The sequence below is a fragment of the Callospermophilus lateralis genome, unplaced genomic scaffold (genome assembly GCF_048772815.1).
Source record: "Callospermophilus lateralis isolate mCalLat2 unplaced genomic scaffold, mCalLat2.hap1 Scaffold_45, whole genome shotgun sequence".
Taxonomy (NCBI): Eukaryota; Metazoa; Chordata; class Mammalia; order Rodentia; family Sciuridae; genus Callospermophilus; species Callospermophilus lateralis.
The window spans coordinates 5,128,091-5,272,269 of NW_027514398.1; the positions used below are offsets into that span (position 1 = coordinate 5,128,091).

At 35.0% G+C, this 144,179-nt stretch overlaps 1 protein-coding gene across 1 annotated transcript; it reads left to right on the forward strand.

The window, feature by feature from the left end:
- Positions 1-26,295: 26,295 nt before the first annotated feature.
- Positions 26,296-117,357, forward strand: LOC143640665 (geminin coiled-coil domain-containing protein 1-like). The gene is made up of 5 exons (XM_077108324.1): positions 26,296-26,376; positions 113,215-113,389; positions 115,299-115,387; positions 116,504-116,620; positions 117,268-117,357. The coding sequence occupies exons 1-5, from the start codon at positions 26,296-26,298 to the stop codon at positions 117,355-117,357; spliced, it is 552 nt and encodes a 183-aa protein (XP_076964439.1).
- Positions 117,358-144,179: the final 26,822 nt, after the last annotated feature.

The following is a 144,179-nucleotide window of genomic DNA, read 5'->3' on the forward strand; positions in this document are numbered from 1 at the left end:
ACTCTTTCATAATGACTCTCAAGATGCAAGAACTAACCAGAGTCTCTTCTAAGGGCAGCATCTTCAGGTCTCCCTTTCTGAGGGCAGTGTCCTCAGTGAACTACCACTAGCTCCACCTCTTCAAGGTTCCACCATCCCCCATATCACCACACTCAGGAGCAAGCTTCCAACACAGGAACCCTGGGTGGACAAACCGCAGCTAAACTAAGCACTTGGTAACTGAAGCTTTGCACTCAACGCACAAAACTCTCACAGTGGGGAGAAAAATCTGGAACTCCTGCAGAAGCCCAGCAGATTGGAGAGGAATCAATGTCCTATAAGCATCCAGGAAGTACAAAGAGAAAGAATTAAGCTTTAAGATGATAATAGTAGTTCTCAATTAATTTATTTGGCAATGATAACCAAACACCTTGCTGGCTTAACTTTTACAGAGGAGCAGGGGAGGTTGGCTGCCTGTACATGGTTCCAGAAAAAGGAAAACATTAATGATAAAGAGGGAGAGCAACCAAACACATCAGAAATGAGTGCTTTTCTTTTTTAAGATCATCTTTTAGCTTTGATTTCAGTGAACCCTAAACAACAATCCAAGACATTACCTCTGTTCATCCTGATAAGAGCTGACAAGAGTCATGGAGACCACTTGAAGCCCTCTGCCTTCCTGTTCCACTCTGACCCAGGTTGCTGACATGGAGATCTGCAAATGGATACAGGTCCTAAATGGCAGGCATCAAGCAGGGTGCCAGGACACAGAATAGAACCCTTCCCTCCAGGAGGCTACTGGAAGTGACGAAATGCAATTGATGACTTACACCCAATGGGACACTGCTTCACAGAATGCCATAGAGCTCAGGAACATATCCAGCCATACTATCTTGACCCTCCATGCATGTCCAGGTAATGCAGTATACTGGCCACAATCAGAGACTGTGTCACAAGACTGCAGTTCAAATGTTAGCTCTGCCATTTACCATCTGGGTGATCTGGGCGGCTCCTCAATCTATCCACATCTCAGTTCCCCATCTGTAAGATCTGGGGAGTGATGATGTCTACCCTCTGAGATTATAGTGGGAAGTAAAAGAATCTGTACATACAAAAGTACCTCATATTGTGCCCTGGATATGTAACCACGTTCATCAATCTAACCCAATTAGCGCAATGTATAAAAGCACATTCATCTTTGCCCCATTTATCCTATCTCCAGCCAAAAGAAACGTTATGAAAATGATCTTTTCCCTCAAACTTTTTTGCCAACTGAGTGAAATTAACCTTTAACTTCCACCTCCCAAGGGATGGCTGGGCTGAGATCTTTCCACCACTATGTGGATTTCTATTCACAGAGTTTCCTTACAACCTCTTAGGGAGGTGTGATCCCTGCTAGAAGCCTCATGGTCCTGATAATAAAACTAAAAGGTCATCACTCTGTACAGCTCTGGTGGGGGACAACAGGCTGCTTTTGTGGATGAAGCAGCCACTGTCCACAGGAAAACAGCTGCCCCACGTCCACCTGCACCCAAAAGTCCTACCTAGCATACCGCCCAACAATTCCCTGCAAATCTTTATGACCATGCAGAGAAGAAGTGTAAATGGGAATGTCGGCACACATAAACAGTCAGTCACAACAAGGCACTTGGGGAAATAGATATCAATAAGGATGTTAGGAGATCAGGCAAAGTACAAAATGAGTGATAAGATCAGGGATAATTTCAACAGGGGGATAGTTGAACACACTATCATTGAAAGAATCAAGCGTATATTCACCATAGGATTGAAATTTGAAAACAATAGGCAATGCAGATGTAGATGATTTTAGTAATCCATGCTCTCTTTAAAATGAATGCCACCCTCGGCCTAGATCTCAGTTTCCAAAAGCTCCTCTAGTGCCTGGCTTTCTAAAATCCCAACACAATTCATGGCAATAATTCTCTGAGATCAGTTCCAGAACTCAGTCTCTAATGGCATCACACCAGAGTTCAAGCTGAGGTGGACACAGTCATCTTTTCCAACCACCACACAAAAGACTACTATTCTAACAAAAACACTCCCACATGGCCCTCATCTTCTTCCATACAGACACTCATTATAACATTCTGGCTGGGGGTTTCTATAGGGTGAGCAGTCTTAGATGGTGTGCAAAGTAAGCTCTCATGCCCATCATATGCCAAATGTCATGGTGGCCTGGACACCCTTCCTGAGAAACAGCCTAGATAAAATGGGCCTGTAGCTCATACTGCTCTGCTTCTCAAATTAGAGGCCTCCTGCCTTCCAGGGGTAGATTCTTTATGTGTACTGGACTCATGAAAAAACCCAAACACCTGTGTGCTAGTTACTGGAGGGCTTGCAATAACTCATTTGACCCAGAGGATCCCTGTTCTAACTTCATAGGGGTCAGGAGCCTGACCAGAGGAAGGCAAGAGACTTCATCCAATAGTACACTTCTTTTTCGTCCTTTTAGATTGGGATGGACACATGGGATTTTTCTTGAGTTTCCTGGGGTGCTGAGAATGTAATTCACAGCCACACATAGGGCCAAGAGTCTGATTCAGACACAGCTTTTACAAAGCACTTTACTTCAAAGGCACAGATTAGGCCTCTTCATTTCCATTTGAAACTGTTTTCTTGAGGAGTCCCAAAGGAGTGCCCTAAGGCAAACACCTCCCTTACATTCAGGGGAACAGAACAATAGGGAAGAAAGAAGCCTGGAGAAAAACTTTTCTTTAATTGAACACTGTGGCATTGACAGCTCCTAATCATGCAACTTGGGTTACTATCTATCCAAGCAGGGATTCTCCAGAGAGATCCTTACCAGTCATGCTAATTTTTGAGATTTCTGAGATGCTTGGAATGCCCTTCAGCAATCCATTCCATGGCCATGTCACAGAGCTTGAATGTGGTACACATCTTGGACACAAAACCACGAACCCCTTCAGAGAGTGGCCAAAATTCAGAAAGAATACAGGAACTTAGAATCTTGCCCATCGGCAAGGCAAGCAGCAGTCCATTCATAAATTGGCCATGAGGAGTCCTGCAAAGATTTCCACTAGACAGGACACATTCATGGCTGCATTCTTCTCTCTTCTCTCTTTAACCACAAACCCAGTGGGATCCACTGACATCAAAAGGCTCACTAGTTAACAGTACATTTCAAACCAACAACAACAAAAAAAAAAAACCCACAAAAAAACGTTTTTCCTTCCTGTTCTCAGAACATCAGACAAAAGGACAAATTGAAACACACACCCACTGACACACACAAACCACCCCTGTATTTGGTCTGCATCTATCCACTCTGTCCTCTGACTGGTGGGTGAAAATAGGTTCCTCAGCAGTGGCCTGTCCTGTCTCAGCTCTGGTCTCCTTGGCCATCTCTGTGTAGTCGTGAGGAGCCAGCAATGAGCCAACAACTTTTTTCTCAGGAAAGGCCCCTGTTGAGACCATTCAAGGCATTTGGCTATCCACACATCACTAGGTACCAACAAAGAAAGACTCTGGCCTTGGTATAATCAAGTGAGCCCACTGGGAGTGGAACTGCCACTGGATGCCTCGCCTCCCGAATCCCAAGTTCAGAGAGTTGCATCACCAAGGAACTGAGGTGAGGTCACTTCCTTCAGGGAAGTGAATGAGGTCACTGCCTTGGCAATCACTTTGTCCTAACAGTTGTTTCCAAGGGTCCCATGAGATGGAGGCTGCCCCACCTTCCTGTGACATTTTCACAAGACATAAAGGTCTATATACCCTAGAAGCCCGGGATCAGCATTCCACACAGACCTGATTGTGTCCATCTTCCTTGCATTGAGTAGAAAGAGGCTGATTCAGCCTCATCCCTTCATCCTTACTGGGTTTTTGGCCATAGAAGATGACTTTAGACCTCACAGGACCTACCTAGCTGCCTACATTTGCTCCAGGCATCGTTTCTGCATCTACCTTTGAGCTTCTCAGCAGCTGTAGAATTCCCTACATACCTGTATGGCAAGATCAACTCAGGACCTGCCATTATGTGAAAATTGATTGAGGGAACAGAGTATGGTTAAGGGACATATCATGTTCGATTTGGGTTAGGAGTCATTCTGCTGGATGAATGCGGGTATTGGGCAACCTGGATATTTATAGGAATGTAAGGTGAAATGTAAGTATGAAAATAGAAAGCTAGGTAAGTTCTGAAGCACAAAAGTTTGTTGGGCTCTTGATTTGGATACATAGTTTTGAATTATGTTCTGCAGAGATGAATCCTCTAAATCCATAGACAATGGCCTAAGATCTTGTACCTGGGACTACTGAATGTAAAAGAGAACTTGCAGTGAAATAGAGTAGGCAGGATTTCAGTGTAGGCTATGGAAGAATAGTGAGTTTAGGATTTGGACCAAAGGCCCTTTTTGCAATCCAATGAATTTCTATTAAAGTGTAAATGGGAATGTCAGCACACATGAAGAGTCAGTCACAACAAGGCACTTAGGGAAATAAATATCAATGAGGATGTTAGGAGATCAGGCAAAGTCAAAATGAGTGATAAGATCAGGGATAATTTCAACAGGGGGGTAGTTGAACACACTATCCTTGAAAGAATCAAGTGTATACTCACCATAGGATGCAAATTTGAAAACAATAGGCAATGCAGACATAGATGATTTTAGTAATCCATGCTCTCCTTAAAATGAGGCTTTGGAAGAATAAGATAAGTGTGAGTTTTGCATTTTGTGTCCAGAACATGATGTGATGAAAGGAATACATGGAGCAGGTGACATGAGTATTTCTTCCACCATTTCTGGGAGCATGTTTTGAAACCCTATCATTTAGAGTTTGGGGATAAAAATAGGTGTACCCTGGGTTTATGTATATAGAGATGATGCATGAATAGACCATATGGTGAATAAAAAATATAACAGGTTACTATTTAAATAATGGATTTAATTGATATTTTAAAAAATACATGAAATCTGGTATTCACATACAAACATTCAATCCAAGTAGTTATACATGTAGTGGTAATATTAGGGTTACTAGTTATAACAAACTGTGTTTGATTTTTGCTTTGAAAATGATGATGGAATTCAAAAGTTATGTGATATAAAAGAAATCTCATGAAAAAGCAGGTAAAGCAACATGGAGAAATGCATGGGATCTGATTCAGGGAGTGAATGAAAGTGAATCATATGCATATCAATTTGTGAATTGTGGATGAAATGATACATCCTATGATGGATATATATTGAAGAAATAGGAATATACAATTTTGAATAAAAATTTAATTAAAAATACATATCATGTCCCATATGAATATACTTTCATTGATGTTAAACTGGGTCTCTTACTGTAGAAATATTAGGGTAGTTACTCAATATTCACTGAAGTTCATTTTGAGTATTCCGAAATGAATATGTATGTCAAAAAATGAATATTTCTGAAAAATATCTCCTGAATAGTTGATTATAAATCCACTCAGATGGACATGACAGAATCAAGGTAATATAAGTATATGACACATATAGTTCATGTTTACAAATTCATAGTATATATATATATATATATATATATATATATATATATATATATATTTAATACTTTAAAATGTAATAGTATGTATACCAATCGAAATTCATAAGGGGATATATATCCTTCACATATGTACCCAAAATATTCATTTTCCTCTACATTGTTTTATGTCTGAACTTATTGAAGTATAAAGCTCACCGCAGGTTGAATTTTCAGTTACCTCAGTGTATTGGGGGGCAGTTATCTCTTCATGAAATTCATATTTACCAAAGTGAGAGTACTCTCAAAAATATACCTGTGATGGCAGTAGGATTATATATAGGTATATAAAAATATACATTGTGACCCAGGCGACAGAGACAGGAAGTCAGGAAGTTACATATTGGTTGATTTTGAAAATTCTTGGAGAGGTAAAATGAGAAAAATGTGTCACAAGTTTTATAATATGTATCTCTGATGAAGCAAAAGGCAAGTCCAAGTATACATCATGCCTCCTATCAAATGCCTCTACTTCTATTCCTTTAGGATTATTTTTATTGATGTTAGGATAAGTAGTCAGAGCCTAGAAGGTTATGGGTTAGTGTCAGAGATTCAATATTTCAAATGGTAAAATGGAGAATGAGTCTAATAAATATGGGAACATGTGGAACATAAATATCTTTCTCTGTCATCCACCACAATGCCTGGACATTACTATCACCCCAAAGAAGACACAATGAGAGGAGAAGAGGAAAAAAATCTGTGAATACATATCTGGAATTGGAAATTCTGAGGAGCTCACAAACTTGGGTGTGGCAGAAGAGATCCCAAAAGTAGAGGACAGGGTAAACATTACACAAACATGGAACTTTGCTGGCCTAATGACTTCTTGACTATCTGCCTCTGTCATTTGTCCACTAGAAATAGAGCTTTGTGTTTTAGCTTCCTTTGTAGTGAGATCATGAAACCTTGGTCTGTGTCTATGTGAACAGCAGGACATGGGTTCATATTTTCCAATAGGAACAGGAGGCAGCAGAGCTGAATCCTCTCTATGAAGGTAACTGTGGCCGTTGGGGTATGAATGTCTCCCTGGGTGCATTGTCAAGCCTTTGGCTCAAAGCCCAGTTTTAATGGAATTTTTTACACCTTCCCTGGAAAACTGGTGTGTTTTTTTTTTTTTGAAATACAAAAAGGTCAACCAGGACACAGTGCTGGAGGGAGATCTGCCACGTGGGGTGAGTCAGGGTCTGAAGGTAAAAACACAAACTGGGCTGCTACCCCATATATCTTTCCCACTTGAGTGTAGCAACTTGTTTCTGAGCATCACACCAAATCCTCTCCCCACAACAACATGCCTTTATATTTTTGAGTCTACTGGCTGCACCTTGTCAGTCACATGTCATTTGGAAGCCAATGACAGAACCACAGGGGCCCGAAACAGATGTTGGATCACACACCTGCACTCCATTGCTCCAGGCCCAGTTCCCTTTTGTCTCCTACTCACTGGTCTCTCTGTTCTTCACCATGGTCATGAATTCCACTCAGTCAAAAGATGGCACTCGCTGGTTCAGTCATGATAAGCAACTGGAGATCTAAAGGTTCTCCTGGGAATCTGGTCATGGGATTGTCAAAAATTTCATGGTATTGTCATAGCCATATTTCAAGAATGAAGAAGTTGACACTGTGGGTTTTAATTCATTCAGGAGCCATTGAGTGTTGAGGAATCTTCTTTCAATAAAAGCTCTGGAGATGGCATGCAGGCAAGGTTCCCAAGGAGTGGCAAAAGGTCACAGGAATCCAGGCCCATTGGGGTCTAAAATATGAGGTTCCTGTGAGTTTTGGCTCTCAACTATAGCTGAGAAGGCTTTCACAGCAAAATCATGTGAAATCCTGGCTGAGATTCCTAGTGCTGTGAAGAAAGCCACCCTCAGCCTAGATGTCAGTTTCCAAAGGCTCATCAAATGCCTGGCCTTCTATATCCCAACACAATTCATGGCAATGATTCTCTGCGATAAGTTCCAGTACTCAGTCTCTAATGGCATCACACCAGAGTTCAAGCTGAGGTGGACCCAGTCATCTTTTCCAACCACCACACAAAAGACTACTATTCTAACAAAAACACTCCCATATGGCCCTCATCTTCTTCCATACAGACACTCATCATAACATTCTGGCTGGGGGTTTCAATAGGGTGAACAGCCTTAGAAGGTGTGCAAAGAAAGCTCTCATGCACATCATATGCCAAATGTCATGGTGGCCTGGACACCCTTCCTGAGAAACAGGATAGATAAAATGAGCCTGTAGTTAATATTGATCTGCTTGTCAAATTAGAGGCCTCCTGCCTGCAAGGGGTAGATTCTTTATGTGTACTGGACTCATGAAAAAACCCAAACACCTGTGTGCTACTTGCTGGAAAGCTTGCAACAACTCATTTGACGCAGAGGATCCCTGGTCTGACTTAATAGGGGTCAGGAGCCTGACCAAAGGAAGGCAAGAGACTTCATCCAATAGTACACATCTTTTTCATCCTTTTAGATTGGGATGGACACTTGGGATGTTTCTTGAGTTTCCTGGGGTGCTGAGAATGTAATTCACAGCCACACACAGGGCCAAGAGTCTGATTCAGACACAGCTTTTACAAAGCACTTTACTTCAAAGGCACAGATTAGGCTTCTTTATTTCCATTTGAAACTGTTTTCTTGAGGAGTCCCAAAGGAGTGCCCTAAGGCAAACACCTCCCTTACATTCAGGGGAACAGAACAATAGGGAAGAAAGAAGCCTGGAGAAAAACTTTTCTTTAATTGAACACTGTGGCACTGACAGCTTCTGATCATGCAACTTGGGTTACTATCTATCCAAGCAGGGATTCTCCAGAGAGATCCTTACCAGTTGTGCTAATTTTTGAGATTTCTGAGATGCTTGGCATGCCCTTCAGCAATCCAGTCCATGGCCATGTCACAGAGCTTGAATGTGGTACACATCTTAGACATAAAACCTTGAACCCCTTCAGAGAGTGGCCAAAATTCAGGAAGAATACAGGAACTTAGGATCTTGGTAGGTGTTGCCCATCTGCAAGGCAAGCAGCAGTCCATTCATAAATTGGCCATAAGGAGTCCTGCAAAGATTTCCACTAGACAGGATACATTCATGGCTGCATTCTTCTCTCTACTCTCTTTAAACACAAACCCAGTGGGATCCACTGACATAAAAAGGCTCACTAGTTAACAGTACATTTCAAACCAACAACAACAACAACAACAAAACGTTTTTTCTTCATGTTCTCAGAACATGGGACAATACGACAAATTGAAACAAACACCCACTGAGACACACAAACCACCCCTGTATTTGGTCTGCATCTATCCACTCTGTCCTCTGACTGGTGGGTGAATATATGTTCCTCAGCAGTTGCCTGTCCTGTCTCAGCTCTGGTCTCATTGGCCATCTCTGTGTAGTTTTCAGGAGCGAGCAATGAGCCAATACTTCTTTCTCAGGAAAGGCCCCTGTTGAGATCATTCAAGGCATTTGGCTATCCACACATCACTACGTACCAACAAAGAATGACTCTGGCCTTGGTACAGACAATCAAGTGAGCCCACTGGGAGTGAAGCTGCCTCTGGATGCCTCGCCTCCTGGATCCCAAGTTCAGAGAGTTCCATCACCAAGGAACTGAGGTGAGGTCTCCTCCTTCAGGGAAGTAAATGAGGTCACTGCCTTGGCAACCACTTTGTCCTAACAGTTGTTTCCAAGGGTCCCATGAGATGGAGGCTGCCCCACTTTCCTGTGACATTTTCACAAGACATAAAGGTCTATAAACCCTAGGAACCCGGGATGAGCATTCCACACAGACCTGATTGTGTCCATCTTCCCTGCATTGAGAAGAGAGAGGCTGATTCAGCCTCATCCCTTCATCCTGACTGGGTTGTTGGCCATGGAAGTTGACTTTAGACCTCACAGGTCCTACCTAGCTGCCTACATTTGCTCCAGGGATCATTTCTGCATCTACCTTTGAGCTTATCAGCACCTGCAGTATTCCCTACATACCTGTATGGCAAGATCAACTCAGGACCAGCCGTTATGTGAAAATAGATTAAACGAACAGAGTATGGTTAAGGGTCATATCATGTTCGATTTGGGTTAAAAGTCATTCTGCTGGATGAATATGGGTATTGGGCAACTGGGATATTTCTAGGAATGTAAGGTGAAATGTAAGCATGAAAATAGAAAACTAGGTAAGATCTGAAGCACACAAGTTTGTTGGGCTCTTGATTTGGATACATAGTTTTGAATTATGTTCTGCAGAGATTCCTCTAAATCCATAGACAATGGCCTAAGATCTTGTACCTGGGACTACTAAATGTAAAAGAGAACTTGCAGTGAAATAGAGAGAGTAGGCAGGATTCCAGTGTAGGGTATGAAAGAATAGTGAGTTTAGGATTTGGACCAAAGGCCCTTTTCGCAATCCAATGAATTTCTATTAAAGTGTAAATGGGAATGTCAGTACATGAACTTTGTGTCATAATGTATAAGAAAAGCTGCTTCCTTACCCCAAACCAGACATCATTGGAATAACCTTGTGTAGTATCAGCATATACAAGTTTAGAGGAGGACTTTTGCATCTTTTCTTTTTTACTTCCCATGTACAACATGGCTTATTTTTCATAAGCAAATTTCTATGCTTGTTAAACCTCTCACACATCTCAGAATTTACTAGGAGGGATCCATGACAATCTATAAACAAACGCATCAAATATGGTTGTTAAATACTTTTTGGGAACACCCAAATTTATTGTAGTAATTTTACGTTGAAAAACTATTGTTACCTTTAAACAAAACTATTCAATGCAATAAATGTGAAATAGTTCTTTAGTATTGCAGAACAGACAATTGCTGGCATTATTTACTGAATGCCAACATTTTCAAATAACACCCTAGGGGTACTTTAACAAAATGGATAGATAATTAAAGTGTGAAATGAGACCCAGAAACAACTAATTATAGTAAAATTTATTATTAGCTTATTTCAAATACTAGTGCACCCTTTTGCTTTTTTCCCCCAAAAGTTAATTTTTTTAACCTTTTTGTATGATATTTTACTTCATTTATATAACATGATAAATAGTATTTTTTTTCATATGCTCTCTCTGATGCATCCTGAATATATTTGCATACCCCAACACCTTAGCATATTTCTATATAAATTATTCACTAGAGAAACAGTAGTTACTTCTGAAATCGATATTGTCCTTTTCAAATGAGGTCTTGCAGTTTTTTTTTTAAATATCTGAAATAATTAGGATGAACTTAGTTCCAAATAGCATATAGTAAATTCCTGATAAATATTGTGAAATGGATGAAGAAATAATATGAGAATATATATAATCTGTACAATATGATATGTGGTATTTCATGTTTTTAGCTACAACTTATTGAATATTATAACATTTTACTATGTGGATAAGATGTGGGTATGATGAACCAATAATAAATAAAAATTGCATGCTGCACAGTTAATAATTCACCAAACAATGTTTTTCGAAAACATACACTCTGATGTGTGGTTTTTATCCACTATTATATTATGAATGAATGAAGTTAAGTAAATGAATAATTGGAATTACATACTTGCTTAGGGTGCCTATAATTCATTGTCAAAAAACCTTTAGCTATATAAAATTTTAATACTGTATCTCACATTGTGATTTAATGGAATTTTGATAAAATGTGCATTAATAATACTGAAGTCTTTTATTGAATCTTATATCAGTTTATGAAATAAACATGCTATATGTGACTTCCTCAATTCTAAGTGTCTTATGTTTTAAGAAACTGTATGGACAATTCAAATTAAAGTTAACAAACTAATATCAATAGCAGAAGCACCACAGAAAAAAGAAAACAAAGAATTGGGAGATCCCACCATTATAGAAGTAATTTTCTAAGCATCTTTTCAACGTACTTAACCCAGTATTGATACCAAAATTAATGAGCAACCTCTTCTCGTGCTGAGAGTGCATGATGCTATTATATAAAATGAAAACAATTGCAAATGTTTCAGATATGCATTTTACAACAGTATCTCACTGTGTTTGACCACAGCAAATACCTTCTCAGTGTTCAAATGGGTAAAAATTTAAAAAAAATTCAGGTAAAATTTATGTTAAAAAATAACAACTATTTTTTCATGAGAAAACTGTCAATTTTTAGAGAGAGAAAGAGAGAGAGAGAGAGAGAGAGAGAGAGAGAGAGAGAGAATTTTTTAATATTTATTTTTTAGTTTTCGGTGGACACAACATCTTTGTTTGTATGTGGTGCTGAGGATCGAACCCGGGCCACACTCATGCCATGTGAGTGCACAACCGCTTGAGCCACATCCCCAGAACCCTGTCAATGCTTTTTTGAAAAAACATGACAATAAACTGTGCCCTATGACATAAAGGAAAGCAATATTTCTTCGTTTTATTCTTTGAATATGCCAAGTATTCTTTGGCAAAATGCCACATATATATATATTTTTTTAATTTCACAGGTGTGAAGTACATCTGATTTTCTCTAAATTGCTACTTATTTAATATAAATTTGTTGAGAAATTATTTCTGCATGTGCTGGTTAGTGAAATATAGTGAGGAATGGAAGTCATTTAAAACTCTATGAATTGCAATCTCAGAATGGTAGGAGGAAGCTGTATATAATCATCAGAAACATATTGAGTAATATTAATGTATTCCAGATATTTATTTCCCTTAGTATCCACTTTTCACATAAACTAGTGCTTTTAAATTGAGCTATTAAATATCATAGGAAAAGCCATTAGAGCAATCAGAATAAGAAATTTTAAAGAGAATCAAACAAATCTAAACATCTGGTTGAAACAGCTAGCCAATTGTTGAATCTTAGCTTTTGACTTTACTAAATTTCCTCCTATTTTTTTGATGATGACTAAGAGAAAGGTACTACTATTAAGAGCATGACCAGAACAATTTATGGCAATTTGTTTTTCTGAAACATATAAAATTGACTTGCTAACTCAGAATACAATCTATTGAGTATATTTTTTGGTAAAAAAATGTATAACTACACAACATGAAGATTGGCCTTTTGAAAAAAAAAAGAATGTGATGGTGAAAACCAATTTGGGAAGGTAGTATTGAATATTTTATAACAAAGAAAAAGCAGGAATATTTAAAATAGTTTTGATTATTAGTTTCCTGTAAAAAAAAATAAATGTAGTGTCCAGGCTTGATGTGGTGGTACACACATGTAATCTCAAAAATCATAGTGTCTGAGGCAGAAGGATCAAAACTTCAAGGCCAGCCTTGATAACTGAGACCAGGTCTCAAAATAAAATACTGAAGAATTGTGAATATATATGAGTAATAAATCACCCCTGGGTTCAATCCCCAGGACTATATAAAACAGTAGTTTTCAAAATTTACACCCAAATCAGTAGCCTCCACTCTATCTGCAACTATGTAAAGTTCTAAAAGGCAACTAAATTTAGCAATACCTACTACTAGTTGTCTGATATTGATCATAATTTTGAAATATATGCATAGAAGATCCTTCACAAAGTATTAAGGATTCCCATTATTTTCTCCAATTGCAATGAGAGAGGGAGAAAAAACAATTTAGCTTATGGGGCCATTTCTTTCTCTTAAGGTCAAAGAGTCAAATATTAAAAGGCTTTAGTGTTTAATTGGTTATCATTTATGTAATCATAATGATATGTGTTCTGTGATTTCCTGCTTAATCTACATTGGACACTTTATTTTTTCTGAGTATCAGCATCTGTACATACCACTACACCCCACTCTATTATTTAATAGTTACAAGTCCCTGTGTTCATGCTTCATCAGTTAGTTATTCTCTTTTAAAAATAATTATGTGTTGCATTCTTTGTCTACATAAAATTTATAAAACCAGTAGGAATTTTCACAGATTTGACTTTAAAATAGTTTTCATCGCAAAACACACACCAGAAGTAAGAATGATTTCTTTTTCTAATTTATTAGCCTTTCTGACATCCAATATCAGGACATGAATGCTGCTCATGGAGGGATGTTCTTCCCATCAAGAACAACCAATACTACTTTCTTCTATCCCATCAAATGTTAAAAAATTGCACATTTTACTGTATTTCATATGCAGAATTTGACTTTCCATTATTTGTGTTTATTGGGCTTTTACTTTCTTTTTCCTCAATTTGTTTTTTCTGTATTTTCTAATATTCATTTTTTTGTGTGTGGTGAGGAAAATAGATCACTAGAATCTTCTAACTTTTGCTACATTCAGTCACTTGACTACTCACTAGCTAATATTTCTATTAAACCATCATTTTGAAGGTAGGACTGAGGTATGCTAACAAAACCATTTTCAAAGTCTACTGAAGAATCAGCATAACTTTCTTCAGCTCTGTAGTTACAGCCATTGTTTCGTCCACAAATTCAGCTCCCTTTGTTTTGTATTTCTTCTATATTGAGTAACTCTCTTTGAAATGAGGCACAGAAAATAGCTTTTTAGAATTTTACCATTTATGAAAATCTATTTTTATTCATCATTAAAGGACAGTCTGCTTCAGTTTAGAATACCAGATTGAATACTAGTTTTCCTTTAAATCATAAGGTTATTCTGTATTTATCATCTATAATCCATCATTAGTGATAAATACTTGGGTTCTATTCTTGCTTTCTTGAAGCTGACCATGGTTTTTCTTTTCAGGATATTCTCTCTCTCTCTTTTTTTTTTTTTTTAAGCGTAGCTACTTGAGAAATTCTGGCGATATATTTAGCATATTTAAATTTTATTTTCTTGAATATAGCATTCAATCAAAGTGGAATATTTCCAGACCTGATTTTCTTTCCAGTATATACTTATAGGAAACTGGGTAAAAAATGGAAAATACTATGTTTATTTTTCAGACACCAAAAAGTGGCATAGCAGGGGAGTGAAACCATAGCAATAAGTGCAGACTGGTGAAGTGAAATATAACTATATTTTTTTAAAATTGTTCTTAATAAGTGCAGTTTGATAAAATGCTGTTAAAACTTTTGGGTAAAGGGGAAGTAAAAATAATCAAAGTATACCAGTGTAAGAAAAACTTGAATTCTGGCACCTGAAAGCAGATTGTGTGGGAAACTTCATGTTATGATACAAAAGAATCCCCCACTTTCCCTTCACCCTCTTACCCCCTTAACCTCATCAGAAACCATAAAGTTACTTAGAATAAAAGGTTTCAAGTTCAAGAGTCACACTCTCTTCAAATACAAAAAGAAGTTAAAATTCAACTAAACACAGAATCTTATGGAGATCTGAAACATCCTTAAAAAGTTAGGTTAAAGATGATTCTGTGTTTTTTTTCCTTGTTTTTTTTCTTTTTTTGTGTGTGTGTGTTTTGTTTTGTTCTGAGGGTGTGGCTATTCCTTGGTCACCTGAACTCAGCAAAGAAACTGTTATTTTGATGAAGGATCAGTGGCTGAACCACATTAAATACAGACAAATGTTAAAAAAAATTTAAAAAGCCTAATTATGAAAAAATATGTTGCTGCTTTCTCCCTGCACATTTTTTCAAAGTATTTCTTAAAGTTTTTGATTTTTTTTTAGGCTTGAAAAATAGTAAAAAAAAATTGTAGAATTTACAACCAACTGCATAAGGGTCTGGGAAGCTGAGAGGCTGGAGGAGGGCTGGGAGGAGCAGACAGAAAGGGGTCTTTCCCTTAGTTACTGGAGGCCAAGTATAACTAAAAAAGATACAAAAATCCATAAGTGTTTGTAAACCAGGAAATGATAGAGATTATCATGTTAGTATCAGTTATAAAAAATCATATAATCAAGAAAATAAACAAACCATGAACAGGATTAGAAAAAATAGGTGTAAATTGTATTTTTAGAAAGTTATTGGTGATACATAAAAAATAAAGATGAATTTTATATTTTGATTTTAAATGAAAGGCAGAGAGATATTAAAGTCATATAGTACTTCAAAAACCTTACTTAAGTTACAAAGGTATAATCAATTGATAGTTCCTACTTATTTTACTGTATATCTTCCTTGGCATTTCCCCTGAGGTCACACTTGTAGAGTGTGACCAATAACTAAGAAAATAACTAACCAAGAAGATAGTCACTGAAGTTATAATCTTTTTCAGAAAACCCCAATCAATTTCAGAGCAAAGAAATGGTACAACACCTATTCATTTCCTACTTTGGAAAAAGGTCCCTTTTGCGAATCAGATAGAAGAGGAAATTGGTGAACCTTTATAAAAATATTACTAGAAATAAATATGAGTTTTCTTCATTTAGAAGTAAACTGAAATAAAATAAGACCATTGTACAGTATCGTTCAGGGTTAGCCTTAAAAAATGAAAAAAAAAACTCGTTCTAAAGAGCAGAATACTTGGCAGTACACTTCATCCTTAATTTTATGTGGATAAAGAAATTACCTCAGGTAATAAGGTACATAAACTAATAGGAAGAAATCAAGACTTGATCAAGGGTCTAGAAGAAACTTTTGATGACTATAAAATTTGGGGGGTACAGTAATAAGGAGAGAGACAATGCAGTGTAAATCATGGGATTTCATTCTATCACATACGAAAGCACATACATCATGGACATTGAACAAAACAGCCAAGTTGACAACTTGACTTGGCTAGTTATTTTTATCCAGCCTCGGATGCTGCACAGGATGAATGAGGACTTAGTACCATAATGGTTTCCATAACTGCATTTTATCTATCAAATACCTCTTCCAAATATCCAGCCAGCTAGGAGGAGAGGTCTATCTCTAGGTTCTTGTTACAGCATAATTCTTTTCATCATTCTCTCATAATAAATTAACAAGTGGACCTCTTAACTGAGAAATAATTTTAACCAGAAAAACTCAAACTTTTTTTTTTACATTTTACTTTTAGAGACAATAAATGCTAAGCAAACACCACTAATAAAGTGTCAAGAGATTATGCCTAAAATTCAATCAGACCACACTTAACAAAAATAAAGATATTACTATTGGTCTATGACCATGGTATCAACTCTATTATCATCTACATAAGAAACAAAAAGCTACTGGCATGGTAGAATACTGGAATATTGAGTTCAAATTAGGGCTCCTCAGGAGGTAGATTAAGACCATGACTTAAATTTCATTATATCAGTTTGTGCTACCAAGAGATAGACTACATACATCCAGGAGCCAGAAAGTCAAAGTTTAAGAGTCCTCACTCACGATCATTTCCATTAACCAACTTGGCAATTATATTTTCTTACACCATTCTTCTGCATCCTCCGGTTTTGGAAATTCTAATTATTTAAGAGGACACTTTTCCAACAGGATGTCTAACAAGATTCCAAATAACATTTAAACTGCACATGAGAACTCTAAATTTGATGTACTAAGAAAACAGAAAGGAAGAGAAGAAATTACAATCCTAGCTAGGTCACTTCATTCTCCTTAACAGAAGGACATTTATTCCATGTTGCAATGAAGACAAAAATCAGATAATGCAATCTGAAAACAGATGATCCTATTTTCTACTTTTTAGTACTCACTTGCACTACAGGAATGGTTAAAAAAAGAGTAGTAGTCGTTTCTTGAGAAAATTATGGTGAGGAGGCTAAAATAATTTGGGGAAGAGTATAAGTTTCACTCAATCAGCTAAGTTATAGAGATCAAAAGAAATATTTTTAGGGGATTTAAAATGAACAACAGAAGACACATAAGATGACCATTAGTATGACATTCAATTAACACAGCTGTCAAAACTGTAATTAATTGCACTGTTTTTTCTTCTTATAAGTTTTCTTCAGGAATAGAGGCTCACCAGTACCATGAACTAAGTACAGAACTTAGACTGAAAAGTGAATTTTTGTGGTGTCACTATAGGGAACTGTGCTTTATGGCACCATTAGGACTGAAGGACTCATTTGCCAGACAATTGCTGAAAGTGGTCTTTTAAAAATACTTTCATCAGGAGAAGAGAGTTTTGTGGCTATGACCATTCAAGGCTTTCTACACTCAAGACTGTTTGGAACTCATGTAAATCACACTCCATGTCTCAATGTAGGAACAAATATGAGAGTGCAAGACAGCTCCAAAATTTCACTTTGAGTAAGCAGAAGCCTTTGAGATCAGACTGCAACCCCAGATTCTGTGCACCCGAACGTGCTTCCTTCCCTTTATTTCCATTGTGCTGATCTGAAGCATACTCACTCATGGACTTCCAAGATGCCTAGTCATGGTCTTAGTCTACCTCCCTGGAAGCCCTAATTAGAACTCAAATGCATCCTTAATCTGCTTCCAGACTTTTTTGTTTTCCAGAAGTTCTTTGAAGTCTTTTGTCACTGGAGATCACCTCCTCTATTCATTGTGGATGTTTATCTCATTTTATGTTTCTCTTTGACTGTTACTTTAATTCATTGTGGGTAAAATAGACTTGTATATTTGAAGATCTGGATCATTAAGTAAAATACTTGGCTTAGTTTATGGGCTTATAATACACAATCAAAAATGTTCAATACATTTTAATATAAATTTAGATCCATGATTAAAATTGAGGAAATAAAATAGGCTTTATAAGGATGTAATTCAGCACTACAAAATTATCATTGTTTTTCACAAAGCATAAGAATTTTGGAAGATAACATGGCACTAAGAAAAAGAATCACTATTTTTTATATATGGTTGTGCTTGAAAGAGAATTATAATTTCACCATAAATTGATGATATAATCTAAAACAAAAAGCTTTATGAACAATTTCTGTTTATTTTTGACAAAATATATTTGAAGCAAAAATTCCAAAGCCATGAATCTACCCAAAATACTATAAAGATACAGTGAATAGCATTTCTACACAAATCATGTAATTTTTATTATATTATGTAAATTTTCTAGACACAGATGTAGAAGCAAAATACACTAATATTCCTTCTCAAGGCACATTTATAAATCTGCAAATATAATTAAACTGTATTTATTATACACAGATCAGTACAACAAAAACGACAAAATACCTGGAAATAATTTCTTTGGCATATTCCTATTTCCTAGACAATAAGGTCAGCTTTAATATAATATATCTTCTACCTTTTCAGTGACACATAATTTTTAAATTTTAAGTAAACTTCTCATTTAGGCTCAAAATTCACCATATAACTATGGTACTAATACTATGAGTGATGGATGTTAGAAGAAAAATTCTTAGTACTTTTTAGAGATTTGTTTGAAATGAAACACTAGATCAACACATAATCCTTCAAAAAAATTATAATAATGCAAGCACAGCAATAAATTTGAAATAAAGAAGGTATAGACATTATTAGCTACAGGACTTTGAAACCTCATGCTTTGGACCTAAAAGGCAATTATTTTGCTTTGTAATTACAGCACTTTCATAGCTGTGTGAGGAGTCTTTGATCCATGTTTTTGTTTTGTGATCTCATATGCTTCATTTATTCAGATGTATTAATGTAATATATGCTTATATGAATAATTAGAAATTATACGCCTCTTTCTATTTATAGAATTCTTTAAGAAATTCTTGGTAATCACACAGTTTCTACATTAGAGAGCAATTACCCTGCAAGCTAGAAAATGAACATTGGCTTAAAGAACTCTTCATCCCAGAGTTTAGCCTTAAAATTTCACATAGTTGATGGTCAATAAATTTATATGGTTCATAAAGTTAAGATCTGTTGAATCTTAAAGTAAAGAAATAGGAAACCAGAGAGTGCTTCTTCACAGATGCCAAGCTGTCATTATTGGGAAACCCAAGGAGTCTTACAGGGCAGTCTGTCTCTCTGATTGATGTAGTTATGTAAAATTCAACTCCTGCTTTTCTTCCCCACAACTTTGGCTTTCCTGGGTCATCTTGTTCTTTGCTTTTCAGTGATCAGAGAAGGAGATAGGTTCACAATTATTTGTTCATGCTAAAAAAGCAAACAACAAGCAAAACAAACAAACAAACAAAAAAAACACAACTAAAAAACACCTGAGTTTGTGAAAACTTCAGAAATTTAAGTACAGTGATCAGGGTAGGATGGGATTCCACTGACCTAAATGTTCCTTTAAGAAAAATTAGATTCAGACATTTTCATTGTAACAGAAATTCGAAAGGACATATATGTATGTATATAGGCACACATGAAACTAATACATAAAGAACTAATAAACACAAATATTCCTCCTCTAAACTTGGAAATTATATTCCTGTGTATTTTTAATCCAGAAATGGGAAATTACTAGCATGTTCATTTGATTTTTCAAAAATTTTCAGTGTGCTTCCAAACCCTTTTATCATGATCCTCTTACTTGTCATTTCTTAATTGAGAGAGTACAGGGTCAGGAAATTTTTAATTTTTTGAGTTAAATGGATGCAAAGACTTTATGAGAAATATAAGTAGTTTATGGCATTGTGATATTGCTCTCTATAAAATGAAGTTTTGAACATAGAATCTCATTTCCTTCTAAAAATTTTGAAACTTATAATTAGTCAAATTATAAAATTCACATCATTAGTAGTTCTATTTTTTTATTAATATTACAGTAACAAGTTTATAAATAAAAAATGCTAAATTACAAATGGAGATATGGTACATTGGTGGAGCACTTGCCTAGTATGTGTGAAGTCCTGGGTTTGATCCTCAGCACCACATGAAAATAAATAAAATAAAGGTTTATAAAATATCAAGTTAAAACTCATGTCTTCTTTTATGATATGTATACAAATAAGTAATGTTTAAAATCTCTAGATGACATTGCATATGTAAGTTGTATCAGTAGAACTCATTAAACTTAGAACAAATGGGAAACTAAAATTAATCATCATTCCCTATTTTAAAAATGACTTATTTTAGGAGGATATTAATTAAAGAAGCAAACATTGTTAGAAGAAAATATCCTCAATGTACCATATGGAACACAGTTTTCTAGGCTGAGTACAACTGTTGGAGCTGAAGTCTCTCTTCTGCAGCTACAAGAAACCTCACCAGTATGCTAAAATTCCCTCCTTCCACAGCCTTTCCATGAACCAACTGCACACTACTTCTGAATCTAAGAATGCAGAGGCACTTATCCAGATGGATGAGGTGCAGGTAACAGCCTAAAGAGTTGCACGTTTTAAGGAAAGACATCTGTCTCTGCAGGCCTATAATTTGAATATCTATAAAAATGACAAAAATCCCCCTGGAAAACATAGAACTGTGGCTTCACCAGTGTAACATGTCAGCTTTCTCTTAATTTTACTCTCTTCTTTGTTGGATAACAGCAATCCTTGGAGAGCTGGTCTCCAAACTTTTTTCTTGACTTATTTGGAATGAAATTTCAATTGGAATCATGTCCCAGTCAAAGTTGCTATTATTCTGATTATAATATCAAATTAGTCCAGTCCCATTAAACAATTTACAATGCCTCAACTTTGGCGTGAGGGATTCCCGGCACCTCCAATGGTTCCACTATGGCTCTGAGGGTCCTACCTCTATCATGTGTGATAGGCTCCTCTTCGCTAGCTTGTTTCCAAATGAAGCACCTGGTTTCTGGGTACTTTTGTTTCTGTATGCCACCATTTTCAAAGTGGCAGTTTTGTGATTCAGGCTCTGTGTAAAATATTAAAATTAATGTCAAATTTTAAAAGAAGAAGAAGAAGAAGAAGAAGAAGAAGAAGAAGAAGAAGAAGAAGAAGAAGAAGAAGAGGAGGAGGAGGAGGAGGAAGAAGAACTGAAGGCCACAGGCTGAGGAGATCACAGGAAGATTGAACATGGAGCTGAGTCAGAGCACATGCTGGAAGGCCACCCTAAGGAACCTGTGATGAGCCCTCATACTCACTAATGGTGGTAGAGGGGAGGTCTGTCCTTTCTCTTAGAGAAACCATGTAATATAAGTTTGGGCTTGTGTGTTCTATGTACAAAGTTATATAAAGTGTAAAAAATAAAATGGAGACTTGTGATGGAGAATCAAAAGAAAGTGCAATCATTTTAAGCAGGTCACTGATATTCCAGGTGTTGAAATCAGAAAATACTGCTTCATCACAACCATTGTCAATTTGTGAAGGGTTAATAAAAGTGTCATAGAAAATCAAAAGGGTATTTCAGAGAGATTTGGAAACTTGAACTAAATGGTAATACAATAAAACTATAACCTGTACAGGTAATATTCTACATGGTTGATTTGGGGATAGTTTGAAAGATGCATAAAAAATATAAGAAATACCAAAGCATGAGACCTCCAAAGCCATGTGCAAGAGAAATATAAAATAGGAGAAGAGCATAACTAGTTGAACAAGCATTTGTGTGATAAGGCAAGGCTCATTTGTGGAGGAGGAAGCCCTGGGCTTTATGTGCCCTGGAAAAGTTTATTCTCTATACCAGCCCCCATCCTGGCCCAGCCACACCTCTGTCTTTGCTGAAGTTGGTTGTGCCCTATTCCCTTGCATCGCGCCAATTGATCATCAAGGTACCACTTGGAATTGTCTCCTATATGTTCACTTATTCTCTGGGAGTATTGTTGGGTGAGTTGTGGCAGAGGGGTTGACTTGTGCCTCCCCCAGCTTTGTGGAGTCTCCTTTTGTTTTGAGGCACAGAGAGCTCTTTGCAGAGCTACAGAAGTACAGACATACACCCTGATTTTCCTGTGGACTTGACACACAACATTGAGCAGGTGAGTCCAATCTCTTTGTTTAAGCTTCCCTGATTTTTAATAGAAAAGTGATTCCATTCCTAATTGTGAGCATTAGATTCAATTACCCTGATACCCAGACTTTAGCTCCAATCAGTGAAACAATAATCTCTGGAGAGTACTCTTAAGCATTGGATTTATTAATCTTTCAGGGAGGTTCCTAGATTTTATGACTAGTATTAAATAAATGTTAATGGACCAAGGTCTTGAGTACATATCATACATTTGTATTGTGGCTTTTATATATTTTCAGAGGCTTGAATAGTTTTTTCCTTTGGTACTTGGGATTGAACTCAGGGGCTCATAACCACTGAGTCACATCCCCAGTCTTCTTTTGTATTTTATTTTCAGACAGTGTCTCACTGAGTTGCTTAACACCTCAGTTTTGCTGAGGTTGGCTTTTAACTCATAATCCTTCTGCCTCAGCCTCCTAATCTGCTGGGATTGCAGACATGTGCCACCTCACTCAGCTTGAATAGATCTTTAGCATCTCCCAACTTCTATTTATTTATCTTTAAGATGGGGCTGATGCCACTTGCTTCCCAAGACTGTGGTGAGAATTAAATGAAGTCATAGATAGTTGGCACTTGGTGCCTAGTGAATGCTACATAAGCCAGGGGGATGACAGGCCCTTGTATTTTTGCTTTGTGGGCACCCAGCTTTTTGTCTGTTGGCAAAGCCTTGAATAACTTAGCAAAACCCTGTTTCAAAAAAATATACATAAAAGAACTGGTGAAGGGAATGTTGATTTTATTAGTATATTCATTTGTGACATATACATGTATGGGCATAACATCATTGATCAGTCTCATTTCTCAGTGCCTGAATCATCTCTCTTATCTTCTCTTCCATCTGTCTAAACTCAACTATTCTCTCTCCAATTTTTTTGCGATCCACTTCTTTTTTCACTCCATTTTTCCGTTTACCTTTCACATATGAGAGAAAACACTTGACAATTGACTTTTTGAGTTTAATTTATTTCATTTAATTTGATGATCTCTAGATTCATTCATTTCCCACAAATGGTATAATTCCATTCTTGTTTATGGCTGAGTAGAATGAGTAAATTTGTGAAAAGATGTGTAGATGCTATTTTCTGGGTATGTCACCTGCCAGCACACAGAACCTTCAGTGTCCAAGCTCAGCCTGACATTGTTTGAGTCAGGGAATGAAGATGCAGGACGAAAATGGTCTCATGTGAACCATTTGAGGTCTTTCAATCTGTGGCTCTGACTGCTTGTACATGCACCAAACAGCCTGGTAACTTCCAGAGTGTCTTTTAATGTCTGCATTGATGACTAATCTGTCTTGTGGGTCTGTTTTAAGTACAGTTTTATTCTCAAGAGGAGGGAGTCAATGTGAAGGTAAAACCTCCTGATTCTCCAGGTGTCAGATATAGGATTTGGCTCCTTCCCACAATTCTTTCTCTTTTGTCCATTCATGAAACTGCCTTTATCAGCTTTACATTAGTCCTATATTCATGTGGCACTGTTGTATTTATCCTGGCCCTGAGCTCTGATTGGGGGCAGGGAATCTAGAGACAGAGCAGACCTGGGCCCACTGAACTTAATTATTTTATTTTTTTTACTTTTCAGGGATTCATATTCCCATGTTGTGAAGTGAGATTGACAGCTAGTAATGGTAACATTTAATGACATCAGGAGCCATTGATAACCATGTACTGGACTATTGTTTTTGAGATTTTTGTCCCCTGCCCCCTTCACTGGCAATAAGAACTCCATGAGAAGAAGCCATGTTTACATCCATGTTGCAGGAAAGGGATGCTCAGTTGTGTCGAGTTAACTTGTTTAAGGTAATACAGCTAGCAAATGGCAGCTTCATTGTAGCTGTGGGAACAGAGGGAAAAAAGGCACAAATGATCATGGTAAAGTGTTGGCACATAACGAACAGGTCATAGATCAGTAAAAGGAGGTACAGGTACAAAGGAAGGCCTGGCTCTAACCACGGTACAGGCAGGGCTGAGGAGGTGAGAGCAGAGTCCAGAGTACAGATTAGAAGCAGGCTTCACTCCTACCTTAAAGAGGTAGCTCAGAGAGTAACACCACAGGAGGTCTGGGACTGCCTTTCAGGGATGGGGCTAAGTGGGTGGTTCCCAAATTTGACATGTAGAAATGCAGAATATGAGGATTGTGCTTGGTGGAAAGCCCCAAGCTCCTTGCTGTTGAATATGCATGTACATAGACGCATACATGAGGGATGCCCAGAGAAATGTCCTCACCAAACATTAAATTGCCTTGTTCCTTGATCTCACATACTGTGAAAAATGAGTGTCTGTGGCTTATCAACCACCCAGTCTACCATAAATTATTGTAGCATCTTGATGAGAGTAAGGAAGTGCACCATCTGTGTCCTCACAGGATAAATTGAGAAGTTTCTTTGCAGCTCTCTTTTAATAAATGACAATAATCCCATTCCATGGCTCTACCCACATGACTTAATTGCCTTGCAAGACCACACCTTTGTCTGCCTAGGCTCATGATAAACTACCACAACATTCAAATACATACTCACACAGGGTCTAGGACTGGTCATTTTCCCCCAAGTGTGTATAGCCAAGCTTCTGAAATCTGGACCTGGAAATAATTGTCAAGTCCTCTCTGTGTTCTTGGCATTAAACATTCAAAGAATTCTTCAGTGTATGTTAATAATCGTATCTGTGTATTCACCAGACTGCTCACCCTAGATAAGAAGTGGCTCCTGCACTTGGAGACTCCAGTCTAATGGAGAAAGTATAAAACCCATGTTGTCCCTTGCTGTGCAGACACTAAACATTGCATATGAATCCTGGAATCCTTTAATGCCAATTACTGATCAGTAAATGTTACAGCACAACAAGCATTGCTACTTTAGGTAAAAATTTTGATCACACTGGAGAAAAAGATCCTGGAAATCATGCAAGCTTAAGAAATTAATTAGTCACAGAATAGTATGGTTCATGTTTGAGTTGTCAGACTCTTACCTGTCTTTTGGCCCTTGATTTTTGTCCTTTGATTTTATTCTATGTTTTGAACGTGGTTGTTGTTTATGTGGCTCAAATATAAACCCAGTTAAAATACATTGATGACTCACCTATATTCCATCTCCACTAATCTTTTCACATTGCCCTTCATAAACATATGTTTTAATTGTTTCTAGTATATATCTTACTGTTTCTTGTTCTGGTAAGAGGCAATAACAATAATAAGTTATTATGTAAATTTCTTTCTTACCCCAAAGGGAGTGCTCCTGTATATCCTGTCTGCCCCTTATTTTTACTCAATGAAACAACCTGGAAAACACTCCACATATGCAAAAATCTTAAATTCCCATGGTGTAGGTTGACCAAAGTTGGAACTAAACAAATGATGGACATTAGGGCTATTTCTAAACTTTATTTATTATCAATATTTCTGTATTGAGAAGCTCTGGGAATCTATTTTATAATTCTTGCAAATGTACATTCAATGTTCAGTCCTGCAAGAAATATTGCTTTATCAATGGCTACGTTTTATAATTTCAAATAATAAAGCCCAATTTGCTGAAAGATTGGAACATTTTTTCTTTCTCCCATCAGGTATACATGTTCATGCTTTCTGTAGATGCTCCAGTAGACAGAGGCCACATTTTGGATATTCTGTGCACAACTACAGTGTGCTGGTAATGTCTTCTTTTTCTGAGGGAACCATTTCTTATTTCTGTTATTTTTTTTCCTTCTTATATATGATTGATACCATGTCATGGTTACAGAAGAAAATACCAGTATCCTACCCTTAATAAATCCATGGCTTGGTGAGAGTCCAATGCTAAAACCAATAATTTCTTCCCAGTACAATGATCACCAAGGACACAATGCATTTTGGTTGTTTGTGTCTTCCAACAAATTGATCTATGTAATATAAGTCCTTATACCTATGGGCTGAGAGTTTTAAATATTGTTTATTTATTTTAATGTTCAGGTATTAACAGTGATAACATTATTTACTTTTTAGTTAGAGGTTTATCTATTTATTGAATTTTAGAAAGAACTGAGGATATGAGCCCTATAAAAGAGAATTCCTGGAACACCTCAAATATTTTAAATAAATGCCTTAGAAAGTAATACAATGGTATAATTATTCAGCATACAGTAATAAACATAAGATCACATTAGGTCACATTGACGATGGCAGTAGAAGAAAATGAGAAGCAAGCATTCAAGAACATGCAGAATTTCCACAAGGAACAAGGAACCACAGGCTCTGATGTGAGAATTTATGGTTTAACTTTGCCAAGCAGGAGCTTCTGGGGCTGAAGGTGATGTCATAGAGAACACACAGCAGGCAGATGGTAAAAATGGAGAAGTTCCCCCAAACCTGTGAAAGTAGATTATTAATTTATATTTGATGAAATCTCCAAAATACTGAGACAAAAACATCTGTAACTATAAACCCCATAATTTTCAGAATCCCTAGATATATTAGGGCCAAGAAACCAATGGTAAAGTTCTAGGGTTAGATCTTGTGCGAGAAAAGGAATGTGAAGTTGCAGAAGAAAATTATGGTGTTAGCTGAGATCTCAAGACGAACTTCAAAGGAAAATGTTTCTTATACAAAAAAAAATATAGTTTGTTGATCATTTTTTCATATACCATATTAATAGTATATATATTAGGAGAAAATGAAGCAGAAGCCTTTATTTCAAATATTGTCATCTTTATCAATCTCAGCCTATCCTATTACCAGAGATGTGATATTTGTAGAAATAGCAACCAAAAATAATTTATTTTTAGAAATAGTTACATAATATTTTCTTAACATCTTATAAGTGTTTTAGATCATTTTGTTTTTTGAGTCATGCTCAGTCTCTGGGCCTGTGATATGCTTTTTAAACCCTGTAATCTCCAAGCATTTGCCCTCTATAAAAATCCGGTTTGATAGATCTGGCTTCAGAAGAGTTCCTTTAACATGTAAGATGCTAAATCAGTTGTGTTTCTCCTAGGAAGTATTTTTGAGGTACTGTCTTCAAAATGAGGAAGAAAATATTTCTCCAGACTGACATTCTTTATATAAGGAGCAAACCAAACTTTGTTAAGCTTTGAAGAAATTTTATACTCTTCTGTATTCAGGTAGTTCTGTGTGTGTTGCTGAGTTGCCTTTTGATGTCCAGAAACCTGTGTTTTCTCAGCTCTACAATGGGAATAATTTTCGAGGACAAAGATTAGCAATGTTCCTCATGCAGCCTACTAATACATGACTGCGCTGTGATTCAGACCTAACAAAGCACCTGTAAGACACCATGAAGATTCCAATTTTTTAAACATTATCTGCCATTCACATATATCACATATACTTTCTTTCAAAAGATTGTAATAACCTTTTTAATGTAGGCCCTTGTGTCATACACATGAACAAATATAAAATGTTGAGTCCTCCATGTCTAAATTCCATTTTTTCCCCTGTGGTGATTCAAAATGATACAACTAATTTCATGTTTCTCCTTGCCTTCTTTTTACTCTATGTTCCCAATTAGAGTTCTCTACTTAGAGGCATAAAGAGATATCTATAATATATGATATATATACATATATACTGTGTGTGTTTACATGCATAATAAATATATACTATGGATAGTATATGTATATATATACTATGTTTAATATATGTTTTCTATATACTATAATATACACATGCTATTATATAAACAAAATATATTTATATTATATAATATACATATATAATACATATACATGTATTATACATATACACACAGTATATATATATATATGTATGTGTATATATATAATATATCATTATATATATATATATATATATATATATATCACTGTTTTGAATATTTATCATTAATCAAGGCCTAAAATAATAGGAAAATTTGTATGTGTGGTAAAGGTATTTGGGCTTTCAAATTAGGTACAATTTCTTAAATTTATTATTTATTTATTTTTTGGATCTAGGGAATAAACCTAGGGGTGCTTTACTGCTCAGTTACATTCCCAGCATTTTTTAATATTTAGAGACAAGGTCTCAACAAAGTTGTTTAGGGCCTCATTATGTTTCTGAGAGTCATTTTGAAGTTGTGTTTCTCTTTGCTCAGCCTCTGGAGCCACTGAGGTTTTACACATGTGTCACCATATGTGGTGATACCTGCTTAATAATTAAAGTGTCTTTAATCATGGAAGAAAAACAAATGTCATAGAGTAGTAGTCATTAGGTCTAAAGTCAATTATGAAATAAGGAGTTTTCCTTTAATGCTTTTAAATAATAGACTCAAAGTTGTGGTTATATGTGAAGACATGGGCACCACTTTCTGGAACATCTTCTTTTGCTTCTGTCTGATATCTTAAATGAAAGGGTCAATTGCCAGCATTTGGTGGGAAATAGTCTACTTTTGAAAACTCTCCAGTTAGACCTTCCTGCTTTTATCCATGGCATTATCTCTCATATTTTTTGGACTTGAGAAGAATATTGGAAAAAAAAATACATCCCCCACCTAGAATAAAAGAGAAGCAGTCAGGACCTTTATGTTTTTGAGGTCAGAAAAATTAAAGTTCTGAAGTCCGGAATGTGGTTTTATGAGCTGTGATATTTTGGAGGCTTGACATATTGGTTTTGAGGGCACAGTTTCAACAATGCATATACTTTTAAAATAATATTTTATTTGTAACATAATTGTAATATTCCCATATTAAAATATTTATGCCATTAAAATCAATTTTTTACTAAATATTTATTTTGTGAATAGTAAAAAAAAGACTACATTTGTGTCTGATGTATTCTTATCATTGTGCTTACTGCCTTAAAGAATTGCATCCCAGTTAAATTTTCAATGTTTCTTCAGAAGAAGAGAAAGCAAGAAAGTTAAATAAAATTTTTCATTATTGTTATTTTATTATTTCCATCCAAAATAATATACAGATTTATAAAATCACAGATTAAAAAGACCTTATTTGAGAGGTTAAATGCAAATGTTCTTTTGGGTAGGTTGGGTCTCACTACTACCAGGAAACCTTAACTTAAGCCAGTTGCAGCCTGAGGCTCTGTATTTCAGTTCCCAGCAACTGAAAAAAAAAACTGCAACCAAGAATCTGTCTTTCTAACCTCATTCTTTTTAGCATTTGATGACATGTCACTAAAACAGAAAACTCAGTAGGATTAGCCTGGGAGAGTGAAAATATAAGTGCTGTCCTCTTAGGTGTGCTATATCAAATATAGCACATGGCCAATGATGAGAGGCAGGCTTTGGCCATCTGGTGTGGCTTTTTTTCCTCTAGAGATTGCCAGCATTTTTTTACCTTTCTAAGGTTCCTCTTTATTTTCAGTGGATCTAATTTTTTCCCTTGTTTATGTGCTGGAATATTTACTGACAGAACATTGGGCCCCTCAAAAACTAGTAAGTGGTGGTGTGCTCTGGTACCCTGACACTGGTGGGCAAGGCTTCATGAAATTGGCTGTACTCTCGTAGGAACTGGCAACTGTGGACTGGTAACCCTGGGGTAGTCTCTAGAATCTGCAGGCCATGGTCTTCATCTAGGTTAGGTTATCTCTGAGTCTTTAGTGGCCAGTAATTTTGGGCATGTGTCAGTGATGGGGACTTTGGGAGTCCTGTCCTATTTCTGCAGAGTATCTTTCATCCTTACCTGAACTTCTTTCTGAAAGTGCAGCATTTTAGCCCCTTTCAAGATTGTGTCCTGGAGTGAGCAGAGTCACTAGAATCAAAACTCCATGTGTTCTTTCCTTGCATGAGTGTGGTAGTGATCTGTAGGAGTCTCAGTTATTCCTTCCTCTCAATCTTGCTAGTCTTTCTTTTTTGTGAGTATAGTGGTACTGTAGATTAAATCCAGAGATCCTATATCACTTAGCTACATCCCTGGTACTTTTAATTTTATTTTTAGACAGATGCTGAGACTGGCATTGATCTTGTGACTTAGTCTCCATAGTTGCTGTGATTAAAGGTGTGTGTCATTCTGCATGGTTAAACCTGAATATTCTAAATCTGTCAGTAAATTCATAAATTCGATCTTCCTGTCCAGATTCCTAATGACAATATCTCTGCCCAACAGTACTCACTTTTTTTTCTCATACTACAGTTCTAATGGGCACAGTATTTTTGAATTTTTATGAAAAAATTGGATGGACCTGTTTATAGGATTTGTTTTCTGTCTGGGTTCAGTGCCACATAACTGTACTCCCAGAGACTCAGGTGGAAAAGGCAGGAAGATTACAATTTTACAGTCAACTTCAAGAATTTAGGTAGACTGCGGGCAAATTAGGTAGACATCTCACAATTTTAAAACAAGGGCTGGGGATACATCTCAGATTTAACATGCCCTTTGTTAAATCTTCAGAACCACAGACAAATAAAAAGCAAAACATTTGTTTTTTTTTTTTGAGCATTTCACATGAGTAGAGAAGAATCACTAGATTTTCATAAAAATTTGTATATGTGTGTTCTTTCTTTGTCTTTTCCAGGACAGACACCTTGTCAGAATGTCTTTGGGCTGAGAATCCTTCTTGTGGAGTTTATGTCATGGGGATATCATGCCCTCTCTGATTTTTTTTCTGATCCTGTGTTTCAAAACAGCTAGATATTAGTATCTCACAGCTGACACATGTAAGATCTCTAAGGCACAAGTTCAAGGTCAGACTCAGTACTTGGGTCCCATTCTGTTAGAGAGAGGTGTAAGTTTCAAAACAGCCTGAGTGCATTATGGCTAGTAAGAATATTTTGAATCTCCTGGTGTATCCTTAATCTAAAAATGCACTTAAGTTTCTCCCCACCCCGTGTTTTGGCTTCTGTGAATGCTGCTACAATGAAGATTACAATGCAGCCATTATTTGACATGTTGATTCCAGTTCCAGTTGTATTTTCCAGAAAATACAACCAGAATTATTTTTACTGTGTTAGCTTTTAAAGAGCTCTCATGATTTTTTTTAAAAATGTGAGTTATTAAACTTATATTCTAGTTCAATGTGAAAGTGTTTATTTTTTCTTCCATAACCATATAATTGGAATATTAGTTATCATTCAACTTTTTGATAGTAACCACTCTTGGTTTTGTTTGACATTTATTTTTTAGTTGCAATTGTACACAATACCTTGATTTTATTTTATTTTTTGTGATGCTGAGCATTTAACCCAGTGCCTCATGCCTTCTAGAAAAGGACTAGAACTGTGAGTCATAACCCTAAGCCCTGAGAGTAGCCATTCTAAGAGCCGTGCACATCTTCAGAAGGCCTTAAATTTTGCTGGTGAACTAAATTTCTGATTCAAGTTTTTAAGAATCTATTCTAGAAATAATTATGAACCTTTGATTTTTACCCCTTTTTCTTCACTCCTGTTGTGGATTTTAGACTAAGGAAATACTCACACATTAATGTGAAGCCACTTATTTGTGATCTTGAAAGATTTGCACATGAGAGCTGCTGCTTTTTTTTATGAGCAGAGTTCTGAAGAAATTTAGTAATTTTTTCTTTTGTCTTTTCTTTAATTAGAAGTAAAGCATTTTGAAATTTTGGTAGGGTGTTGTTAGTATTATTATAAATTAATTTGGGGGTAATGGTCATCTTTATAATGATGAGTTTTTTTATCTACACACATGGTGTTTAAATGAGAATTTTATGTGATTCTATGCATTTTTTATATTTTCAAATTTTACATATTTTCTATTTAAATATGTTTCCTATAAAATATAACATTCATATGACATTAAAAAAAACTTATATAGTGTCATTTTTTGAAACACAATATCTTTATTTTATTTATTTATTTTGATGTAGTTCTGAGGATCAAATCCAGTACCACATATGTACAAGGCAAGCACTCTGCCTCTGAGCCACAACTCAAGCCATACTTGGTGTTTTATAGTCCCCCCCTTCTGGATTTAACGTGATAAAAAATTTGTTTCTTCTTCTAGAAACCATTATTTTCCACAGTTTATTATTTATCTCTTTCTAAATGTATTTCCTCTTTAATCAAGATGTTATCTTTAAACTTTTTGGAAAAATACTGCTGTATACATATCTATAAATGTGCTATAATTTTAGTCTGTTGCTTGCGGAAGTGTATCATGTATCTTCAATAGAAAAACAGTCTGCACATGTGGATAGCAAAAACTAAAACACCATCTTTCCTACATGATAGTTAATTCATTCCACATCTTTGTCAATAGTTTTAAATGTGGTGTATATTGTGATGTTATTTTACATTATCTAATTTTGAGTTTTTTAGAATTATTGAACACTTAGATATCTCATATAAATTATATGTTCAAGTTTTTTGCATGCTTTTTCTTTGCAATATTTTTTCCTCAACACATAGGTTGTTTAATTATATGTGAGGAAATTAGTTTCTTTTACTCTGTAATTTCACCTTGCACTCCTTAATGGTATTTGATGAGGAGAATTTTATTTTAATATTATAAAATTATAAATTTAAAAATATTTTATGTAATTTCGCAAAGAAATAACTGTCTAATTTGTGTTGCTGTTATTTTTTTCCTCTTTGTGATATGAATATTGAAACCAGGGTATCTATTTCTGAGCTATATCCTCAAGCTTTTTTAACCTTTTATAAATTTTATTTTGTGAAAATATTTTGTTCAGTTGCTGTGATTATCGGCATAATTATGATCCTTCTGTCTTTGGCACCAGAATACTGGATATTCAGTTTTGTCCCACCACATGAACCTTATCTCTCTTTCTTACAATAACTTTTAAATTCTTTATGTTTTCTTTCATATTTTAGTATTATTTATTCATAATTTATATGCTAAATATTTACTACATAAAAATGGATTCTTATACTGTGTAAATGAAGGGTACAATAGCATTTTTGGGAGAGGGCAGAAGTTAAATTCAGAGGACCTTAGCCACTAAGCCACATTACCACAGCTTTCTTTTTTATTTTTTGTATTTTATTTTGAGAGAGGGTCTCACTGAATAACCTAGGGCCTCATTGTTTATGAGGATGGCTTAGAACTATTTTTTAATGCATTATATTTTATTTTATGTTGTAGTAATATTTACTTAAATTTTTTTAAAGAGAGAGAGAGAGAGAGAGAGAGAAAGAGAGAGAGAGAGAGAGAGAGAATTTTAATATTTATTTTTTAGTTATCGGCGTACACAACATCCTTGTTTGTATGTGGTGCTGAGGATCGAACCCGGGCCGCACGCATTCCAGGCGAGCGTGCTACCGCTTGATCCACACCCCCAGCCCTACTTAAAATTTTTATATAGAGCATTATATGAAAATGAGGTGCTATGTTTTGAGTGAAGGGTAGAATTGCATTTTTATTGCAACACCGATGTCCCTCTATTCTAACATATTTTTTTTGGAAATAATGCCATTTTCTCCCTCCATTGCAATCTATGAGTTTTATAGTCTATGAATTTATTTTGAGGGTTACACTAATTGTCACAAATCACAGAATCAGTTGTTGATGTCATTGTGATGTTTTGATCAGTTGTAGTCTTCATGTACAACAATGCATGTAGCAAATAGCCTGGGCATGTAGTAGTCTGTGCCATCTAGATTCTTGTCATTAAATTCAGCTGTTTGTAAAATGGCAGAAAGATCTTTATATAAACTTTCCAGAATATAATCTCAACAGGTGAAACATCAGTGTATATATACATATATTTGCCATTATATAGTGTATAATTGACATGATTTTTAATAATAAAATTTTTCAGTGCTCTTTTAATTTCATTTGCTTTTTAAAAACACCAACATTGACATTTGTGATTTTTTATGTGGTATTTTTTAATATTTGCTAAATTTGCTCCTTTGCTTAGAATTTTCTCTAATCTTATTTTCATTAATACACTCTTATTCCAAACAATTAAGATAAATTATTTGCTAATAAATTCTTACTCATTTTATTGCTTACTAATTTAAGTCTTACTAATTTGGGAGAGGGCAAAAGTTAAATTCATGTTTCCTTAGCCGCTGAGCCACATTACCAGCTCTCTTTTTATTTTTGTATTTTTTTTATAGAGAGGGTCTCACTGAATAACTTAGGGCTTCATTTTTTTCTGAGGATGGCTTAGAACTACTTTTTTAAATACTTTATATTTTATTTTTTGTTGTAGTACTACTACATCTTTGGATGCAGCTTTGGATGCAAACCACTCTTTTACAGTATTGTGGAGGTTTAATTAGCACATATTAACCTTTACACTTCTTAGGAATATACTTTTATCTTTTGACATATATTCATACCCAAGAAACCAGCACCACAATAAAAATATATCATGTTTATTACTACATAGTGTTTTCTAGAACAATTTTAATCCCTTTTGACATTCTCTACAATCTTTTACAAAAGAAATTTGATTTTATTGAGCTCATTCAGAAAAGGACATTGAAATTATATAGATTCTTGAATTACCACAAATAATGAATACTATGTACTATTGCCTACATCAAGAAATAGAACACTAATTATGCCCTGACAACCTCTTTATGTCCTATTCCTCTTACTACCCTTCATAATCCCCAACTGTAATGACTACTTTATGTTTTCATCTAATACTATTAAAACATTTTAAAGAAATTGACTCCCTCTTTACTCATTAATAGGAAAGCCCCCCCTTATAATTCTCCTCTTCCACTTCTATATTTTTCTCTCTTTAGCTTGACTTTCTTTCAATTTTCTTTCTATTCTTCAGATCATTTTTACTAAATAAACCATTGCCATCTGGTCTCCTCTATGTGATGTTTGGGCCATGTTTGGACTGGTGTGAAAACTGAGCCTCAGTGTACTGATCAAACCTCTTGCACTGTAGGGTGTGGTGGTAGATGGAGAAAATTTTTCAGTTGGTAAATGTGGCAGTTTTAGGGGCAAGTTAGAGCATTCTCATAGTATATATATATATTTCCTCTTCTCTTCTGTCTACAGGTAGAATTAAGTGTTCATTGCATAAGCTGAATAGATAGCATCACACCATGTTGCAACGTTGCTCTACCTTTGACCTTAGCACAGCAAATTTGACAATTTTTGTCACTTAACATCTCTGTGATCATTAGTCTCTTTTTGTGTATGTTTATTTTTTTACAGTTTGGTAAATATACAATATTCTCTTGGCTTGAATTTTAACTTCTTTAAATAGTATAGCTTTATACTCACATATTTATTCATTTATGTATTTATTTTTCATTTTAATATTTTCTCTTCTTTGGAATATTTTTTGAAACTTCTCTTCTGTGTTGTACTCTGTTGTGATGTCTTTTTTCCCCCAAAGAAATGAATAGTACTTCATATATTATCAACTATAAGCACTTTATTAGAAGAGTTAACTAAGTATATCTCCCACTCTAGATCTTACCTTTGGACTTTGGAGACACACTGACTTATAAAAACAAAAGTAGATTTTTTTTTGACTGGGGATTGAAATCAGAGGCACTCAACTACCAAGCCACATCTTCAGCCCTATTTTGTATTTTATTTAGAGGCAGGCTGTCATTGAGTTGCTTAGTGCCTCACCATTGTTGAGGCTCATCTTGAACTCATCATCCTCATGTCTCAGCCTCTCAAATTTCTGTGATTACAGACATGTGCTACCATCACTGGCACCAAATTAGGATTCATGGAGGCAATCTCCTAAAAATTTACCAGGTTGAATTAAGAAAGAATGAAATAACTAAAAGAAATACCTGAAGTATATAAGAACCCCCAGAGATGTTATGAAAAGACACATCATATTGGGATTAGCAGGGACATCCACACAGGTTGAAAATGATCTTAGTTTGGGTGATCTAGTCAATATTCACCTAGGAAAGTTTCTCAAAGTCAAGTTAAATACATAGCCAATACCTGCTATCTTAACAGGGCTGTATCCTCTGCTGTGCTTTTGAGTTTGACTATGTCCAATGAGCATATTTAGGTTTGATGATCTCTGATTTTTTTAATATTTCACAGGTAGTGTTCTAAGCAGCTCTCTCTTCATTCCATATTTTTGTGAATCTGTTTCCTGAACTGCTTCAGTTTGAAGGCCCATGGTGCCATACATATTGTCCTTATAGCTTCATTTTCTTAAATTCTGGCAATTACTGTAAGCAAAGACAAGCTCACAGGTATCTGCCATATTCTGTGCTAGGGACATAGACTGTGTGAGTTTTTCGGTAGCTGTTTGTGTACCATCATGTACTATTGTGTTATTTTTTAGGGTTACATCAGAACAAAACAAGAAAATATTTTATGACCATAAGCAGAGAAATGCCCACAATCACTGGAATCTAGAGTAGCTTTTTTTTTCCTACATAGTTTTGAAGGAGTGTGGCTCTGCAGACAAAGTGAGAGTATTCTGTTGTCAAGATACTTAAACATTCTTCACTTTCAAAGAATAAACTCCTATTATTTTAAGCATTTACATTTCTGTTTATGTTTCAAGTGGCAAAGTAAGATTTTTTTCCTGAAATTTAAATTAACTATGTAACTAAATGCTAATATGAAAAATAGATGTTAAAACTAAATAGTAGTTGTCAAAGCTGTGCAAATCTTTTGCAAAATATAATTGAAGATTACTATTTTTGTCAGAAACATCAATGGTTTGGTCATAAAACTTCTTTAATCTAAAGTACTAAGCTTCTATGGAATGGAAACTATGTATTATGCTATTAAGAACATTTCCAACTTTGCTTTAGACTACCTCTCATGATTTGTACCTGAAGAAATATTTTCAAGCAAAATATGACATGTTTTTTTTTATTTGCATTGAACAACCCTTTTCTATATAAGGGGAGGTATGATGCTTAAATTAATGTCTTTGCAATTATTATTTTTAAGTTTTTAAGATTGATGGGTTACTTTCTTCATTCTACCTCCTTCTAGATTGAGATAAGAAAGATTTGCTGGCTACTGTATCTATCATCTACTGTGTCTTGAATGTGTGTTTGTGGAAATTTGTTGTCTTGCTTTCTGACTCATAGTGATTACAAATGGCTGAAGATTTCAGCAATATTTTTGCCTTTGGAAAAATAAGAGGTATTGTAACTTGCTTCTGTCTCTTACTGCCTCAATTGTTTAATTTTTTCCAAATGAGGTATTAGATAGAAGTGTTTTCAAGTGGATATTTTAAAAGTAAAAATTTATCATGAACTTTTAGTATCTATAAGTGAGCTCAGAAAAGTAACAAGATTAAAGATCAATCAGTTGTTAATGTATATAAGAATATGAATATTTATATTTTAAATTAAAAACCATTTTCATAACAATCATATTAAAAACAAAATACTTAGGATAATTTTTAGAAAGTTCTTAAAAGGTAAAAATGAAAAAATAGAACACATGGCTTTCTTTTACCAGATCTAGTCACATCCCTAAGTCCTTTTTTTTTCCTAAGGGCTTTATCTTTAAAGAAAAAGGGCAGAAATTATGTTTCATCACTGTGGTACTGCAGATTGGGCCTAAGTATGTTATACCAGTGAGCTATATTACCAGGCTTTTTAATTTTATTTTTAGACAAGGTCTTTCTAAGTTATTGAGACTCAACTAAAAGCTGTGATCCTCTAGACTCAGCCTCTCATGTAACTGAAATTAGACTTGTGTTCCACAAACCATGGCAAGGATTGCATCCTTTACTTTCAAATAATTAGAGTTGGATCAGGATGAAATTTAGGGTTGCAAATATGTAGTAATTTTGCCATTTTTATGTGAGAAGACGGAGACCACAGAGAGAGGATATGGCTCTTCACATCTTAGGAAGTGGAACACCAACTATTAATTCACCTGGCAATTATTCAGCATTTAAAAGTTCCCCAGATATAAAAAAATTGTTTGAGAGAGATATGTGTACAAGTGCTGTGAGGAAGAGCAAATAATTATTTCAAAGTGTAAGGAAGAGGACTCTAAGAAAATCTGTGTTGAGCTAACAGGGTATAAAGAACAGAGTCTCTGAGGTTTAATTGTAGAATCATAGAAGATACATATGATGTAAAAAATGCAGTTGATGCATTTAAAAAATGATTATTTGGGGATGGGACTATAGCTCAGTGGTACAGCACTTGCCTTGCATTTGTGAGGCACTGGGTTTGATCCTCAGCACCACATAAAAATAAATATAGATATTTAAAAATGATTATTTATAGGACTTGGTCAAATTTCCTAACTCTCACACACCATCTGCATACCCACCATGCTACTTCCACCTCACCTGCATTCTAGCATTCAAGCCCAGAAAAAATTTTCCTCAAGATGAACCTTGCTTGAAGAGAAGTGTGCTTGGCAATACTTCTCGTGAATCACCATGGGCAGAACTCCTTGCCTAGACTGTGGTAGTAATCAGGTAGAATGACAAAGTTTAAAACCAACTCTCTCTCTCTCTCTCTCTCTCTCTCTCTCTCTCTCTCTCTCTCCTTTCTATCTTTGTAATAACTGAAGATTTCAATTGTAGATATATTGATGGATGACATAAACTTGGGAGTATTGAGCAAAATAATTGTAACACCAAAAGTATACATGTGCGGAAAGAGTATGAATCATACATTGTCTATCACACTGATGTTTTATTTCATTGGTTGCCCTAGAGCAGGTTTTCTGTGTAATGTAATATAATCTATTGAACACTATAAAGTTAGTTTTGTGTGTGAAAGTTACAAAGAGAATTAACATATTGATATCTTGTTTACAGATAAATTTAAAGTAAAGGAAATCTTATTTATTTATTTATTTATTTATTTATTTATATGTTTTGGATTGCTTCTCTTTAGTTTAATAAAAATAGGCCAAAAAGCAGTTCCCTGTATTTTTGGGGGGGTTTCTGTTGTTTCCTTCTTTTGTGATATAAGTTTAAGTTTTATGACTGTGCTTAGTGATACATATAAAAAGAAAAATCAGTTTTACCTGAACAACTTAATATATCTATCAGAAAGTATATTATATATTCAAAATGCAGTATTACTCAGACATAAATAAATAAATAAATTGGATGATGTGTTTTAAGTGAATAAGGAGACAGTAATCTATTACATCTCTTATTCAAGATAACTAAAATAAAATTTTGTTAAAATAGAATATTGATTACTATATCTAGGGTGTGTAGAAAGGTAACAAAGATGGAATAAGTATATATTGATATTATTAATATCTGTGAATGTATGCATGAAAACATTACATTTAATCACATTAATATGTATGTTTTTATGTTAAAAAATCCATCATCTCACAAAATTACTTTATTCTGTATTAGGAATACCTAAAATTCTACTGTCATTGGGATTTTCAGAATGTGATGCATTACTGTTAACTGTCATCCTGAAATACACAACATTTTATTTGTGTGCACTCATTTTTTTTTTTGTTGGTTGGGACAGGGTTCTAAACACAGAGTATGGAATGCATTTCTTATTTCTTTCTGTGTCTTGATAATTTCACTTCGCATGAAGTTCTCCAGCTTCATCCATATTAATTTAAATGGTAAAAAAAATAGGGAGTTTGAATTCAGGGTTGCATTTTTATTGAGATATATCCTCAGTAATTTTTACTATTTATTTTTAAGACAGCCTCTTATTACATTACAGCCACCTACAGCATCCTTCTTTGAAAAATCAAGGTTTAGTGGCCATGGCCAGCCTCAGTATCTTAGTGACATTCTCAGCAGCATAAAAGATTCTGACTCAAGAAAAATTTTAAAAACAAGAAGTTATACCTGTCTGTTTCTATCTGTGTGTGTGTGTGTGTGTGTGTGTGTGTGTGTGTGTGTGTATACATATATATAGTATGGATCTATGAACATATAAACATAGATTAATATGCATGTGTAAATGTATTTGCTATAAATTATTTATACATTATATGTATATCATATATATACAGATTTTATATTTAGGGTTTTATTTTTTTAATTCTACAAGGAAAGAATATCTTTTTATTTTTATTTATTCATTGATTTTTTATGTGGTATTGAAGATAAAATACAGTGTCTCACATGTGCAGGTTAGCATTCTACCACTGAGATACAGCCTCAACCCCAGGCACTTTTTATTTTATTTTATTTTATTTTATAGACATTTAAGTTTTTATATAAAATGGCTTTTATGGGTAGTGTTTCAGTTTATTGGGAGTGCAGATATTCTCAAAGTTGGATTTTATTTTTATTTTTTGGTTTTTGTAATGGTTACTTTGAGTGGTCAACCTGAGCAGATTTAGGTATTCCTAGAAAATTGATATAAAATACCTCTGGGTGTTCCTGAGTGTGTTTCAAAAATTGGGTCAGAACCCAGTGGGGAAGAGGTGTCATGAATGTACATAAAACCAACCAGTCCATTGTATTTGAATAAATAGAGAATGAAGACTGTCACTGGTTTGTGCTTCTATCTTTATAGATTAGTTTTTGTTTTGTTTTGTTTTGTTTTTCTCCCTCTTGTTGTGTGACCTCTGGACATCTGACATTAGATTTTTCAGTCTTTGAATGTGGACTTGCACCATTGCCTCTACATGAGACTTTTAATCCTTCTGTCTTGGACAATAGCTGCTTCACTGAATTTGATTTAAGAAGTTTCCAATTTCTTGGCCTGTGATCTTATAAGTTTTCCTTTTTTTCCCATCTTATAGTCAGCAGCTTTGAGGACTACTCATCTCATTATCATGTTAGTTGATCTATTAAGTCTCCTTGTCCATGAACATATACATATATGTGTTCTATTAATTCTGATCTTTTGAGGACCTGGATAATACAGTATATGGTAGAAAAATATCTGAGTCATATGGTTTTTCTAGTTTTAATTGTTTGAACTCCCACATTATTATTCATGTTGTCAGTATTAGTTTATATTTTTAGCAAGAGTGTCCAAGTGTTTCATGAAATAAAATTATTTACAATAACATCAAAATAATAAAAGATTACCTGCCTATTGTAGGAAATCATAGTCCCAGATAGTTGGGTGGTTAATTGGGGAGGACTTCTTGAGACCATGAGTTCAAGATCACTCTGTGCAACATAGAAAGAGGTCAGTCGAAAAAATAATAAAAATTTTAAACAGTAAATTTCATGAAAAAAAGTGTAAAAGTTACAAGATGAAAATTATGACTTTTTAATATATATTTAAGTTAAAGATCTGAACAAATGTGAAAAAAAATCTTATGTTCATGGATTGGGAAGTCAAATATTCTTAACATGCAAAACATGGTGATATTGACCTAAAATGCCACTGCTCTCACTTTCAGCATCTCAGATATGGAAATTGACAGTCTGATTCTAAAATTCATACATGAAATCACACAGGCTTTCAAATACCCAAAACAATCTTTAATGGGAAAAAATCTAGGAGGACCATGCTTTTTCTCTATTTGAAATTTGCTAAAAATCATCAGTAATCAATATAGTGTGGTATCGACAGAAAAATATATATGTGGAATTAAGGAATAGAGCTGAGAGTCTACAAATTTGCCTATTCACAAATTATTTTAAATGAATAGCTTTGAAACAGGTGTTGCTAAAATGACATATATCTAAATACAAGTAATTAATTTGGAAATCCATTTATCCCATATACAGAAACTCAAAATGGACCTAACACATAAATGTAGAAAATAATATTAGAAAACTAAAAGGAAATATAAATATAAATATATATTTTAGAGGATATGAGGAAAGAACTAATCAGTGATTCCTGATCTCCCCATAACACTTAAAGGAATCAGTGAAAGAAGAGCTGATCTGAGAGGTGAGTGCCAAAACCAAAAGGAGATGTCAGTAGTATAGAAATGTGGTAAGACATGGGTGAATAGAAAGTTAATTAGGAAGAACCCTATGTATGCCCTGTGGTTGGTGGTTTGGGCTCTACAGGCAGACAAATATGGCTGTGAATTTCTACTCCTGCCATTTAAGAGCATTGTGCTCTTGAACAAGTCACATGACTTATTTGTGCCTAAGTTTTCTGATTTGTATAGTGGAGATGATAATAATATGTGCTATATAGAATAAACATTAAATGGGTATATATATCACATTTTTTAATCCATTTCTCTACTGAAGGGCATCTAGCTTGGTCCCACAGTTTAGCTATTGTGAATTGTGCTGATATAAATATTGATGTGGCTGTGTCCCTCTAATATGCTGTTTTTCAAGTTCTTTGGTTATAAACAAAAAAGGAGAGCTGGGTCAAGTGGTGGTTCCATTCTCAATTTTCAAAGGAATCTGCACCAACTTGCAGTCCTGCCATCAATGTATGTGTGTAACTTTTTCCCTACATCCTCACCAAAATTATTGTTGTTTGTCTTCATAATAGCTACCATTCTGGATACAGTGAGATGATATCTTTGAGTAGTTTTGGTTTTGCAATTCTCTAATTGTTAGAGATAATGAACATTTTTTCATATATTTGTGGATTGATTTTATATCCTCTTCTGAGAAGTGTCTGTTCAGGTACTTGGCCCATTTATTTATTTTTTATTAATTTTTATTATTGGTTGTTCAAAACATTACATAGTTCTTGACATATCATATTTCATATATTTGATTCAAGTGGGTTATGAACTCCCATTTTTACCCCGTATACAGATTGCAGAATCACATCGGTTACACATCCACTTTACATATTGCCATACTAATGTCTGTTGTATTCTGTTGCCTTTCCTATCCTGTATTGTCCCCCCTTTCCTCTTCTCCCCTTCCATCTTCTCTCTCTACCCCATCTACTGTAATTCATTTCTCCCCCTCTTTTTCCCCTTTACCCTCACTTCCCCTTATATGTAATTTTGTATAACAATTAGGGTCTCCTTCCATTTCCATGCAATTTCCCTTCTCTCTTCCTTTCCCTCCCATCTCTCATCCCTGTTTAATGTTAATCTTCTTCTCATGCTCTTCCTCCCTGCTCTGTTCTTAGTTGTTCTCCTTATATCAAAGAAGACATTTGGCATTTGTTTTTTAGGGATTGGCTACCTTTACTAAGCATAATCTGCTCTAATGCCATCCATTTCCCTGCAAATTCCATGATTTTGTCATTTTTTAGTGCTGAGTAGTACTCCGTTGTGTATAAATGCCACATTTTTTTTTTATCCGTTCATCTATTGAAGAGCATCTAGGTTGGATCCACAATCCAGCTATTGTGAATTGTGCTGCTATGAACATCAATGTAGCAGTATCCCTATGATATGCTCTTTTAAGGTCTTTAGGGAATAGTCCAAGAAGGGGAATAGTTGGGTCAAATGGTGGTTCTATTACAAACTTTCCAAGGAATCTCCATACTGCTTTCCAAATTGGCCACACTAATTTGCAGTCCCACTAGCAATGTACAAATGTACCCTTTTCCCCACATCCTCGCCAGCACTTGTTGTTGTTTGACTTCATAATGGCTGCCAATCTTACTGGATTGAGATGGTGTCTTAGGGTGTTTTTGATTTGCATTTCTCTGACTGCTAGAGATGGTGAGCATTTTTTCATGTACTTGTTGATTGATTGTATGTCCTCCTTTGAGATGTGTCTTTTCAGGTCTTTGGCCCATTTGTTGATTGGTTTATTTGTTTTCTTATTGTTTAATTTTTTGAGTTCTTAGTATACTCTGGATATTTGGGCTCTATCTGAAGTGTGAGGAGTAAAAATTTGTTCCCAGGATGTAGGCTCCCTATTTACCTCTCTTATTGTTTCTCTTGCTGAGAAAAAACTTTTCAGTTTAAGTAAGTCCCATTTGTTGATTCTTGTTATTAACTCTTGTGCTATGGGTGTCCTATTAAGAAATTTGGAGCCCTACCCCACAATATGTAGATTGGAGCCAACTTTTTCTTCTATCAGACACAGAGTCTCTGATTTGATATCTAACTCCTTGATCCACTTTGAGTTAACTTTTGTGCATGGCGAGAGGAGGGGATTCAGTTTCATTTTGTTGCATATGGATTTCCAGTTTTCCCAACACCATTTGTTGAAGATGCTATCCTTCCTCTATTGCATGCTTTTAGCACCTTTATCAAATATAAGATAGTTGTAATTTTGTGTATTAGTCTCTGTGTCCTCTATTCTGTACCATTGGTCCACCCGCCTGTTTTGGTACCAGTACCATGCTGTTTTTGTTACTATTGCTCTGTAGTATATTTTGAAGTCTGGTATCCCTATACTGCCTGATTCACACTTCCTGCTTAGAATTGTTTTTGCTATTCTGGGTCTTTTATTTTTCTACATGAATTTCATGATTGCTTTATCTATTTCTACATGAAATGCCTTTGGGATTTTGATTGGCATCACATAAAACCTATAAAGAACTTTTGGTAATATTGCTTGGTCCATTTATTGATTTGGTTATTTGGTTTTGTTTTTGGTGCTTAGCTTTTTTAGTTCTTTATATACCTGAGAGACTAATGCTTTATCTGATGCATGAGAGGTAAAAATTTGCTTCCAATATATAGGCTCTTTATATACCTCACAGATTGTTTATTTTGCTACAAAGAGACATTTTAGTTTGATTTTTTCCATTTGTTGATTCTTGATTTTAATTCTTGTGCCACAGGAGTCTTATTAAGGAATTTGGAGCCTAATCCCACATGATGAAGATTAGGGTGTACTTTTTTTCTACTAGATGCAGAGTCTTGGTTTAATTTCTATGTCCTTGATATATATTGAGTTGAGTTTTGTGCGTGGTCAGAGATAGGGGTTTAATTTTATTTTGTCACATATAGATTTCCAGTTTTCCCAGCACCATTTGATGAAGAGGCAATCTTTTCTCCAGTGTATGTTTTTTTGTCATCTTTGTATAATATAATATCATTGTACTTTTGTGGGTTCATCTCTGTGTCTTCTATTCAGTACCATTGGTCTACTGGTCTGTTTTGGTGTAAATACCAGGGTGTTTTTGTTATTATTGCTCTGTTGTACAGTTTAAGGTCTGATTTATTGATGCCACCTGCTTCACCCTTCCTGCTAAAGATTGATTTAGCAATTCCGGGTCTCTATTTTTCCAGATAAGTTTTATAATTGATTTTTCTATTTCTTTGAGGAATGCCATTGGGATTTTGATTGGAATTACATTAAATTTGTATGGTGTTTTTTGTAGTGTGATCATTTTGATAATATTAATTCTGCCTATCCAAGAGCAATGCAGATCTTTCCATCTTCTAAGGTCTTCTTTAATTTTTTCTTCTTTAGGGTATGTAGTTTTCATTGCATAGTTCTTTTATCTCTTTAATTATGTTGATTCCATGTATTTTATTTTATCTTTTGAGACTACTGTGAATAGAGTAGTTTTTCTTATTTTCCTCTCAGAAGATTTGTCACTGATATACAGAAATGCGTTTGACTTATGGGTGTTGATTTTCTATCCTGATACTTTGCTAAATGCATTTTCTAGTTCTAAAATTTGTTCTGGTGGAGCTTCCTGGTTATTTTATATATAGAATTATATCATCAGCAAATAGTGCTAATTTATGTTCTTCTTTTCACATATGTATCTCTTTAATTTCTTTAGTCTGTCTAATTGCTCTGTCCAGTGTTTCAAGAACTATGTTAAATAGAAGTGGTGAAAGAGGGCATCCCTGTCTTCTCCCATTTTTTAGAGGGAATGCCTTCAATTTTTCTCCATTTAGAATGATGATGACCTAGGGATTAGCATAGATAGCATTTATGATGTTTAAATATGTTCCTGCTATTCCTAGTTTTTCTAGTGTCTGAAACATAAAGGGGTGCTCTATTTTGTCAAATGCTTTTTTGCATCTATTGAGATAATCATATGGATTCTTATCTTTATGTCTATCGATGTGATGAATTACATTCATTGATTTCCATATGTTGAACCAACCTTGCATCCTACTTGATCATGGTGCACAATCTTTTTGGTATGTTTGTATTTGATTTGCTAGAATTTAACTGAGAATTTTCGCATCTATGTTTATTAGAAATATTAGTGTAAAGTTTTCTTTTTTCTTTTTGGTGTGTCTTTGCCTGGTTTTGGAATAAAGGTAATATTTGCCTCATAGAATGAGTTGGGAAGTGCTTCCTCTTTTTTTATTTCCTGGAATAAATTGAATAGTATTGATAGTAGTTCTCCTTTTCAGGTCTTGGTGAACTTGGCTGTGTATTTTTCTGGCTCCGTGCTTTTCTTGATTGGTAGGCTTCTGATAGCATCTTCTATTTCATTGTGTGTATCTTCCTGATTCAATCTGGGTAAGTTGTATGAGTTAAGAATTTTGTCAATGTCTTCAATATCTTCTGTTTTATTGAATTATAAGTTTTCAAAATAAATTTTAATTATTTTATGTACTTCTGTAATGTCTGTTTTGACATTATCTTTTATGAAATATGTTGGTAATTTGGGTTTTTTCTCTCCTCTTCTTCAGTGTAACTAAGGATCTGTCAACTTTATTTTTTTCAAAGTACCAACTTTTTATTTTGTAAATTTTTAATTTTTTATTTCATTGATTTCAGCTCTAATTTTAATTATTTCTTGCCTTCTATTGCTTTTGCTCTGGATTTGTTCTTTTTCTAGAGCTTTGAGATAAAAAGTGGGGAAATTTATTTGATGACTTTTTGTTCTTTTAAAAAATGAACTCCATGCAATGAACTTTCTTTTTATTACTGCTTTCATAGTGTTCCAGATATTTTGATATGTTGTGTCTATTTTCTCATTTACCTCTAAGAAGTTTTTTAGATGTCTTCTGCAACCAATTGTTCATTAAGTAGCATATTATTTAGTCTCCAGGTTTGGGATTAATTTTCATTTTTTATTTAGTCATTGATTACCAATTTTATTTCATTATGATCTGATAAAGTGCATGGTAGTATATCTACTTTTTTTTTAATTTGGTAAGAGTTGCTTTGTGGCATACTGTATTGTTTATTTAGAGAAGGATCTATGTGCTGCTGAGAAGAAAGCATATTCCCTGGAAGCAGGTTGAAATATTCTTTATATGTCAGTAAAGTCCATGTTATTGATATTATTATTTTGAGTTCTATAGTTTTTTAATTCTACTTTTTTTTGGAAGATCTCTTCAGTGGTGATAAAGGTGTGGTAAAATCATTCAATTCTTTATAGCAGATCAGTAAAAGAACAATAAATATTTTTGTCTAAGGTGACAATAAATATTTAAATATTTAGTTGGGGAAAAAGCAACAAAATTAGATAGGGAGAAATAAACTATCTCTGTTTACAGATAATATGATCCCATTTATAAAAGATGCCAAATAATTTAGGTTAAAAATATCACTGCCACAGACAATATAATGAATTCAGCAAAATTACTGGTTACAAGATAAATACTGAAAAGATCATCTCATTTATATGTAATGAACAATTTAATGTAAAAATTTAAAAAAATTATTTATATTTGCATAAAAATAAATTCATAGAAAAAATAACCAAAATAAAAAAAGCTTGTACATAAAAGTATAAAACTTTCCCCAAATAAAATCATGCAAAATATATAAGAAGATATTCCATGTTCACAGATGATGTAGTTAGTTTGACAAAGGGAAATGGTGAACAAAATAATCTACAGCTCTAAAATAATGTTTGTCAAAATCCCAACTACGTTTTTTTATTTTGCAGAAAAAGGACAGCTGGTCATCACATTCAAACTAAACAGAAAAGGGACACAAATAGCAAAAATAAAATATTTTTAAAAGAAATATAACTCAGCCTTTGTAATTTTAAAACTTACTATAGAAATTTATAGAAATTACAAAAATGTGGTACTGGCATAAAAACACACACACATTGATGAAAGGAAAAAGTAGATAATCAAGAATTAAACTGATGTGTCTGTTGCCTATGAATATTTTATAAGAATACACAATGTTTAGAGGACAGTCATATCACTGATGGTGCTTAGACAAATGGATATACAGATGCAAAATGAAAATGTTGTTGGAGGGCTGTGAATGTGGCTTAGTGGTAGTGCACTTTCCTTGCATGTGTGAAGCACTGTGTTCAATTCTCAGCACTATATATATATAATTGTTAAAAAGGTTATTGGAGTCACATCACACTGCAATCAAAACTTAAATGTTAACTTTGAGTTGTGCAGAGGGAAATAAGGAGAAGAAAGGTGGATATGGAATTGGAAAAGATGGTGGAATGAGACTGACATTATTATTCTAAACATATGAATGATTACACTACTTGTGTGACCCTACACTATTGAGAGACAGAAGAAATTTTTTTACACTGTGTAAAAATGCATCCAACTGTTCTGTATAACTACTTATAACAAATAAGAAAAAATGAATGTTTTAACCATACATAAATATGAGTCCTGTTTAAAAGACATTCAAATTTTTTACACCATATGCCCTTGGACAAGATAGGATTTCCACTAAGTATAGAACTTTGTTTCCAGCTCTAGGATAAGATATGTCATTCCATGCACCATTGAAGATAGATCCACATAAAATTCAAGTCTTACTTGAGAGAATAAGGTGTGGGATATATAAATGAAGGACAAATAGGATAACCACAGTTATTTATGAAAGAATTAAACCACATGATTAAGAGAAGAGTGGCTCACTCAGGAAAGTGATCTTTAACCTACCTTAAATTCCAGGGGAATTTTTCCATTAGTCCATGTATTTCTTCCTCTCTTCTCTTTCTTTTTTCTTTCCGACAACCCTCACTAACTTCTGCCTTCACTTTCTTCTTTTCTTGGCAGTTCACTCTATACATTTTCTTTTTTCCCTACACTTGGGACACCCAGACCAAGACATGCAATGATCCCAGGACAGGGCAGCATAAGTGGGCCACAGGTGGGTATGAGACCATCTTTCCAGTCTCCTAAAAGTGTCTCCTAGCCACTCTTGGTCACTTACATCTGTTATTGCCTCCAGTTCTGCACATGTCCAGGGGAGCTGGCCTTTCTTGTACAGGTGCTGACATGCAAAGAGCATCCCCTCTATGACAGGACAAACATTTTAAGTGAAATCACACATTCAAATTTTGTTTGTATAGGCCAGTTTCCTCTGTGCTGAGCCTGGTGGAATCAGGGGGAGGAAAGGCAGTGACTGTTTATGTTGCAAAGGCTCATAATGGTATTACCCTGGCCCTACTATTTATAATAGTTATACTTTTTTCTTGTGTTTTGAGGTGTTTATGTATCATGTAAAGTCCACCAAACAAAAAAGAGCAATGCTGGCTGGATTCCTTGTGGAACAGCCAAAGGGTGGAGATGTGGGGACAAGTGCATGGAGTACTGCATACATGGCATACATTAAGGGCGACTGAGTGTGTTTGTCTGATGTGCCCACCCTGCTCAGGTTCACAAGTGCAGACGGCTGGTTGGGCATGGGTATTTTTTTCATCCCTCATCTAGTATCTGAGAAAAGAGAGGCCCAGAGTTTTTATGTCCTGCTCCAAGTGACACCAGGCAGGTCTTGCCTCTAAAAACCTCACTCAGAACAGATGACCTGATGAGCCATTTGGTGCTAACTGTGCCCTAACCATGGATTGACTGCACAACAGATCTCTGTATGAGAGGTATTTATGCATCAGAATCATTGATTCTTAGCATGGCAAAGGGTGGGATAACACAAGTTTGTGCATAATGGATGTGGGTATAATTTGTCACAAAGACAAATCCATGATGAGGGTCTGGACTTAATATAGATCCATTAATCCAGCCAGTTGCTGCCCCTTTGATGGGCTCAGCAGCCAGCAATATTGGCATAATATCCATCATGCCATACTGATTTCCTGCATAATAGTTGGTAACTGTTTGTCCCGTTTAGCAGGTACTGAAGTAGCTCATGTAATTTTGGGGCATTTCATATAGGGAGCTGTGCCCACACAGGTGCATAGATGTTGCTCTTCCCCAGAGGAATTCCTCTTATCAAGGAGATAAGGTATGCAGTGACATACTGATTCCATGGGATTCTATCATTATCTGAGGGGGCTTTCCGAAAAGCATCATTGGGCATGTTGGCAGCAAGGGTTTCTTGCATTTGTCATGGGGGGATCAATAAGGTTGGAATTATTAGAGAAGCTTAGGTATGGATCCTTCCCAATTGGCCACTACTAAAAGTGGTGGCCTAGTGACCAAAGCCCAATTTACCTGACAGGAGGCTTCACTATAAGCAGTGAGTACTGAACACATTAAGACCATCATCATAGGCCTGGGGATGAGGTTGCCACCAGGCAAAGGTGCCAATCTAATGTCTTGGTCAACAAGACCTTTAAGATGAGCCCAAGTTACTTTACGTGAGGTCCGTTTGCCTTGTTGAGTCTTGCTTGTGGGTTTTCTCCTCCAGGGTTAGGCCCTTCATCTTTTTTGATGGTGGTTCTGGGGGTTCAGGGCTTGACTTTCTGGCAGACACCCAGATGGGGTGAGGCTCCTCTGAATACATGCAAACCTTCGACCAATGGTTAGGAGGTTCCCCAGACCATCCCATGCATTTATTATGGGATCCTTCCATGAGACCATAGGTAGATGGGAGGGCCCCCTGAGGGGAGGCCTATCTTTATGGACTGCTGTTTATACAGAAAATTTTGACATTGAGAGAAAATTGAAAGCAAATAAGGTTTTGTTCAAGGCATTGTGAGGGGACTTGTTATAATTTCCCCCCTCTGTTTTGTAGCATGATCCTTAATTCCTTGTGTGTTCTTTCTATGATGCCTTGAGCCTGAGGGTTATAGGGTATCCCAGTTAAGTGCTGTATATGCCAATCATTACAAATGGTTTGAAATGTCTTGCTAGTATAGGCTGGCCCATTTTCAGTTTTTATAGACATGGGAACCTCCATAACTCCAAAATATTTAAGTGGATGGGAGATGACCCTTTTTTTGTGGTTTCTCCTGTGAAGGCTGTGGCCATTATACAGCCTGAATAGATATCAATAATTACATGAATATATGTTAAATTTTCAAAAGTTGCATAATGAGTGACATCCATTTGCCATAAATCATTAGATGTTAATCCTCAGGTATTCACTCTAGCAGATTGTAAAAGACCAATGGGGAGAAAAGGTGTACATTTTTGAGTCTCTGACAAGCTGTTGATAAACCTGCTTTTATGCAAGTGCCATGGCCAAGGCCAGCAAGAGGCCTGAGCTGCTTGTGTCCCTATAACCTGGGTGGCCAAAATCCAGTCATAAAGTGTGCCATTTTGCACTGTCACTTGTAGCAGTAATTCACTTGCAGGTCAGCATGGGAAAAGAAAGAAGAAGAAGAAGCATAGCAAGCGAAGCAGCAGCAGAAAAAAAGTCCTTTATTGTGTACAAGCAATCTTTTTATAGTATTGTGAACAAAGAAGGCAGCCTTCAAACATCAATAAATCAGTTCTTTCAGCTAATTAAACATAGCATACAGAAGTTTTTCTTTCTAATCAGAAGTGACCCGCTTCTCATGGCTAATCTACTTTCGGCCCAGAGTATGTTGAGCTCTGCTCTTTGTTAAGAACAGATAATAAAATTTTTCTCAGCGCCCTCCTAGCCCACTTGGCAGAACATCCCATTTGCAGGCAGACTCCATCAAGGACAGTAATAGTAACACAGTCACATCTGATTCTCTACATCTCCCTCCTTTTGTTTTTGTAAAAGAGCCATATCAGAATCGAAAAGAGAGGTTTCATGTTTCAGTTGCCTTCACTTTTTTCAGCGTTGGAAGACTATGCACAAAACAAAACACAAAACAAGAATTATTACAGTGTTAACTAAAGAAGCTGACAAAAGGTAGAAAAATGACTTAAAGGATTTAAATTAGCAATACTTGAAGACATTTTTTGTAAAATGTCAGATCCTGTTAGTTCAGGTAATGTCTTACTAAAGTTGTCCATAATAGTTTTTTCTAAATTTATAATTTCTAAAGTTAAATTTTATGTCCATTTAACCATCTTTTAACAGTTTTTCAGGAATCACTGGTATTATATGGCACAGGACTCACACAAATATGAGAAGAATTCCAGTCACACTTCAGTACACTTCTGGTAGCCAAGATAGTCTCTTGATCGCCAAGCCGGGAAACAATATGTTGAAAATTGATCACATCTGTAGCCAACTGAGAGTCTAAGTCCTTTTGTTGTTGCCACAATAAAAGAGCATCTTGATGCCATGTTTTCATGAAATTCACAGTTTGAATGCCTTGATGTAAAGCAATGCCAGCTACTGCAGCAGTGGCAGTTACAGAAGCAACTGCAAAGATTGAAGCTATAACTATTTCTATTAATCGTCCAGAGCGATGTAACAAAACTTGAACAGCATTGTACAAATGAGTAACAGACAATGAATCAGACCAAGGATGAGTCAAATTAACAGGCATCCACAATTCTGTGTGAGCTTTAACAATAACTAAAGAATAATTATTAATTTCTATTAATTCCCAATTTGTTTTATTTACACATTGAGTAAGATAACAGTCTATATATGATATTGTTCCCCAAGTTACATTTCATTCCCAGTTTCCAATCATAAGAGATTAAGGGAATTAACCACATGTAGAAGCAAAATAAGTCAGATTATTATGTAGATGTACTTTAAAAGGAGAGGAACGGGGCACATCTAACGTGAATTTTTCAGTCCATACAGTGAGTTTCCCAGATACTGCCCATAATTTCCATATATCTCCTTGAATATTGAAAAACTTTATATGCTGTAACATTGGAGGGACCAAAGCATAATGTTGCATTTTAATTGTCTCATTACCCCAAGCATTTATTGTCCCATTATGTCGATGCCATCTTAAAGTACGATTTGACCAACTTTCTATAAATTCAGAATGATCAGGACTCCAATTAACTATAGTGATATTTTGATATTTGACTACTGTTTTAGGGTGATGATCATGGCATTTTTCCCACTCTAAATGAGTTAAAAAGGTTTCAAAATATTTAGCTGAACATAAAGGAAGATGAGTTCTGACAAAGCATTCTTTAGATGATAGGGATGATTGATTAACATATACACCAGAGGTATTAAATCCTCGGGAAGATATCATGACAGTAAAATCAGCAGTAGAATAACTACGATAATTAACTCCCCAAGTATTATAGGAATGAGTGTCATTATGTGCTATAAGAGGCAAACAGAAAGAATGAGCCCCTATGCACAATGGGACTCCTTCAACAGCTACAGTTATATTTGAAATATTATACAGATTTTTATGGAATGGAATATCTTCAATTCTCCCACATACAGGAACGGGGAAAAATTAGTATTATTAGTACACACACGAACTTCAGGTTCTCCCCAGGAAACACTGCGCACCAAAGGAGGGTTAGGAACATAGGCCCAATAAGCAAAAGAATGAGCAGAAACTATACTTACCTGGCAATTAATAATGGCAAGCATAGCTAAAGAAAGATTAACAGGATTTAAAGGCTGATTTGCCTTTTGAAGGGTTTTTTCAGCTTTTTGAGTCAACTTTTTCATCAGTGCCCATGTTGGGGGGTCTGCTGTTTTCGTTGCCATCATAGGAGTTCTCTGCATTGCCAGATCCTGAAATTGTCTGACAAATGGGTCTCTCATTCTGTAATTTGATAAGTCTTGAAGGTACCCAGAAAGGTGTTTTACCTGTAGAAATAAGAGCAAACCCCCTTCCCATGTGGTGCAACAACCCAGAAATCCATTCTTTATTATCATCCCTGTACCATATAGGTATTTCCGATTTTAGAAATAATGGCTGAGATTTAAATGTTGAGAAATGTTGCCGAGCTGCAGGAACCTTGGAAGCTGACCAGACATTTAAAAAATTTAAAGTTAGTAAAGTTTTATGAATTATATTTTGAGGTGAATAAGCCATAGCCATATCCCCCCTTATTATTTTTAATAAATATTTTCTTAACGTACGATTAGCCCTTTCTATAATAGCTTGACCCTGACTATTGTAAGGAATGTCAAATGTATGTGTAATGTCATACTTTTGTAAATATGAATGTAATTTTTGTGATGTATATGCAGGTGCATTGTCAGTTTTAAGTTCTCTAGGAATTCCCATGATAGCAAAACAAGATAATAAGTGAGAAATGACTGCATTGGCTTTTTTTTTAAGATAATGCTGTGGCCCATTGAAAATGAGTATGAGTGTCAATAGTATGATGTACATATCTTAGTCTTCCAAATGACTGAATTATAACAACATCCATTTGTCAAAGGGCATTAGGATGGAGTCCCCTTGGATTAACACCGGGAGGACAGTAAGGAATATTAAAAGGAGCACATGATGAACAGTTATTTTGTATTTTTTATAAAGTCCTTTAGTGTTCATATGATGTAAAGCATGTTCTAGATGAGCCTTTTGTAAGGGGAATAATAGTTGATCAATATTTTGATTTTTTTTGTTAAATGTCCTGGCAGTTTAGAATGTGTTCTAATATGAGTAAAATATACTGAAATTTGGCCTACTATTTTTGTTGTTATATTTACATGTACTCAGATAGCACATAGAGTCTTATTTTAGGTAAGTAGGGCTCTTTATAAATTTTAAGTAAAGTGTTGTAGTTTTAAAGTTTATTTTTGTTTTTTTTAAATATTATATTATAAATTTTATATAAATAATTGTTTAAGTTTATTTGAGTAAAAACTAACACAATATGATAACACATCTAAAACATGAAATAAAGAAAGGCTGAAAGCTTTTAGTCTTTTTTTTAGAAAAATAGAAAAATGTTTTTGTGTTGTATAATATTAACCTTTATGTAGATAAGGCTCTCATTAACTTAAAAAAATACATTTAAATTGTATCTCAGTGTAAAAAGTATCATAAAACTTTATATATCTTATTGATAATAGGCCCAGTTATAGAACATTAAATGATATAAATAAATCTCCAATATGTTATTTTTTTAAGCCTAAAATTACCATGCAACCTTTTGGAGAACACCAGCTTGATATAATTTTGTTTTTATTTTAAACTTTTATCTTAATGACTTATATACCTGGAAAATATGAACACATTTATATACAAAGAAGAGTAATAGTACCATAATTACTATTGATGTTTTTATATTAATTAAGTTTAGCTTTGAAAGAAATAACTTATTAGAATATTGCAAAATAACAGTTGTTGTTTAACCATATTTGTATAATCTTTAATTTTTTTTAAGATTATTTGTTCAAAAATTTATATATATAGCCAACGTACACAACCTTTTTTATCACTTACTTAAAACTATATAGCTAACATACATAGTCCTTCCTTATCACTTGTTTAAATCCTTTTATTTACTCACTTTTAGAAACACATTTTTTTATTAAATCCATACCTAGAACCTTTAAATTTTTTTTGTTAACCCCTTCTTTCTTTACACTTTGAAATGATCCTTGTAAATTTTTGAATTTATGTAAATTATTTTATTTTAATAAGAGGTATTTTGTTATTTGTAGTACACAATTAATCACATTTGTTTATATTATGAAAATATAGTGTCTAAATATTAGGGATGATAAAGAACCATCTATTTATTTATTTATTTATTTATATTATTTACCAACTTAAAAAATTATTAATAATGTTATTTAATGTAATTTAAGGAGTTAAAAGCATTGAATGGTATATTTAACATTTAGCATATTAACCTTGTAAATCAATCAGATATTTAACAAAAGTACTCATAAACAAGTAATCTTATATCTAATTAATTTACTAATTTTATCAAAACATTAGACAAGTATAATGAACAGTGTTAGCCATTTTGTTGTTGTTGTTGTTGTTGAAGAAAAGTCGTAGAACCAAAGCACATTAGTCATTAACATGTTAAAGACATCTTATTTTTTATCTGTTTACCCAGTTTAAATTGAACCATTAAAATCAGTGAATTAAAAATATTTTATGAGTGCTCTTTACATCTATATCAATCTTTATATCATGTACATGATATATGGACATACGCACAAACAGATATACAACATATAATACAAAGGTGCACACATAACACAATAAAGGCTTTGTAGCTATTTTAGGTGAAATTTCCATTGTACTGTTTAAATATTCCACAGTTGATCAAAAATAGAACTGATCAGAAAAACATTAACTCAGGTCTGTAGGATCAAAATTATGAGTTCAAAAAATACAGAATCTAGGAAATAGCAAGAGTCCTAGAAAAAATAACTGGCCGGTAATTAGAAAGTATCATAAAATTTATTTATTTATTTATTTATTTATTTATTTATTTATTTATTTATTTATTTTTTACAATCCCTTTTAAAATGACCTGCTTTTCCACAATTGAAACAAGTTCCTGATTTATTGGGTTTAAGGGCTCCAGCCATGGCTGCAGCAAAAGCAGAAACTTTGTTGTTCAATTCCTCCCATTCCAGCACAAGCTTTCACATATTTCCTCAATGAAGTGTTTTGCCCTTTTAATGGCCCCAAAATATGCTTACATTCAGGATTTGCATTTTCAAATGCTAATGTTTCCAATAATACCTTTGTTATTTGATCTTGACTCATTGCCCTCATTACAAAAGTACACGGTCTTGCAAGAAAATCAGTGTAAGGTTCAGTAGCCCCTTGTGTAGTTTTAGTAAAGGAAGGTTGTTCCTGACCAGTGGGTATCACACATATCTAAGCTCTTAAGAAAACTTGTCAAACTTGTTGAAGATCTGGATCTGTATATTGAACCTGTTCTATATAGGCACGGTAATTACCCTTCCCCATAAACTTATCCTCCATAGGTCCTGGGGGATTTTGAGCTTCATTCTCTCCAGCTTGTTTCTGTGCCTCATCTTCCCATCAACTTTTCAATTGTAACCACTGAGATCCCTCCAAAACTGTTTTGGCTAATGTCTCCCGATTCAAAGGTATAAGTAATTTAGAAGTTCCCAAATATTCTAACATAACTAACACAAAAGGAGACTGAGGGCCATATTGAAAGGCTGTAGCTTTTAAATCCTATATAAACTTGTATTCCACTGCAGTATAGTGAACATCAATCATTGGGGGATTTTGAAGGTTTTGTTGTCTAGTTATAGGAAACAAATGTGGTGGATAAACAAAACAACCAGGAGGAGCTGCAAGATCATCATCATCACGTATCATAGTAAGAGGAAATGAAAAACATTGTTGTTCTCTACCCTCATCAACTCTATACTCTGTCATTGGAAAGAGAGAAGCATTAGAAGGAGTAGTAGGTTTAAGAGAAGACCTTTGTTTTTAATTTCATTTTATCCACAAAGGCCTCCATAATTTCTTTAATATTGGAGTCACTATCTGAACCTTTTAAATCTTCCTTATCACCCAGATCTGATTTAGGAGAGTCATCTATAGTATCACAAATATCTTTCTTGGGTTCCATTTTATTAACCTTATTATCAGATTTTGATGTATAAACTTGACTTTCACATAGAGAACCCTTTTTATTATTGCTTTATAATAATTGTAATGCCTGAGTAATAGCGTTACACAATGTCCAAATCTTTAAAGAAATAACATTTCCAGCCTGATGTTGTTTACGGAGCTCTTTCTGAACCAATTTTCATTCCCCTAAATTTAACTGGACCTTAGTTTGATACTGGAACCAGTGACAATGACATTTTATAATTTTAAATAACTCCTTGAGTCTCTTATGAGATGTTTTCACACCAATGGAATATAATAATTCCTGTAGTAACTCCACATATTGTTCCTTTAAGGACTGGGAGTTTCCCATGTTAGTTCTGAAAGTCCCCCTAAACTTTCTTTCAACCTGGGGCGATGCCTTTCGATATTTGTTAGTTCTGAAAGTCCCCCTAAAGTTTCTTTCAACCTGGGGCGATGGCTTTCTATATTTGTTAGTTCTGAAAGTCCCCCTAAAGTTTCTTTCAACCTGGGGTGATACCTTTCTATATTTTTTTAATCCTGAAAGTCCCCCTTTCATTTTCTTAACCCGGGGTGCTTACCCTTTCGGTGCTGGATCCTGCCGACTACGCCAAGTGTAGCAGTAATTCACTTGCAGGTCAGCATGGGAAAAGAAGGAAGAAGAAGAAGCATAGCAAGCGAAGCAGCAGCAGAAAAAAAGTTCTTTATTGTGTACAAGCAATCTTTTTATAGTATTGTGAATAAAGAAGGCAGCCTTCCAACATCAATAAATCAGGTCTTTCAGCTAATTAAACATAGCATACAGAAGTTTTACTTTCTAATCAGAAGTGACCCGCTTCTCATGGCTAATCTACTTTCGGCCCAGAGTATGTTGAGCTCTGCTCTTTGTTAAGAACAGATAATAAAATTTTTCTCAGCGCCCTCCTAGCCCACTTGGCAGAACATCCCATTTGCAGGCAGACTCCATCAAGGACAGTAATAGTAACACAGTCACATCTGATTCTCTACAGGCACTACTGCTGCTTTATGTTACTTATTGAGTCCATCCCAGATCAATTCCTTGGCTAGGGCTTCCCTAGATCTTTCATGAGACACCTTCCCTTCTACCGCCTTGTTTTCTCTGTCAGTAAACTGTGGAAAGTCCTCAGTGGCTTTATGCCTTAAGCCCTGTAGAGAAACTGTGCCTCCCCCAGCTTGTAACTTCATCCGGGCTCTCAGAACACAGAGCTGCACCTGATCAAAATAATTTTGTGAGCCTGTAGCCTGTACCACAGGGGAACTGTAGATTCCCTCTTCCTGCAAGCATTCAGCTGGGAGGTTAACATTTGTGATGTGGTTATGATCCCCCTGCTGTTCACATTCATCATAGAAGAGTGTCTTCCACTTAAAAAATGTTGCAGGCTCAAGAGCTGCTCTGGCTAGGTCTTTCCAAACTTGAGGGCAATTAAGTCCAAGACTGAGTGATTCCAACATTTGTTTTAAATGGCCCATGGGGCCCATCCTCTTTTACCTCCTTCTTGAACTCCTCAGGGTACCCTATGCATGTGGTTACCAAGTGGCAGGGTGCCATATTGACGGGGAAGGCTTGCACTCCCCTACCTATCTCTTATCTTACATAAATCTTCAAACTGATCTCTGGCCTCTTGGAATGAGTTTCTGGGAGATCATGGCTTGGGCATGTCTGGTGCGATGGTCATCTCTAAGCTGTCATAATTCTTTGCTGGCTGTGACATTGCCTCATAAGGAGGCAGGTGCCATTGACTCAGGAAAGGATACAATCTTTGCCTGTCAGTAGAAAGTGAACTTACATCATTTGTGGTCACCCCTTCCTGTACCATGAAGGCTAGCAGTACTGTTTCCTGCCTCTCTCCGTTTTGCACCTGTTTTGATTGCTTTCTTTGAAATAGATTGTCGTCCCTGCTTTCCTTTGCCTGCTGTGTTTGCTTGCTTAGAGGTAGATTGTCACCTCCGCTGTTTTTTTCCTTGCCTGTCTTTCACAGCCTCATGTTCCCTCAGAGCCATCATTATATGGCAAGGGTCTGTTGCAGGGCCCCCTCAACATTGCTGAATGGCTGTCACAGTAGGAAAAAAAATGTAGTGGTAAATTATACCCCTGTCTTACTTCAGCTTTCCACGCATTTGCCATTATCTTGTCCCATATCCTAGGATAAAAAACATTAGTAGCACTTATTCATGGACTGGTATGAAGCACAACTCTTATTCAGGGTAGAAACTCTGGTATCTAAGAGAGTGGGTAGCACTTTCATCTGTGAGACTTTAGTGGTTCTCCCTTTCCCCTTCCTCGCTGCTCTGTGAGGAGTCACACCCTGCCTTATTGGATTACCCCAGGTCTCTGTCCAAGTGCCAGCTCCATGGGCTCTCTCTCATCCAGCAAGGAGGTCCACAAAAAAGGGTAGAGGAGTGTGTGGCTGTGGAGTTGCTAATCAAGACCTCTGGAGACCAAGCAGGAAGTAGGTGTGATTTTAATGTGCAGTTACCATGTATATATATTCAGGCAGTAGCTAAGCAGATTACAGGCAGCCACCAACACAATTTCTGGCCAACTGGCCTTGCAACAACTAATAAAGAAGCAGGCTGTGGGGCAAGTGCAGGGACTGCAATACATGGTCTCAGCTCAGGGCTGCGCCTATGGGGTAAGCAGTTTGCCTTTCATAGGCCTAGCACAGGGGAGTGGTTGGCCACTCAGATGCCCTTAACATATGCCATGTATTCAGTACTGCACGCACTTGTTCCCACAACCTGTATCATTGGTTAATGGATCATTATGTTCCTAGAATTAAAATAGACAGACAGGATGTCTACTTCTTCTAATTGGTACTTTCTCTATATAGTGAAAGAATTCTAGGTCAGATGAATTAACGTCCAATTTAATAAAAAGTGTAAAGTTATTGTTAATAAATTTGCAAACCCTGAGCCTCTTGAATAAAGGGGAGTCTGGATTCTTTGAGGAAGGTCTATGATTCCCTGTGAAAATGTGTACTCTTAATTTTTCTCCCAGAATTCCCTGAAGAGACATATAGCCTTTTCAAAGGTAAATGCTCATATAGGGGAAGGAAATAATACTTTTTTCTAGGATTAGTAGAAAATGGTTCATAACTGAGATTAAATCAAGAAAATTTAAAATGTCACTGTGCTCTTCCAGAGTATTGGCTTATAGAAATTAGATTATCCATAATGTTTTTGCTTAGTGTCATCTCAAAATAGGTCCAGTAGTTTCCTGAATTGATTCTAAGGTCATTTCCTCAAATATTAAATGTATAAATAAAATAGAATTACTTAGAAACTGGCAGAAATATCATATTTGTTTCCTGACCAATGCAGAGCTAGCCATTATGTCAGAAAAACTCAGTGGAAGCAACTTGAACTGCTTCAACCTAGGAAATCATAAACCAAAAGCAATATTACCTTCCTGGAAGGATTTCAGAAATTAGTGCCACTATGAAGAATTTGTAGGATATATAGAAGTGGTAAGTCTTACTATATTTCCATTCAATTTAGCTCTTTGAATTTTGCAGAAAGCAGATGAATCTTGGAGAACAGCAGTAGTTTTTCATAATCAAAAATAAGAGTTATTTTCAATTTAATCAGTTGTACCAAATGCATTGCTTGAACAAACTAATACATCTTCTGATGTCTGCCATGCAACCACTAATAAGGCAAATACTTTTGTACCCATACCTCCAAATGGAAATTACCAGAAATATTTTGAATTCCATTGGCAAGATCACCAACGTTTTCACTTTCATCTACAATTTAGAGCTTAAAAATGTACACCCAAAGGTCCTTTATTTTAGAGCTTAAAAATATATACACCCAAAGGTCCATATGTTATAGGCTTAGTCACCAGACCCTAAATGGTGTATGGAGGATATGAAAGCTTTAAGGGGTAGGGCCTAATGGGAGAAAGTTAGGTCATTAAGGGTGTGTACTTGGAGGTTGGGACCCCAGCCCTTTCTTCCTTTTCTTTCTTGCTTCCTCACTCTGAGGAAAATGGCCTTCTCTACCCCATGGTTCCACCAAAACGTACTGTGCCACTAGAGGTCCAAAATAATGGGGTCAACTGATCATTAACTGAAAATTCCCAAACTGTGAAACAAAATAAACCTTTGCCTTTATAGCCTTATCTTCCTAAAGTATTTGTTGAGGTAATGGAAAAATGACTAACATACTGTCCTACCTCAGGGTTATATCAGTTCCCCAATAAATAAATAAATAAATAAATAAATAAATAAAACAAAAAATTAATTAATTAAAATAAATACACCTTTGTTTGCTATAATGGAGTTCAACTTCTCATTGAAATACCTGAAGAAAATATTTTTTCCACTTCTATAATTCTGTAGTACATATTTTTTCATTAATGATCAGACTTATTATAGGTTGTTTTAGAGGTATTTGCTTTACTTCTGCCTTCTAGTCTGACCAATTAAAGGCAAACTTTATAAAGAATTGTAAATGTTATAGCTACTATAGAAAGAGTTATGCATACATTATTTAGCTTAATATAACAATTGTGTCATGAGTAAAACATCACTAGGCACCATTATTAATATTTTAAAGTTGAGGAATCCAAGGCACAGGCATACTAAATTATCTTTCTCCATAGCAAACAGTAAGTAAAGAAATCAGAATTCAGATATATTTTACTTGATTATAAGTTCTTTCTCAATGCCACCATACTGTAATGGGACTGATATTGTCTTAAAAATACCTATTAAATACAGTTTTCATACACAGTAAAAGCTGAATAAATGTTAATTTCTTGATCTTCACAATGGAAAATAAATTTACAGCTTTAAATGGCATCTTGTGTCTCACCAGAGTCCCTCCTAGCTTTACTAAAAAATAATTATAAAGACAGAGAAACATTCAGAAACTCACAGCTTCCTAAGCTTGAAAGAAAACCATTATTGCTATTGTGTCTTTTATTGTAAGAACTACGGAGATTGAGAATGGTGATTTGTCTCCTGAGAAAATACTAATAAGTTATGATTAAAGATGAAGTGACTTATAGGTTTTTATTTTAACATAGCATTAGCCTTAAATTACCCAACGCAAACTTGCCTGTATGTTGGAAGATAGAGAAAATGGAAACAATACAATTATGTAAATAATTACATAGCACTTATATACCAGGCATCATTCTCAGAATTTGCACAAGTCTATCCCCATTGCTACATCAAACTACCTGAAACTGGGAAATGTTTAAAGAACAGAAATTTGTTTCTCACAGTTCTGGAGGCTGAAAGTCTAAGGCCAAGTCACCAAGAGATTCACTGTCTGGTGTGCATCTTCTTCCTGCCTCTTTGCTGGGCAGGAGGGATGACCACCAAGTCATCACATGCCAGAAGGAGAAAAGGGCATAGCTACTTCCTTCTAGTCCTTTTATAAGGTAATTAATATCACTTATGAGGATATTGTGAAGGCTTAATCCCATTCGAAGACCTCACCACTTTTTTTTTATATTGGGGCACTCAACCACTAAGTCATATCCCCAACCCTATTTTGTATCTTATTTAGAGACAGGGTCTCACAGTGAAGACACTGTGAAAGTACTTTATAAATTGTATTGTTTCTCATAAATTTACATGTATTTGATGACACTTCAAATTTCACAATTGTAGTAGTGATAAAACTATTGCACAAGAAATACAAAACAAATTGTTCCTCCTCTTTGTTTATGCCTGAAATATGCCTAAAATAATCCATATGATACCACTTAACCCCATACTAGCTCAATTCCAAATACAAGAGTAATCTTTACATATTTGAACTTAAGAAATGTAACTGTAAAAGCAATTATAGCACAAAAATATTTCTTAAAGACAGTGATTTCCCAAGAATAAGTGTCCATTAAACATTTGTTCAATATAGAATGATTTTACTTTTTGTTTCTTATTAATAACTAAGGGACAGCAAGGATTCACGATTGCGTCTTCATTCCAAATCACCTGACAAAAACATATATACAAAATAAAGTGAAATCCAAATTAAGTGTTTGGATGTTGTCTTTCTGAAGTTTCTTGGGAAATTGTGAGAGTATTTGGAAAGATCTGTTGCCAACTTTAGGAAGTCTGACATTACATAACTACAGTTCAAACGCCTTTCTAAATACAATGCACTTTTTTTTGAAGTGGGGGCATAGTTAGAAGCCCTTTTTCTTAAATGCTAGCAGAATTGATGAAGTCTTTCTCTGAGTTATTGTACAAGGCACCACCTATTAGTTTTATTGGTCTTACCCTCAATGTGGCTCAGGCCTTCAAGTGTGTCTTTTTAGCTCTTTTTGTTTGTTTATTTAGAACTTTTTTTTTCATTTTGTTTTAACATGGAATTCTTATATATAATGAATGCCAAGAAGAAGAAAAAATATGGATTTACAACAAAGGCTAAACTTTCCCCAGAACTTCTCCCACTTTTTTCTAAACATCACCAGTTGCATTCACCTTTATTTGAAAAAAAATTTTTTCTTACCCCCTACACAGCCACTGGCAGTGACTGCCTCTGGCTACCTCAGCTTTTGAGACTCACATTCATTCCTTCAAAAAATAATAATGGGAGTCCTAATGCTGGTAATGCTGGAGGGATTCAAGATACCGATTCAAATGTTGCCTGTTATTATTTTTCAGGACCTCTGATCCAGAGAATTTATACACATTGGTGAGTGAGTGAAAGTAGCTACCCTCTCCCAAAGATGAACTGATGGCTCTCAGCTGCCTTGATTCACAGAACTGGAGTTACAGAAAGAGGCATCAATATGCTCTGAACAAAAGACTCCAAAATTGCCTTATTCCTTCCTGCCCAGTCTTTCTAGTCTACTTTCTTCAGTATTAATTAGCAAATGAACCAATCCAAAAACCACTTAAAGGTTGGCTATTTACACACTCATCCTCATTTTTGAAGAAAAGAGGTTGATTAAATTACTTTAAAAAGAAGGGGGGTGGTGGTGCCAACATACTTAGTTCATTAATTTATATTTAAAAAGAAAAAAAAAATAATTGTTATTCCTCCTTCCCCCCACATTCCCCACACCCTCCATGCTTTCTACTTTCTCCCGACTTTGTATGGGATTAGTAAACGGGAAAGAATGTTCATGGAGAAGTTATTACTATAATGTGCTGATTGTTACATTAATTCTTCCCTCCTCCTCCCCAGCTCTATTGCTTGGCAGAAATTTTGGAATTTACTCAGGAACTACTTAATGAGATTGTCGGTGGGTGGGGTTAGTTTAATCTCCTCTCACAAGCCTCTAAGCACTGGGAGAGGTTGTCTTTGAAGAGGAGCAGTGGTAAAATGGGGAGGGCAGGGATGAGAAAAAGAAAGGTTGCTGATGACCAATGGCAAAGTTTATTTTGTCTTAGAATTAGATTTGAATAGTGAGGAGAAGTGAGGGAGGGAAAGCGCGAGGTGCCAGGCATGGTGGTGAATAAGAGTGTTAAATTGGGATGGGTTGGGATGATCTCTTCATAATTTTTTTGTGTCTGGAATGCCTCCAACTCCTGAGATCAATGTACCGATGAGAGGGAAAGAAGATGGGGTGGTTGGGTTGATGATTAGAATCTACAATTAAAGGACATTAAGCAAAGGGGAATAAAACAAGGGAAATTCTGGATATGAAGGGAGTGTGGGGGTAGGGATTTGACACACTTGTTAGGGTGTACTTTTTCTGTCATTAGGACAGGCTATGTTGTGACCCAGGAAGATTTTAATAGAGAATTCCTAACTTCTTTCCCTTTAATCAATGTTTTTTGAGAGTCTACATAAATTAAAATGCATGAGTTTTATGATACAAAGCTTATAAAATGTTTTATAAACTCTTCTGTGCAAAAGAAATACAGAGTAGTTATCACTGTCATTGATTTCTCTGGACATGTCTGAGACAAATTCAATTTATATATTGAGAAGTGAAATATTAATTTTTATTTAATTAAAAACATTATTATATACCACTTTCTATCCCAAAGAACGTAAATGAAATTTTTAAAAAATATATATTTTTTGTTACACATGGACACCATATCTTTATTTTGTTTATTTATTTTTTACGTGGTGCTGAGGGTAGAACCCATGGTCTCACATGGGCAAGGCAAGCACTCTGCCACTGAGAGAACACCCCAGCCCAAGTGAAATTTTGTTGGTGAAGACAGTATGCTTCTCTTCATATTTTTATAGACAATGGGAATAATTTTTAAAAATTCTCCTACAGTTTTGAACATAAATAACATTAAATACAGACGTGCATTGCTTAATGACAAGGATATATATTCAGACATGTGTTAAGTGATTTTCTTGTGTGAACATCGCAGTATGTATTTATGCATTTATACAAATCTAGGAGTATAGATCAATCACCAGATGTGGTGTCTTTCTTTTTTCTTTTTGAAAGTTAAAATTTTTTACTATTTAAAGGTCATTTTATCAAAATCAAGCAATCAAATAAGAAAAGTAAACTAATTTAGTGAATGTGAGATATAATGAACATAAGATCCTGTTGTCAGTGTAACACATCAAACTGTTTTACAGTAAAATTTTTCTTTATTAGCAGAAGTACACTATAAAACAGCAAAGATATAGTAAATACATAAAAAAGTAGCATTATTATTATGATTATAAATCATGTTGTTATCATTATAAATCATTATTACTATTCATAATTGTATGTACTATATTTTCATATGACTGTGCAATAGGTTTTATTTAAATCAGTATCACCACAAACGTGGGTAATGTATTGTTAATGATATTAAGTGCTATGGTGTTAGTAGGAAACAGAAATTCTTGGCTTTATTACAAATTTATGGAAACATTTTTATGTGTGGTTTGTTGTTGACCCAAACATAATTTAAAGGTGCATAACTATTAAAGATGAGTACAAATTTTAATTTTGCTCAAAAATAAAATAAAACCCAATACTCTCCTAAAATTATCTAAATTTGAAAAGTATAAAAAAATTAGAGGTTGGCTGGACATGGTGGCACACATCTATATTCCCAGAAACTTGAGAAACTGAGTCAGGAGAATTGCAAGTTTTAGGCCAGTAGAAGCAAGAGAGAGAGCCTATCTCAAAATAAAAAATGCTGAGATGTGACTCATGGTAAAGTGCCCTGAGTTCAATCCCCTCTAACCACCACTCCAAATTGAGATGTTGATTAAAGAACAATATTCATCTTTTATATTTTTCTACCAGTTACATTGTAATACTTATATTTTGTTTTTTCATCCAGTTGATGAAGATTTAGATTTAAATTCATAAACTGACAGGTATATTGCACTCTTTTCCTCCATATTTCTGGTTTCCTCATCAATGATACATCAGTTCATATAAAAATTATTTTAGGGCTAGGGATATAGATTAGTTGGTAGAGTGCTTGCCTTGCATGCACGAGGCCCTGTGTTCAATCCCCAGTACCTCCCACCCACAAAAAAAAGAAGAAGAAAAAATTATTTTATATGCTTGAAACCCATTTAATGGCTATTAAAACAATCAATGATTACAATCTTGAGTATGTTTTTGTACATACTTCTTAAAGTTATAAGTACTGGGGTGATTTTTATAATTTACTTCTTGATTATCATATTTCCACTATTTACCAAATCTGTGTATTGTCTATATAAGAGATTTTTCAGTTTTATTAGTTTTATCTCCAAGAATTTACCCTTGTATTTTTTACCATCTTAATGGTAGGTGAGTTTTCTAATTCATTACATTCTTTTCTTACCTTTATTTACATGTGGGGGATTTATTCTATTACTCTTATGTGTAAACATCTATTAATGTCTCATAGGTTTTAATTATCATTAAGTTTCAAGCACTGTGAATTTTAATGATTAATTGTCCCATTAATTACTACAATTATGTTTATAAATTTTCAAGCGTACTCTTTTTCAAGGTTAGCCTTAGCAACTTAGTAAGATCCTGTCTCAAAAAAATATTTTAAAAATTCAGTGGTAGAGCACTCATGGATTTAAATCCCAGTACAAAAAAGTCTAGCTCATTAACTTTGTTTTTTTTAAAAATTTCAAGATTCTGAAATGATTTCTTTCCATGACTTATCAGTTCTGCAAGATAGAGGTTAAAATCGTCACTATCACTCTGCTTCTGTACACTCAGTCATTCTGGACCTTTTATGATTTTTAAACACTCCAAACCTATTCAAAGTCAAGGTCATTTATTTAGTATTTTGAAGTGTCTTTGTTTCCAGATTCTTCAAGACTAGTATCCTTACTTTCTTCAGGTTACATGACCTGTGCACTAAGAACCATTATGGCAGATTTAATCAAGTGGAAGCCTATGAGATGTCTTCAACCAGCCCCTTCCTTCTCACCAAAATAGTAGAAGAGAAGCAATATTGTATTCTAGGAATAACCTGAGATATTAATGCCACCAAAAAAGAAATATATCAGAGTTCTCCTCATCATATTTTTCATTCAACTTTTCCTTGACTCCAAGAAAAAGCAGATAAATTGTGGCAGATTATGATATATCATCAAAAATTTAAACAACTGGTAAGTTGTTTGGTATGGTATCCTTACTGAAATGGATTAAAAACAGAATCTGGCATTTTATCTATTGGTCTAGGGAATGGATTTGTCTCAGTCCTCATCAGTTCTTGTTTATGTGATAAGAAAGAAGTACACATTTGTTGTATTGTCCCGTGGTTAGTTTCTGTTCTTTTTTACACTAGTGTCTGCAAATATTTTGGTTATCTTGACTTTCTGCAGTACATCATGTATATGCAGAGATCTACCACAGCAGGGAACATTTAGGAGTCCAATGTCATGTAATAGGCTTGAACACTCTTTTGGGGTAGGTATATTTGGATTCTGGTAGCAGCATGCTGTGGTCCAAAAGTTTATGTTCTCCTAAAATTCAGGTTGAAATCCTTACCTATAAGTTGAAGGTATACAGAGATAGGGCCATTTGTGAGGTGACTAGGTCATGAAGGTAGAGCCCTCATGAATAAGATGAGTGCCCTTATAAAAGAGACTTGAAAGAGATCCTTTGCCTCTTCTACAATGTGAGGTTAGAGTACAGACAGCTGTCTATGATTAAATGGGCTCTCATCCCACACCAAATCGGACAGTACCTTGATCCCGGAATCATCAAAAACCTCCAGAATTATAAGAGGTAAATTTCTATTTATAAGTGATGTAGTGTGTGGTATTTTGTCATAGGAGCCTGAATGGACTATTACAAAGCACAAATTTCATTTGGAATTATAATCAATTACTGATTTTTGGATGATGTTTTGAGTAGGACAAACAACAATGCCTACTGGACTATATTGCAATCTGTCCTTTCTTTTGGCCCATATGATCAGTAGGTCACTTACACCAGACTAAACAAGAATATATGTAGAAAAGAGTGAATTCAGTTGTCAGTGGATGATAGAGTCTATAAATGTCTGTTAGTTCCTGTTGATTAGTACTAATTTTTAGTTGTAAAGCATACATAGTGTATGTCTGAATAATCTACTTAATGGTAACAGAGGTGTGCTAAAATCACCCAGTATTACTGAATTATGATCTGTTTGATTCTGTATATTGAGAAGGGTTTGTTTTATATATGCAGATGCATGATTGTTTGGGGGATAAATATGTATTATCTTATCTTGTTGCTGGATTATTTCTTCAATGAAGTGACCTATTTCATCTATTCTGATTAATTTTGAGTTGAAATTACTTCAGTCTGAAATGAAAATAGATACCAGTGCTTATTTTCAATTTCCATTTATATCATATATCTTTTCTGGTTCTTTCACCTGTAGTCTGTGGATGTCTTTGTAAGGGGAGTCTCTTGCAAATAACATGTTGGTATGTCTTGTTTTGTCATCCAATCTGCCAATCCATGTATTTTTTTAAGACTTAAGACATTTTTATTCAAAAAGACAGTATCCATATAAATTATTAAGATTTTATTATTGATATAGTTTAATGACAGTATCCTTATAAATTAGTAAGATTTTATATTGATATAGTCTGACTTGACTGTATCCATCATGAGCCATATCCACCATAATTGCCCCTGAGCAATCTGGATTTTTTTTGCATAGTTTCCCAGCAGATCACAAATACATAAAACCATTGAAGTCATATGTGGTGCTTTACTTTCAAACACTGGATCCAGGGATACATCTGACTTTTCACTATGATTTTAAGATAAGCCAGATTAAAAATAAAAATAAAAAAGATAAACCAGGTACATTGCAGCCAAGAAGAAGTCACTTTTTTTCCTCAGCCTTAAACACTGTCCTCTTTCTGACCTAAATTGTGGGGATTCAACTGGTCTTGGTGCTACTAGAACTATGCTTCCATCAGTAAGTCCCCTAAGAAATTGGATTTAGTCTGTCTGATTTCTTTCTTGTGTCTATGGCACATTAGGGTTAGTCCCTTTATACTAGGACTGGATTGTCCCAGAACACATTTCAAAAAGAATACTGTAAACAGTAGAGCAAATAAAATCTTTTTTCTTTATTCTTTTCTTGGTACTGAGGATTGAATCAGGTGCATTTTATCACTGAGCTACATCCATAGCCCTTTTTATTTTCTCTTTTGAGGCTGGGTCTTGCTAAGTCCAATTTTTGTCTTTTGATGAAGAGTTTAGGCCATTTATATTAAATATTACTAAAGATGATTTTATTTCTTGCCATGTTGATTTGTTTCTAATATTTAATTCAGACTTGACTCTCTTTTAATTGACTATCCTAGTGAATTAATCTCTATTCGGCTTTCATTTTTATTTTTCATTTCTTCTACATGAAAAATTTAATTGAGTATATTTTTTTGTGTAAGCTCAGAGGTTATGAATTCTTTAGTTTCTGCACATTGGAAGATTTTTATTTCAGACCACAAAAGTCAAGGGTAAAATATTTTCTCTCATAGGTGGATGTCAGAACAAAGTAAGGGGAAAATATAAATAAATAGTGGTATATAAAAAAAGAAATGAGATCAGTGGAGTAGGATAAAGGTATTGAGAGGGAGAATGGAGGGACAGGAAAAGAGAATGGTGGAATAAATCTGACCAACCTTCCTATGTACATATGTGAATATACCAGAGTGAATCTCACCTTTATGTTTAGCCATAGTGCACTAATTTTAAACAATTATAAATTGAAGAAAGATTGGTATGGTAGAGAAAAAATGATCATGGTGGGGAGCAGAAAAGAGGATAAGGGGAAGTGCTTGTGACTGAAATGGAGCAAATTATATTCTATGCTTGTATAATTATGTTGAAGTGAATCCCCATGTTATGTGTATCTATAATTAAGTAATAAAAAGAATATATGCTGAGGTTCTGTAAAGCCCTAACAGAAGGTATTTTTTTTAGTACAGATCTTTAGTACGTAGAACAAGATATGCTTTCTAAAGTACAGAATAACTTTTCAATTGAAGACAAGCTCTCGATGTGTTGCAGGCTCTATAGAAACTAAACAATTGATGCTGGAAGATGAGTAGTCTATTTCATGTGGTCTGCTGTAAGATCCATCAGGTAAGTACAACTACCATGCATTGTTGAATGCAATTAGTACATTGAAGTTAGTCTGACTCAACAATAAGGGCTCCCTCCCAGTGATGCCAATCTAACTTCTGATGATGTTGAATGAAAAACCTGCCAGCTGTGGAGCATGGTGCTCAGCTCATGATGAAGCACCTTGGTGAGAACAGGTGGCCTTTGGTGATAATTCAATTATATCCAATTTTTTATATCTCACAATTCTTCCTTACCAGACTGACAACAGTTCCCAATTTCCCTTCTCTGGTTATGCTACCATCATCATCTTTGAGGTTTAAAGAATACATGAATTAATAATATGAAATCACACAAATATAGCTGAAGACTAGGAAATTAATTTTGTAGCCAAGAGTAGAGAGACAATGCCCCTATGACTAGAGTACATTGGTTCCTCTGTATGCCTGGAATTGGCCAGCCAAATTGAATAAAGACATAGGCTATTAAAGATTCAGCAAAGGCCCTAGCTTGACCATAAGCTTTGTACTCCAGGATATGATATATGCATTAAAGCAGAAGCCAAAACATAGTCTTCCCAATAAGTCTGGAAAACAAGGTATCAAAATAGGATTTTCCTATGTCACCATTACTCATATTGATTGAATAATATTCCTCTTTCCTATAATCTAATTTATACATTCTCTTTTCTGGGGAGAGTGCTTCAACCATAAAATATGGTAAGGTTGTATGACCTTAAAAATACACCTGTTGTCTTGTGTACATTAAGAGTTTCTTCTGCTTGTAGAAGAAAAGAAGTTACCACTGACAGAAATGGTTGATTTGGGTTACACCAAGGAGATAGTGTTGTTGCTACTCAAATAGGGAAGAAAGAAGTGAGCCTAAATCCTAAAAGATTCATTGTGACATCTCTTTGGTTTTCTGAATATAGTGGCAACACTCCAGACTATAGGCACAGGGAATTCCTCAATAAGGCCCCTAAAACTTGGAAAATAAACGGGATGGTGTTAAATTTAAAAGTTTCTGCTGCTACAGAAAAAAAAATAATTTTACATATCAATTATTTATTTATTTACTTACTTACTTAGTTACTTATTTTTGGTACCAGGGATTGAACCGAGGGGTGCTTGGCCACTGAGCCACATTGCCAGCAAGCACATTAATTCTTTCCCATCAGTATTTCTAAACTAATTGTTGCTTTAAGTTTTCTTTGAGATACTTTTGAGTTTTCTGTATACACTACCTCTAGTCTAAGCATATTATCAGTTTTATAATTTCCTTTTAATCCCTGTACTCGAATTTTTGTTGTTGTTGTTGTAGTTTTTGCACCACACTGGACATCCTATATACTGTTGAAGAAAGAAGTGGTAGAGCAAGCATGCTTTTTTTGTTTGTTTGTTTCCAATTTGTCGGGAGTAGGATTTTAGTATTTCATGATTAAATATATTTGGCCTTAATATTTTTTGTGTGGATATGCTATCAGATAAGCAGTTAAGGAAGTTCTCATCTATTCCTGGATTCTTGTATTTCTTCTTTTTGAATCATGAATGGTTTTAATTTTATCAATTTAATTTTTATATATACTGAGGTGATGTTTTCTCCTTTTGCCTTGCTAATGTGATAACACTGATTTATTTTCAAAAATCAAAACACAAATGTACAAAAAGGCAAACACCATTTAGTTATGCTCTTACTGTTAATTTTGGCTCAATTGTCTTATGTGTTTTTTTAAGAGAGAGAGAGAGAGAGAGAGAGAGAGAGAGAGAGAGAGAGAGAGAATTTTTTAATATTTATTTTTTAGTTTTCTGTGGACACAACATCTTTATTTTATTTTTATGTGGTGCTAAGGATTGAACCCAGTGCCCCACGCATGCCAGGTGAGCATGCTACAACTTGAGCCACATCCCCAGCCCCTGTCTTATGTTTTAAAAATATTTTTCTTAGTTTTCTTACATTGAAGTTTAGCATACAAATAAAATGTCATTAATTCCAATTAATAACATCCTGATAGTAAGCACTATTCTTACTTCTACCATTATAGATTTGATTTGCTTATGCCTTATATATGTAGAAACATCTGTGTAGTATGTAATCCCATGTATCTACCTTGATTAATTCAATATCATATCTCTTTTTACTTACATGAAAGTCAATCTATATTTTATATATTTATGTGTAGTATGCCATTTATAAAGATATGAACAAAAGTTATGAGAATATGTATAGCAGCTTTCAGGGGCCTATATCATTCATTTCTATTGAGTTTGTTTATTTATTTATTCACTTATTTATTATTTTTTGGTACTGGGAATTGAACCCAGGGAACATAACCACTGAGTCACAGCTCCAGTTCTTTTTATTTTGAGACAGGGTCGTTCTAAGTTGCTTAGGGACTCACTAAATCGCCAAGGCTGACTTTGAACTTGTCATCTTCCTGCCTCAGCTTCCCAAGATGTTTGGATTACAGGTGTGCACCACCACACCCAGCCCTATTAAGTTTAATCACAGGAGTAGAAGGACTACATTAGAATATTGTATATTCAGATTAGTAAATAATGGTAAAAGTTTGTGAAGATGGTTTTATCAGTTGAAAGTCACACCAGAAGTGTACAAGAATCCTAGTTGTTTCCCATCCACACTAACACTCAGTGTGGTCTTTTATTCTTTTCTTTTTAAGTTTTGCTATTCACATGGAAGAGTAGTAGTAGTGCATTGCAGTTTTAATTTTTACTTTCCTGTAACTAAATATTTTAAAACATATTCATAGCATTTGCATATTTTGTTTTCTGAAGTGTCTGTTTATTATTTTTCTCATTTTAAAAAAAGGTTTTATAACATTTTATTTTTATTTGTAGTTTCCTATGTATTTCCATAGAAGTAAGATATGTGTATTGCAAATAGTTTCCCAGTCCTTAAATTCATTTTTCTCACTAGCAATGTCTTGATGTACCACAATTTTCAATTTCAAAAAAGCTTAATAACATTAATATCTATGATTTTGTATTTAAGAAGTCTGCTTAAGTAATCTTTGACTACTACAAAGACATGAGATTTTTCTTTTTTTATCTTTCAGAAGCTTTCTTTTCTTTTCTTCCTTGTTTTAATGTTTGCTTTTAGATTTTGAGTTCTTCTGGAGTTTAATTTTGGGCACAGTGTAAGGTGGATATTCAATTGAAGCAGCACCATTTGTGAAAACAACCAGATCCCACTGTGTATAGATGTGTTGTTTTTAGTGCCTTAATTACTACAGCTTTTTATCATTTTTTGTTGTTTTCACTCCATATTTCCATACATATTTTTTAAAAATTTCTTTTATTTCGATTGTAATTACATTAAATCCATGGATGAATTTGGATAGAAATGATATCTGTGATATTAAGTTTTTTAATCCAAGTATATCATAGTCCTCCTGAATTTTATCTTAAACATATTTTATATTGGCTTCAGCACACTGTTATATTTTAGTTATCCCTTCAGTTACATCCACATTATTACTAAAAAATATTGAACTAGGCAGAAGGTGACAGAGGTTGCTGTGTCAACCAATGAAGAAGTTTCCTCCTGGAAATTGATGTGGAGATTGATGTGGAGATTCAATGCCTCTCCATATTTATGTTTATTCAACTAATTATGAAATCATTAATATTCATTTTCATGAATCTCTTATTTCCCTTTCTTGCTGCAAATACAGAAAGATATATTTTTTACATTTACAAGAAAGCATAATTAGAGTTTTTATGTTATTTGCACACTGTATATTTAGGGGAAATTAGAAGCAGCATCAGGCTTTCTGGAAAAATCCTCTCAGCTCCTTGTGCATGGTTACTTTCCTTCCTTTGTCTCTACTCTGCTCCCATTAGCTTTAATCCCAACTCTTATAGTTGTCTGTGAGAACACATTTGTTCATTCAATGTGCTACATCTTTAGTGCTTTGTTAGAGCATATTGTTCACTTGATATTGTTCAGCCTTAAAGTTTGGTCTGAGTTTCTGCTTTCAGATATAATACCTTATGGGTAGAGGCCAAAACAATGATCTACCTGGATTTCTAATTAGGCTCAATATTCTTCTCATGCTTACGTCCTGACTATTGTAATCAGTGGCAAAATCCTACATCTATAAATTTAGTGATTCTAAGAAAATAAAATTTAAACCTAGTTGGTACAAATAATTCCACCCATATTGGCTCCTCATTTTCTAATTTTGGAAATCTGGTAATGTCCTGTTACTAATTTCCCCTCTGTAATTTTACCACTATCAATTTTAAGTTCACATTTGTAACTGTCAGATCTATATGTTACATCTATCCACAATTATAAAGTACTCTGTCTTCTATAAACTGTTATTTTTCCACTTGTAAGTATATCATTGAAATCAGTCTTAGGATATACACCTAGTTACCAACAATTTTTTTTCCTTATTATTTTCTTCTAAGATGTTTTTAATAATATTTATGAATTGATATGATTTAGTAAAAGACCAATGAGAGAAACTACTTATCACAGAGATTCAATTTTTTAGAGTCATCCAGTAAAGTTAAAGGTCACTTATAGTTGTTGAACTGATCCAACAAAGAGGTTATGTGGCAACCTGGACTCACAGTTGAGTTACTTCTTACCTGTGCTGGTTTCCTGGAACAGAGCTAAAACATCAGATGAAAATAATTTGGGCTTCCCAGGAGCTTCTTCTAGGTACCAGGGCAAGTTCTCAAGGGAATCCTGACACTGCTCTAGATTCCATGATGAAGGGCAAGGGGCAGATTGTCTTTTTTACCAGGACAATTATTTGCTTTCCCAACTGTATTAACCACAGAAAATTTTAATTATAGATTTGTTCCTATCAGTTATCATCTTTTCCATTGTTTTTAGTACAGTCCAGCTACCCCTCAACACTTTACTTGAGTTCTTCACAAAAATTTTTTGTAAAAGTACCTCAGTCTCATATCAACTTATTCTTTGGAATATCTGTGGTATTTTAAATCTTCAAAGCTTAAAACTTCATTATAGTGAAAGACAGAAAGAACTTAAGCTTGCCAATACTATTTTACAGAAGGAAATCCAGGACACAGAAGTGAGTTAAATGGAAAGGACAAGTAATTTTACATTGTGTATATTTTTAAAATATGTATATTTAACAAAAATATGTACATTTATACATCTGGTTTCATATATATATATATATATATATATATATATATATATATATATATATATAGAGAGAGAGAGAGAGAGAGAGAGAGAGACACAACATACATGTATGTAATACAGTGTGTCGGTTGGTCACCCTTTTGAGTATTTTCTTTGTTTTCTCTTTTATTCTAATCATATAGTGTCATTTATTTATCAGATGCTGAATTAATTTGGAAAAGATCTTTACAGAATAATTCTATGAAGACCTCAAAACTATAATAGATAGTATTTGCATATTAATCTTAGTAACTCAACTTTAATTTAATCTCTTTTTATTCTCTTCCTCTCTCTCTTTATCTCTTAAACACACACACATCAGGTTAGAAAATAAGAAATGTCAATAGAAGAAACCATGGACTAATAATTGATCCTTCTCTTAAATGTGCAGAATAGGGCTGGGGATGTGGCTTAAGTGGTGGTGCGCTCGCCTGGCATGCGTGCGGCCCGGGTTCGATTCTCAGCACCACGTACAAACAAAGATGTTGTGTCCCCCAATAACTAAAAAAATAAATATCAAAAAATTCTCTCTCTCTCTCTCTCTCTCTCTCTCTCTCTCTCTCTCTCCTCTCTCACTCTCTCTTTAAAAAAATGTGCAGAATAGTGTAAAGTTCAAAGACAAAAAAAGACACATTCTAGCACCCAGCAAAACAAAATGTCTAGGTGGTTTCTCAATGAGCAGTTAAATCCTGCTCTGAATGGAAACATTAAAAATTCTTCCCACTGGCCCCTTAAAAAGCCACTTGTGTGCCAGGTTGGACTCTGCTGCCAGGCCTAGCTGGGACATTCCTCATCTCTCACCACTGAGATTCTCTAAATGTCTGTCAGCCATTTTCAGCACTTACTGAATAGGTCAGCATTACCTCATGGTCCCAAAAAGTGTGGCAAAACAAACCGGTTGTCTGTTCTCTCTGCTTATTTTTTACTTTAGGCAAATGTGAGCCTTAGGTTTGAGACATAGCGCTGGGGGTAACTAGAGCCCAGAATAATAGCTTGAAGGAGGTGAAGGGAAGAGGTTGGCAGGCAGCTCTCACTTGGGAAAGCTTGAGGAGTTGGTATGTGGGGACGAGTAGGGGCAGAAACGTGACTTAAAAGAAAAGTCCAAGTGTGCGTCTGGGATCCTTTAAGGGAGGCAGAATACTGACTAGTTGAGCAAATTAAGTTCTTTCAGGGGCATCCAAATAAGTGATTGGTTTGCATTCGAGCAGAAAACACCATTATTTCTGGCTTCGTGTAGTGCAAATTAGAGAAATGAGATGACAATTTCTTCTCTGTAGCAACAACCCACGAAAAGATGAGAAAGGCCAGTAGGGTGAAGGAGAAGTATGATGGTCTTCCTTTCCTTCAAAGAAGGTAAATTTCCTGAAGATATGTTTAAAATACAAAATTTATGAAAAGCGAAAAAAATACATACTCATTTGCTATGAAAATACATACATCCTAAATTGTGCTGAAGGCGTGGTGAAGATGAAAGAGCTCCTCAACAGAGGGACCAATTTTCTCAGGTGCTTGTTGAGAATCCTGGCTCCATTGTGGCCAATGGAGGCTGCAGATACTTTAGAATCAGCAAGTGTCAGGGCTTTCGTGTTTCATTTAATCCAGAACCTCCCTTGATAACCTGAATCTGAACAATCTTTCAATAATGATTTTTTAAAGGAAAACAAAATTTTGAAAACCAGTATGTGCTTGTGAAGAAGCTAATTTCTCATTAGACTAGAATGGGGTAATAACAGAGAAATACAAACAAATTTATTTTGAAACCTGATGTAAAAAAAACATAGAAAGGGCTGGGGAAGTGGCTCAAGTGGTAGAACGCACACCTGGCATGGGACGTGGCTCTGGGTTCGATCCTCAGCACAACATACAAATAAAGATGTTGTGTCTGCCAAAAACTAAAAATAAATATTAAAAAATTATCTCTCTCTCTCTTAAAAAATCATAGAAAGAGACACTTTTACAGATTGACATATATCTGAACTTAGGACACTAAAATTTCAGTGTTAGTTTAAAAATATAATATCTATGTGTGTTTTGGCTATTAGATTCTAAATTACAATCAAAAGGAATCTCTTTAAATTTGAGTAGACTTTGCTTTATTTAATTAAAAGTTTGTAAAAGCAATTATTTTCTTTACATCATTAAGGTTTATGCGATAAAGCATTCAAGGAAATTTAGAGACTGACTTTACCAAAGATGTACATGGTGAAGATGAAGATTCATTTGTACAAATAAAAAGAAGTTTAATTATGAAAGATTAGATTTAAAAGAGAGAACACCAGAAAGAGAAATATATAAACACTCATATGTAGATATATATATTTTTCTTCTTAGGGCATCATAATTATGTGTAATGGTGGAACTTTTTTATTATATATTTGTACATGCACACAATATAACAATAAAATTTGATCAGTTTTGATCCTCAGTACCTCCACTTTCTCTCCCTCCCTCTTTCCCCAGGTCCCTTTCCTCTATTCTACTGATCTCCCTTGTATTTCAAGGCCATACATATAAAATTTAATAGATATCAAAGCATAGATACACACATAATATATGTATATTCAAATATTAAATTATATGCCAGTTTTTGCAAATATGGAATTTGAATCTTGGTTTTTTTATATAGATAAGTCTTATATAGATATCAGACTATTAGGATCATTAAAGTATAATCTTCCATGTAAAATGAGCATGATGATTTTTTTTTAATTATTTTTTTTGTGGTGTTGGGGATCAAAACCAGTGCCTTGTGTGTGCCAGGCAGACACTCTACCTTTGAGCCACATCCCCAGCCCTAGCATAATTTCTCTCATAGAATAGTTTAAATGATTAAATTAAATGATACCCACATGCATTAAAGGTTTGGCATTGTACCAGATATGTGGTAAATGCACAAGCTTTTTTGCTACTGGTAGCTTGCTTCCCTGTATTTTTTTCTATTATTTAAGAATCCTTTATTAAGAATGAGAAGAGGGCAAGGCACAGTGACACATGCCTATAATTCCCCCAAATGGGAGGCTGAGAGTGTCACAGTTGAAGCCAGCCTTGGCAACTTAGAGAGACCCTGTTTCAAAATAAAATATAAAAGGGCTGTGAATGTATTACAGCACCCACCCCTGAGTTTAATTCCGATTACCAAAAGACAAAAACAACAACAAAAAGAATAAAAAGAGACTGAGGATATAGGTCAGAGGCAGAGCTCCTGATTAGCATGTGCAATGCCTTGGGTTTGGGGGAGAACCACAAAATAAATAAATGATAAGCAGCTACAAATAAATAAAAGTACTTCATCACTCAAGGATGAAGACTATAGAAATTTTCAAACATATTCTAATATTTTATTAATATTAGTGCATGGGAATATATCTGTGAAGGTAGGGATGGGAGTGTCTATATAATGTAATTATTCTCTTTTAATGATTAAAAGGAGAATGGATTGGTTAGATTTCCACAAGTACACACACTTTTCATTCCACCCCCCTCCCTTTTATTTAGGCAAATACAACTTTGGTCTAAGCTAATGTGCAGTGGATAGAAAATGCTCTACCCATCATATATCCATGAAAACCTGAATATTACCATGGCAATGAGGAAAGCAGGCTGGATTTCTTACAACGTGAATGCTTCAAAGCAAACCATGGGCCCACACAGCCTAGTTTAATCAGCATTAATGACTCTGACAGCCATTGGCTCCTTTATTTTCTCTGTTTACAACAATTTGCTAATTATAATTAAAAATGCCTGGTGTTTGCCAATGATTCCAGAGTCACCTTCTCCAATGCAAGAAGACAAGGATATGAAAAAGTCTAAAAATAGTATCCATTCTAGCAGTTTTAGAAAAGAAGAAGCAAAGGAAAACCAGTGAAAAGACATAAGATGGTCTTGAATCTGGTGAGGGACACGTAGCAGCACATTAACTGCAAAGTCTTTAACCTGTTCCAGGAACATAAAAGGTATTTATAGATGAAAATAAAAGTTAGCTTGGAATTTTCTTTAACATCAACATCCTCAATCACTAGAAGAAATAATTAGGGTGTAAGTATTTATGTTACTTAAAATTCTATAATAGAGATTTCTGTTCTGTAATTCACACACAATAAATTGACTCCAAAAGGTCTACACAGTCCAAAATTTTAAGCAATATTGTGAATTCAGGCTCATTTGTGAATTGTTTTTTCCTGGGTATATGATCACTAGTTCTCAAAAAATTATAACATGCTGGTTACTCATAAAAGACATTATAATCTTCGTTGTTATTCTGTCTTTACTTTACAGGGCTATTGAATTTTACAGTTTTACTGAAAAGCAATTTTAAAATGCATTTCAAGATCAAATATGAATAAAAGCTCTAGTCCTAAGAATGCATTCTAAAATAATCCAACAGAAGAATAAGAAAATGATGAATCATTTAGGAAAGTTTAGCAGCCACAACTTAAAAATAACGTTAAAATAAGCATATTTTTATCTCACAGAAAAGACCACAGTCATTCGTTAATTCAATGTTTCATTAACCTGTCTCTGTCCCAAATTTCTGTTATTTCTTCTCCATGTATACACTTAACACAGAAGACTGGGCCCGTGGAATCAAGATGATATTAACATGACTGCAGGCCCTTCCAGGAATCACATGCAGGTAGCAAAGCAGGAAAGCAACAATTTTTGTTGTGTATCTTCATTCTAAAACTAAAATCTTTTCTAGAATCCCCTCACATGGCCCTTCCCTCTCATTGTCCAAAATTTCTTTATATCCCCTGCCTCAAATATTTATTGCAAAGGAAATGATCAGTTGCATTCCCTGCAGCTGGAGATAGACCCAGCCTACTGTGAAGGACAAGATTACTCACAGGAGGGCGCGGAAATTAGAGATCTGTTGGAGAGTAAGAAGATGGGCACTAGATTTCTCTTGGGTAATAGCCACTTTTCAGCCATGATGCACTGCCTAGGTGATGTCATTGTAGGAATCTTTATTGTTTATGGTAATATTAACCTGTCTCATTAAACTGTCTCTATATATTTCACATACATGAAAAAGAATGAACAGGATTGTGAACACATTAGTACTGAATCACTCAGCTTTAAGTATTAACCTTGACTCAGATCTCATTAATATACTTGTGGTTGCTGGGCATGGTGGCACATGCCTGTAATCCCAGCTGCTAGGGAGGCTGAGGCAGAAGGATCACAAGTCCCAAGCTAGAGTAAGCAATTTAGCAAGGACCTGAGCAACTTAATAAAACCCTGTTTCAAAATAAAAAATAAAACAGGCTGGGGATATGCCTCAGTGGTTAAGCACCCTTGGGTTTAATCCTTGGTACAAAAGCAAGAAACAAATAACAATAACCTCTGTATTCAGCTATCCAGAATTCATATGATTCCTACTTTTTACCCAGGTATGACTATTAACTGAATTCCTTATTCATCTTTCTCATGCTTAATTATATATTTATGTGTTATAAAGACTCTTTCAAAATTCATTTGTGATTTTCCAATCAGGGTAAGGAAAACATAATAAATATTCAGGATGCAAGAATAACATTGTATTCCTAGGAATTGCCAACTACAAAGAATTTGAATTCTTTATGGTCTTGATTTTGGGTTTCACCCAGTTCATTTAATCAAATGAATCAATAAAAATTTGGATCACATACCACAAGAAATTATTTTTTTTCATTTATTTAATTATTTTTATTGGTGCATTATTATTATACATGACATGGGTTTTACTGTAATACATTTGTATATGTTGTATAATTTGGTCAATTGGAAAGGTCAAGTAAATAAGCCACGGATAAGCAATCCCTTATTTCTGATGTGGAAAAAAAAAACTGAAGAAACACATAAGTAAATATCATGGCCCCTGAGCTAACAATAACAGAGGAACAAGAAAAAAAAAGAAAAAAAAAACCCTCTAATTCCAATATGTAAGAAGAGTGCTATAAAAGTGGTGCTTTGAAATTCAATTTAATTCTTCTAGTTTATTATTTATTTATTTATTAGTGCTGGGGATTGAATCCAGGGCTATATGCATGGTATGTGCTCTGCCATGTAACTACACCCATAACCACATCTTAGTTTTAAAAATGCAACTGAAAATGAAGACCCAGTAGCACATAGTCTAGAAGAAAACATTTACATCCCATATTTTGCCAGCCAGCTATATTCATTTTTCTGGGGAATTCTGACTGTGAATATGTCCTGCTCATACTTACAGGGGGATTTTAATTGCCATATTGTCTGTACCATCCCCAAAATGTTGGCCTGTTTTCCTTCTTTAAGACCTTGGAGTTGAGTTCTCAATTCATCAGATTAATATGTATATATTAGAAAAGTCTGAGTTGAGCAAAACTACCCTGCCCATAATGAATTTTCTCATGCCTCAAGTAAATAATATTTTATTCATCTATTATATGCAAGGTATGTAGTTAACAAGAAATCCAATATGAATAAAAACCAGTTCACATATTAAGGAAGTCCCTCTCTATGGGCATCAACAAGTATAAAGTGATGTGGTAAATTCTACCTGAAGCAAAAATTATAGGAAGTTCATAGATAAGTCAGAGATTGGGGTTCACTCTGGGAATCTGAGAATATTTTATGGGAGAATATTTGAAATTGTTGTTGAAGAATAGCACGAGTTCACCGGGTCAAAAAGAGGGAAAGAAAATGTCAGAAAAATAAAATATTCTGTATTTCAAATAGAAAAACCAACTCCATTTGGCTCCTGACCTCTTGAATGTCACTTTATGATGCTTTTATTATTATATGTGGTTCTTAATGGATAGTAAACTTCCTCCCATTCTGTGTAAAATCAATTCAATCTTGGACTTCTGAGATTCTCCTTTGGAATTTTTTTTCATATATTTCTTCATTTCATCTGTGGCCTCCCTTTGCCTTACCACTTCTCTCAATGACAGTCTCTTCTCAAACCCAATACTCCTGTTCTTCTCCCACTATAAAATTGATTATCCATTGGGACCTCAGCCTCTTGAGTCACTGGGATTATAGGCAGGCACCACTATACCCAATTAGGTTTGCTTTAATTCATCAGTGATTGTATATCTTTTCTCTCTTTCATTTTATGTTTAGTGGATAAATGTCTTGCTTTGAAATCCAGATTTTAATTCTTGTCCAACATAAAATATTTGCATATTTGGTAGAAGTAATTTTGTCTTTTGAACTTCAGATTGGTCATTTAAAACAATGAAGGTAATATAGTTTTACAGGATTTGAGGGAATAATTAAGTGAAAAAGATGTGAGCCAAAGGAGACACTCAAAATTTGAATCTATGTATTCTTTTTCAGGGTCAAGATTATACCTGGTTATGGATTTGCAAATATTCATTGCATACAAACTACTTTCTCCACTCTACAAGGCAATTTCTTGGGGGTTGTAAGAGATTGACATATAAGATCAAGAGAAAGAATAATTTTCATTCCTTATCAAACATTAACAGAACATATACTGTAAGTGAGGCCCCATGCTAGGCTCTTTGTGAATCTTAAGAATTAACAGCATTGAGTTAATTGAAAAGTGGATGATATAGAAAAACAGCAATCAACTTTAACAGGAAGGGCTTCATGATCTCCTGTCACTGGGTTCATAAAAAATTTTGTTAGAGCACATTGGAAAATATATGTCATTTTAGTTACAGTAAATTATTTCTAAAAAAAGAAATAAAAATCAAAGAATCAAAACCAGAAGACAAACAAACAGAATTAGAAATCAGTGTCCAATTTGTGATATGCCTATGTTTGTTAGATTAGCTATGGTTGTTAACAAGGAGCAACTGACACTAGCATTTCTCAAAAAATGACTTGCACTCAGATTTGGGGAACATGATTATCCAAATAGGAAATTTGTGGGTGCTAAATTTGGAAGTGAATAAAAAAATTGTAGGCTTCGAAATCCCATTTGGCTCCTAAACTAGACACAACTACAGGGCTGTGTGGGGCTTTTTTTCTCCTGTTTTACCCCCCTTTTCTATTTTATTCCCATTGCAGTTTTATAAGAAGGAGCAAGAATTCCTTTCAAGCAAGAATGTTTATTGCCTGCATGATGCAGGCTTCCATTTAGTTAGAAAAACATGTTTTTCAATTAACTTTTCCCTGATAAACAATGATTTAATTTAAAGGATGACTGTTTTTCAAATTGAAATAAAAGACATTTTTTGTTGTTGTAAGAGAAAACTTTATTTTTTTAAAAAAAGAAGCAATTAGTTGCCAAAGTTTCTAGAAGCTGAGTAATTTTTGAGCTCTTGTTCTGATTCCAAAATATTTTTAGTAGCATACCTGGAATGCAAATGTCTGTATAATCTCACTTGAATTGTCTAAGAAGATGGTGTCCATCCAACCTAATTCATTTGATTTTTCTCTCATTTGCCTTTTGGTGAACAAATTATCGCTGCTGATAGCAATTTACTTTAAAATTGACACTAGATCTCAGCTTGATGAAGAGTGAATAACTCCTTGTTTACTCTCAAATCATCACATTTAATTGCCTCCCCTCTTTTACTCTTCCTCATTTGCTATCTAGATGCATGAGTATCATGAGATTTCTTTTCCTTCTTTGATTACCAAGATAAGTAATTAAAATATATATCTCTTGAATTCAATTCATTTATTATAATATAGAGAAGTCCAGGTGGTTTTATATATTATGCACATTAAATATCCAAAATAAAAAGAAAAAAACCTAAGGATAAAGTATTCATCTGGAGAAAAATCACTGCATAAGAAATTAGAGTAAATGTTTCTTCCATAAAGGCAAATGGAAAGTACACTCATTTAACAAGAAATGATAACAATGATAGGAATTGGCTGAAGATCCTGTTTCACCTACTCCAAAACAAAAAAACCTTTCTCTCCCAGGTGCTCCTCTCTTCCACCACCACCAGAAGGTGTGGGGAAGAAAAAGTCATGTTTAAGAACTTACTCTCTTAAAAGTGACATTAAAAATCTTTAGCTTGGTGTTTGCACAACTGAAGTAGTAACACTAGGTAGGATTTGATCTAGAAAGTCTTATCTTTTTAATTCTAGCATGGGTATGCACTTTGAGAATGGGTATGTCATGAGGAAACTATACAATTAAAACTGAATAATAACTTTACTGTAAGATAGATGGTCTTACCTATTTGGGAGGCTATTAGGAAAATATTTTCCACAAAACATATTTAGGAGCTATCCTGAAATGTGTCTGAGAAATGGGTGTGTTCAGGTGTAAGTGTACATATGTTGAAGACATTGAATAAAATACAAGTTGGACATAAAGAAAAACAAAACTATGTGCCTATGTGCAGTTTATACTTTCCAAAAGAACTAACTTGGTCTGTTTGTGGCTGCTCTAAAATTTACTCCAAGTCTTAGTGTTGCCAGCTGGCTGGGCTGGCAACTAAAAGACCACACAAACACAGAAATACCTTTCTCCAGGGGTCAGGGACAGCTCTGAGACTTCAGGTGTCAGCTCCAAGCTGGAGGACAATGAGACCAAGGGAGACAAGAGGCAAGAGAGTAAGCACACCCGAATGCCAGTATTTATTAGGGGAAGACATTTTATAGAATACTCCACCCAAATAAGGCAAGGTATTGTGTTATAATAAACAGGGTGGTGTGTAGCCCAGTCCCATTGGGTGACACCCAATCCCAGAGCTTCACTTCCTTGTCCAGGAAAGGTAAGGCCCACTTGCTTCTCACTTCATGGAATGCCAGTTCCACACCTCCATTACTCAAGGCTAAGGGGGCGTGCTCAGCTCCTGTACAGGGGGGCCCACCAACTTAGGGTATCTAAGCAACCCCATAAAACTGGACAATCCTTGAGTCTAGGAATGCCAAAGGCCACCATGAACTATCTGGCAACATGGTAGAGTGTGTTCTTAGAGTAAGGAGAACATACTCAGGAATGAAATCAAATCAATGGGTACATAGTAGCCTTTCTTTTAAAAAACAGACATTTACAAGGTAGAGATTTGATATTATTTGTGGGGTTATTTTTAAAAGGTAAGCGTGAGGACAGCAGAATCAAAATAGGAACTGGAGACATCTATGAAATTCCCCCACTGAAAGATGTAACGCTTTTGATGACTTTTGTTTATATAATAGTTAATTCAAGTATAGTATAGTGATAATAATTCATTTCCTTTCTTATGGTATTTAGGTATCTCAACATTCAGCAAAGATAGATATACCTGTATATCATCCTGTGATGTTTTCATGGAGAAAGGTGACTGTGAGGAGGGGTCAGTAGTCAACAGCAATGATTAATCTTGAATTTTAGGTAGTTAATAGAAGTGAAGTGATTGGTTGACTCCACATACTGAGAAGCAATTGTCAGATGAATGACTCAAGACAAATATGAGAACCATAAAATTCTAACTGTATCTTGACCAAAATATAAGAGAAGAATATAATTCTTAGAGTGGAGAAAATACTTAAACTTGTTAAAATTGATAAACTAGTGTTTAGTGTGTACTGTGTGCTCTTCAAATATTATTTTATTTTATAATCACAAAAAAACACATTACAAATGAAGAGAATACACTTTAAAGAGATGAAATGATGTTCCCCAAGTTTACACTGTTTAATGGTGATAGACTCACCATCCATCTCATTTTTTTTTCAATTTTGTCTTCCTTGAGTATATAGCTTGACTATTAACATATCATGGTTGTGTTTGCTTTATTAAAAATTGACATATTAAGTATTCTTAAAATTCCAGATAACCTTTAATATATCACTTGGATTGTATTGATTTCAACATTTATTATATTTAATTATATTTTGAGTTCTGGTTTTTAAAGAAAGATACCATTGCAGATGACTCTAACTTCTGTTGGTAAACTGCAGGAGTTCTGTGTTTGGGATTGGGTCTCTGATACTCTTTGTGATCATGGTATGCTTGGTAGCTAGGAAGTTTCTGTGCAAAGGTACAGAATGCCTTGATGCTAGGAAGTATCTGTGCAAAGTTGCAGAAAGCCTGGCTTCTGGGAAACTCCCCTGTCAAAGACATGGGCTGCCTGGCCACTGTAGCAATGCTCTCCATGAGGGTTTTGACCTTGATCATAGGCACATAGCTCCTAGGAATAGAATAATTTGTTTGATAGATAACTACAATGTTTCATCAAGCTCTGGTGCTCCAGAAGCTGCCCACCTAATAGTAACTTCAGATAATGGACTTTCTTGAGAACTGCACAAAGCTCCTAACATTTCATATTGAAACTGTGAAATGTAACTGCAGCATAAGCAACTTTACTGATACTCTAAACAATAATGTAGGTATGGTACTAATCACCTAATGTAACCTATTGGTATAAATAAACATGGCTGCTTGGACAAAGAGCCACTCTGCCACCTTCCCTGCCTCTGCACCTTGTCTGTCTCCTCTTTATTATAATTCTTTACAGTAAACATCACTGACTATTCATATACTCCTGCCTTTCTTTCCAGAGGAAACCACTGAACTGCAGTTGGATTCTATCATACCCATGGATGTTTTATTTTTCAATATTATACTCATGAATTAAATTATGTATAATATATTTTCATTACACATATATTATAGACACACATGCATTTATGTCTGTAGATTTAACTACTTAGCTGTAAATATCTGGTTTATTCTGAATTTAGACATTAAAAAACCCTCACCATCTTTTAAAATGTTTTTATTGGTGCATTATTGTTATAAATATTATTGGGTTCATTGTTACATATTCGTACATAAATACAAGATAATTTGGTCAATTTCATTCCTCAATACCTCTCCTTCTTTCTTTCCCTTTCTTCTTCCCCCTAGTCCCTTTCCTCTACTCTACAGGTGTCTCTTCTATTTCTTAGGACCTTTCCACCTTTTTTAAATCCCCTTTCTCTTTCCAGCTTCCACAAATGAGATAAAACATATGATGATCCTTGGATTTCTGAGTGTGGTGTATTTCACTTAACACAATGTTCTGAAGTTCCATCAATTTTCCTGCAAATGACATGACAATCTTTATTAGATATGGCTTAATAAAACTCCATTGTTTATATATATCACATTTTCTTTTTTTATTCATCTCTTGATGGGCACCTGGGCTAGAAAAAAACCATAAACATCTTTTTTTTTCAAATTCTATTTATATGGATAAATGTAAAGTGATTTTTGATTCTCACGCCTGTATAGCAACAACATACATAAATGCATTACTATTTATTTCTGTATTTCTCTGTTGGATATTTAGATTATTTCATTTTTTTCTGCTACATATAATGTCAAGATAAACACCTTTGAACTTAATACTTTGTGTGTTTGTGCTGAGAATTTTACATGTGTCTAGAAGAGAGGCTGCTAGGCTATAAGGTGAGTCAGTTAAAAGCTTCAATAAGGTTTGTCCAACATTTCTACCCTTCACAGTAGTAAGAACTCCTAATTCTCTATATCCTTTTCATCAATTGCTATTTTCAGAGATTTAAATTTTCTTTACCTGGAAAACATTAAGTGGCACTTCCTTGTGTCACTGATTTTCATTTTTCTGATTTCTACTATGCTGGTGCAAGGTTTGTTATGTTTACTGAGCTTTGAAGCACCCTTATCAGAGGTAGTTTGAAACACTTCTGCAATTTTTTTACACTTTTTAAAAGATAGAACCTAATTTCCCTCCCCTTCCCTGTGAGCTAGACTTTATGCCTCACTTTTAAATAATAGAGCAAAATAGAACTTTACTGTGATTAGAGAATAGACCATAAAATTCACTGAACCTTTCTGCTTCTATGCTCTCTTGAATCCCTTGCTAATGGCAGGGAGCGGGAAGCAGTGCCAGCTCCAGTATAGTGAGTGTACTCAAGTAGCCTATGAGAAGGCTATGGGGTTAAAAAAGAGGACTCTTGACAAATAGACAACAAGCAACAGAGGCCTCCTGCCAGCATCTAGTAAGGTGCTAATGACTGATGCTTCCAGTGATTGATGTCTTGCCTGAAACCTCATGACACACAATGAGCCAGAAAAATGTGATGGTCCAATATCACCCCAACTGAGCCACTCAAAAATTTTAGACATAATAAATTTTTATTGTTGTAAGCAATTAAATTCTTGAGTAATTTGGTATCCAACAATAGGACCCATAGGGGCTTCCTAGAGCAGGAGCTGCTGGTGTTTTATAACTAGGGACTAAATTTATCTTCTTAGAATCAAGGTTCTAACAGACAAAGAGAAAATATAAGCCTAACCCTGGATTTATAAAATGATGTCTCTGCTCTGTTTAATTAAAGCTGTCTCAGGCCTTCTAATCTATTTTTTTAATTCACAATATGTTACTAATATCTGCTGCCTATATTTCAGAAAGGAGGTTCTCTTGCCCTAAAGAAATAAACGTTAAAGTATTTGGACAATTAGTACATTTTTCCTATTATTTGTATTGAGAATAATGGTTTTTGCCCAGGAGAGTTGCCTAATAATATAATGATGAATGAAAATTTTAACTCAAGAAAATTAAATTTATTGTCCTCAAATTCTGCAAAAACAGAAATAAGCAATTAAATTGATTACATGTTGAGTATGAAGCTAAATTCTATATTGTACACTTAACACTTAAATTTTCAAAGCCATTTATATAAAATATTATCAGGCTTGATCCACATGGGTATGTGAACACTAACACAAAATCATTGTTGATAATTGGGCCAATTTACAGGGCTTATAAAAGAGCTCATGCTAATTTAAATCCAGATCCAGTGCCATGAGATCCAGGCTTTATTTGTTACAACATATTACCTTGTCTACAGCGATAATGTCAATCTTTCCTTTAACAAAGAAAGTGAACATGTCTTTTCAAATATAAAATATTACATTTATTACCAATGTTTATAAAACTAGAAGTGCTTAGAAAAGCTAGAGAGTATCATAGTCAGTGTGAAATAACCTCTCTCCATCCCCAACCACAAATATATATTTATTTAGCCTTGGGGTCCAAGATACAAACCTGAAGTCAATTTTATTTTAATGTTGCAACCAACTTCATGCTCAAATTGACTACCTTTAACATTTGATCTTTTAAAACAAAGGTACAAAGTATATATTTTTAAACAACCTAAAATCCCAGAATCAAAAATTATTTAAAATACAATGTAATCATAGGCAAAGAAAATAAAGGTAGATAAAACTTAGTCACACACTAGTTATATAAGGAAATGACAATTGTATGTGTTTGTAAGTACGTGTTTTTTTTTTTTTAAATGGATTCAAAGTGACATTACCTTTTGACAGCCTGTTGTGAATATTTTTCAAGATTCACCTGCTTTTTAAATTACAAAGAAAGTACATACAGTGTTGTTGTTGTAAAAATATAACAAATACTAAGAATGCAAACACAAACACAGTATGATGTGGTGGATAAAACTGTGGGTTACAGAGGCAGAAAGCCAACTTTTGTCACTGTGTGACCACTGACAAATCACTAACCCTTCAGGTGCTCGTGTTTCCTCATCAGTAAATGGAGATAACAGTGAAATCTTTCTCATAAATATAGGAATAATATAAATAAATATATATATAAAGCTTCTGGGACTATGTCTGACACACTCAAAACATTTAATAACTGGCAACTATTGACTGTTATGCCTATAAATTCCTATGGGCATCCTTTAGAAGAGAATCTGAGTATTTGGAGAAGAACAGGATCAGAAAGTGAAATAATTATGAGTAGAAAAGAAATATTTTGTGAAGAAACACAGAGAAAAACAGGAGATAATGAAAAGAAAAGAAAGAGAAGGGGTAAAGAATGAGGAACAGGAGATGTCTTATCTGAATTGACATTGAACTATTTACTTTCCTGTGTCTCCTGGCTAGGAACCCTGAGGGCTGAGTAGAGTATGTGCTTCCTTTGCATTTATCTTGATTTGCTAACTAATTAGTTAACCATTCTTCAGTTTTCTTTTTCCCATATCTATACTCTGGATTAAAAAATAAGAAGGGAGAATTTATATTTGGTGCTTTAGCATCAGAATAGAACTGGCTGGATCTGGAATATGGACACACATCCATGTACTCGTGTATGTGTGTGTGTGTGTGTGTGTGTGTGTGTGCCCACGCATGCGCGTGCGCACACACACACACACACACACACACACACACACTGGTCAATATATACCAATTTTTATACTTAATATATACTTTTATATTTAATATATACCAATATATTTATATTTTTATATTGTTTATATATATATTCTGTATGGTCTAAACTACTTAAAAAGACCATAATTTTGAGCAAACAAACCCAAGAGAATATTTTACATATGTTTGAGTGTATAAAACTGGCTCTTAATGAAAGAGTGATAATTTTGCTTTCCTCAAGTTCACAGATTCAGGCTCACTGAAGCTAATCACATGGAATATAGCATGACAATCATGTAACAGATGATTCTTCTGTAAATGACTGTCAATACAGCACTTGAAAATATTTGCATAAGATATGTTCAGGCAAATGAACAAATATCTGTGTTAACATTCCAGTAGACTACAAGTCCCATCCCTATAAGGTAAGATGATTCAAACTAAAATGGAACTACTGAAGCCCCTTGATCTCAATACCCAGCAAAATATGCCTTCACCGATTTGTCAGTTAGCACTGCTCTTTTTGCCTATACATATGATTTCTACAAGAGTTAATCTGGGATCCAAATGTTGCTTAGTGCAAAAAACTCATTATTCAATCTGTCATATATATATAAGAGATCTTTAGATACAATCTCATTTGCATTTGGTTCCAGGAAAAAAATATCTCTCTGAAGATAAATATCTTACTTTTCCTCTGCTGTGTAACAAGAATAATATTTAAAAGCTTTCCTTGTTTCTCTTTTTGTCTCAGCAACCAGTTTAAAGATTGCTCAGATAAAGACATTTGCAGGGGCTTAGTAATACTTTTATGTTTTTATATATTGTCATTCTGTTCCCAATTTATCATCTTATTTTTAATATTTTGATTGATCACTTTTTAAAAATATTAGTGGTACATAAATTCTAAGGAAAGTCAAAGATTTTAACATTCTGTTTTAATTTGTGGCACTTCAAAATTAAGCTGTAGAGAAATCTCTCTTTTGAGATAGATAGTAAGATAGTAATTGAAATTTTGCAGTATTCCATTTGATTTAATTGAATGTACTGAAGATAAATTCTACACAAAATATTCCTTTTAAAGATATAGAATTTTTATTAATTTATGAAATGGATACATTATATCTGGCTTTCATTCCTTGTTTTTCATACTTATATTGAAGAGCTTCAAATGATTTTAAGTGCTAGGGTAAATATTAATTCAGTAAAAACTTTAGCTAGGAAAGTGTGTCCTAATTGCTGATGCAATTTAACTTATATATCAAAGTTTGATACTGAAATCTGAAAAAAAAGTTCCTCAAATTTTGCACACTACTAAACTAAAACATCACTCTTATTGATTATCAATGATATTTTTAGTTAACTACCACTGCATAATAAATTATCCCCAAATGGCTTAAAGCAACCAAGTTATTACATCATTGTTTCTGTTATTCAGAAATGTGGATGTTATCTTTTTCCTTAAGGTCTCCCATATGGCTTTTGGCTGGTTGTCTACCACTCTTGAAATTAACTGGAGACTGAATAAGACTTTGGATCTATTTCCATGATCACTCCAGTGCTGTGGGTAGCAGGTCTCAGTTCCTCACTGATTATTGACCAAAGGCCATAGTCTTTTGCCACATGAACTATTCCTCAAGGTGATTTGAGGGCCACACAACATAATGGTTGATCCCCCCAGAATAGGTGATCCAAGAGGGAAGGGGATTGAAGCTGCCTTTGTCCTAACTTATACACCTGTGTTTTTGTCATAGATTGTAGTTAGAAATGAGCCATTTAATCTAGCTCACACTCAGAGGGGTTGGGTGTGAACTAAGCTCTGCCCTTTGAAAGGAGCAATATCAAAGAGCATGTAGGTATTTTAAAACCATCACAATCTTCCCTCTGGGCCCAGTTTATTTACACTAACCACACATAAAAAATACAGTTCTTGGGCTGGGATTGTGGCTCAGCAGTAGAGGGCTCAGCGGTAGAGCGCTCACCTAGCACAAGCGAGACCAGTTTGATCCTCAGCACCACAAAAATATAAAGGCATTGTGTTGTGTCCATCTACTATATATATATATATATATATATATATATATATATATATATATATATATATATATCTTCCTCATGAAGACCAAAAGCACTGTTACTTTATACCGTCAACTCAAGTCTGAATTACATCCAGGTGCAGAAGCTCCATAGGTGCAGCTTCTTATTTACAGCTCCCAGAAGAATGTTCTAAATCTATGAAATAAATAGACAAAAGGAGGAAAGGGGATTCAATGAGGAGTCACTGGTACATAGCAAATTTGAAATCTCTCTGGGCTTGTGTAGTAACTGCCTTGATCAAAACTTAAGTTTAGGTAATGATTTTCCATAGTTCTTCGTCTATCTTTTGGAGTTTGGATCTTATTTTCTAAGTTATCCTTTCTTTGTAGTAAAAGATATTACATGTTACAGTTGAGTAATCTGCTTCCAAAGTTCCCTTTTCATTCTATACATTCTCAATTCCTTTTAGTCCAAACTGGTGGCTTTCCTGAAAACACAATTCTTTTCTAAACTTTCTTGGTTTTCTGAATTTATTAGACCAGCAGTACAAAAGTAACTTGGGCTTTTGTCTATATGGCTGTGAGACAATATCTTCAAGCTTCTTAGAAGGGTTACTGTCTGATTGAGGAGATCTATGAAACATAACCTTTCACACAATGATGGGGCTTTTGTTTGACTGGATGCTACTCTGAAGCATCATTTTGATCTTTCTGAACTAGTAACAAAGGCATTTTTAATTAGCCATTTCTTCAATGCTTCTCAGGATTTCATTCATACCTCCAAGTCCTTCATAGTGTTTATCAATGGTCTAATAACAAAGTTTGTCCCATGCTTCATGTTTTTGGTATGGAAACACCACAGTTCCAGTTATCAAAATCTTGACTAGTTACACATCACTGTGTAACAAATTATTCAAAAATTTAGCAACCAAAAATGCCAAATTTTTATAAGTTCATATTTTCTGTGAATTATAAATTTGAAAATGGCTTTCATGTGTAGTTATGGCTCAGAGTTTCTCATGAGGTTGTACTCAAGAAGTTTTTCAGGACTGAGTCCTTGAAAAACTTCACTAGAACTGAAGACTCCATTTTGAAGCCTATTCACAGAGCTGTTCTTCATTCCTCCTCAGAAGGGCCTCTCATTGGCATAGCTTGTGTGTCCTTTCACAGGGCAGCTGGCTCTCTCAGAAGCAGGCAAGGAGAAAGATAAGTGAAGCAACAGTGTCTTTTAAAATATAATCTGAGAAGTAGCACAATGTCTTTTTTGTCCTATATTGTATAGTAGTAGTAAGACACAATATCCAGCCCAAACTTAAGGAGAAAAAATTAAGCTCAACCTCTGGAAATGAGGTGTCAAAGGGTTTGTGAACAAACTAAAAACATTTACAATGATCTTTTTCTGCATCGGAAAAAAACTTTAAAAATACTTTTCTGCTTTATGTCATTGTATCTTGCAATTTTATTGACATTCCTTTCCTAGAACATTCTTTTACTGACTTACACAATGAAAGTCTTTTTTCTATTTAAAGAAAAATTATTTGATCACTGTTTTAGTTATTTTCCATGTTCTTGTCATTGTGTATTAACATCTTGTTGTATTAACATCTTGTTGACTAAATCAATTAATATGCATCAAACATTTTTCAACATTTATTTGGATATGAGGCTGAGCACTGTCACTGAGAAACAAAGGGAAGGAGGCAGCTTCCTCATACAGTCAGCTTAGTTTGGATTTGATGTTTTCAAACTGTATTTGTTTGAGTTATCTGTAGTTCTGTAACAAAATACCCCACAACTTGATGGTTTAGAGCAACAATCCATCTCTTAATTCTTAGCATTAAGTTGGTGCCCTTCAGGTGTTCATTTGCTGGGTGCGCTGGCAGCTACTGTTACAGCTTTCTAAGGGTTTCATTGACTCAGTCACATGGCTGCTTGTTGGAGCTGGATATTAGTTTGGAGCTTGCCTGGGACCATCTACAAGGGTGTCTCAATTATTCTTTATGGGGCCTCTCTGAGTGACTTGACATTATCATAGTATTGAGTCTGAATTCTATGAGTCAGAGAGTTGAAGTTTCCAGTAGAATTAAGTCTTCAATTTTTCAAGATTAGAACATTATTTTTTCCCTGAAGTCTATAATAAAGCCAGTCACAAAATCATCCTCAATTCAAGATGCACTGAAATAATTACCATGTCCTGACATTAGAAATGCAGCATACATAGAGGAAGGGAAATGCATTATTTATTCCATCTTTGGAAACTAGGTAGCATAGTCTATTTTTTTGGGGGGGCCACAAAAATTCATGTCACTCCTCTTACTCATCTTCTTGTAAGACTTCAAAGAGCCTCAACTACTTATAGCATCAGCATATAGTAAATCTAGAATTTCATCAAATAAATCAGGTTAAGGTAGCAATGGGTGTCCTTGGGTACCTGTTCCTGCATGTGATGGCATAGAGAAATAAGTCCCCTCACCAAATTACCTGATTTTCCTAAATACCCATTATGAAATTCAAGAAATTGACTTAATAACAGCACTAAGCATCCCTATTCTAACAAGGAAGAAATAGTACTCATAGATGTCACTGGTTCATAGAAATTCTGAAATCCATGTAAATATGTATTTTTTTCTCTTACCTTTGGTAGAAAACATTGGCTGTATTGAGTCATTTATTCTATTTAATAAAAAATAATCTTGTGTATGCTGCCAGATAATTTTTTCAGCCTGTATTCTTTGTAGGAAAACAAGGGGGATTAAAAGTCTGTTTTCATTTTGAACTAGTTCTGTCCCTTTAGTTCAAACTAATAATTTTTTTAAACCTTGTGGATTTATAGTGAATCAAGTTATGTTTTATTCTATTAGATTAAATCCACAACTACATATCTGAGATAAGTTTCTTTATATTTTGAATTAAGGGTAAGCATGTGGTGATGTAATACCTTTAAGATTCTTAGAATCCCTTTTATCTAACAGAGTGTATAAAGCACATGGTGTATAGCTCAATACTCTGTAGACATGACCTTAATCTTCCTCAGTTCACATCAATGGGTTTTATAGATGTCCTTTTGAGCTATTCTTCCACTGTAAGGCTTTACTAATATATTCCTGAATTTGATATTTTGTTCTATGTTTTAATTTACCTTGGGCATCTTTCATGTGTTAAGGTTCATGGGAATGATAAAGATTTTGATTTTCCAACCTAGCAATTATGAGATTTCTTCTATGTGTTTTTTTTTAAACTGAATCATGGTAACTTTAGTTCATTCACTTCTTTCCATATTTTTCATAGGCAAATTTTTAAAAATAAACTTTTATTTCCACCACCCTGCCTGGAAGAATCCTTATACTAGTTTATTAGGTTCATGAGTCCATGTCACTACCATTGCAGGGTTCTTAGACATTGTGGAACTATATAGCATCTGACACTTTTTGCCTATTTCCAAATATACTTCCTTACAGCTCTTTAGTCTCTACTAACACTGTTATAATTTCTGTATAATACCAAATCTACTGCCACATGTTTTAAATTATAGCAATGGTAGTAGCTCACTTCTAGGTATCCATTTTGTATTATTTATTTCTGTGCAAAAAATTACCCTGTATTTTAATGGCATGAAACAATAATTGTTTAAAATTTGCTTAATAATTCCATAAGTTTACAGGGATCATCTGAAAATTCTGCTGTACATGATGCTATCTGGGTTTCAGTTACCTGGAGGCTCAATCAGGATAGGATATCCAATATATTTCACTCATCGTAGTGGATAGTTTGTTTTGGCTGCAAGGGAAAATTGGAAGTCAGTCTGGGAGATCAGCCTATCTTTGAGACCAGGGCACTTGGGTTCTCTTTCATCTATTTTTCTTAAGTTCATTAACCTAATGACCTAACCATTCAAGTTACTCAAGTAGATTTATTTTCATAACAATAAGAAACCAATTAAATGAGAAAATAGGTAAATAAATAAATAAATAAATTTGTGGGCCTATTTCTATAGGGTAAATTTTCTTTAGATGGCACAGTCCAATTAAAAGCTATCTTGATGGATATTTGGTAAATTTTCCATAACCAGCCAGTGATTCTTTTACTCTACTGTCAATATGAGTAACCGATCAAAAAAGAAAAAGTTAAAGGAGAAAACAAACACCACTCTATTGAGCTACTAAGTTCTCACAGTACCAGGGTGAACTCTTCCTGAATAGTGACAGTGACAAGATCTCAGCAATAGAAAACACAATCTCATTTGTTGACTTTGGATGACTGTGGAAGCTGTTTAGTTGAACAACTATGGGATTCCAGTGGATGTCAACCAAGGTAACAGCATAAACTCTTTTGCTTTATCTCCACTTAGTTTCATTCAAAAGTATTGATCTGAAAACTTACAATGAATGGTTCCTGGTATTTTACTGAACTTTAAAGTAGGTATGCTTTGCATTTTTCACAGATGAGGAAACCCAGGCTTAAAGGGCCTAAGAAACTGTACAAAAAAAAATCTGATCACTTTGGTCAAGTTTAACAAAGTTAAATCACAATTAAAAATATTGGAAGTTGAACAATTTCTCAACAAATGCTGTATTTCTTTTTTAAATGAAGACTACAGATCTCAATTGTTTCACTAGCTCTTTGTGGATCATTTTTAAATTTTATTATGTGAATAACTATTAACAGCAAATGTATTCAAAGTATCCAGATTGCATTCAACTATTTCTATAATGTTAACTTGCAAATTACTTTCATTTTTTTCTCAAGTTCTCAAAAACAAGGTAAAAGGATGCACATTTATTTTCTAGTTACACTAAATATTGGTACTTACTCACTAACCTAGTATAAAAAAGAGCTTGGATTAAATCCAGGTTTTTCTAACTACAAAACCCTTGTCTTCTACCACACCAATTTTTATATGGTGTACATTGCCACTTCTTGGTGCAAGTATTTTTCACTTGAGTTCAGATACTTTGCAAAGAAATCTTTTCTCTCCCTCTACTTTTCTTTGCTAATTAATTTAAGAGGAGTTAAATAGGGCTGACATTATGATAGTGCACCAGGTCTCCCTCAACTTGCATATATATTGTGTGTACTTAAGAACCTTTTTTTGTCCATTTACTCCTATTTGCCCACACAGTGTTCCAGGACTGGTAATATTTGCTATGTATTGAATGAACTAATTCATTTATCTAGCTCTTCCCACCCCACTAGCCTATAAATCCATCATCATACTAAGCTGCATTAAAAACAAAACAAAATATCAGAATAAAAAATTAAAAAAAACAATAAGCAGACACTACAGGAATGTTTTAACAGGGAAGAAACTCCATAAAAAATGTTTCCTGCAAATTTACATCTTTAAGAGAATTACCTCTGGAGGGGTGTGGGTGACTTTTTCCAGAGTAAGCAGTTGTGGGGCAGTTTGTGCTCACCTTTTGGCCTTGGGTTTTATTAAGAACTCAGCACCCCAGGTGGAGATCTTGGCTAATTGGCACCTGGCTAAGAAGTGCTTTATGATAATGGAAGGGAGGAGACATGCACAACCTTGACCCTGCAGCTTTGGACAATAAGAATCCTCAAAATGCTTTCCAGTCACTGCAATTCTTTAAAATCAATGTTGTTAAGACAAAATTTGCATAAAATAAAATGCAGCCATATTAAGGGTGCAGTTTGATAAACTTTTGGCAGATGTAGGCATATGTGGCATAAACCCATCACGGCAGGTATGTCATACATCTGTCATCCCCAAATTTTCTTCATGCTGTTTTGCAGTAAATTCACACTCACCCCAAATCCAAAACAATCACTAATCTGATTTTCAACATGATGAATTACTTTTGTATTTTCTAGAACTTCATAGGAATGTGATTGTCTGGTATTTCTATCTGGCAATTTTTCTCAGCATAATGTTTTAAGATTCATGTATATCGATCCATTTATTGACATTTTGGTTTTCTTTTACTGTTGAACAATATTCCATTTTGTGTATTCCACCATTTGATTAGCTGTTTATTTGTTTGGGGGTTCTTTGTTGTTTTCCATTTTTCTTTTGGCCAAAATGAATATAAATGATTTGTGTGTAATTCTTGAGGAAACATACGTTTAAATTTTTCTTGGGTAAAAATTTAGGAATGTAACTCCTGTATCACATGGTAAGTATATTTCCAATTTTATAGGCAAATGCCAAAGTCTTCTAAAGTGGTTGTGTAATTTTATATTTCCACTTGAAATGAGTGAGTGTATAGTTGCATGCACTGAAATTATTATATGTTTTTTCCCCTAAGATTTTAGTATGGTAAATTGCCTTGATTTATTTTAGAATGTTAAACCAATGTGGCATTTTTTAATAATCCTCACTTATTCTATTTATTTTTTCCAAGATAAAAGTTTGTAGTTTTCTTTTTCTTTTTCTATGTCATTGTTTTGTTTTGATAGCATAAAAAGGTAAAATGATTTGGGAAATTTTCACTCTTCATCCATTTACTTAATAAAAAATTATGAAGGACTTGTATTTATATCTATCATAGAAGGCAAACAGGATTCAACAGAGATAACATTTGGGCCTAGTACATATTTTTATTATGAATACAATGTCTTTAATTGGTATTGAACACTATACTTTTTTTCTAATCCTAAATTATTTTTGTGTCTTCATAGAATTTGTTCATTTCATTTGAGTTGTCAAATCTATTGCCATAAAGATAGTTATAATAATTTTTTGCTATCCTTTTAATGTCTGAGGATCATCATAATATTGCTCTGTCATTTTCAGCATTGGAAATATGAGTCTCTGTTTTCCTTAATGAATGTCCCTAGAAGTATATCAATTTTATATCTCTTTTTAAAAACCTTACCTCTTATGTCATTGATTTTTATCTATTATTATTCTATATTCTATTATAATTTTTATTTCTTTTTTCTACTGACTTTATAGTTAGTTCTCATATAACTGCTTAAAGTGGAAAATTAGATCATTGATTTTTCTCTTTCTTCTTTTTGCTAAACTGTTTTCCTTTTCATTTGGTTCCAATGATTTGTTTTTCTACTTTTTTTAAGTTTTAAGACATTTACTTTTGTTGATTTAAGTCTAATTAAATTTTTGTCAGGGCATATACATTGTGAGATGTTTCAAAAAAAATCTCTTTTCTCTCTCACTTTTCCTTTCTTGGTGAATATTTCATGTGCACTTAAAAAATGTGAATTCTTCTATTGTGACATACATAACTGTGGAGAAGCTTCAATGAATACTGAAGAACTTCTTCAAACTTAAAGTAAAAACAAGACACTTTTTTGATAGTTGCTAACTCATTCAAAGATGGCTGAAAGAAATTTTAATTTTAATTTTGCCACAAATTAAATATATCTTCTAAAAGGACTTATTTTTAGTATCTTGTTCTGGATAAAATCTTTGTTTTGTACAATTTTACAAGAGTGCTTACTGAACCAAGAAAGGATGACAGCTAAATATTGATCTCACTCATTATATCTCTATTTACCCATAGAACTCTAACCTAACTAAAGCAAAAATTATGGTCATTTTTCTTATTCCTGAAATTAGTGCAACAGTCAATGATAGAAAAGCAATTTCATTTCAAACAATGTCCTCACTTACTTTACAAACTCCTGGGTAGGGTGTACTCTCTGAAGGTCAGTAGCAAAGAAATAATACTCAAGCTACCTAATATTAATTTTTCATAGTTTTTCTTTAGGTTCATATTGCTTTGTACAGATAAGTATTTATATGTAAACTCCAGCTTCTGATTTTTGGGTGTTCTTAGAGATCATACTTCCAAAAATAGCAGAGCACAGCATTATTGAAATCATATTTAACAAGTTCATGATATTTGTTAACAATGCATTGCAGATACTCTGGTTCTCATCTCCCTGTGGGACTATAGATGATTGTACTTTCTCCTTTATCTTATGGTTTGTGGTCATGCGACTGATATGGTCTATGAGTTTTGAAAGGAAATGACACATGTCATGTCTTGGCTTGAGCAAGACACATGGGGCCTCTCTTCTCTGCCATCTACCAGCAATATCCTGCACAGAGGCTTCCCCATAGGATTTTTATCAGGGCAGAAATGACAGAAAACAGATCTGCACATGGTCCATAGGGGGTATGTAAAATGACCAAAATATAAACCTATAAAAAGCCACCACAATTGGAAAGTATTGATTACTCTAGCATAACTCTGCTTAATCCAATTAATGTATAGGTCCACTAGTGAAATACTCAGCTAGAAAGAAAACAATATAGAAACTATCCCTGAGTTATTTGTACCTCCTCAAAGAAAAGATAATGAGATTTTAACTGAAAAAATGCTTACTTGATGTTCATTTCAAAGGGTACCCATTCAATTTTTTATTAACAAGAATTACATCTTTTTTAAAAATTTGTTTTCATTTTGTCTAGTTAAAACATCCTGAATCTTCTCAAGTTCTCGAACAAAATAAGAATGTCAATATTTATCTTATATATGTGTGTAATTCATGAAAGAATATAAGAAACACAAAGTTTACACTAAGATAAAGTAGTATTGATATGTAAAGTAATGAAATTCTTGAGTTAAACTGTAGTCTCTCCTACATAGTTCTAGATATAGATCAGGCTGCCATGATAAGTATGAAAGTGATTTTTGGCATAAAGAATCAGAATTTGGGATCTTGGTTATAATTCTTAGAAACTCTTTCTTTCATTAATTGTTTACATTACATAAATAATCTGAGGTTATTCATATTTTTAGAAGGTTTTAACCTTTCAGTGTTTTACTTTGAATGTAAAGCTCAGGCATTTCTAACTTGGGGAAGCCTGGCAGATGTATACCCTTTATGGGTGATTATTGTGATACACACATCTTTTTCTTTGCTGAACATGGGCAAATGTCTTATTCCATGTGTTAATGACCTCTTTCCCTTGGCCACTTTCTGAGCTCTCAAAAGCCATAGGTACATGTGGAGTGGGTAAAATTCTTATAAGAAGCACAAACATTATTGAAAAATGTGTTCCTGTCATCTGGAGAAGCACAGCAGACTGAGTGTCCCCTAAAACAAAGGTTTAAGATGTAGTTGGGATTTGTTTACTCAGGGATAACTTAGGTAAAACCTCAAGTCTTGAGGACTAACCTGAGACTTATTCTACTTATGAGACAAGATACATTCCAAGATCAAAAGAACCAAGTGAAAAATCAAATTTGGGACCCCAAATGGTTTAAATTTAAGAGGTAAAGTTTAAGAGGTAGTTTTCCAGTAGCTATGTTTTTATTAGATTGATTACACTTTTTGAGAGTTTGAATATTTCTAGAATGTTTTGATTATTGAAACTTTTTTTGGTTATTTGATCATTCAAGTTAAAGAATGCTTAATTCACTATTGCCTCTTCCATTTTTCCCAATGTCCAAATGCATTGGATTTTGTCAAAGAAGATAATCCTAAAATTTTCTTCTGATTCACCAAAAGAAAATCCAGGCATAATTTGCCCTTTTCTATTCTTTCCTTGAAGTCATTAAAATCCAGGCAATCTTGGTTCACAGATTGTCCCCACTGTTTGTCAGTAACTATCAATTCATCTTCCTTGTCTGTGCATTAATTTCTTAGTTCTTTTTTTTAAGAGAGAGAGAGAGAGAGAGAGAGAGAGAAAGTACTTGTCTAAAGTCACCATGAACCCAGAATGGAAAGCTTGCAGTCTGTGATCTTCCCATCTCACCACAGTTTTTTTTCTCTTTTTTTTCTTTTAGGAGGAGAATCATGTCCATCAGAACTTTATATTTATGCAAATTAATTATAGAGTTCTGTGTTTCATTATGGCATATAACATAATTAATCTATATTTTCCAAAACACCTCCCTTTCTCTTCTCTCCACTTTCCTCCTTCCCCTGATTCCTATACTCTACTGGCTTATCCTCTACTGGCCTCCCTTCTACTTTCATGACATCATTTTTTTTCTTTTTTTTTTCATCTAGGCTTCCATATATGACTGAAAATATATGACATATGTCTTTCTGAGTCTGGCTTATTTTGCTTAACATGATGTGCTCCATTTTCACTCATTTTCCAACAAATAACATAATTTTGTTCTTTGTTTTGGCTGAATAAAACTTCATTGTGTATATATACCACATTTTCTTTATCCATTATTTGATTGATGGTTTCATAACTTGGACATTATGAATTATGCTGTGATAAACATGGGTATACATGTATGTATAAAGTATGTTGACTCTAATTCTTTTGGACAGAGACAGAGGCATGCTATAGCTAGATTATATTGGTTTCTGAGGAACCTCCCTACTGATTTCCCTACTGCTTGAACAAATTTACATTCCAAACAACAATGTGTAAGAGATGCTTCACCCCACTACAACCCCCACATTCTTGCCAGCCATTATGGTTATTCATACACTCCATGATAGCAATTTAGCATCTTAATGTAGTTTTTATTTGCATCTTTTCTGATGGCTGAAGATTTTGAACATTTGTTTTTCATAGAGTTGTTGGTCAATTGTGCTTGTTTTGAAAAGTGTCTGTTTTATTCTTTTGCCCATTTATTTGCCTAATTATTGAATGGGTTATTTCATCACAATGTTCCTTAATTCTTAAATCATTGCTTTTACTGCCTTTTGGAGTGAGCATAGGTGTTTGAACTTACTTGTATATAAATACATACACATTTATGTGTGTATGAATATTCTGTATCTCTCTCTCTCTCTCTCTCTCTCTCTCTATATATATATATATATATATATATATATATATATATATATATATACCTGTAGCAACATTCTGAGACATCTGTTAACAATAGATATATCTAATAATTATAAGTTATATAAATATGAATTAGCTATTGAATTGTTTGACTTTCTAATCAAGGCAAATGACAGTGGCTCACAACACAGGAGTAGTACCAAATAAATGCAGTAATTTGTTTCCTTTACAAAAATAGCTGCTGAAAGGCAGATGGAGGTGCCAGTTGTGTGGGGTGCAGGTGATTATGGCCCAGTCCACACACCACCAGGTTGTTTTTTTTTTTTCTCCACCAGAAAACTGTCCATTCATTTTCCAAAGAGCCAAAAGCAAAAGGAGAGGAATTTGTGAAGTTGCTAGCCCATATGGCTGGTAGTGAGTTAATCTGTGTCTGAACAGCAGGTATCAAGAGCCAGTCTGTCTGTTGGGGCTGCCAGGAGCAGATCAGAGAACAGCAGGGAAGGGATCAACTCAGGCTGCAAATACAGTCAGGAATGTGGCAGGAAATTATTTCTGAAAACACACTTTGCTGCATAAGGGCAGCCATCAGATGCTACATGATAATCTAATCTGCACTTCATTTTGGTAATTATTTAGAGTTGTACATGTAGGTATGAATTTTAGATAGTTGAAGATATGTAGTTATTGTTCACTTTATATAACACCTTGCCTTAAAATAATTATTTCAAGTGTCCTTGCTTCAAAATAAAACATGCATGCAAAAAGATTTTGGAATTTTGAAAAAGAGGAATTGATCTAAATCAGCTATATGAGAAAGAGATAGGGACCTATTCAAAAGGCAGAACCGCAAAGATAATGTCTTTGTTAAATAACCAAGAGAAAATAGGGGCTGGATAGAATTTCTCTTGATGATCTGGCAAATAGAGAAAATGAGAAATAAATTAGTTGAAAACAACTAAAAGAAGCCTGAATTATAGGAACAACTGGGTACAAAAAATTTAAAAACGGAACCATGCAAATTATTATTGGACAATGGTTATTAGTATCTTCTTTCCTTCCTTCTTTTCTTTTGCTTTCTTCCTTCATCTATCAATAGATGCATCTCTCATCTATCAATGTACCTATATTAATGTTATATCTAACATTAAGATTTGGCATATTTTTGTATTCACAGAATTAAACCTGAACCATTTGCAAAAATAAACTAGACCAAAGAATCTGTTTACATGTAGTCTTCTTGTTTCTTAACCATGAAAATAAAGCATTAGTTTTCCTAAACTTAGTTAATATAACTTACATCTGTCATTAAAATATTGAATAGAAGGGCTGAAGAGATAAATGATCAAAGGGGACTGAAAGCTGAATTAAAATGATATTTACAACTAGTATCAAATGTGATAACTAGGATCACATAGTTCTAGAAAATCCAAACTACTATTTATTTTTTTTCATTTAAAATTTATTTTATTTTTTTTACATAAGCTCTATTATTTTTATTATTATTATTTGCATTACAATTCTTAATACTCCTCTATACCACAATTTATCATATCTTCGTATACAAGACATGCTGACACCAAATTCACATCTTCATACATGAACTGTGTACAATGATGAGGTTCTCCTTCCACCATCCATGCTATTCCCCCCCCTTCCCTCCCACCCCTCCTCCCTATCTAGAGGTAATTTTCCTCCCATGCTCTCCCTTGTTATCCCATCCTGAGTCACCCCCCTTATATCAGAGAAGACATTCAGCATTTGTTTTGGGGGGATTGGCTAACTTCACTTAGCATACTCTGCTCTAATGCTATCCATTACCTTGCAAATGCCATGATCTTATTCTTTTTTAGTGCTGAGTAATATTCCATTATTTATAAATGCCACATTTTTTTTATCCTTTCATTCACTGAAGGACATCTAGGTTGGCTCCACAGTTTAGCTATTCTGAATTGTGCTGCTATAAACATTGATTTGGCTGTGTCCCTGTAGTATGCTGTTTTTAGGTCCTTTGGGTATATACGTAAACATACAACTTTTTCAAACCTTCTTTACTCATAAAGAGCTTTAAGAACAAACTCTCTAGAGGGGAAAAGAATTAGAAAGGGCCAAGTCTATGCTCAGGATCAGAATTCAAGTGAACTTCATGTTTTTCTTTCTGAGACCTATGACCATTAGTTTCAATAGACTGAATTTCACCTTCTGTCATATCATAGCTGAAATTCTAAAACTAAATGGTTTACTGTTTGGGGGTCTATCACCTGACCCTGGTGATAGAATGTGGTTATTTCCATAGTGAGGCATATTCTGCTTTTCTTCCTAGAAACAAGAAAAGTGAAATACTGTTAATTCTTGCACAAAGTCATTGCTACAGAGTGGTTCCTACCATTCTTCAATAGCCAGTATATGTTATTCACCTCACAATTGTCCTCTAACGCTTACATCACTTACATAATTTCAGGTGCTCTTGGGCATGAATCTCAGAGACCAACTCAAATTTTCTTCTCTTTGCTCCAAATTATAAAAGCATCTCCAAATATGTTAGTGTGATCAAGGGAGGTATCATGAACAAAATTTCAGCTGAACTGGGCCTCAGAGTTTTAAATAATAAGAATCAGAAGATAAATTGTTATTCCATGAAGATTGACATGCTAGACATAAAGTCATCAAGAAGGATTCCAGACTGTATCAAGGGGGAGAATGCAGAAGAGCAGGATGCCTAAATTTACTTATATAATTCCTGAAATTGAAAACACATGTCTCATGAAATATGAAGTTCAAATTATGATAAATGCTAAGAATTTTATTAGATGTCATCAAACCCTAGAAATGATGATTTGGAAGAAACTTGATATTTTTGATGATCAAGGAAAATGACAACAATGACAAGAAAAAAAAAAACTTGTACAGAGGTATCTATAACCAAAAGGCTTTAGGGTAAAATTTATGTATATATTAGTAGTATTTAGCAATAATTTGGATTACCTAAGTTTCAGAGAAAATACTAATGTATTTCTATGTAGAAGGAGTTTGTATTTTTAAATGAAAGGAATTTGTATTTATTTGCAAATGCACTATATTCTATGTAGCTGTAGAGAAACTAAAAACATAATATTAACATAAGACACAGACACATACATATTCATAATGAATTACACAGTACCCAGCAATGTCACATTTGCCACTTTCACCTATTCTTATAGTATTCATTTTCCTTAAATCATGACAACCTAATAAATCCCATTTTACTACAAAGAACAGAAGCTTTCTCAAAAATAATAAAAATTAATATTATTCATCTATGTATCTGAAAGACATCAATGTTCATTGTTTTAAAAACTACATTTTAAATTTATTATCAAAGTAATATGTTTAAAAGTAACTCTACTCTTCCAAGTCCACTACTAATTCTTAAAAGCAATGATGAAGCCAGATTTAAAGTTAGGTAGTCAGTGTAGTTAGGTAAATCGGGTCTAATATCGAGTGAAATCTAAAATGGAGGCCATGCTGGGAATGACTCAGGGAAAACGCAGGACAACTCATGGAATGTTAATGAAGTCCTGAAAAGGCCCTAGGCCAAAGTCCACCTCAAAGAAATGTTAATGGAGCCCAGGAAACAGCCCCAACAGACTTGGAGATAGCCCATCCCAAAAGGTGATAATTAAGCCCACCTGTAGGCCTCCAACCTACATTCCATCACTGAAAGAACTATGAAAAGGGGAAAGAACAGCCCTTCCACGGATTCCACCTCTTGGGTCCCCTTCTTCCTCCGGGAGAAGTCTTTTCTGCTGTCCTTTAATAAATTTCTAATTTCTACTCTGACCTTGCCTCGGCGTGTGCTTTCTGGTGTTATTCTTCAACATTGGGGAAGCAAGAACTCGTCACCGGTCAACAGCGGTTTCATATTGGAGGTCCCATACCTAGATTCTACACCGTGGTAAGTGCATGCACCCCATGTCTGTTTGAGGTGCATCTTTCTCTCTTTCTCTCTGGAGGGTAACGTGGGCACCCGACGGCTACTTAAACGCAACTAGTGCAGCCGCCACTCTTCAAGACTCGGGTGAGAGGTTTCCCGGCCTAGGCAGCTCTTAATCACCTGTTCAATACAGAGCAGGCATGTTGGGTTCTGCCAAAGCCGCTTCCAACTTTTCTGTCTGGGCCCGGAGAGCAATTGGCGTGAGTACACGGTGTCCCGAATCCCGATCTGCCTCGGATGCGTGGAGGTGGGGGAAGGAGTTTGGAACAACTGCGGAATTCCGGTCTGGGCTACTCTCAGACGATTCTTAAGGTTCCTTTCTCTTGAACCTCCTCCCGACAGCCCCCAGGGGTATCTAGGGTGATCGGTAGATGAATGGCACTGAGGGAAAGCCCCAATCACATTTGCCTCCGTATGGGCTATGCAACACTCCAAACCCCGCATCCAATCGCTCCTGGATGCTCCCCTTCCTTTGCAGGTCAGAAATGTTAGCAATTCGGGTTGAGACTGAGAAAGGCATGAGATAATTAGTAAAATCTGCCCAGGTTCCCTAAGGTGCATAGGTAACTTTCAATAGTCTGTTTTACCGCCCAATGTTTAAAATGAGCTGTGTTCTCTTTAAGCTGCTAGAGAGGCATTTTTAGAATCAACTCCTCAGGTAATCTGCTAGTCTACAGAGCAAAGGCAACAAAAGAGAACATGTTTCTCTTTTCCAATGGGTTTTTAGTGGCCAGGAGGATACAGTAATGCCCTTAAGTCTGAATCCTCCCAGGGTCTCTGGCACAGGGCAAACTGAGACCCTAGCACTTTGCTAAAGGGGACCAGAAACCCCTTGGCAAAGCAAGGTGAGAGACGGTTTTTCTGGACCGTTTAGGAAGCTCAAACCTAGGGAGACGTCCCTAATGAGAACAGTTTTCTCTGGCGCAGCGTGGGCGCCTGAGTCCTGTTTTCTTCTCACTCAGACGGGAGCTTCTCTCTCTCCAATACGCCAGGTGCACCACTAGCCTGCATATTGAAAAATTGGGACAGTTTGATAAAATTTACAAAAAGGAAATGGTGTGAGGTGCTGTATGTTCAGATTTTCGTTGCTCTAAGAGAAAATCCTAAATTATGCCAACAGTGTAAAGTAGACTTAGCTATGATATCTGCTATGAAGAGAAAAATTTGAGCCGATCAAAGTACATACCCTCTTCCCCCTTCAAGACCTAAGGCAGATAAAAACTGACGCTACTGGAAAAGTTAGGAGTTATGCCAGATTGCCTGGGATTGGGTCTATCCAAAGGAGCTAATCCTATAAGTAAGGGGAGACTGAGGATTTCCCAGCAGCTGCCAGAGCCACCTTCGCTCTGGGGAAATTCCTCATTCCTTCCCTGCGCTGTAAGGATTACTCCACCTGAATGCAGTAAAGTCAGTCACACTGAGGCCCTTAATTTTACACCTATAGTTGCCCCTATGTGAAAACATCTGGTCCACTCATGGGGAAATCTATGGTGCCACTGATAGGAGTCATAATTAAATGGAAGTTCAAAACCTGGAGAGATATTTTCTTATCTAGTTGTCTGATTGTTTCTTGGGGATAATCTAGGCTAAATGTGTGTCTAAAAGATGATGTTTCATTGTAACATCTGGTATCTAAATGAGTTTGAAGCATTGCACAATCTTGCAGTTAAAAGTTAGGGTTAGGTAATTATTTAGTTTGTGATTTCAGATAATTCATGCCAGAGAACTTAGATACTTAGGATAGAAAATTAAAAGAACTCTACTTCCAAGTTGGCAAGTAACTCCCAATCATTCAGTTTTATTTTTTCATCAATTTTGAACTGGGTAGCCTGAAAAGATTTCACTAGGTGTACCAGTGCATTAATTTGGGCAAGGATAGTAAATTATGATTTGGTATCTGTTTCTTATGAATTAAATGCATTTTTATATGTTCTCCTTACCCATCATCTCAGTGCCTTACAGCCATTACATCTTTTTTTTTCTTGTTAAAGTTAGAGCATAGATGGACCAGTCCTTCATGTCACATACTGAAATGATTCAGTGTTGACTGATCCAGTTCATCCACATTCCAGGCAGGGATCCCCAAACCTACTACTATTAATCTGAAAGTGTTTTTCAAATAAATGTCATTAAAGCAGGAGAAAAGGACTGCACCAAGAGAAGCAGCTTCCCCCTCCTTTCCTTTCTTAATTTTCGATATACAGTACTTAATTAAAATTTATTCTGTCCTAGTCATTTTGCTGAGTACTAAGGGTCATGAGTAGAGTATAAAGAAGAATGAAGAAAGTTCAGAGCCGGAGTAGAGAAAGGGCTGTGCAAGCCAGAATCAGACGTTATTTTCAGTTCCTACACCTGTCTTTAAATACAGTAACATTGGGTATAGGGCTTCAACATATGACTTATGGGGAACACAACCAAGTCCATAACAATGCCCATTGATCAACAGCAATAACATGCAATAGAGAGAAGTTAAAGTCAAATTCCATAGGCATACTAGTTAGTCAGAGGTTCAAATCCAAAGCCTGCCACTTCTCAATTGTGTTAACATTGGTGAGTTTTCTTAATCTTAGTGCTTCCTTCCTTTGTGAATGTAACAAGGACAATAAGTATCCTTTCTCCTATGGCAATCATCAAGTATTTAAATCTAATTAGAAGGTAAATTGAAATGAGAAGCTACTATTAGTTGTAGATAAATAGTTTCAAAGATGTTGTTACTCTTCTTTCTATGGTAGTCATAGTATTTTAGGAATTGTGAGAATCAAATGTAAGAGAAAAGACAGGAAATTAAATTTTTACACTACTTTTTCTTAATGAATTTATTTTATATAAATATAGTTGTGAGGCTAGGCCTACACAGAGAAAGATGCTTTAGATTTCAGAAATGTGTAGCTTAATTCATTCTTTTAAAACAAATCTTTACTGAGCATTTATTATGTGTCAGAAATTGTGCCAGGCATTTTGGAGACAGCAGTGAGCAGAAATCACTATTCTTGGGGAATTTATATTCTAGAATTGAAATGTGACCTCCACTTCCGGAATTGGGCAAAATAAGGTCGATCAAATAAGAAAAATAAATTAATTAAAATAAATTTACAACATAATACAAGTTGGCATTAAATTGTGATCATTTGGTGAAACGATAGATAGGATAACACTAGCTCTGGGGCTATAGGACTGGCTTCCACAGGTGCCGCCCCATCCCTGAAATACATGTTTGAGACCTTGCCATCCCTCACCATAGCCCAAGCAGACTTTCTGCCCCGCCCTGCCCCACTGCGCGTGTGGTGCAGGAGGAAGCGCTGGCCTTAGGGTCCCTCAGGGCTGCACTGCCACCTCCAGCCTCTGACGTCCTGCGCCAGGTGCACTGCCAGCGTGCATAGGCACGCGGGTTTTGAAGCCACGCAGCATACCTGGTAGCCAAGAGCAGGCCGGGAGCCCAACCTGCAGGTCCCAGATCCTGCTGTTGTGGTCGCTGGAGTGTGAGTGACTCTGTCTTCAGCTGGTGTCTGCAAGCTCACGTCACCTGTTTGATAGCCTCCCACCAAATCAGAGGGCAGCGCTCGCCAGGAGCCCCAAGCGTCACCGGCTTCCACAGATTAGAACTCGCCTCTCATAGTTCCTCCCTTCATTCCATTTAAAGCTCCCACTGGCTTTAAGAAAAAGTTAAGTGTGAGCTCAGTTTCTTCAGCGCTTTCTTCCACTGCAAGATGGTAAGTGAGGAACTGGCGTTTGCTAGTCCTCTGGAAAAACCTGGGGCTCTGAAAGCTAATAAACTTTGCACTGAGAATTTATTCCATTTTTGGAGCAAACTTTCTTTGCTATCTACCAATTAAAATAGATCCTCCCCTGTCTCCTTTTTATTATCATCTGTCTTCTCTCTCTTCCTCCATTCCTTCCCTACTGTCTTTCTCCCTGTTATTTTTATTCTTCATATTTCCCCAAAATTTCACCTATTCACCTGCACTTACTATTCATTCTTCCTCTTCTTCCAGATTATGCATATATTTGCAAACAATTGGAGTTGAACTACTGTAAGAGTATTTGGGGTTTGTTTTCTTCTCAGGTGTCCATTGCCTAATAGTTTAACTCGGATTCCAATAATAACCTCAAGGAAGGAGTCTGCAAACATGCTTTTAAAATGAAAACAAGAAAAATAGCTCTTGATAAACTTTTGGCTCAATTTTTTTGGTCTGCACTCCCCAAGCTGCACTTGCTTCTGAACTGTGTTTTTTTTTTTTTTCTTTTCCAAGACATAACTCACTGGGAACATTAACAAAGTGTGACTTAATTGACTCATTTTCCCCTCTTCTGTTTATGTTATTACCAAGAAAGTACTCAAGCCAACAAAAGATTTATAGTAGTCAAACAGAGTTTATCTAAACATAGGCTCTGCTGGAATAAATGGCTTTTACCTGATTAAACATTGACAAATAATTAGGAATGGACTGTTGTACAAATTAACCTAGGAAGGCTGCATACTTGTTCTTGTTTGGAGATTTGGAAAGAGTGTATGTTTGAGGCTTGAGAAGTAGCAGGCAGGAAGGTACTCCCTCTATCAGAACACAGTGAGAACACACCTCAGGCAGTTAGTGGTGGCAGGATAACTTTGCAAGGACATTGAGCCCTAGTGATGGAGATATCTAGAGCTTGCAGTCTTTGCTTATTTCTTTCAGCTTTTAGATGTTTACTTGGAGTGATGTTACACTCCTCTGACTGGAGCTGGGGCAAAGTTTATTTAATTACCTACAAGGAACAAAGTTTATTTAATTATCTATAGAACAGAGATAGAGAGAATATATATATATATATATATATATATATATATATATATATATATGCACTTATGTCTATATATGCATATGTCTATATGTATGTATATTATACAAATATGTATATGTATGTACATAACTATATGTATGTGTATGTATATATATGCATTTGCACATATATACATTATATATATATTTGCATATACATTATTCACAGCATGTGTTTGTGTGTATCTCTATTCAGATTCCCATAAGATCCAACAGAATGTTAGTTTGGAGAAGAAGAGGAAGGGAAGCATAAGACAATTATTGATTCAGAAGTTAGTCTATAAGATGCCATATTCTGCTTTTTCATCCTTTTTAATGGGTTCTTTGTCTTCCAAGGTGATTAGAAATATAAATATAATTAAGATAGTTCTGGCTGGCTTATTATGTGAGCTAGGCATTACAAATGAAAATATAAATATGACTCATCCAATAGTAGTCTATTCTTTGTTCAAGGACCTGTGGAAATGTTAGGAAAGTCATAGGAGCTGATTCCTTTTTAGTTATTATAATTAAACCACTCAAAGTTTAATCTGGATCTAAATTTAACACCTTCACTGTTTCTTCATTAACTGCATGTAATTTCTGTGTGTTTCTCCCTCCCTTCTCTCCCTCCACATCTCCATCACCCAATCTCCTGGGACACCCCCCTCCACCCCAACTCCTTATACTGAATTTCACAGAACACCATTCTGCCTTGCCAAGACCAGTATTTTACAGGAGACCAGAGTTATAATTGCCCATATTCCACTACACCATCAGAAACTAGTGTTGACGTTTCCACGGAGACTTGGGTCTCTTTCTGGGCTGCTGGTCTCCTGGACAACAGTGAGCCCCAACAAGCACCACAGGCACAGGGTAAGTTCTGCTCTTCTGCTTTAGTGGTAGACCTGGAGCCCTTTTCAAGCAATGTGGCTGCAAAGTATCATGGTCTGGGACTCTGGAAAAAGGGATGTTATAAAAAATTTAAGTTAGTCCAAAGAGTCTTGAATTTTACAACCTTAACTTCTGCTATTTTTGTACTTGCCAAATAGTGAAAATGGGATTCTTCCTCTTTCTTGCTGGACAACACGTGTTTCTCCCTCTAATGTATAGTACTTGGAGATTCCCAACTCACTGAAAGAACCTTTCTGGGTCATATTTTATAAACAACATCCTAGTAGAATGTTTTTGGAGTCAAGATACTAGTTACAACATTTCTTTTGAAATTCAGAAAGTTTCCCAAGTATCATAAAGAAACAAGAATGAATAACTTCATTTTTTATTACATAGAGGAGATTCTATAGAGAATGCCTTGTAAATAGAAACAATTATTCTCTTACACACACACACACACACACACACACACACAAACACACACACACACAAACACTCACATAGGATTTCAAAGTGGGAGGGAAGTATAACATTGATGGAAAATTATGAATGGTATTAATCTTGACTTGAAGGTTAGTGAACATTTATATAAAATTAAATGAATTTCTGTATAAATAGTCAAGTTTCTCTAAAAAGTTTCAGATATCTTAGAATTAAATACCTATACTATAGTTTTTTTAAAGAAAGAGTGAGAAAGAGAGGGAGAAAGAGAGATAATTTTTTTTAACATTTATTATTTTTTTTAGTACTTGGCGGACACAACATCTTTGTTTGTATGTGGTGCTGAGGATCGAACCCAGGCCGCACGTATGCCAGGCGAGCACGCCACCATTTGAGCCACATCCCCAGCCCCCTATACTATAGTTTGCCATATGCTCCTTTGGTGGACACAGGGGTTAAGAAAAGGCACACAAAAATGAAAACCTAAAAATGTTGAAGCACACTTACATATCATGGATAAAGTTGTTCAGTTTTACTTTTTCACTATAAGCAACAGCAAAGACAAAATGCCCAAAATCTGAACCCAAACTGTTTACAAAATTGGATTCCTGTTTTCTTACTCACTACCCTATTTTAATAAAAAATACTTCAGTAACAGCAGTTTAAGAAGAACAGGGAAAGAGTCATATGGTATTAATGAGACAAAATAAAGTAAAAAAAAAAAACAATTAAGCATGCCCAAATGCTTTTGATTAACAGGCATAGCTTCCTGTCAAATATGAAAAAAAATTCTTTGTAAAAGCATAAAAAAAATACAGATGAAAACAGTTGAAACGGAGAAGGTAGAATTTTGCAATTTTTTATCATGGTTTTCAGAGAAACAAGGTGCAAATTATTTAAAAGTAGACGTTGCTAGTAAATCAAATTCTGAATTCTATACATTAGATTTAACAGGTAGACAGACAGAAAAGGAAATAATAGCATCAAAAAATGTTATTAGATTATCAAGCCAAACACTATATTATTAATGTTGAAGCTTAGAAAAATAAAATAAAAATTATAAAAAGATAGTGGGATTGCAATATTATGCCTAGTGGAAGGGAAAGGTTAATAATCATTTGAATGAATTAATGATGCATCTGAGAGAGTCTTTATTAATCTAACCAACAAGAATATACATATAAAGGGAAGAATGTGACCACTTAGTTCCAAAAAGAAAAAAAAAATCCTACCTCTTTAACCACTTTGGCATAGGTTGTATAAATATTTGTCTGTCACAGCTTGCATCCTTCTTCTGAAAGCTTTAAATATTTTGTTCTAGTGTGAGGAAGCAACAGCTATTTTTAGAAAAGTAATTGAACCTATTGCACTTTGGGAATGGTTTGGTGAGCTCATTGCACATAAGTCAAAAGTGTGTTTTCTATGCTACCCATTTTGTATTTTCTCATAGATTCATCTTCTAATTTGAATTTTCCTATTCTGGACTCATGTTCCTGGGAAGAAGCTCAGCTTTCCTCACAGCTCTACAGAAATAAACAGGTATGTGTGGATAGTCAGAACATTGAGACTGGCCATGCATCCTGCAGTCCATTCTCCACTTGCATCCTCCCTTAAGTTCATGCTGCTACTTTTTCCTCTTAAAATTCACATTAACTCACTTTAGAACTAAAATGAGCATATGAGAGAGAGGAGAGAGAGAGAGAGAGAGAGAGAGAGAGAGAGAGAGAGAGATTGAGTGAGTGAGAGAGAGAGGAGTTAGATGAACAATCTTTCTCTCCCTCCCTCCTTCTTTATTTTCCTCTCTCTCTCTCTCTCTCTCTCTCTCTCTCTCTCTCTCTCTCTCTTTCTGTCTCAACCCCCCCCATACACACACACTCATATACACAAATAACACTTGAGGAAGACATGAAGTCAGGCTCTGACTATATCACATTTTAGCTGTGTGAACTATCACGTCCACCTTTTCCTCATCCATGAAATTGGAATATTTATGTGGCATATCTCAGAGGGCTAATGGAAAGACCAAATGGAATCATGTCAGTATTTTAAAATGATAAACATGAATAATTGCCTGGAGAATTAATGATAATGACAAAGGTTTTTTATCCAGACATTGTTTCTTTTTCCATATTTTGTTCTTATTTGTTCCCCAAAAGTAATATGATCTACTGAACAAACAGGCAGATCAATCTGAATGTGGCACAAATCAACCATCTTTTCTTTCTTTCTTTCTTTCTTTCTTTCTTTCTTTCTTTCTTTCTTTCTTTCTTTCTTTCTTTCTTTCTTTTTTTTCTTTAATGTGCAAGGAAGGAGTCCAGGTAAACCTTTCTAAACACTTTTTTTCCTATATTTAAACAGTTGAATGCTGCTCATTTTCCTTTACACCTACCTGACTCCCTTGTGGTTAAAATTTTAAAAGTCATATAATACCCTCAAATACTTTGTAATGAATGAAAAATTCAGAGCACAAAACTGAACAATCAGGTGGTAGGGGTTGTTGATTTCAGTCTCGGAGGACAAGGACTCTCTGAAATTGTGTTCATAAAACAAACAGAATAATAATCAAGTTTAAGAAGGCTGAGGCACAGTGGCATTATTATAATGTTACAAAGTCAATACAGTGGAGCAACCTTCACCATTGTCTGCTTTTTGCAGCTCCAAGAAACTCTGGTTCAGAAGGAAGAAGAACTTGCTAGGCTACATGAAGAGAATAATCATCTCAGACAATACCTGAATTCTACTTCGGTTAAATGTTTTGAAGAAAAGGCCAAGGTGTGTAATAATTTTTTTTATAAGGTCAGGGCAGTGATTTAAGAAAGAAAACCATTAATGTAAAATTTCTTATTTAAAAGCAAGAAGTGTACTCAACAACAGGTCATGGGATATGTGAGTAGAATGGATAACATTTCTTAAGGAAGTACATGACTTTCACTAGAACTTTTATGTATCATTTATTAGAAGTATCTAGATTGCAGATTCTATCCAGACATTATTACAAAGGAGTTTCTTATATATCAAAAGCTAGGGATTGCTGAGGAAACATGTTGATCAAACGGAGAGTTAGGTGGAAATCAGAGATTTAAAAACTCAGTTGTTTTAATTATCTTCTTAATGTAGAAATTAAAGATTTAAAAACTCAGTTGTTTTAATTATCTTCTGACTTTAGGAAAATCATTCTCAATTATAAATTTGGTTACCTGTAGCTACAAAAACTAAAAATCTGTGAAAAATCTCTCTCAATCTAAGATGCTGTGATGATAACTGGAGCCTAGTATCTTGAGCAGCAATTCAGTATATACAGTTACATTATTTTTTATTCACATTTTTCTAACACTTTTAAATGAGATATTTCTAACTCAAAGATAGCTTGCCTATAGTCTCTTTGTGTTCTTTTTTCTTTAGTTTTGTGTTTTTCCTAGTATGCGTTTGCTTCTATGACCAATTTTTACTGGGATGGCATTACTGCCTTCCCAGTCAATCCTTTTAGGTTTAACACCAGGGGAAAGTAAAATCATGATATATAAAATTCTGAACCCACTGGTACAGACATGCCATGGATATTCTATCTTCTCTTTTTGGAAATAAGGAGTTAAATGGTAACTTTCAGGTATACAGCAGATTTTCCCTCTCATCTCTATCCAAGGTTTATAATCTGAAACAAAAAGGCAGAGAAAGTATTTCAAGGTAATTTCTCACTTCAAAAGAGTCTTTAACACAAAAAGGATAGTCCCCCTGGGATAAGGTCCAGCTCTCTCAGGAATTTTCTGAAGTTAATGTTCCCCCAGAGCCCTCCAGTTGCAGTGAATCTGAGAATAAGAGAAGCTCTTTAATGAATGTGCTGTGAGAAACCAGAACACCTGGACACAATGAGGCAAAAGATCCAAACATGTCCTCCTTTCATTTTTTCTCCTGAGATTTGACACTTCACAGAAGCCACAATGTCATCCTCCCTCCATCCCTGGCTCACAGGAGAGATCATTCCATATGTAATCTGAAAGTGACATCTCTACAGGACCGCCCATGGCCCCACCTACCTGGTAGAGCTGGGAGTATAGCTCAGTCATCCTAGCCTCCATTGAGAATCAGAGCACATATTGCCAGAGACTTAGCCTTTTCTTCCTTTTCTTTTAAGGACTACCACTAGTCCCACTAAGTCCATCTTATTGTCCTCACTCTGAATTTAGACAATCATTTTAATTAACATACTCCTTTTTTTTGAAACAAGACAGAATGAATTCAGATTCTGTCATATACCCTTAACCTTCACAGAGTAAAATATACATTTTAAATTCTCAAATGAAAAACTTCATAAAATATAGCATTCCAAAATAATTTACAGCTATTTCTACTGACTCAGTTAAATGAATACTCAATGTTTTCCTTTTTTGTTCAAAATGTGATCTTATATTTTAGGGACTGTAGTCCATGTCTAAAAGGTTGATAAGTAGAGAGAAACTAGAAAAGGATTCATTGATGACGTGATGTTAGAGACATTCATCAAATTATACTGGCAACAAATATGGATAGAGGTAGAAGGAAAAATAGAAGAAAAGGTATAGGGCCTATTGGGGAAATGAAAACTAGCCCAGGTGGCTGCAGGGTAGCATTTTATAAAATAAAGCATGTATTCTGGGGATTCAGCAGAAGTTTCTGTATAATGAGACATACTTCTGCTTCTTTGGATGTTATGTAAATACATGGAGGTAACATATACTGAGTCCAAAAGGGCAAGAACAATAACTTACACATGTTAGTTTTATCCTTGAAATAAAGCATCATCTCTCATGCTTATTTATACAGTTTCCATTAAGTCTTGTTTCTCTTCATATCATATAAATCTTTCATATTTTATTATTTATACTGGTTCTAGTACAGTAATTAGTAAAAAGGGAAAAAAAACCTTTAACTTTTATAGATTTTCTTTAACAGTGTTCTATATTTCTTCAGACTAAAATGAAACCTTCATAGACAAACTCTGGGATGTTTTCAAATCACTAAGTTCTTTTTAAAACAAACAGATGTTTTACTTTTTTTGAAAATCTAATAGGTACTGCACATACAGCATGAGGACTAAGGAGACTGCATGGCAGGGGGCATCATCTTTTTGGAATATATAATGGAAGAGAGTCTATCCAAATCCCTTTCTCACTACAGGAGGGAGGGTGGGAATGTAGGTGGAGACATTCAAGAGAATCCTGTGAAGAGTAGGAGTGACAGGAAGAAAGGATATGTGAATGTTTTTTTCCTTAACTAGACACTGATGCAGAAGCACAATATGCAATGCAGGGCAACAAAGATGAGGCAGCAGAGTAACCTCAATCCTCTGACTTCTTTAAGACAGGGATTCCTAGGGCAGAGCAAACATTATAGAATTTCTCATTTCTGGGTTTTCAAACATCCCAAGTGAACCTGGTCCCACCCATCTCTAAAGTAATGGGTGTAAGTAACAAGCAGCTCCAGAATCAACAACTGGCAGTGTGAGCTGAAGGTGTGGAGAAGAGGAGCAGATTGATGTGGTAAAGCCAAAACTATGTGGAAGTTCTTGGGTCCTAAAATGATGTCATAAAGGCATCCTACAAAAGTATAATTATCTAATTTATTGCCCAAAATATGACAAATAGTAAACTGGAAGGAATGCTGGAACAATAGATAAAATCATAGATTACTGCAATTAACCAGGGCATATTTCCACAATATAAAGAAAACACAGCATCTGAATGCCTGTTACAGAGAGGAAGGACACCAGCAACCAGTCATTTCACCTAGGAAGACCACAACTGTGAATAAGAAGAGATTAAACTTCATCTGGTTATGTAGATATGCATCATCTTAAAAGAAGGAAGCATGCACATTTGTCAAAAGTGGACCTTCCTCCATTCTAATGTGCCTTAAACCACAAGTTTAGCTCACACAGAGGGAGGGGAATAAGTTATAAGATTACCAAATTAATCAATTAAAATATTATATTTTATTTATTTATTAAATAAATATCCTTATTATTTACTGGAATGCATTACAATTTTTCTTACTCATATAGAGCACATTTTTTTCATATCTCTGGTTATAAACAAAGTATATTCACATCAATTCATGTCTTCATACATGTACTTTGGATAATAATGATCATCACATTCCACCATCATTTATAACCCTGTGCCCCCTCCCTTCCCCTCCAACCCCTCTTCCCTATCTAGAGTGTGTCTATACCTCCCATGTTCCTTATTCCTATCCCACTATGAATCAGTTTCCTTATATCAGAGAAAACATTTGGCATTTGGTTTTTGGGGATTGGCTAACATCACTTAGCATTTTAAAACTTACCTGAACTCTGATTCATGGACTAAAGTGACTTAATACAAGGGTAAAAACTTTTATAGGGTGATTCATGGGGAATTTGAACTTGAACCTAGATTTCCATCTAGTTTATCATCACATCATAAAGTTCCTGAGTTGGAAATTCTAATTATCATAATTGTATAATGTGATATAATGTGATAGATTATTTGTATATATATTATTTTATGTGATAGATTATTTGTATATATTTGTATATATTGTCACATTTTACAAACTCTTCAAAGACAAGGACTGAATTGTACCTTTCTCTATCTCAGAACAAGTGTAATTATAATAATTAAAAAAATAATAATTTTCCCAAAGCACAGACAATTGAGAATTTAATATTCTTACTTGTATTGTTTTTATTCTGTTAATTTTCTTTTCTGTAAGCTCCATCTGTTTACCTCACAAGACAGACACAGTGTTCCTTTCTGAATACAGGCAGGCCTGGTGTACCCGGCCCAGAGCATAGTCCTCTGAAGGCTCCAGACACAGTCTGAGACCCTGACGGGCTGACAGTGGTTGGGGAGAATGGACTCCCTCGATGGGCATGATGTGAAAACCCCCCTTTCTCTCCCATTCTTCTCTTCTAGTTTTGTGAATCCAGCAAGAAAAGCTGACCAGATTCCCTCTAAGGGTGAGGGAATATAAGAAAAAAAGTTACATATGTAGTATGTAAATATTGTAAAACTTCTAATGTTTTTAACCATAGCTCTCATATAATATTATCATTTCATCTATTGAAGGGCATCTACGATGCTTCCACAGCTTAGTCATTGTAAAGTGAAATTATATTCATTTCCTTCTTTGGGAAAAGGTCCCTTTTGCGAATCAGATAGAAGAGGAAATTGGCCAATCTCTAGCAAAATATTACTAGAAATAAATATGAGTTATCTTCATTTAGAAGTAAAGTTAAATAAAATAACACCATTGTACAGTATCTTTCAGGATTATCCTGGAAAAAAATATGAAAAAACTCTTTCTAAAGAGCAGAATACTTGGCAGCACACTTCATCCTTAATTTCACGTGAAAAAAGAAGTTACTTCAGGTAAGAAGGTACATAAGAAGGTGCATAGAATAATAGGAAGTAATCAAGACTTTGTCAAGGTTTTAGAAGGAACTTTTGAAGACTATAAAATTTGGGGTGTATAGTAATAAGGATGAATCTCTGAGAGAGACAATGCAGTGTAAATATCATGGAATTTCATGCTATCACACACCAAAGCACATACATCATGAATATTGTACAAGACAACCAAGTTGACAACTGGAGTTGGCTAGTTTTTTTAATCCAGACTCCGATGCTGCACCGGATGAATGAGGACTTGGTACCATAGTGGTTTCCTGTCACTGTATTTTATCTATCAAATGCTTCTTCCAAATATCTAGCCAGCTAGGAGGAGAGGTGTATCTCTAGGTTCTTGTAACAGCATCATTCTTTTCATCATTTTCTCATAATAAATTAACAAGTGGACGTCTTTTAACCCAGAAATAATTTTAACCAGTAAAACCCAAACTTTTTAAAAAATTTTGCTTTTACAGACAATAAATGCTAAGCAATTACCACTATTAAAGTGTCAATACATCATGCCTAAAATTGAATCAGACCACACTTAACAAAAATAAAGATATTACTATTGGTCTATGACCATGGTATTCACTGTATTTTCATCTATAAAAGAAACCAAAAGCTGCTGGCCTGGTATAATTCTGAAACAGTTGATTGTGTTGCTAACACTTCTTAAATTTTACATCATTATATCAGGTTGTGCTACCAAAAGACACACTATATAGATCCAGGAACCAGAGTGTAAAAGTTTAAGAATCTTAACTCACCATCACTCCTATTAATGCACTTGGCAATTATATTTTCTTACACCATGCCTCTGAATCTTCCACTTCTAGAGATCCTAATTATTTAAAAGGACACTTTTCCAACAGGATGTGTAACAAAATTCCAACTAAAATTAAACTGCACCCGAGGACTCTAAATTCTATATACTAAGAAAACAGAAAGCAAGAGGAGAAATTACAATCCTAGCTAGGTTGATACACTCTCCACACCAGAAGGACATTGATTCCATGTTGCAATGATAAGCAAGTACCACTAATAAAGTGCCAATACATCATGCCTAAAATTGAATCAAACCTCACTTAACAGAATTAAAAATATTACTATTGGTCTATGACCATGGTATCCACTTTATCCAAATATAAAAGTCTATTGTATATTTGAAGATAATTATCAGATGATTCAATTTGAAAACAGATGATCCAATTCTCTACTTTTTAGTATTTACTTTCCATACAGGGATTGTAAAAGGATCAGTGAAGTAGTTGTGTCTTGAGAAAATTATAGTGAGGATCCTCAAATGATTTGGGGATGAGTATTGAGACCAAAAGAAAAATGTTTAGTGGATCTAAATTGAACAGCAGAAGAGACACAAGATGACTATTAATTTGACATTCATTCTACACAGCTGTCAAAACTGTAATTAATTGCACTGTTTCCATTCTTATAAGTTTTCTTCAGGAATAGAGTCTCACTAGTACCATGAACTAAGTACAGAACTTAGACTGAAAAGTGAGTTTTTGTGGTGTCACTATAGGGAACTATGCTTTATGGCACCATTAGGACTGAAGGATTCATTTCTCAGACAATTGCTGAAAGTGTTCTTTTCAAAATATTTTCATTAGTAGAAGCTCGTTTTTCTGGCTATTACTATTTAAGGCTTCCTAAACTCAAGACTGCTTGAGACTCATGTAAATCACACTTCATCTCTCAAGTAAGAAAAATATGAGAGTGCAAGACAGATCCATATTTTCACTTTGAGTAAGCAGAAGCCTCCTTTGAGATTAGACTGCAACCCCAGATTCTGTGTGCCCAAATGTGCTTCCTTCCCTTTATTTCCATTGTGCTGATCTGAAGCACACTAACTTATGGACTTCCAAGGTGCCTAGTCATGGTCTTAATCAACCTCCTGGGAAGCCCTAATTAAAAGTCAAATGCATCCTTCATCTACTTCCAGACTTTCTCTTTTCCAGAAGTTCTTTGAAGTCTTTTTGTCACTGGAGATAACCTCCTCTTTTCATTGTGGATGTTTATCTCATTTTATGCTTCTCTTTGACTGTTACTTTAATTCATTGTCGGTAAAATAGACTTGTATATTTGAAGATTCAGATCTCTAAGTAAAATAGTTAGTTTATGGGCTTATAATACACAATCAAAAATGTTCAATACATTTTAATATGAATTTAGATGCATAATTAAAATTGGAGGAAATAAAATAGGCTTTATTACGATGTAATTCTGCACTACAAAATTATCTTTTTTTTTCCACAAAGGATAAGAATTTTGGAAGATAACATGCCACCAAGAAAATGAATCACTATTTTTTATATATAGTTGTGCTTGAAAGAGAATAATAATGTCACCATAAATTGATGATATAATATAAAACAAAAAGCTTTATAACCAATTTCTGTTTATTTTTTACAAAATATATTTGAAGCAAAAATACAAAATCCATGAATCTCCTCAAAATACTATACAGTGAATAGCATTTCTACACAAATCATATAATTTTTATGATATTATGTAAATTTTCTAGACATAGGTGTTGAAGTTAAAAACACTAATATTATTTCTCAAGGAACATTTATTTTGAAGCACAGTTCCATAAATCTACAAATACAATTAAATTTTACTTATTATACACAGATCAGTACCTTAAAAATGATCAAATACCTGGATATATTTCCTTCGACAGATTTCGGTTTCCTGGACCATAAGGTCAGCTTTAATATAATATATCTTCTACCTTTTCAGTGACACAGAATTTTAAAATTTTAAGTAAAATTCTCCTATAGGCTCAAAATTCACCATATAACTATGGTACTAATACAATTAGTGATGAATGTTACAAGAAAAATTCTTAGTTCTTTTAAGAGAGTTTTTTGAAATGAAACACTATATCAACACATGATCCTTCAAACAAATTATGATAATGCATGCACAGCAATAAATTTGGAATAAAGAAGATATAGACATCTATTGGCTACAGGACTTTAAAAATACATGCTTTGGACCTAAAAGACAGTTATTTTGCTTTGTAATTGCAGCACTTTCTATAGCTGTTTGTGGAGTTTTAGTTTTATATTTTTGTTTTGTGATCTCACATGCTTCATTTATTCAGATGTATTGAGGTAATATATGCTTATATAAATTATATGCCTCTTTCTTATTATAGAATATTTTTAGAAACTCTTGGTAATCATACAGTTTCTAAATTAGAGATCAATTACCATGCAAGCTAGAAAATGCACAGTGGCTTAAAGAACTCCTCATTCCAGAGTCTAGCCTTAGAGTTTTCACATAGTTGATGATCAATAAATTTATATGGATCATAAAATTAAGATCTGTTTGATCTTAAAGAAAAGAAATAAGAAGCCAGAGACATGCTTCTTCACAGATGTCAAGCTGTCATTACTAGGAAACCCAAGGAGTCCTAGAGGGCAGTCTGTCTCTCTGATTGATGTAGTTATGTAAAATTCAAGTCCTGCTTTTCTTCCCCACAATTTTGGCTTTCCTGTGTCCTCTTGTTCTTTGTGTTTCAGTGACCAGAGAATGAGATAGGTTCACAATTATTTGTTCTTGCTAAAGACAACAAACAAACAAACAAACAAAGAAAGAAATAAAAAACAACTGAGTTTGTAAAATATCAGAAATTTAAGTACAGTGATCAGGGTAGGATGAGATTCCAGTGACCTAAATGTTTCTTTAAGAAAAAGTAGATTTAGACATTTCTGTTGTGACAGAAATGGGAAAGGGCATATATGTGTGTGTGTATACACACACACACACACACACACACACATTAAACTAATACATAAAGAACGAATGAACTCAAATATTCCTCCTCTAAACTTGGAAATTATATTCCTGTGTATTTTTAATCCAGGAATGGGAAATTACTAGCATGTTCATTTGATTTTCAAAAATATTCAGTGTGCTTCCAAAGCCTTTTATCATGATCTTCTCATTTGTCAGTTCCTAACTGAAAGAGTACAGGATAAGGAAATTTTTAATCTTTTGAGTTAAATTGGATCCAAAGACTTTATGAGAAATATAAGTAGTTTATGGCATTGTGATATTTCCCTCTATGAAATGAAGTTTTGAACATAGAATATCATTTCATTATAAAAATTAAAAACTTATAATTACTCAAATTATAGAATTCACATCAATAGTAGTTCTATTTTTTAATATTACAGAAGCAAGTTTATAAACAAAAAATGCTAAATTACAGATGGAGATATGACTCAGTGGTGGAGCTCTTGCCTAGCATGTATGAGATCCTAAATTTTATCCTCAGCACCACATGAAAATAAAATTAAATAAAAGTTTATAAAATATCAAGTTAAAACTCATGTATTTTTTTATAATATGTATACAAATAAGTAATTTTTAAAATCTCTAGATGACATTCCATATGTAAGTTGTATCACTCGAACTCATTAAACTTACAACAAATTGAAAACTAAAATTAATCATTATTACCTATTAAAAATGACTCATTTTAGGAGGATATAAATTAAAGAAGCAAACATTATTAGAAGAAAATATGCTCAATGTACCATACAAAACACAGTCCTCTGGATTGAGTAAAACTGTTGAAGCTGAAGTCTCTTTTCTGCATCTACAAGAAACCTCACTAGTATGCTAAAATTTTCTCCTTCCACAGCCTTTCCATGACCCAACTGCAAACTACTTCTGAATCTAAGAATGCAGAGGCACTTATCCAGATGGATGAGGCAAAGGATGATGTGGTGCAGATAATAGACTACAGAGTTGCACATTTTAAGGAAAGACATCTTTAAGTTCTGTCTCTGTAGGCCTATAATATTATTGTCTAGAGAAATATGACAAAAATCTCCCTGGAAAACACAGAACTGTGGCTTTCCAAGTGTAACATGTAAGCTGTCTCTAAATTTTACTTCTTCTTTGGTGGATAACAGCAATCCTGGGAGAGCTGGTCTCAAAACTATTTTCTGGACATATTTGGAAAGCCATCTCAATTGGAATCATGTCCAAACAAAATTGCTATTACTCTGATCATAAGATCAAATTAATCCAGTCCAATTAAACAATTTACAATGCCTCCAGTTTGGGGTGAGGGATTTCTGGCACCTCCCATGGTTACACCATGGCTCTGAGGGTTCTCTCTCTATCATGTTTGATAGGCTCCTCTTCCCTAGCTTTTTCTCACATGGAGCACCTGGTTTCTGGGTAGTGTTGTTTCTGCATGCCACCATTTCTAAACTGGCTTTTTTGTGATTCAGGCTCTGTGTAAAATATTAAAATTAATCTGAAATAGAAGAAGAAGAAGAAGAAGAAGAAGAAGAAGAAGAAGAAGGAGGAGGAGGAGGAGGAGGAGGAGGAGGAGGAGAAGAAGAAGAAGAAGAAGAAGAAGAAGAAGAAGAAGAAGAAGAAGAAGAAGAAGAAGAAGAAGAAGAAGAAGAAGAACTGAAGGCCCCAGGCTGAGGAGATCACAGGAAGATTGAACATGGAGCTGAGTCAGAGCCCATGCTGAAAGACAACCCTAAGGAACCGGTGATGAGCCCTCATATTCACTAATGGATGTAGAGGGGAGGCCTGCCCTTTCTCTGAGACAACCATGTAATATTTGCTTAGTCTTGTCTGTACTATATATAAAGTTATATAAAGCATAAAAAATAAAATGGAGACTTGTGATGGAGAATCAAAAGAAAGTGCAATCATTTTAAGCAGGTCACTGAAATTCCAGTGTTGGAGTCAGAAAATACTGCTTTGTGAAGAGTTAATAAAAGTTTCATAAAAATGAAAAAAAAGGTGTTTTGAGAGAGATTTGGAAACTTGAATTAAATGGTAATAAAATAAAATAAAAACTGTAATGCCTACAGGTAATTTTCCACATGGCTGAATTTGGAGTAGTTTGATAGCTGCAGAAAAAAAAATTATAAGAAATGTCAAATCATGAGACCTTCAAAGACATGTGCAAAAGAATTATAAAATAGGAGAAGGGCATAAATAGTTGAACAAGCATATGTGTGATAAGGCATGGCTCATTTGGGGAGGAGGAAGCCCCGGGCTTCATGTGCCTTGGAAAAGTTTATCCTCTAGGCCAGGCCCCATCCTGGCCCAGCCACCCCTCTGACTTTGCTGAAGTAGGTTGTGCCCTATTTTCTTGCATGGCGTTGTCCATTGATCACCAAGTTTCCACCTGGAATTCTCTCCTCTATGTACACTTATTCCCTGGGAGTATTGTGGACTGAGTTGTGGCAGAGGGGTTGGCTTGTGTTCCCCCAGCTTTGTGGAGTCTTCTTTTGTTTGGAGCCATAGAGATCTCTTTGGAGAGATACAGAAGTATGAACACACACCCTGGTTTTCCTGTGGACTTGATGAACAACATTGAGCAGGTGAATTCAATCTTTTTGTCTAAGTTTCCCTGATTTTTAATATAAAAGTGATTGCATCTCTAATTGTGAGCATTAGAGTCAATTACCCTGATACCTGGACATTAGCTCCAGTCAGTGAAACAAAAATATCTGGGGAGTACTCTCAAGCATTGGATTTATTAAGCTTGCAGGGAGGTTCCTAGATGTTATGATTAGTATAAGATAAATGTTAATGGACCAAGGTCCTGAGTACATATCATACATTTGTATTCTGGCTTTTATATATTTATAGAGGCTTCAATAGTTTCTTTTTCCTTTGGTACTTGGGATTGAACTCAGGGGCACATAACCACTGAGTCATATCCCCAGTCCTACTTTGTATTTTTATTTATAGACAGTGTCTCACTGAGTTGCTTAGAACCTCAATTTTGCTGAGGTTGGCTTTGAACTCACAATCTTTCTGCCTTAGGCTCCTAATCTGCTGGGATGGCAGACATGTGCCACCTCACTTAGCTTAAATAAATCTTTAATTTCTCTCCTATTTATTTATCTTTAAGATGGGGCTAATGCCACTTGCTTCCCAAGACAATAGTGAGAATTAAATGAAGTTATAGTTAGTACTTAGTGCCTAGTGAGTGCTCCATAAGCCAGGGAGATGAAAAGCCTTTGTATTTTTTTCTTTGTGGGCACCAAGCTTTAGCTCTTTAGGCAAAGCCTTGAAAAACTTAGCAAAACCCTGTTTCAAAAAAATACAAACATAGGGGATGTTTCTCAATGGTGAAGCATGCAGAATTTCAGTCACTGGTACCAAAAATGTCATTTAATTTAGGACATTGTAATTATTTTATTAGCATGTTCATTTGAGACCTCTACATATATGGGCATAACATCATTGACCAGTCTCATTTCTCAGGGCCTGAATCATCTCTCTTATTATCTCTTCAATCAGTTTAAACTCAATTATTCTTCCTCTAATTTTTTTTGAGATCCACTTCTTTTTTAACTCCATGTTTCTTTTACCTTTCTCATATGAGAGAAAACACTTGACAATTGACTTTCTGCATCTGATTTATTTCATTTAATTTGATGTTCTCCAGGTTCATTCATTTTCCACAAATGATTTAATTCCATTCTTGTTTATGGCTGAGTAGAATGAGTAAAATTGTGAAAATATGTGTAGATGCTATTTTCTGGGGATGTCACCTGCCAGCACACAGGACCTTCAGTGTTCAAGCTCAGCCTGCCATTGTGTGAACCAGGGAATGAAGATGCAGGAAGCAAAAGGTCTCATGTGAACCATTTGAGGTCTTCCAAACTGTGACTCTGACTGCGTGTACATTCCACCAAACAGCCTGGTAACATCCAGAGTGTCCATTATTGTCTGCATTGATGACTAACCTGTCTAGTGGGTCTGTTTTCAGTACACTTTTGTTCTCAAGAGAAGAGAGTCAATATGAAGATAAAATCTCCTAATTCTCCAGGTGTCAGATGTAGGATTTGGCTCCTTCCCTCAATTCTTTCCTTTTTTGTCCATTCATGAAACTGCCTTTATCCACTTTACATTAGTCCTCTGCTCATGTGGCACCTTTGTATTCATCCTGGCCCTGAGCTCTGGTTGGGGGCACAAAATCTAGAGTCAAAGCAGAACTGGGCCCATTGGCCCCGTGAACTTAATTATTTTATTTATTTATTTATTTACTTTTCAAGGATTCATGTTTCCCATTTTGTGAAGTGGGATTGGCAGTTAGTAATGGTGACACCTAATGATATCAGGAGCCACTGATGTCCATGTACTTGACTATTGTTTTTGAGAATTTTATCCCTGACCTCTTCACTGGCAATAAGAACTCCATGAGAAGAAGCCATGTTTACACCCATCTTGCAGGTCAGGAATGCTCAGCTGTGTCGAGTTAACTTGTTTAAAGTAACACAGCTAGCAAATGGCAGCTTCATTGTTGCTGTGGGAACAGAGGAAAAAAAATGCACAGATGAGCATGGTAAAGTGTTGGTAGATAATGATCAGGTCATAGAGCAGGAAAATGAGGTACAGGTCCAATGGAAGGCCTGGCTTTAACCAGGATACAGACCTTGAGGAGGTGAGAGCAGAGTCCAGAGTACAGAGTAGAAGGAGGCTTCTCTCCTATTTTAAAGAGGTCAGAGAGTAACACCACAGGAGGCCTGGGCCTGCCTTACAGGGATGAGGCCAAGTGGGTGGTTCCCAAATTTGACATGAAAAAATGCAGAATATGAGAATTGGGATTGGTGGAAAGCCACAAGCTTCCACCCAGAGAGTTAATAACCTGTGTAAAATTCAAAGAAGTGTTCATATTGGAGTAACAATTGAAAAGACAGAATTATCATTTAAATATATTTTAGTCTGTTTGGACTGCTCTAAGGGAGTACTAGAATCATATAACTTATAAGCAAAAAAAAAAAAAATTATTTGTGGACTTCTGAAAGTTCATATGTCCAAGATCAAGTTTCCAACAGGTTTATTGACTATTGAGAACCTGCTTTTTTATAGACAGCTCTACTTTGAAGGTTTGTGTCCCCTTGAGTACCTTGGTTGAACTCCTCTCCATTAAGATGATGGTATTAGAATGTGAGTCTTTAGGGAGGTGTTGAGGTCCTGAGGCTGAAGACCTCATCAGTGGAGTTAATGCTCTAATGAACAGTGCTACAGGCTAGCAGGCTTCTTCCTCCACATGATGACACAGCCAGAAGCTTCTACCTCTCAGAAATGTCCTTTCCAAACATTGAATTGCCTTGTGCCTGGACCTTACATACTGTAAAAAATGAGTGTCTGTGGCTTATAAACCACCCAGTCTACCATAAATAATTAAAGCAGCTTGATGAGAGTAAGGAAGTACACCATCCTGTCCTCACAGGATAAATTGAGAAGTTTCTTTTCAGCTGTCTTTTAATAAATGACAATAATTCTATTCCATGACTTAATAACCTGCAGGACCCCACCTTTGTCTGACTAGGCTCATGATAAACTACCACAACATTAAAATACATACTCACACAGGGTCTAGGACTGGTCATTTTCACCCAAGTGTGTATAGCCAAGCTTCTGAAACCTGGACCGGAAAGTAACTGTCAAGTCCTCTCTGTGTTCTTGGCATTAAACTTTCAAAGAATTCTTCAGTGTATATTAATAGTCATATCTATGTATTCACCAGGCTGATCACACTAGATAAGAAGTGGCTGCTGCTCTTGTAAACTCCAGTCTAATGGAGAAAGCATAAAACCCATCTTGTCCCTTGCTGTGCTGACACTAAACATTGCATATGAATCCTGTGATCCTTTATTGCCAATTACTGATCAGTAAATGTTACATCACAGCAAGCATTGCTACTTTAGGTAAACATTTTGTTCACATTGGAGAAAAGATCCTGGAAATCATGCAAGCTTAAGAAATTAATTAGTCACAGAATAGTATGGTTCATGTTTGTGTTGCCAGACTCTTACCTGTCTGTTGGGCTTGATTTTTGTCCTTTGATTTAATTCTATGTTTTGAACATGGTTTTTGTTTATGTGGCTCAAATATAAACCCATGTTAAAATACACTGAAGACTCACCTATATTCCATCCCCACTAATCTTTAAACATTGCCCTTCATGAACAACTGATTTAATTGTTTCTAGTATATATTCTTACTGTTTCTTTTTTTTTGATAGGAGGTAATACCAATAATATGTTATTATGTAAATTTATTTCTTACCCAAAAGGGAGTGTTTCTGTATATGCTTTCCTCCCCTTATTTTTCACTCAATGAAACAACCTGGAAAACACTCCACATATGCAAAAATCTTAACTTTCCATGAAATAGACGAAAGTTGGAACTCAACAAATGATGGACATTCGGGCTGTTTCTGAATTTCATTACTTAACAATATTTCTGTATTGAATAGCTCTGGGAATCTATTTTATATTCTTGCAAATGTACATTCAATGTTCAGTCCTGCAAGAAATATTGCTTTATCAATGGCTATTTTTATACTTTCAAACAATAAAGCCCAATTCACTGGAGGGTTGCAACATTTTTCTTTCTCCCAGCACGTATACAAGTTCATGCTTTCTGTAGATGCCCCATATACAGAGGCCACATTTTGGATATTCTGTGCATTATCACAATGTGCTTGTACTTTCTTTTTTTTCTGAGAGAACCATTTCCTATTTCTGTTATTTTTTTCTTTTTACATATGATTGATACCATGTCATGGTTACAGAAGAAAACAGCAGTGTCCTACCCAATGCTGAAAACAATAATTTCTTCCCAGTACAAAAATCACCAAGGATACAATGCATTTTGGTATTCTGTGTCTTCCATCAAATTGATCTATGTTATCTAAGTCCTTACACCTATGGCCTGAGAGTTTTAAATATTGTTTATTTATTTTAATGTTCATGTATTAATAGTGATAACATCATTTATTTTTTAGTTAGAGTTTTATCTATTTATTGACTTTTAGAAAGACTGGAGGACATAAGCCTTAGAAAAAAGACTTCCTGGAACACCCCCAATATTTAAAATAAATGCCTTAGAAAGTAATACATTGGTACAATTGTTCAGCATACAGTAGTGAATACAAGATCATGTTGGGTCACATTGATGATGGCAGTAGAAGAGAATGAGAATCAAGCATTCAAAAACATGTAGAATACCCACAAAGAACAAGAAATCACAGGCTCTGATGTGAGAATTGATGGTTGAACTTTGCCAAGCAGGAGCTTCTGGGACTGAAGGTGATGTCATAGAGAACACTCAGTGGGCAGGTGGTACAAAAGGAGAAGCACCCCAAAAAAGCTGTGAAAGTAGATTATTAATTTTTATTTCATGTCATCTCCAAAATTATGAGAAAAAAAATCTGTAACTATGAACCCCATAATTATTAGCAAACCTAGATGTATTAGGGCCAAGATACCGATGGTAAAGTTCTTGGGTTAGATCTTGTGCTAGAAAAGGAATGTAAAGTTTCAGAAGAAAATTATGGTGTTAGCTGAAATCTCAAAATAAACTTCAGAGGAAATGTTTCTTTTATTAATAAAATAATATAGTTTGTTGATCTTTTTCATCTTTTTTCATTTTCCATATTAATAGTATATATCTTAGGAGAAAATGAAGAAGAAGCCTTTGTTTCTTCATCAATCTCAGCCTATCCTCTTACCAGGGATATATGTGGATTCACCCAAAACACATTTTTCTCACTTCAGTGATCAAGTCCCTCTAATATCCTCCAGGTGCCATTCCAATATTATTACCAAATTATGTCTGGATTATGTAATGGTAGTTGTGCTCCCACTGTACATAGGCTTTCTTATAGATTCAGAATTACCATATATTATCAAAATAGTTCTTGATATAATCTCATCTTGAGGTTTTCTGTGGTAGTGTGTTGCTTTGATTTCATCTTTCTCTTCTTGATTAAGCAGTAGGAACATATTGAAAACTCTACAATTTTCAGTGAATTGAAATGGAAGGATTGCACAAAGGTAAAGAATTGCAACCTTCTCAAAAATGCATCTTAATGTAGTAGGTGTGCACATAGATGCATTTTTAGTGCTGTCTTTTGACATTTATTACAAGAACTAATGCCTTTAATAAATTATCTAATATGACACTGAAAATCATGCCCTCTAGTGATTTTTCTTAAATTTGTATTTATAATCTTTTTTTGAGTTAAAGTGTTACCTTGATGCTAAATCTGATCATCGTGTATGACATATAAGGAGTCACATTACATATATTCTAGAGCTATTGTGTATGAAAGAATAACAAGTATCAAATATAGATGGGTTTCTGAAATAAAAAGTCCTCATTAGAAATGCTGGCCATTATGTTTTAATTATGCAATTCCTTATATATGTGATTTAATAAATTTAAATCTTTTCTTTTAATAATGGCTACATATGTTTTTGCTTCAAATTGTTTTCATAATGTTAAAATATTATAGCAATTTGTGTAGAAAGCTCTTTGGCAGTATTTTAGGCCTGTCTTTGAATCCCCAATGTAGCTATCCTCCTTGCATATATGTTATTATTATGACCAGAAAAAAATATCTTAAGTGACCAAAGTCTAGCTATTGAATATCAGTAGAAATATATTATTATTGTCTTCTCCTCAATCATCTGGAATAAAGGATGGTAATTAAAGTCACAGTTCAGATAGACTCAAAGTCATTTCACTGTAATGTTATTAATTAAAGAACAAGAATTTGGCCCAAGCCTAAAAGATGAACTTCCATAAAATCCCAATATTCATCTGCTTGAAGGAAGCAATGTATTTCTTCAGTAAAAAAAAAAACACACATAAAATTGATACAGAAAATTTGATGTTAATCTGATAGAATATTTTCTATACAAGGCATGTTGTGCTTTTAGTCAAGTGTCTGAAATAGTAGGTATGTACTTTAAATTGTTTCAAGCCACATATTAAAAAATATCAGGCATCAGGGCTAAGACTGTGGCTCAGTGATATAGTGTTTGCCTAGCACATGTGAGAAACTGTGTTCAATCCTCAACACCATATAAAAAATAAAATAAGAAAATAAAGTGTAAACAAGTTTTGAAAAAAAAATAGCAGTCATCAGAAAACCATGTGGATGAGGCTAAATAGTTCCATGACTCTTTAGACCTTTTAGATATAAAAGACAGGATAGTAAGAAAAACCAAAATAGTAAAACATTTATGAACATAGGATACTATTTTAAAATCTGAGGTGATGTAGATATTTGGTTAAAACATCAAAATTTGATTTCTGTTTATTTAAATTTTTAACTGGAATCTACTCTTTGTACTTTGATATGAGACCCATTATTGTAACTCAACATGTGTAAATAGTGTGTAATTATCAGATCAGGGTAATTTTCATCTAATTAAAATTATTATTCTTTGTTTGAAACCTGCAAATTTCTGGCTATTTTGATTTGTTTAAGAAGTTATTATAGAACATAATCACCTTATTGTGCCATAAAACCTAAGAGTTACTTTTTGGTCTTAACTGACTTGGGCACTCCTTACACATAATCTATCTCTTTCTCATTATTATCATAAATCTGTTTCAGTTTCTGTGTAATCAACTTTTTAGCTTTAACACATAAATGCCACATGCAGTATTTGTGGGAAAATAAATGTCATTACTAGGAAAAAAATATTATCCTCAATTAATAATTTTGGAAATTGGCATAATTCTTTGCATTCACTCATTCAGTGTTTTGAACTTGTTTAATATAATAAATCTGGAAAAAGAATAAAAATATATAAATCAAATATCCATGTTTTCAAGATATCATGGGTCACATTTGGTCAATGGGAGTAATTTTTGTGATATCTATTTTTATAAAAATGGCATATGCTAATTCTTAAAAATTTATTTATAATAAGTGAATATATTATATGTATGTTTTTTGATTGTAAGTTTAAATAGATCCATGTTACCATGGAATAAATAACTTTAAAAATTGTATTAGAATTGGCTCAGTGGCACAGGCCTTTCATTCCAGTGGATGTGGAGGCTGAGGCAGGAGTATTGAGAGTCCAAAGGCAGCCTCATTAACTTAGTGAGTTTCTGAGAAATAATTTAACCCTTTATCAAAATAATAAAAAAAATAAGAAAGAAAAGGGGACCCACACACAGTGGCACACACCTGTAATCCCAGTAGCTCAAGAGGCTGAGGCAGAAGGATTAAGAGTACATATCAGTCTCAACAATGGTGATGAACTAAGAAAATTAGTGAGACTCTAAATAAAATACAAAATGAGGCTGGTGATATTGCTCAGTGGTGGAATATCCAAGAGTTCAATCCCAGAAGGGCCAAATCAAATAAATAAACAAAAGGTGCTAGGGATGAGGCTGGGCCTGTGGTTCAGTGGTAGCACAATTGAATTGCATGGCATGTGTGAGGCACTTGGTTTGATTCTCAGAACCACATATAAATAAACAAAATAAAGATCTATCAACAATGAAAAAATATTTAAAAACTGGTGATGTATCTCAGAGGGTAACCACCCAAATGAACTCACCCTGTACCCCTTCTCTATCTGGGATGACCACCCTAACACATATGAAAGAACAATATCTCAGCCTGGCCACCTATCCAGCGTTTCTCCTTTAACAGCCCATGAGGACCCATTCCTCACTTGATGCCCATTCTTTCATGCCACCGTGTGACTATGCACTGAGCCTGAACTAAGCCACCGAGCACAATTGGTTGTTAAGGTCCAGGTCCAGGTATCACTAATTCATTTCACTGGGACCTTATATTTTATAAAATGGGTTTCTAATAATTCAAAATGACAGGTTTAGGGCTGAAAGTTCAGGTCAGTAGTATAACGAATGTTTCCCATGTGACTGGCTCTGGGTTCCTGTGCGACGTGACCAGCGTGAGCTTCATGAAAGAAGATTTGGTGCATAAGAAATTGCTAGTGAATTTTAAATTAAAGAGACTCTCATTACCTTTAGCACAGCTCCAAGAGGGCTTCTCCTAGTTCCTGCCTCCAGCCACCTAATATGGTGGTGAGATTTACAGAAGAGACTAGCGAGAGAGTGCCAGGGAGTGAGCTTTTATTGGGGAAATAAAATTCAAGGGAAAATCCCATCCAATGAAGGATAAGGGGGGCAACATCCCAAGTTCAGGGCCGGAAATTGGGTCTTCAGGTCAGTGGCCAGGCACGGCTCAGCATGGACAAGCCCTTGGACTAAGAAATCATGGGGAAGGCTTTTTAACACAGGCTGTGTTTAAGCACCTCTCACCCAGGCAGGGAGGTAACTCAAATCATGTGTAAGGATGGCCTCCCAGGATCCAATGCAGCATGTAAAAAAAAAAAGTCAGGCAGGCCTGCTGGCACATGCTTATAATCCCAGTGACTATAGAGGCTGAGGCAGGGGGCTCCCAAGTCTAAGGACAGCTTCAGCAATGTAGTGAGGCCCTTAAAATCTTAGAGAGACGCTGTCTCTAAACTATAAAATGGGTTGGGGATGGTTGTTCAGTGCTTAAGCAATCCAGGTTTAGTCCCCACAACCAAAAACAGAACCAAACCCAAACTAAAAGTAAAAAGCAAACTGTATTCCCCAATATTCTTTGCAGGTAGGGATCTGTATAATTCTGTGCTGGCCAATGAGATATCAGTGGAAGAAACTTGGCCTCTAGATCTTTGTTTTTTCCTTCTTCCCTTTCCCCTGATTGCTATATTGAATAGATTGCAAAATGAAAAACAGAAAGGGTTCTGGGGCATGATGGCATAGCTGGATAGCCATAGCAGCCCAGAATACCAACCACTGGGTTTCTTTGACTTTCAAGTAAAAGGAAATCTTTTTCAGTATTTTATGGGTATATTTTTCTAGTAGTGGAAATAGAGATGCATTGATTTTTCTTTTCTTTTTTTTTTTTTTTTTTTTTACATTCTGTTCATTGTCCTCAGGTACAGGAATAATGTATGCCAAGAGAACCAGCCATCTTTTTCACCAATTATTATTCAGGTCTCTGGGGATGGAAAGAAAGTACAAGACAAAACCTTGACTTTACCTAATTTGAGCCCTTGGGGCAGAGTTAGGCCTGAGTCATCTCCAGGATCTCTCACCTGCCCCAGAATATTCTCAGAGAGTGAGTATCTTTTCTTTTGATGCCAACACTCAAGTCCAAAATCTCAGGGCTCCTATGGCTCTCCTGAGAACTGTTCCACAACAGGCTAACACTGGTCCCAATCTCAATTCCTGCACTGATGGGCCATTGGGAAAGTGATTTTAAGCAAGCCTTACTGTTCCCATTTTTTGAAGTGGCTCTTCTCCAAAAAAGGCTTGAATCTAAATGAACACAGAAGGAAAAAGCCAGGGTCCAAGGACTGAAGATGAAAACTGCCTCCTGAGAAACCTAGGATTAAAAAAAAAATTCAATTAAAATGAGGAGGCAGGTAAAGTATAGACCTTGACATAAAACAATAGCCTGACAGCAAAATGTCAGGTGTGGAAATGGACATATGTGTGAGAATGGAAATGGACATATGTGCTGACTTTTCACAGCCTCCACTATAGGTGAAAATGAATACTAAAATTGCAATATGTAACATAAGAAAAAGGAACAATAATTTTTTTTCTTTTTTTTGTACAAGAGTTTGAATCTAGGGGCACATACTACTGAGCCTCATCTTCAGATTTTTTTAATGTTATTTTTTAACTTTTGAGACACATTGTTAAACACAATATAAGTGTATTCTTATATCAAACAAGCACTTTGGTCACAAAATAAATATGTCATATTAGCAACTACTTCTCTTTTACTGATTTTTTCCTTAAATTCAAGTGAAAATGGTTTATTTTCATATTTAATAACTTTTTTATGATTTTTGCCATTATTTAATTTATTTATTTTTATTTTTATATGGTGTTGATGGTATAACCCAGCACTTCGTGTGCATTAGGCAAGCACTCCTCAGTGAGCCACAAACCAAGCCCACATTTAACCCCATTTTAATAAAATTCTTTTCATTCTTTCTACTCACGCTTGAATTTTTATTTACCTTTCAATCTATGTGACTAAAAAGGCCTGAGAAATGATACTACCTAATGTTAATTCTGGTGTTTGGGGCACTGGGTTTTGTCAAGATTCCCACTCTTTGGCCAGTTTTTCAGTATTCTACTGTATATTTTGAATTCTTTATAGGTGCCTTTAGCATTGTTGTAGAACAATGCAAACAGTTTCCCAAAATATGGCACTATTTTTGAAAGGTTTGTGGACATTGAATGACATGATGAGAAAAGCACCTGACATGGTGTGGTTGTGTGATTCTGAAAAGACACAAATTTCATTGTGAGGTCACAAATGGTGTACTTACCTATAATGTCCTTCCATTTGTTCTTTAGCATACTTCAACTCATCCTTCAATACCTACTTTAATGTGAAGAATTCATACTCTCAGCCAATACCTATACCCAGCCAACCAGACCCCTTCTCTGAAGACTAAGAATCTGAGCAGCACCAAAGCAACAGCAGAAAGGCTTCCAGTGTGCTCATATATCTGTGGGTTCCAGGAAAGACTATAAAGGGGTTTGGGGCACTGAGATCATCTGGCAAAACCCAGCTCCTGGTTTTATTGAATTTTGCCATCAGGTTCCCTTGACCTCCCCAGTGTCATCTAGAGCATTTTTTTTAAAAGCACCTAGTTCAGTTTCTGCAGCTTGAAACCCAAGTCCCCAACTGCTGCCCTATCTCTACAGCATTGAGTCAGGCTGTCAGAATAAACAATAGTTATACATAAGTCATTATAAAGAAGCTTTTCTTCTGAGACTCAACCTTGAGGAAGATGGCCATTGTCAGACACTTTTGCTCCCCCAATCTGAGATGCCCCAGCTGGCTGGAGAAGAGATCACAGATGACTCTTGTTTGCCAAGTAGCTGTGCCCATCCTGTGCTGAAAGGGTAAGAGAAGGTGCTTAAGGCCACAGAGCTAAAGAAGAGCAGAAGGCCATATTCTTTGCAAACATGCTTTTTTTAATTCTGGCTGGGCTCTTTCACATATAGAGCAGGGACCTTGCTAGTTGCTTGCCAGTGCCTCTTCTGCATCCATAATACACAGAGAGTGTTGAAAACGTTCTTACGTTTATGCAAATAAAGTATTATCATCAGCTGAATTTTGTAAACGGAGATACTCTGACTTAGGTTAGCAGAGTTGTTCAAGGTCAAACATTAAAGATGTGGGGTTCAAAGGTGACCAGAGCCCAAAGGTAATTGTCCCTTAGACTCAGTGATGTCACAACCATGGGCATCTCTGCAAGATCCCATTTTTTCATTTCAGATAGAGTTTTCAAGAAGCAGTAGAGAGGCCAGTGACACAGGGAGGCTGGCAGAGAAGTGAACTTGATGGAAAAGTATGGCTAATGAAGAAGAGCAGAGCCATTTTTTATGTTATTGGATGTTGGTGGAATTGGGCCAAACCAGACGGCAAATATTCCAGAGCTGGAGGGAAAAACCTGCAATCCAAGAGTTTTAAATATGTCAGTGGAGGCTGAGCCACGTGGACAGAATGCAGAGGATCAAGTGGATGGAGTGGATGTGGCTCTACATAAGAGAGCAGGTGAGAGGCAAGATGTTGGGTGGAACCCATTTAAATAAAGTGGAGAGTACCTAGTGGGGCTTGAATTTGGGGCAGAGCTGGTGAGGCAGAGTCAGGTTGAGTAAGTGGAGCCCACCCAACAGTGGGTGGGGAGGAGACAGGGGAAGCATGTGGGAGGCAGCACCCCCATCCAGCACTCCTTAGGTGAGCACAGCCTAGGAACCAGGAGGCACAGTGGTGCAGAAGCAGAGGGCATGGTACCTGTGTCCAAAGGAGGCAATTGGAGTCAGGTGAGGCATCTGGAAATTCTGTCAGGAGACACTGTGGAGCCAGTGGAGAAGCAGGATCTTTGGTCTCTGAGATAGAAATGTGACCTCAGGGTCTGTTCCATTGGGGGTCTCAGTTTTCACTCTTACACACTGAGGCAATGGAGGGAGGCTGAAAATGCTACAGCACAGCCTTTCTTGGTTCCTACCTCTCATGGTATGCTGTGCACTTTTTTATATTTCAGGTTGATTGGGTTCCATGGGGTTTCTGGAAAAGGTCCTGGGGACATCATCTAAGACACTTTGTTTTGGGGGAACAATAATTTTACTGGCATGTTCACAGAGACTTCTCTTAGTGCCTGCTGTGTACATACTGAGACCTGGAGGTCCAGAGAGGGTAACCCTGTGATGCAGCTATAACTTGCTGGAGCCTAGTTATCATAGCACAGCCCACTTCACTCACTCACTCAGGCACAAAAAGTGTTTTCTAGCACCTACGCAGTGAAAAAAACATAGATGGGGGAAGAGGCCTTAACCCTTTCCTGGGATGACTTTGGAAAACTCCCTAAATCTGTAAAGTAGAACACGATGTGATCCCTTCCTCTCAGGCTGGCCCAGCTTCATGATTCTCTGAAATGCAGTTTGGCATGGATGGGGCAGAGAATCTATTTTGACAGTATTATCATTTAGGTTTTCTTTGAAACATTTATTTGTTAGTTGTGGACACAATACATTCATTTTATTTTTACGTGATGGTTAGGCTTGAACCCAATGCCTATGTGTAATAGGGGAACACTCTACATCTATTAAAAACCACAGCCTTCATTTAGTTTCATATATGGAAACATAACCCCTTGCATTTTAAAATAAAACTATAGTACCAGGCTCTGTTCTAGGCAAAGAGGACACAGACATATACAAAACAGCAAGGAATCTCTGCTCTCATTCTTGCTTCAGACCATTTACCCTGGTCTGAAGCAATAATTCAGGCACTAAAGAGACTTGAAGTACTGACACCCTTTAGGCATCTGATCTAATGTTCCATCCATGGCAATGTTTTACCTTCTCAATTATTCTAAAGCACACCCCTCACCATATCACTTAGCTGCCCCAATCCTTTTCTACCTGTGAGATAAAGGCCTCTTTAAGGATCCATACCTTGCTGGCTTCTTGAGTTGTATCTCCCCACCCCTCTCTGAGGTTTCAAGAATTCTTGTCTCATCCCTACTTGTTCTTACTGTTCTTCTTAATGTGGGTACTTTCCCATTGTTAGAAGTGCTAACTCCTAATGAGACACTAGGCAGCGTCAGAACTCTAGTTTTGACTTTTTTTTTCCAGTGTCCACACAAGTATCTGCCTGCTTATTGGCTGGCTTGATTAAGAAACATTTTAGAAAGCCCTTCAGTATTTGTTTTATAAGCAGCTTTTTAATTTTTTTATATGAATATTCATTAATTGTATGTATGAAATTAATCATCCAGCTATGAAAGGGAGTAGTACACTAACTATCCAGTGTATGTATGTGTGTGTATGTGTGTGTGTATATGAGTGTGTGTGTGTGTGTGTGTATTTTTTTTTCCAAAATTTATTCAGAAGTTCAATACGAGTTTCAATTCAGTCATGGCCTGTTTTTACACCTGTTGTTCCTGGGATGTTTCAGGAGTTCTTACTAATATTGCAGGTATTTTTCTCTCTTTTCTATGCTGTGGATATTATAAACCATTAAATAGAATAAATATATCTCAGAGATGCCAAGTGTTATCTCACTTGTAGTTGTCCATTGGACATCTCTAGGCCTAAGTAAATATTCAGTGGTTTTTGGCAAAAGCATCTTTTAAGTCCCTCAATATGAGGAGGATTTGTGGCTACTTAGCAGAACTTGTCCCCATGGATATTATTATCAATAGAATATGTGTTTTATGATATGATGGCATGACTTGGTAACAGGAATAAAAGTTGCTTAAACTGATTTATTTATTTATAATTATATATTTTTTAAACATTTAATGTACATATAATTATATACTTATAAAGCAATAATTTGGAATACATGTATCTCTCTTTCACACTTATATGTTTATAATATTGTCTTTAGTATAAGCAGGTTTGGGGATGGATTGGTGTGAGTGTAATGGTGAAAAGATCAAGGACAATTGCTGAATTTTTGACTTGAGCACTCTAGGGTAGTAGCTGATACCCAATCCTATATGGAGCAGAAAAAACACATGAGGCTAGTCTCAAAGAAGGCTTTTGTGTTAATGTTTGTGATTTCTCCTTGATTTCCACATGAACATGTTTGAATGTGAGAGGAGAGGACTGGGAAGAAAATGAATATTTGGAAGGTGAGGAAATGTGCAAAATACTGCAATGAGGTTGAGCATGACCCTAGGTGTGGGTGAAGATATAGAAGTAGAGGGAGCATTTCTCTGAGCTGGGGATACTCCTATATTTAGCATTGGTGAAGAAAATCATATGAAGGAGACAGAGAGTGAGGGCATCCAGTTAAGGAGATAGAAAACCAGGGAAATGTAATGACATGGATTTCTGGAGGAGATGATTTTAAAAAGAAAGGCAGAACCTTTTGCTCTAAAAGCCACTAAAAAGTGAACTACAGGGTGACAAAGGAGGGACCTTGTGATTTGGTGCCATTGTGGTTTCTGATGATTTCAGTGGAGCCCCTGTCCTCAGGTGGTGGGAAGCCAAATGGAAGATTTATGGAAAAATTAAGGTCCGCATAGTGAAGGCAATAGCTGGAGATCATTTTTCTGATTGTGTACAATGAGATAAAGGGAGACTCAGCCAGGTGTTAACATTAATGGCCTCTGAGATGTAGGAAGAGTTTATTTCTGCAAATGTTTGTGGCTGCAGCAATTTTTTTTCTATTACCATTTTGCCACCTACACCCTAGAGTTGACTTTTTAGAAGTAATATAGAAGCCCCATAGTGATTTCTGGAGAGTAGGAAGGGTGCTGGGGCAGGGAAATGGATGAAAGTAGAAGATAGATAATTAGATATGATAACTGTGTGCCTTGCATTGAAATATTATGTTCAATTCCATTAACATGTGCAATAAAAATTTGTTAATTAAAAATAAATTAAAACTACTTATTCTATTTGATCACTGAAAGGTAGGCACTCAACACTGAGGGAGAGAGTATACTTCTGTTTTGTTTCCTGCTTGTGAAAATGGTTATTGTTAGTCACCTATAAAGAGAACTTATTAAATAATTTTGTAAGGAATAGTATGCATTTGAAATGCCTTGTTCTCAAAGTATAAAGAGGTTATCTGATGGTCACTGAAATATTTGAAGCGCTACATTTCATCCATTGTCAAGGTAGTTCGTGCCAGCTTCATCGTTTGGGAATGTAATATTTTTCTTATTCCTTCACTATTTGTTGCAATCAAGACACTGAATCTGCCCACCCATAAAAGACAAGGATACTAAACTCAACATGCAGGAGGGGATGCTCTTCTCCTGCATTGTTTTGAACTCTTCTATATGAAATATTTGTTTGTTCCCATCACTTATTATCAATGAAGTCAATTATGTTTTATTAGTAAATATATATTCATTTGTTGCTTTCACTTATAATTTACTGATAATGGTTTTTATTTTATTGCTCATATTTTTTCCAGCTTTCAGTCTTTCAGGATCTTTTACTTTAATTCTCATGTCATTTGACAGGAATCCACATGTGGGACACCTTGGGAGACTCTCCTCTTACTCTTCCTTCTTTTTCTGCTACCATATTCAGGTTCATTTTTTAATTTATCTTACCAGATCCTAGAATCATCATTTTCTCCAGGGAAATATACACATTTTTACTGGTATTTTTAGGGAAACTTGTGTAATTTGTCAGGCCCAAAGCAAAATGAAAACTTTGACTCCCTGTATAAAATCAGGTGACCTCTACAATTGACATCATGCCACAGAAATCAATTTATTTCTTCTGTGATCTCTTCACATGTCATGGTAAATTTTGTCTTTCTTTTAATTGTCCTTATTACAGAATTTTAAATTTTTATGAAGACATCTAACATTCATCTTTATGTATGCCATATCAATTCTATATGCAAACTTATGAGCAAGTCACATTGGAGAGCTTACATATAAATGTTGTGTTCATTAATACCAAAGCAGTGAATGTTACACAGTACCAGTGCAATTGTTTTTACTACAACTTGATAACTGTGAACAATTTCTCCAGCTGGTTTGTTAATGAGTTTGAAAGAA

Coding starts and splice junctions, on each gene's coding strand:
- LOC143640665 (XM_077108324.1), top strand. CDS start 26,296: ATGGCAGTAGAAGAAAATGAGAAGCAAGCATTCAAGAACATGCAGAAT. Junction 115,388..116,503: donor AGCTCTACAGAAATAAACAG/GTATGTGTGGAT, acceptor TGCTTTTTGCAG/CTCCAAGAAACTCTGGTTCA. Junction 116,621..117,267: donor GTTTTGAAGAAAAGGCCAAG/GTGTGTAATAAT, acceptor TGTTTTTCCTAG/TATGCGTTTGCTTCTATGAC.